Source organism: Pempheris klunzingeri, chromosome 17 (assembly GCF_042242105.1).
Source record: "Pempheris klunzingeri isolate RE-2024b chromosome 17, fPemKlu1.hap1, whole genome shotgun sequence".
Lineage (NCBI taxonomy): Eukaryota > Metazoa > Chordata > Actinopteri > Acropomatiformes > Pempheridae > Pempheris > Pempheris klunzingeri.
Genome location: NC_092028.1, coordinates 5,250,362 through 5,388,280, shown reverse-complemented (window position 1 = coordinate 5,388,280; position 137,919 = coordinate 5,250,362). Strand labels below are relative to the sequence as shown.

Genomic DNA, 137,919 nt, shown 5'->3' with positions numbered 1-137,919 from the left:
TTTTACTACTAATTAAGACAAAACATGTTTAACTAATGTCAGAATTCAGTGCCTTTTGAGACCTTTCTAGTAAGTGAGTGTCCTGGATGGAGGCTCGGGCTAGCATCCCTTCTCGAACCTAATCTAACTAATCTTCTCCGTAACCAAATAATCTTCATAGCCTAACCTGAGCCACACCTTACCTACAGAGCTGGATTTTGTGGATTTTGGTTTGTGGTAGCTTTAAGATCAAGATTTTCTATTGATTTGAAATGCTTGAAGTTGCAATTGAAAAGAAGTGATTTAGTTCAGGTGTAGCACGCAGTTTCTGCTCCTGTATGACCGTATGAATCATTATGCTCATGTTAAACGTTTTCACAAAGGTTAGATGTGTTTTACAAATGAATGTATACCCATCTAACTGTGCTTTTTAAAACATTTAGCGAGCAAATGCTTTCCCCACCAGCAGTACACCACCAGACAAAACGAAGGAGGAACTTCAGCCATTATTCATCATTTCACCTCGCTGGAAGTGAAGCACTTTGGGATCAAGTGAAATATGCATGTCATCCCTGCTTTCTAATTGAAGCAAAGAGAAGAATTACTATCCAACTCAATTTGATTGGTGTAATTAGAAAAATTTAGCCAGGGGCTTAGGCAGAAAGATAAGCAATATAAATGTTTAAAATTGATGAAGGGTTCACATTACAGAAGGTAATTATGTCTCACTAGCATAGAAACAGGTGATCAATAATTAATGTTTAGCAGGTCATGTGTGATGGAGGTATAATTCAAACTGCTTATTCATTCTGCAATTCAGGATAAAAATGTTGAGAGACAAAGAAACTTTTTCTTAAGTTCGTCCTCTCTGATAAGACACACTGCGCTTCTCTGGGAGTCAACTTTATTATAGTTTCTTGTACGTGTACATAATACACACTATTTAACATAACTAGTGTGTGTGTGTGTGTGTGTGTGTGTGTGTGTGAGTGCAAGCAGAGCTTTCCATATAACCATAAACATGATGAGTGTGTTGTTATTCCACTGCAGAGTCTTCCTGTATTCAGGGCTGACTCACAACAAAATGGTTCATAGACATAAACTGTACATTATTGTATAGGAATATTCCAACATGAACACATCTGTGTTATAGTGGTGTGCACATTGAGTGCATCATACTAAAGATTGTTATATTGTGATATATTACGTTGGTAAATACTGATATGAATATCTTTATTAAAACATACAGTAAAGCTTGATTTCATGGGTCCTGTGATGCTTTAACAATCCCAGAGGAGGCGTCCTAGAAAGGACTATTGTGGGGAAATACAGACTGTTGTTGTTCGTGAGGAATAAACACTGATGGACAGCAAGGTGGATTCAGGAGGATTTTTAGTGGCTGGGGACAATCAGTTTGTTAAAGGGCTGGCGATGCTTTTCCAACAGATCCCTTTATGACGTCATAGAGAGAGCAAAATCTAAACGACATGTTTTCACACTCATTTACTGAAATATGGAGCAGGACAACAAGAGAGGGGCTGGTCTTATGGCACAGTTCCATCTCTTGGCACACCGGGGACACATAGTTATGTTGAATGGACACTAAAAAGTGTATTTTGCATAATATGGGACTTTTAAAAGTGGAGGTTTAAATAAAATGGTATATATATAATATATGGTAGAGAGACAGAAGTCAACAAACATCTCCTTCTGATTTGAAGCTACACATCCTGTAGTTTCCCAATAATTTCCTAGGATGTTTCTTAAAAAGAACTGTCATTAGCCATTGAATTGTCATAGTCATTGAACTAAAAACAACACGTATTAAGAGATAGTAGCATAGTAAGAGATTCATTTAAACCAGAATAAAAATGAATTTGTTGTTGGAAACCTTAAACCCAAAATCAGATGTTTTCAAGGAAATTCTTCTTCTTTGGAGTTTTATACCTGGCAGTGTGAGGAGGCTTTCACACAACATTTAGTCTGTCATGGTGATAGATACATTTTATAGAAAATGTGACTGAACCATTCACTGAATAAAAGCTTTATTTTTGGTTATCAACAACTACTAAATTAAACACAACTAACTAAATGCAAATAACTTTGCCTTGATTTTTTTTTTTTCTTTCTAGCAAACTACCAAGGAATTTAGTCAATAATGACATTCCATAAATAAGCACCAGCAAACATATGAACTGCTTTTGCCTTAGAAAATGGCACTGTACATGCTGGTTGTGACAAGGGTGTGTCATCAAGTTTGTTGTGTATTTACTTTGGCTACTTGTCTGTTCGCTTTCTGCACATTCAAACCATTTAAACTGAGTTAACCAAATAATATCTCTATAGTTCAGTCCACACTAAAGTTGTGTGGCCTTTCTGATTTATCCACTAGTTATTAAGGTAAAACAGGTAAGTAGCAGTTCGACTCATTCATGGGAGATTTTTTGGCCTTGTGAAACTGTAACACAGATCTGGAGATGCTATAACCACAGTATTATAACAAAATCAGACAATGTGCACTGAGACCTTAATCAGTCTGCTTTCAATCATATTGTTTTGTATTATTTTACTTTAAACCATCATTTGGCAGAAGCCACACGACTGTTATTACCTTAGGCCCGTCTCCCTGCCCTAATGGTGTAATCTCTACATTGTTCACCCTGTTTACGCCTCCAAGCTTTGGGGGCTGCTCCAGTGTTCAGAGCTCAGACAAAGCCTCGTGGCTGGAACTGTCTATGCAAGCAGGTTGTGATATTTGCAGTGTTGTAGCTCGATCCAGTGGTCAGACATGTTCATTACAAACACTGAACATAGAGCTCCAACATTGCAGTCCGATTCATTATCATGTAACACCTTTCTATGGAAAAATCCTCTGGAGATGGTTCCGTTTTCAGTGAACCCTTCGATGTTTGGATGTTAATGTGCCATCATCTACATACAATATATAATAACAGGGAATTCTTGGCCTGAGATGGATTTTTAAACACATTCTTGTGGTTCTTGTGCACCATCTTGTGGATGTAGATGTACATCACATGAAAAGTGACTCAGCCTTGCACTCTAACCAAACATTAGACACGCTGAGTGTGCCACACTGAAGCATTTTTGAAGTTAACTCTATGAGCTGACTCACGTCAAATACACTCACACTACGCTGAAGCACTTGTAATTCCTGGTAAGGCTAAAACTTAGATATTGTGATTTGCGTGCAAAATTGGCAATAGTCTTGTTGTTGTGGCTGTTATACAGAATAATCATTGGGAATCACCTCCTCTTGATAACAAATATCCAAAGCAAATTTCATGGGAATCCTGCCTAAATGTGGCCATTGGCCAAAGTTTTGTCCTAATTGTGACAATAGAAGATAAGTCAGTTGGAGTCACCACTGATGACCGTGAATACCCACACTGTTGGGCCTCACCACACGGTGAAGACCACATGGTGAAGACCACATGTTTCTTTGTCTGTGGGACTATGGACTCCATTCCCCAGTGTCCCCAAGTTTCACAGATAGGTGTGAAATCATCCCTGGACCCAGCTCCACAGCCACCATTGGCCAGAGTGGGACACATGATTTTATTCTCCCCTGAAGAGGTGAGTCCAGCTCTCTTCTCCTGATCTCCCACCTGAAGAGAGAGATCCTCTCTCTTCCAGCCCTGGATCCCGGAGGGTCAACTGAGCTAAGCTCAGTGTTCTCTGCCTCAGTGTGGCCTGTACAAGAGCAGACCACCTCTTTCATGGTAGCGACACATGGTCCTGCCTGAACTAAGCAGATCAGCGCCAGCAGGTACGACCCAGAGTCTGCCAGCTGATAACCAGAGCAACAGGAGCACACCAGCAAGTTAGCATCAAGCTGCTAACTAACATGAACAAAGGAGCGACCGGATTCCTCCAGCCTGCAACCACACAGCAACGGACAAGAACCACACCTTTCCTCCAGCAACAGGCTGAGAAGGCAGCATCCTCAAGGACACTTCTTCTCCCCTTTAAGGACTGGTAACAAACTCTAACTGGGCACAATTAGCATAGCATTACTGCATACATGGTTTACCCCTGTTAATGTATTGACTTGCTTTAATGTTCATTGAGTTTGATTGTTGTGATGTGTTGTAGTTACTGTGCAGCCATTAAGTTTAGTTGATGTTAGTTTGTTCACACAGACACAGGGTCTACATGTAACTAACCATCCTTTCTTAACCTGGCACCTTTATCTACACACTCACACACACAGTTTACAACAGGCCTAGACCGAGGGACAAAGCTAAGCTAACAGCTACAGCAGTTAGCTTCCTTTGTTTCCTCTGCCCCACACCCCAGGGGGTCTGGCCATCACCATTTGGGCTATCTCACATTCCTCAGCCTAATCACACACACACACACACACACACACACACACACACTCTCCCTATTGTTTGTTAGTTAGTCATAGACACATAGTTAGATTGATTTTTTGTTCTGTTTTAATAAATGTTTTAATAAGTGCTGTCTCCTTTAATGTTGTACAAGGGTGAACACTGCCAACCTCTATACGGTCAAGAACTCCAAAATCCTTCAGCTAGCTATCAATGTGGTAATTTTGGTAGTAATTATTAAATTAATTATAAAACATAATTCCAAATTGATAGTTTAGTATTTTTATGAGACTAAGTTTTCCGAGGTGGTGCCCCAATTGAGGTGGACTTTCCATTAATTTTAATAATTATTAATTATCTTTGATAATTATTCATTATTTCTGATAGCCAAATTGAACATACCACTCGTTAAATCCCAACAACACACACACACACACACGTACTATTTAAGTGATATTATAATTATGGCATTTGTATTATCAGTAGTTTTCATTGCCGTAGAATATCTGTAGTATGTTGGAGTTTTGGACTGACAGATGCACCAACCTTACCTGTCTTGGTGCAAAAGATTTAAAAATCATGTTATCACTTTCCACATCTACTGTCTGCGGTCTGTGTGTAAGTGACCGCCACGCTACATGTGGGTGGGAATTTACTCGAACTGACCAAATACCACCATCCTCTGTTCACAGACCACTATCCCTACAAATATTTTTTTGTGGAATTTTTAGTTGCCTTACATTAACCATGGTTTATTTTACAGAACCATGACCTTCCCTAACCTTAACTACATACATGTATTGAAGAAAAAAGAATCTTAAAGCATTATTATTGAATATCACTAATTTCAGAACCTTCCAATGCCGACTTTCTGTCTGGCGATAAGGTTTTAGATCCCTGCAGCCAAAGCTTTGTCTGCATCCAACTGCCAGGAAACTTTTTCACACCTCAGTGTTTTACACCCACCATCTAATTGGCTTCGTTTTGGTCACTACAACTCGGTTGCATTTGAGCACACCCCACCACCAAGCTGTGAAAATCATTTCCTTATTTGGCCATTACATGTACTGCACCCTCTTATAAAACATTTAATGAGCTGTCCTGAAACCCATCAGTGAAAACATTGTCATTAGTGGTCCATTTGATGTGTTGCTTTAACTCGTTAATGGTATCCAGTTATAACATCTATTATTATTTTGTCTTTATCTATTTGAAATAAAAAGACTCCGAAACAGTCTAATTATCTTGCTTGCTCTGTCATTTAGCAGCTGCTGCATGGGTCACAGCAACCTGTGCACCACATCATTTCACACTGCACTTGAATATTGAAGCATGCACTTACTGATACATATGTGAGTTTAGATTAAACCATTGACAGATGTACAGTAGCTCTTCTTTTAAGCTGGATCTGTGTGGAAATAATGTTAAAGCAGAATAAACAAGGATATTAACTTTATTAAAATTCAAACCTGCAAAACCTGCAACAAGCTCAACTGCTGCTGACTCAAAACCCTGATATATAATGTATAATAATCCTTGATTGATCCCCATGGGGGAAATTCAGGTGTTGCAACAGCCCAATGTATAACATTAAAGTACAAAATTACAAATACAAAATTAAAAGCGCAATAGAAAATGAAAAAAAAAAAAAGTGAAAAGGAAGACAATTTTAAATATACACTTGTTTACTTCAAATGTTATTAAAGATGCATCCTGTTTCAGAAAGCAGGAGCTCAACCTGTCTGTCCTCAGAATGAGCTCCTGCTTTCTCTGTGGTGATCTGCTTGTTTTTATCGCCATACCTTGATGGTGGATGGTGGGTTCTTCTGTGCACAAGAGGACAGACATTCAGTGTCAACAAAGTAAGAGAGCAGTGGATTTACAGACAAGAGCCTGCAGGCAGCATAAAAAACACTATAAATTCTGAATAAATGTGCCTGTGGATGTGCAGATAACATGCAGCCTGACTCTCACTAGTGAACAATTTTCCATCCGTACCGCCTGTTTTTGCTGGTTTTGGACTATTCAAAGTGAAGAAATATTAAAATAGTGCGTGTCATGTTCTGCACCATTAATTTGCTACGGCAAGTTATGTTAAACAGCTCCTTCACTGCCTGAAGACAAGCCGTCATGTCAGGATATTTAAGCAGAAAATCAGATATACAGTATGATTATCCTTCAAATGTACCATATTTTTTTCATACGTGAATAAATCAGAATAATGTAGGCATTACAGGACTAGGACATGCAGTGCACATATGGATGAGAGTGATTCCGTGAAAATGGAAAACAGGACTACTGAGGCAACGTTGGAGTTACACTGTGATGTTTACATGTTGTCTGATTTCCACTGTCACGCTTTCTCTCAATATCATTCTTTATATTTTGTATTTTAATCTGATAAACATCCAAATGTGAACCTTGCCAATTCTATAAAGCTTTGACTCTAAAGCATTGTAAAACTTTACATAGTGTTTACCTTTCCACATTAAACACCTTCATGTGCTCAGTGCTACTTATGCACAGAAAATGGTCAAAATGGGGCTCAAGCACGGATATGTTTAATGCAACATAGGTTATGCTTATGAGCGTTTTGGGTGTCATTCAGGTTGTTGCGAATGTAAGTGAGGTATGCAGGTGAAGACCAGCAACCCAGGATTTTGATGATGTGGTCTGGAACTCCCTGCCTAGAAGCGGTGGAGACGGCTCCGATGCGAAACCTATGTAAGGGGCTGCATCTGTGAACAGCAGGATGTCTTCTGGCTTAGTGATAAAGTCATCGTAAATGAAGGAGAGGAACTGGTGCCACAATTGAAGTTCCATCTTACATGGGTCATCTAGCGAAACGCGGTCATGGAGAGAAGGAACTGAGGCGGCTATGGAGAGGAGGTGTGACTAGAAGGAGCAACCTTGTGGGATGCGGATGGCGTAGTTGAGGTGGCCTAGCAGTGAGAGAAGTTGGGGCTTGGTGCATCTGTGGGCCAGAAAGAATTTGAAATGAGTACAGAAATATGGTTGGTTTTGTCTGTAGGCAGGGATGCTTGGAGTGAGATGAAGTCAAGAATGATGCCAAGGAACTCTGGGGATGTACTGGGACCCTCAATTTTCTCTGAGGAGAGGGGAACTCCCAGTTCATGGAATGCCCCAGTCAAAGTGTTGAGACCAAGTGCTGGGGGAGAAGATGCAAGTGAAATGGTGAGAAAGTCGTCAAGGAGATGGATTACGTATGGGAGCTTGTAGTTGTTTGTCAAAATCCAGCAGAGTGCTTTGGATAAAGAGTCGAATATTTTTGGGATGCTCTTACACCCAAAGGTGAGGCACATAGCAAAATAGTAAGAGCCTTTCCAAAAGATGCTGGTGTAGTCAGGGTGGATGGGAAGGACTTTGAAGGCATTAATGATGTCCGCTTTGGACAACCAGGCTCCTCTGCCTGCAAGATGGATGAGGGAGATGGCGTTATCAATGGTAGTATGCTGCATTGAGAAGTCAAGGCTGGGAATGAGGCTGTTGATGCTTGGGATGGTGGAGCTATGGGGGGAAGAAAGGTCTATAATGAGTATCTTTATCCTGAGTATTATCTTGTAGCTATGCCAATAGGACCAATTGGAACTGGAATAAGGACCGATCATGAAGGCCACTTTAACTTCTTTGGCCAAGAGTTGGTCAATGGTGTCGGGCTCAGAGGTTGCTGATTGCAAATTGTGGCAAATATATGAGGAATCGGGGGTAACCTGCAAACATAAGCAGTGCTTAGTTGGATTATGAGGACAAGTATGTCTGGTGTGGGCTCCGCCGCAGAAGGAACAGGTATGGAGAAACCAACAGCTTGAAGAGATGCATCCTAGGTCGTTGAAGTTATTGCAGGAGAAACAGGAGGGGGAAAAAATAGGGTTTTGGCTGATGGCACTGCTGTAGGCTGTTGTAGTGGGTGCAGTTGGTGCTGCTGAGAAGGCTGGTGTGGTGGTGGCAGCCACAGGTGAAGTGGCGACGGAGGAAGGGATAGGAAGGGCAAAAGAAGCATGTGTTCGGGTTGTGAGTGAAAGTTGGAGGGAAACAGGGGGATGAGGAGGCTCTGGAACAGGGAGAACTTGTGTAAGGTGAGATATGACCTGGAGCTACCCCTGATGTGGAGGGCGTGGCTTCTTCGGCCCGGGTGGGATGCGGCATGACGTCACCGGCGTTGCCGCGGACGCGACACTGGGAACCGGAAGCGCTCGAGATGTTTGTGGAGGGAGAGTTTAGTTTTGATGGTGAAAAGTTTTGCCTTTATTGTAAGAACGGTGGAAAGGGATGCTGCGCTGATTGACAGCTTGCTTCTGGAGAGCGACAGCCTGCTGGGAAATGTTTGTAGGTGAGTGACGGTCGGAATGGCGGCCAGGTGTGCTTCACCTATTGGCGCCCGGATGTTGAGCGGGTCGGAGAGAGGCGTCTGGAGGGAGCGACGTCTGTTGGGCGCTGAAGGATCTTCCTCTGGTGTTGGTGGGTGAAGGTCCGACAACGTTGTAGTCGTCGGAGGATGAAAGCTGCAAGCGGCGGAGTGTGGACAGCTGAGCCCAGTGGGTGGAGGATGGAGGAGGCTGTGAAACTTCAGGAGGTGGCTGATCTTCAGAGGGATCCTGTCTGAAGGCTGAGGAAGAGCTCCTGGTCCATGGTGGGGGTGAGTGATGGCGATGCGAGTTCGTAGCTGGTCATGTGAACCTAGTTATAAAACTTCATTTAAAAATCACAGTGACATTGTCTACCTACCTACTTCTGTACATTATCTGGATGATGATGTAATATTACATTATCATTATATTCAGTGTGTCTCTGTTATTTGTACTATTACAAGTTAGGTAGGCCACTGAGGTGCCCTTGAGCACGGCCCTTAACCCTAATCGCTAAGTGAAGCTGCTCGGTGGGCAGCAGGTAAGACTGTGGTGTGAATGTGTGCAACTCTGGCAAAGGTACTCCAGCAGAAGAGAGCTTAGTGCTCCGTAACACTTCCCTGAATGAATAGTGGTTAAAAAAAAAACCAGACAAACAAACAAACAGACCAACATGGTGTGTCTCAGGAGAAGAGCACAGAACACTCTTGAGTGTAACCCTACATCCTGCAAGCAGACTAGTTCAGTGCACGTACAAACAAAACTGTATCCATGAAATTTGAAAGCGAACCCACCACAGTGAATCACCGTTGGCACTGACTGAACCAGTAGATTTTATTAGTGGAACTCCCCAGTGGTGAGTGATTCACAGGACACCACTGCCCTGTTGAAACCATATTAAAGCAATCATAATCTGATAAGTGAGTCATAAATAATAGTCTACTGAGCTATTAGCTTTTTAACTGTATAATAGTTTAGTGCTGAACTGAACAGCTGTGGGTAGCAGTGGACTGAACGTACTTCTATAGTGAAGAAACATTCAGAATCAGCACTGAATGTTGAGGATATATGAGCAGTGATTTTTTTTCTTCAATTTTCTTTTGAACAATGTGTTCCGACTGTACTGATCGTTTGCATCTGGCTGGCAGGTAATCCACTTGAACAAACCAGAGTTGTCAGGTAGAAACTAGATCTGTGCGTTCAGTACAGAGCAGAGGGCTATATGACGTCACCTTGTATGATGTTTAAAATGCAGCTCATTAATATTAGGTCTGGATATATGATTCATTTAGTCCATCGGCGACTTCAGAGGTGGCTGTGGCTCAGAGGTAGAGTGGGTCGTCATCAAGGTTGGCAGTTTAATCCCCTAAATCAGCATGTTGAAGTGTCCACTGAGCTCCAACTGTGTAAATATGTGTTCCTGTTTAAATGTGTGTGATTCCTCCTGTATGAATGATGTGTGAATGGGTGAATGAGGATGTAGTGTGAAAGCACTTTGAGTGGTCAAAATGACTAGAAAGGTGCTATAAAAGTACAGACCATTTACCATTCATCCTCCACTCAGTTAACACACCAGCAAACTGCTACCAACCATCCCAGGGAGCCCACTGCATCTCACCGACCAGATTGGTGATGAGGTAACTCTGTTTCAGAGAGCTTCACTAGTTTTGTTGTTGTTGGTCAAGTTTTGTATTAAACCTCAAACTATTTTAGAATAGTGGAGGTTTTTTGGGCTACTCTTACTATACTATAATTTTGTTAACACACAGTACTGTACAAAAGTCTTAGGCAGGTATGAAGAAAAGCTGTAAAGTAAGAATGCTTTGGGTTTTTTTTATGGAATGATGGAAGAAAAATCCAAATCAATATTTGGTGTGACCACTCTTTGCCTTCAAAACAGTATCAGTTCTTCTATGTACACTTGCTCAGAGTCAGGGATTTTGTAGGATCATAGTCTGGTGTTTGATTAACCAATTATACCAAAGTGCTGCTAATGATCATCAGTGTCATATGTAGGCTGAAACACAGTCATTAACTGAAGCAGAAACAGCTGTAGGAGGCTTAACACTGGGTGAGGAACAGCCAAACTCTGCTACCAAGGTGAGGCTGTGGAGGACAGTTTGATGTCACAGGCCATCATGTTCAGACTGAGCACAGCAACAAGACACAAGGTGGTTATACTGCATCAGCAAGCTCTCTGCCAGGCAAAGATTTCAAAGCAGACTGAGGTTTCATGTGCTGTTCAAGATCTTTTGAAGAAGCACAAAGAAACGTTGAGGACCGTAGACACAGTAGTCGGCCAAGGACACTTAGTGCTGCAGATGAAAGACACATTATGTTTACTTCCCTTTGAAATCAGAAGATGTCCATTAGTGCCATCAGCTCAGAACTAGCAGAAACCAGTGGGACCCAGGTACACCATCTACTGTCCGGAGAAGTCTGGCTAGAAGTGGTCTTCAGGGAAGAATTGCAGCCTCTGACATGGAAACATGGCCAAGCACCTCAACTATGCACCAAAACACAGGAATTGGAGTGCAGAAAAAGGGCAGCAAGTGCTCTGGACTGATGAATCAAAATCTGAAATATTTGGCTGTAGCAGAAGGCAGTTTGTTTGTGAAGGGTTGCAGAGAGCAGAACAGTAATGAGTGTCTGCAGTGAACAGAGAACAGTGAGAACAGTGAAATATGGTGGAGGTTCCTTACAGGCTTGGGGCTGCATGTCTGCAAATGGAGTTGGGATTAGGTCAGGATTAATGTCCTCAATGCTGAGAAATACAGGCAGATACTTATCCATCATGCAGTACCATCAGGGAGGCGTCTGATTGGCCCCAAATTTACTCTGCAGCAGGACAATGACCCCAAACACACAGCCAATGTCATCAGGAACTATCAGTGTAAAGAAGAACAAGGAGTCCTGGAAGTGATGGTGTGCCCCCCCCCCCCACAGAGCTCTGATCTCAACATCCAGTCTGTCTGGGATCACACAAAGCGACAGAAGGACCTGAGGCAGCCGTCATCCACAGAAGATCTGTGGTTAGTTCTCCAACATGTTTGGAACAACCTACCTGCTGAGTTCCTTCTAAAACTTTGTACAAGTGAACCTGAAGACCTGATGCTGAACTGAGGCAAAGGGTTGACAGATTTTTCTTCTGTTCGCTCACTTTGGATTTTGTGAATTGATAAAAATAAGCGATTAAATTTTATATATTATATTCTTTCTTTACAGTTTTTCTTCACACCTGCCTAAAGCTTTTGCACAGTACTGTACTTATTTTGAATTGCTCTCAGAAAAGAACAAAGCCATGAGATCTGGCTCTCTTCCAAGGAGCTGTAATTCCAATCACTTTCAGTACAGCTCATTGACTCTGTGTCTCCAAGAAGGATCTGTAGTGGACCAGATGGAGAAGGATGGAATTTTCAAATTCTACACACAGGGGCTTAATAGTTGGAATGGAATGGAAGACAGTGAAGACAGTGCTGAAAAGTTATGGTACTAATCCAGTCCAGTCAGTGAATGTCACCCTTGAGTCTGCTAAGAATGCCTACATAATCAGATTAATTAAGATGAATCTCAGAAATCCTCCAGATCAACAGAAGATGCTGGACTGTGCTTCATGTCTTTTTTTTATACTTGCTCGAGCTCTCGTCCGCAGAGCTGGCTGTGAACAATCTTTCCAGTGTGTCTTCAGAACACTCCACTTCCTGCTAATCAAGACAACAAGCAGGCACAACATGATTATCATCAAAAGATAAATCTCCTTGGCATTCATACCTCCCTCTGTTTCCTGTTCATACTGTACATATCTCCCCTTCCACTGTCACATCCTTTTTTTTCTCCTCTACAGGTGAGGAAAGTCAGCATATTGTGGAATATACAGGGTCATATAGGTCACATGCAAAGGTATGATGCCTCTTTAGGTGATTTGATATAAAATTTAATCATCATGTTTTATAGTTTACAGTGCTATATATCATACAGAAGTTTCATTGCCATAGAAAACCAATATTCTTTAATTAGCATGTGGTTATAATATTGAGATATTGTAAAGAATGGTGTGATAATGTTATTTCCAAAAATCCTTATTTTTGCCAGCAGAATAATTAATGAGCAGACCAACAGTGCTACTGATCACATTTCCTCCCCTGCAACTTCTCTTGTCCTTTTTTCAGCTTCACCTTCTCATATCAGTGCATTGAGACGCATAGTCTTACATACTGAGGGGTACAAAAGAACACAGTGTGATGAAGGCACCAGTACAAAATAGGACTGTGCCGATTTGAACTGTCTGACTGCAGGCTAATGAAATGAAATGAAACGAGAAAAACCAGGAATGGAAGTTTTTTCCCCTCAAGTGTCGCCAAACCTCAAGTCTGATGATGTATTTGTGACCACGGTGTACTGACTAACCTTAGGGGTGTTGTCAGAGATGTTTGACTGAGACATTTGACATACATCTTACAAATCTTAACACTGTGTAACTTTTTTCTCTTTCCAAACGCAATGTATAAAGCTGTAAAACTAGGGTGGTTCTACACAGTGATGCAGTGCAATTATATACAATATAGCCACTTCTTCATTCGACTATTAAAGACCCGTACCTCTAAGGTACCAATCATGCATCTCCTCAGTTCTTTGTCACTAAAGTAGAAGTAGTGGGGTACATGTTCATTAGAGCTGTTCATACCAGCATTTCTTGGTGCTAGATTAACCTAAACCCCAGACTGCAGAAGGCCCAGGGCCTAAATTAAATGTCATGTAACATGTACCATTGTCACAGGTTCTGCTTTTGTTTCCACTGTTCTCAGCCTATTTTTGGGGACAACTTCCTGAAATTAAACTTAAATTTTGCTCAGGAGCCAACACTAAATCCAAGCTCAGGTAGTTTCAGGGGTTGGCTGAGGTGCTTGCTCATCCTCATTAATCAAGTAGATGTGAGATCACATTACAAGGATGACAACAACAAATACAACAACTGTAACCAGGACAAGGACGACAGTGGGGAACACTTTTCCAGGCCCAAGTTACTGTTTGTGATAAGAGTCCATTCATTAACTATTAGATAACAAAAAGTGGAACAGAGGACGTCTCAGCATCTGACCAACACAGGGATACAACAAGCAGCCCACAGCAACTGTGCAGGAAAAAGTATGTCAAGATAAACAATCACAATGCATATGCAAATGGTTTGATTTTGATGTAATGGCCATCCACCAAAGTGACCAAGTATTATATGTTTAGTTCCTGCAGTAAAAAGGGCTCTTTAAAGCTCAGGGCTAAGAAGTCTTAGCTTATGGTTACACCACCATCACAGTTCGTTCCTTGCCAACCTGTAATTGCACAATGAATATTCCATTGCTTTGACTCTCAGCCCATCTCAACCTGGTGGTTTTGGAAATAAAGCTGGGTGGGTTTCGTTAGCTCTTGGCTATATTCAGCATTCCCAAGTCCCAGGGTAACTGAGCAGACAGCAGTGTTAATCCAAGGCTGATGGGCCTATACTGTACCCACTTCTACCCAGCACAGGCACTGCACTGTTCATTTATCTTCCAACTTGGGTTTTATTTTAGTATCCCTTGCTTCTAAAGCAGTAGCAGTAGTGGCTGAGATTTCAAAACAAGTCAAATGTCACTAAACAAGCAGGAGCAGACAGTACTAAAGTCTTAAAACAAACCAACAGTTCATCTTACTGCTCTTGTTTTTGTCCAGCTGGGCTCACAGTATCTTACAGTGATCGGTGATCTCAGGAGTTTACTGCAGGAATAGGTGGCATATTATGGAAGATTTAAGATGCTAAAATGAAGACAAATCAAACAGATGATGAAGATGAAGAAAGAAGTAAAAGACAGTTAACATTATTATATGTACTTTTTGTGTATGCATTTATTGTGTCATAATTAAATATGAAAGATTTTTTTAAAAGGACATAACTGAACGAACAGCTTTTTTTAAAAATGTATTGTGCCATGAATTTCCCATGCACGTTCAAGTCAAATCATAACACAGGAAACAAAATGAGGAGATGTTTGCGTCCCAGTGTGGTCCAGCAGAGAGCAGCACAGACCTGCCTATGCTAAATACAGAGCTCTGCCATTAGTTTTCATCAAGAGGTGCGGCACAGCTCTTTGTTTTCTGAAAATAGAGATGCACTGTCAATACCAAAATGAAACACAATCAATTGACTAAATACGGCTTTGGTCATTTGATTGTTTTACCTTACCAGCTTTACCTTTCACAATAAAACACTTTTAGGGGATGCTACCATTGACTGTACATTCGGTTACATTTCTAATTGAAATGTTGTGATTTCCCTTTAATGTAGCATGGAAAATTCATGTCAGAATGGAAAACTATTCATTCAGTTATCAAAAGGGCAAAAAGAAAAACAAGTCATTTGTTTATACTCTGTATTGCACTTCACTTCACTTGTCTGATTGTTCTAAGTTTAGGCATTTTAGGTCTTCCACAGTACTGGATAGGAATCCATGCAAACAGAATAAATGTATACCAAAACAGTTGAAAATAACAAAATTTAATGATTTTCAGATTCAGGAACAGTATAGCTGTGGTAGATTGCCTAAGCAATAAGTCATTGTATTTGTGCTTTCTTAACATCTCAACATTAAGGCTGCTGTTGTACATATACTGTACAAGCACAGTTGCCCCTTTTTCCCCAAACTGTCCACGATGTCCACATTCCAACTGTAAATGCACTTAAATGCAGACCATGTTCTATGTCGTGATGGTTAAGTGGAAAAGGTGTGGCCCACACCGATTAGAGACTGAATCTTTAATACGTGCTGCAAGCAGCAGCAAGTATTCTTATGTTATATTATATTATATTATATTATATTATATTAGAGCTTGCAGGCTCCCATCCCTCTATGGACAGTGACGTAAAGTTAATGACAAATTTCTATGATTGGCACACCCCTAATACAAAAGTCAGCTGACATTATGTCCAAGAACAATGTAAGTGCTGTTGTAAATTGACGCTGTGGTCCATTTCTTCTGGAGATGTGTGGTCTACTAAATGATGAGATTTGTAATCTGATGTCAAAGAGATCTGTAGTCCATTTCCTATGGACATTTGAACAGACTATCCGCTTGGTGAAAGTGAGGCAGGGACATGGTGGGATTTGTAGTCCAGTTCCACACTGAGGCTTTCCAAATGGCCGGCGTAATCAAAAATGGCTTGTAAAACCCGGATATAATTTTTTTTCTTAGTATGTAAAGGTGAAGAATATTTCAATGTGTACACGATATACTACCATGCAACGACCACACATGGACACCCTGGGACGTGTGCACTGTTCAAATACACAGAGGAGACATCTATAAGACAGCAGCTACAGGCTGGGGTACACGGGTAGCATTTGGTAGCAATAGTGAGAAAATCGGGGGGGAAATTCTATTCCTGTTAAATGCTACATGTTTTGCAAGCAAAAAATTCAGAGTCGTTAATAGTTTTTAGTCTTTTTGTATCAGTGATACTTTGGTTGAACTGGGGTTTTAGTTTACTATAATGAAATGGAACTGTTTCCCGTGAGATATCCACATATGGGAAAAACAAATAAATATCACAGCAAATATTACAACAGGCGTTGCATCTTGCATCCCACTTGATGTCACACTTGAACAATGGCGTTGTAACATATCAGCCAATTTAAATTCCGTCTTGCTTGGAACTCCTTGACAGATGAAATGGTGAAATATTTGAGAAGGATTATCAGCTGAGTTTGGTCAAGGCCCTCCTGCTTGTCCTGCAGGTTCAACACTGTCGATGTCAGGCAGTCATGCCTAATTTGATTGCTTCAAAAAGTTACCCGTGTAACAATGCCTCAAAACTTCAGATTCCCTCCCCACTTCCACCCCACAGTAAAACATTATAACAAAGTTACATTTTTTTCATTTACAGCAACAATAAACCTCTTTTTAATAAGCAACCTCTTTTGATTGTTCTTGATTGCCAAATGGGATTTTTTTCCATCTGTTGGAAAGGGCTGGTTTCCTTTCTGATTAAAACCTCCAGCCTCCTTCTTCCTCTATCCATTCCTCCAGTCTTTCTTCTTGAGATTTGGTCATTTGCTCGTTTTCTTTCAGCATTTCTCTTTTTATTATCCTGCAAAAAAAAAAAAAAAACAGCAAATATACTCAAGCATGATCATAACCAAATCAAAAAGATTAGAAGTAATATAGAATCTGAGTTGAGCACTCTGAAAACTGCTGTTTGACCGTGCTTAACTAAAAGATACTGTTAGAGGCCCAAATTCCAGGCATCACGTTTAAAACTGCAAAACCAATCTTGAAGTTCAACATTTTTTGAATGGGGTCTTCACTTCCTCATTAGTGTTCAAACAGAAAGAACATTTGTGTTTGGCAGAAGGAAATGAACTATACTCCTGCCCTTTTCTGGAGGATGGTTCTGTAGTAGACAGCCTGCACATCCACACAGCCAGCAATGTCTCACAGCAGCATGAATGTTTTGGCCGTGACTGTTATTAAGAATCATGTAAACGCTTCTTGAAACACGATGATCACTCTCAGGTTACTCATCTACAGTCCACATACTCTGCTGCTCACTGTAAACATGTGACATCTGAGTGAGCACAGACTACCGTCTCAGCTACTAAGTCTATCATGGCAACAGAAATCAGATACAGTAGCCCTACTCTTTATTTCAGTGTAGTACCAACACAGCACTGAGGTGACGGCTGGCTGGAACCCCACTGGTGGATCAGTAATGGACAGAAGTAACATTTATTCCTTTACATGTGCTTGAGTCATTTTTAAAATAAATTCTACAGTTGTTGTTTTGCAGAATGCTTTGTACTTTTCTTGAGTACATTTGTGATAAAATATAGGTATTTCTACTCAGTGGATACACTGGAACTTTTCAGGTGTGAGGTGTGTGTGGTAAGTGTGGATCAAGTGGCAGACAAAGTGAAGGTCGATGTGAGCAGAGCAGTAGAATGTAAGCTTTGTTAACAATAAAGGCTGTGGCCTTCCAAGAACAACGTACAGCTCCTGTGTGTTTCATTGCTGGCTGTTTGATGCTCTGAAGTCTGAATCAACTTTGGTCCTGGAGGAAAACAAACATCTCCACTGTGCTTCCCATCTTTTGTCACCGACTGCATGCACACACACACACATACGCACCCACATGATGCACAGTGTTAAAGCCTCTGAGGATTCAGTTAGTGATATAAAAATGTTTCTTACTGTTTTTTACTTATTCAAGTAGTCGAGTACTTTTATTTCTACCTGGGTCAATATAATTATAAAATAATACTTTTAATACCATTTTGTTTACTGTGCCCACCACTGAGGATCTGTGATGGTGCTACATTACCTTTTGTGTCTAGGTATTACTTCTTCTTATGTTTCCACATTTCTTATTCAAATTTTCCTATTTGCACATTTAACCAAAGAGACCGCCAACTGTGTGATCACACAAAAAGTTTACAGAAAGTTGCCTTCTTAATTACGGTGCCACACAGTGCCACACTGTGACTGAGCAGCTACACAAATGGCTGGTTACTCCACTGAGTGTCAGCCACCTCCACTCAGGTCTCCTCCTGCTCTCTTTGCTCACCGTCACTGTGTTTTAATACAGCGAGTGGAGCGATGTAGGAAATGGATCACAATGTTGTCTGACAAAACCAACATAAATCCTGCAGGTACAGATGTTTTAATATTGCTGTATTCTGGAAACTTTTTTCACAAAGCTCCGTTTTGAAAGGGAGAAAAAGTCTCTTGTAGATTGAACTGTGGGCTGAATTGGAGAGAAAAATATGCTGAAATAAATTTAACCTGCTGAATGTGGACGTAGTCTAAGGTTATTTCAGAAAATGCTGTTACTGAAAACCTGTTTTCACAAACTCTAATCCATGTGACTTGATAGATGGTTGACTAGGTTGAGAGAGAACAAAATAAAATGTGTAAATAAGAAAGCTTCAGAGTTTTTTTGGTTTTTTTTTCTACTTTGGCCAAGGGATGTAACAGCACGCAACATGTTTGGTACCACAGAAGATATAATCCTTGTTGTCTGTTTAAAACATGTAAACATTAAATGGGCCAATAAGAAGTGTTATTATAGAAGACTATAAAGATTAAAGATCACCTACACTTTACTGTAAGTATGAGCCTTAGAAGGAGTCTCAGAAGTTTGAGAGCACCTGTTGGGGCAGTGGATAATTCCTGGATGACTGCAGACAAATTACGCTCACTGGGAAACCATAACACTAAACCTAAAGCTCTGGAAGTGGCTACAGTGCTGTGTGTGTGTTTACCTGTTAGAGTGGTTCAGGGTAGGCCTGTCTTGGGTCGTAGGTCATGTCGGGGATATAGGGCTCGTGGAGGTCAGGGTCTAGTGGCAGCGTGTCCAGAGGCAGATCAGCGTAGCCGTAAGCAGGATAAGAGCCATCTAACTCTGAGACATAGACACAGACAAACCTCATCCAGCAAATATATTGTACAGATGCACTTATATCACCCACAATATACTGGTGACACACGTATAATATCAATAAATATTATTATTATTATTAATTAGGTACTGGATATATTTTCGAAAAGAATCCTACAGTAGGTGTCAGATTTCATCACAATGAAATGATGTCTGCAACAATATTTAGAGTATAGTCATCTTAGCTAATGAAAAGATGGTGAATTGACCAAAGTGACAAGTTTAGTGTGAAAACTAATGAGCTACATTTTGGCAGTTAGTGTTGACGTCAGCTCTACGTTCTGGTGCACCAGGCAGTGCCGTAACATTGTTCTGCTGCCTGAGCTGGGGAGGAACACAGGAGAACAATCCAATGGGGCCTTTTTCAGACAATTGATTTTTTTTTTTTTTTTTTTTACGTAAATGGTTTATCACGGTTTTTTTCAATTTTTCATTTTCCAGCTGGAAGTAAACTCCTTCTCTAACTCTTAACTGTATCCATAGTGTCACTGGTTACTGACTTTGTGGTGAAACATTCTGTGAGCACAAAAGCTTGTGGAGATTGACTGGAGGGTGCCTGTGTGTATATGGGAGGTGGAACTGAGAGACTAGAATACTGAATAAGGGAGTTCATTCGGCTCTGACATCTGCAGTATGAAATCAGCACCTTCAATTGACCTCCATTACAACTGCTGACAGCTGTGTGTGTGTGTGTGTGTGTGTGTGTGTGTGTGTGTGTGTGTGCGCGTGCGCACTACTGCGGTGGATTAAGCATGTGGGAAAAAAATGACACATGGAGATCATGGCTTTAAATAGTACCAATACCCGCCTCAATCACATGCGCGCGCGCACACACACACACACACACACACACACACACACACACACACACACACACACACACACACACACGCAGATACGCTTGGGATGAAGACTACAACATTAATTAAAGATGGTGAGATGGAGGGATTTTGCATGTATGCAGAGGAAATGAGAGAGGAACAAAGATTCAGTGAAGGAGAGAAATATTGACAGAGAGAAAAGAGGGGGGAAGCCGTCCTCTGTTTTTGTCCCCACGCCTTCTTTTTCTCCTTTGTTTAACTCGTTCTCTTCCCCTTTCTTCATCTCCCCTCCTTCCTCCACGGTCACACTCTTTCTCAGCTCTCTCCTGTCTCCTCTCCTCTCCTCTCGTCTGTGTTATTTTCTTCCTCTCCTTTTTCTTTGCCTCCTTGCCTCCTATTTTCTTCCTGCACTGGCCTCCATTGTGTCTCATTTTTGCTAATAAAGTTAAGTTTGAGTAGCGTTTGGTAGTTTATAGCCTGTTGTAAATAGCTGTAGGTCAGATTTATAAAGCAGTAATATAATGCACTTGAAAGAAATTAAAGATATTTGGTTACAATCCATGTACATGCTTTTCACCAAAGTCCTTTAACATGTAGTGTGATACAGAGCCCTATCTGATGCTGATACATAGCAGATGTTCTTTACATTACAGTATATCTGACACACAGATACTTCATCATCTTATTTTACACAAACTACTTGAATCTAGGCCTAAATGATTGATATATGAAAGCTTGAATGTGGCTCTGATTGTATACGAGCCACCGTATATATGCTCTGATGTTTTAGTGGAGAGTGAAGACTCACCTATAATATCTGTCTGAGCACAGACACTGGCTGCAAACCAGAGAAAAGCCAAGTCTCATTTTGTGTCGTCAAGCGTCTCATGGAATTAACATTAATGAGCATTTTAACCGATGAAAGGTCAGCGCAAGCTAAAAAGTAGGAGCTGCTACTTAAATGTTTTCTGCACTAATCTTTGCTAATGATTCTTAATGATGTAGCTTCACATTTTGATAGAGTCAGGCATCGCTGCTTGGATTTTTTAATTTATTTTTCTTTTAATATTCACAAGCTCTCAGACTTTAACTGTTTCACTGTTTTCACTGATTTGAATGTTAGGCTGTTAAGGAGACGCTAAAATAGACAGAACAGAGCACAGTAAAGAAAAGAACATTTAAAATGTGTCCAAATCAGCCTTTAACCCCCACCCCCCCCCCCCACCCCCCACCCATCGGCCTGGGACATGTCTAGTATTAAAAATGTATGATGATGAAATGTATGATGCAGATGTTAACAGACATTAAGGTTTACTGCAACTTTCACACTTCAGTTTCTCAAATCTGTGACAACAGGATCAAATCTACAGACAGACAGACAGACAGACAGACAGACAGACAGACAGACAGACAGAATAAGACTGTAGGAAGTGGAAACTGGTGACAACAAAGCCTCACTGGGTGAAGTATGACATATAAACAGATTTTTTGTTTTAAAGTCCTAATAAATAAGGCTGAAGCACAGGAAATATTGAAAACGTACCAAGTATTGTGTGATTAACAGGAACTGGGATATGCCATATTTTTTTCTGTACATCATGATTGATTATGACATCATTTAAATTAATTATCAGGATTACCCTCCTGATGTTGCTTTCTCTCTGTCTGTCAGTCCTCCATCTAACATCCAGCCCTCCTGCTTCTATTCCACGACACCTTTCACACATCTGTCTCTGCTCCACATGATCACACACACACACACACACACCCACACACCCACACACACACACACACACACACACACACACACACACACACCTACAGCGCAGCAGCAGCTATTCTATTCTGTCAACAGCGGGGAGCCTACCTGCATGATTGCCTCATGACGTGTATATGTGTGTTTGAGAGAGAGAGAGAGGGAGGGGGGGATAGGGAGAGAGAGGGAGGGAGAAAGAGAGAGAGAGAGATGGAGAGAGAGAGAGAGAGAGATGGAGAGAGAGAGAGAGAGAGAGAGAGAGAGAGAGAGAGGCCTGCTGTTGTGGAGCTATATGATAGGACTACTAATGTGATCTCTCTGGGCTGTATGTGTGCAGAATAGCTGATTGTTGATGTCCAGCTTTGTTTTGACATCATGTGATTTTGTTTGTTGTGCCTCGAGTGTTTCCCGCCGGGACCGGCGTCTAATGAGCCACTGTGATTTGTTTCAGGCTCTCACCACCTATCCTAAAGTTTTGAGAGGTGTGAGCACAGAAGATGCGGGGGTGGCTTGTGTTTGATGGAGAACACCAAGGGGACCAAAAATAGAGAGTTTCGATGGCTGGAGGACAGCTGCTGTGGATACGCCACATTCCAAAGATAACACAGCTTTTATCAAATGTTTTATCTCTCCTCTTTTCTGTCTGGGAGCAACATATACAACAGTTTGGCAAAGTTAGCAGGCTTCTCATTTTTAGCCAACACTGACTGTGTCTGTCAAAGATATGCATGCCTGGGAGGAGGTTATATTAGCTGTAGAATACTGAGGCTAACCCCACAACATTAAACTTTTGCTTGTTTTGAGGTGTTTTGATGTCTAAACAAAATCATTTTTCAGGTAAAAGAAATGTGACTGAAAAATCCCATTCAGACTGTCTGTACTAGGGTTGGAGTGACTTTAACAGGCGGTAAATTATTTTAATACTGTCAAGAGTGCATATGTGGGCATTTTTTCACAAACATGTCAGTAATAATTACTAACATATATCAAATGATGTTATTATATAATGACAGCAATAGTTATCTGCTGTGACATGCTTGTATTTGGAGATCTCTGAGGTGCCGCTCAGTTTGGACTCAAGGGCATAAGTATGCTGTATGTTTTTGTAGTTCAACAGGATCAAGGACCACATTTTACCTCCTTATAAAGTCTTTTGGATTGTCTGGTTATGTTTCTGCACCCACTGGATTTGGACATCAGCTACAGTGACGTCTTGGGGCTCTCAGAACTCAGCGGTTACATTGGTGAGGACAGTGTTTCACTTGATTATAGATGATATTAGGTCAAATATACAGGCCAACAATCACCGTTGTGGTGGCTTTATGGATTATATAACCATCAGTGAGAGATTACCACACCAGTCCTGTGTAAGATGCTTAAACCCCACTTCAGACAAAAACTTTAAATGTTAAGTCTGCGAATCATTTTGGGAGTAAAAGTACAAAGTACTCACCATCAGCTAGATATGTCGGCTCCAAAGGAACTGCGGAATGGGCCTGAATGGGAGCAGGCAGAGGCAGAGATGAACAAAATAATCAATGATTTTGTACGCGGCTATGGCAACATTGTTTCTGTCGAAAGCAGACAGGTCGATAAAGTATTTATCACAGGGGAGACGGAGGAGGTGGACACACACACACACACACACACACACACACACACACACACACTCAGGTAAATCTCCAAAAGGACCTAAAAGTACAATTGTCACACAAAGCAAACATCAGTCCCTGGACAGCTCTAATTGTTCACATAGGAAAACACAAACGGATGACAAAGTGAACTTGGAGAGAGTTTATGACTTTGAAAATGCTGAATCATAGCTTAACAAATACAGCGTTTTTTTATTCAGACCAAACATTAAAAAATAAAGAAGCTACATACTGTATATACTAGTATATACTACTTTACATTACCTAGTAAAGCTTACTTGATTTTGATTTCTTATGAGCATGTGGTAGCTCTTGTTGTTAAACCAGAGTTTGGGCTCTAAGTAGGTCTCGGTGTTCCCAAGCAGACTTATCTGCTGTGGTGTGATAGGTAGAGCTGAAACCAGCTTAGGGCTGGGCCTGGGACTCGTACCCATTTTTACAACTTGCCAATGTGAATGATGTGATCAACATTATCAAAGAACATACTGAGATCCAGACAGAAACAAGAATAGAAAGTTCTTCTGAGTTTTTTTCTGAGTTAATTCTTACATTTCACCAGGGCAATTTCTGAGCATGCCATAAGCCTTCCCCTGAAACCAGAGTGGAGCTGATCAGTTAAAGTGTCTTTGCAGTAGTCTGCACATGGACTTGCTTTACTGGTATTTTCCACGGAAAAGAAGGTTGGAAATTGGTCTCTAGTTGATTAAGGCAGTCAAACCAGATTAAACATTTATAGTGACTGCACTCTTGTATAATTAGGGTGTCTAATATTTAGAAGGGAAGGGTTGGGCTCGTGTTTAAGTTAACTTTCATACTTATACATCCGCAGAGTTTTTACCATTTCCCAGGCGGCAGGGTCGTGTTTAAAGAGCGAGTGTGTGAGCTCCACTGACACCCTCTTCCTGTAGTCTGAACTCTTGTCCTCCGAAATTCGGAACAGCACTGCTGCAGCGTAGGTGGCTGTAGGGAGAACATCACAGTCATTTATAAACGCTCTTCGGGGAAAAAGCCAGACACTCATTTGTATACTTTGAAGCATCAAAGGTGGCAAAAAAGTGGTTGAAGAGGGAGAATGCTTTCTGATTTAAATAATTACTGCAGTTTGTTACATAAAAGTGATCCAATTCAGAAAAGTTTAACTTTATATCCAGGCAGTGATATCACAATCAAACATTTCTAAAGATACCAAAGTAAACTTTCTTTCTTTCAAAACCCGACCACTTTCATTACTGAGTTTGACGGAAAAAAGAACTGAACACAGAACTGAACAAAACAGAACAGAACAAAACTGCACAGGTTTAGAAATACCACCTGTGAGATTTATCCCATCAGATCAATACACTGGAGATGCATGGATACAAAGGATAAGGCTGGTGTTACACTACATTTCTCTTTGTGTTGTGTTGAGAATAGGCATTTCTCAACACATCCCATAGATAGACCAAAAGCAATGACGTGTTACTCTGTCCCTCCATATTTTCTTCATGGCTTCTCTGGCCTGTCTGTGGCATTCAGCCCCAAGTTCATTGCTTCACACTGACGACTTACTCCTTTTAAAAAAGGAGTCAAAAACATATAGTTTCATTTATTATCAGCAATTTACGGGACATTGTAGCTTTTAGAAACCTTTACTCAAACTGGAGAAAGTAGTGCATTTAGCAGATGAATCCACATTTGCTTAGGTATGATCTCCCCATTGTGGGATAAATAAAGGAATATCTATCTATCTATCTCTGGGATGTACCGAGAGAGTGAGCAAATCTGAACAAGACGCTGGGCCATTAACTGCTGCAGGGCAGCACACCGTCCTCCACTGACACCACTCCACTGTGTGTGGAGTCACATCGGCAATAATTGGTGAAAGATGTCTTTACAATGTCGCACAGTAGTCAAGTTTAAATCCAAATGTAATCCAGATGTTAAGATAAGATAAGATATTCCTTTATTAGTCTAACATCTATCAATAGAAGTGCATAAAATCAGATGGATGGAAATGCACTCATTGACAGTGAGTGTGTGAAAAGCTAACCCCCATAAGCTAAAATGACATCATTGCACATATTGCACATATTGGACAATATCTAGCTGTTAGCTGAGATGTGCCTCTGAAGTAGAAAAGGAGGGAGAGACGTACCGATTCCCTCATTGTTGGAGTGCAGCAGCTCCATGAGGGGCGCTGACGCTCCCTCTGCATCAATGAGCTCTGCAGACTGTTTGTCCAGGGCCAGCTCGCACAGGACGCCCGCCGATACTCGCTTCACGTTCTCCACGTATGAGTACAGCAGCTGGACACAAACACACACACATACACCTGTGATCTTAGAGTTTGGGAGGTATTTCTAAGGTTTTTTTCTGTTACAAAACTCTAATACTAACAGAGTTGGTCGTCCAACAATGCAGACTACAACTCATTTTCAGATTTGACATTGAGAAGGTGTCCGACCTTCAGTTTGCTTTAATCAAATTTGCACAATGTGATTTGTTTTTCATGTACTCTGAATGTCCCCTGGGTGTAAAGCCAGCTGTGATAGCCTCCTGCATGCTTCCCACTGCCTCCCTGATCTCTCTTGTACAACTTTGTGTCAATTCTGTGCTAGACTCCAGTTCCCTATGACTCTGCAGAGGATAAGGGGATATAAATAGTTCATGGATCTGAAAAACTAATCTGTTGTAAGCACTTTAAGGAATAGTGCAATCTAACCAACAAAAACCAAACAGCATATAAAATAACTTTAGTGGCAGAAGCAAAAAGTCAAGGCATGGGAACATTACAGTGTAGTAATGCTATGCAAGAACATTGTTATAGTCGTATAGATGTTCTCACATATATAGATGGACTTCAAGCAAGGCTGGATTGGCTCAAATTTTGGTCTCCCAGAGGATTATGGTTCATCCCAGATGATAAACTCTGAAAACTTTGGCTCCACCAGAGGGTTCACATTTTCTGGTTTTGCCTGGAATGTTCTGCCAAGTATCATTATTAACTTAATTGATCTGCCAGGCAACAGTTGATGATAGGAGAGGAACCTATCAGTAACAAGGTGCTGCTGAATTGTCCCAACCAATATTATTACTTCATCTCTTATGATCTTCTCCACATTGTGCTACTAGCACGACTTAGTACGGCTGAGTTGTCATGTTTGTGTGTTTTCTGCAAAAAGAGCGAAAGAGCGAGATCTGGGGGGGATGGCTGACCTAAGGATCTGGCAACCCACCGTACCGCACAATGTCAGCTAGTAATTGAGTTTGAACCGTGAAGAATAACCAGCACTTTGAAGGTTAGTGTTATGGTTTAAGTGTTTCAAACTTTGAAGACTGCTGGAAAAAATCGGTCTACTGATATTGTATTTAATTTTCAGGCATGAGGTGTCAGCTGGATTCAAGGATCTTTATTCTCATACCCACACACTTTCACATGAGATGGCACGAAATTGAGCGCTCAGGTGCCGGTTACAAGCCAAAGAGTATAAATAAACTTTAAACTATAAACACGAGCATTAAAACAGTGTTATAAAGTGAAATGTGCAGTGAGGTAGGTCTGACTTCGTAACGTATAAGATCAATATTGCCAGTTGACCTTGACATGTGCATGAGGCTCAGAAAGTGTCAACCTCTTTATCAACTGCTCCCTGAAACCCACACAGCATCGTTGCGTGCTCCCTGTCCACTGATGGTGAGCGTTCGCTCTCCACATTAATTCTGTTCTTCATCCTCATCACTGCCCTTTTGCCCTGTGCCCTCAGAGCCTCTGAGCTGTTTTCCGCAGAGAGAGCGGCAGCCCGAACATTATAGTGCAGTGTTTGTGGACGCCAAGGGAATGGCTCTCACTGATATGGTCTATTATCCTTGAGCTCTCTTTCCTTGCTTCTACTCTTGTAATGAAATTCTCCCCAACCAAACTGCAAGGCCAACAACCAATCAAAATCAAATTGCAGTGTTGCAAGTTGCTGTTTGGTTTCTCTCAGCCAACACTTGACTTTAAAGCCTGCCTCGCATATCTGTGAGAGAGGAACGTACAGCTGGAAGGCTGCAACATTTCAGAGCACTCCTTGAGTGGCAAAGTGCATGTCTCCCATGCGAGTAATGAAAAGGCTGTGCATGTAAGGGTAGCTTTTGACTGATGACATTCCCTCGTACAGCAGCAGCGCTGTGGGGGTTCAGATGTGGATGTTTGTGGCTTTGACTTGAGCTTAGCAAAGAACAAAGATGTAAAGGTTAGAATCGAGTTTTGTGTTTCTTCAAGGCCTGGTGTTGCCGCAATGCCACACTGGGACGACAGCAGGGGGCAGAGTTACAGGGTGTACATGGGAAATAAAATGGGTATGTGTTGTGCTCCCATGTGCACATATAGAAGAGCAAGTGTACACATGCACAGCTGTGCATATTGGTCATCGGCCATGTCCCTTCCAAAGTTAAAACCAAAGCTTCGCTGTTGGTAAAGAAAACCCACTAGTGACTAGTAAAAGAAGATTCTTATACATCCCAAATATCAGGCTTGTACTGGGCAAATGTCTTAAAGCAAGAAGCAGAAACCACCTCCTCCATGCCTCAAACAACTGACAGTGTCCACTGAAAACTACCTAGCTCCCCATGTTCATGATGATGCTCACATCATGCCAGCTGTTTCTGTACTTTGTGCAGCATGATAATGTCCATGTAATATCCATGTTGTAGAATGAAAGTAAGAGTACCTGTACAAACAGGGGTATGGTTTGCATGCTGGCAATCTCTCCTCTGTTTATAGGGTCTCTGGCCAGAATGTGAAGTGCCCCTGTGCAGCCCTCTACTATTTCCTCCATACGAACACCATCCTAATAACAGAAAGAGAAAGAAAGACAGGCTGAGAGACATCAAAGAAAGACATACACCAGCTAACATAATACCACTACTGACACTGCTTAATGTGTTCTGCTTTTGTTTGCTGATTTCTGACGGCAGGACCTGAAGCTCCACACTCCTCTCCATTTTACTTACTCCTACTCTTCGGTAAAATTCATGTATAGGAAACTAATGATGAGATCTCATATATCTATCCAGCTCAAATGAGCAAGGCTTTAAGGCATTTTTGTTCAGTCAAAAGAGATTACTGAATCTGACATGGAAAACTTGGACTAAAAAGATAGAGTGATAGTGAGATAGTGAGATCGGGAACAGAGCTCTCACACTATGATTTGTTGGGTGGTTTTCTATTACTTCCTGCAGCTAACCCTGTGAACCATATGGTATAACACAGCTGAGCTGACAGTTGAATGTTCGACATCAATAACGGGCTTCCAGTGCAAAGTGATTAAGACAAAGATGGTTCAGTCGAGCTTGAAGATTTGGTGTTGTAAGTGGTGCAATACATGTTCAGGGACACAGAAACTTTGTGTGTGTGTGTGTGTGTGGGCGCGCACGGTTCAGACCTGGTATGTCTGCTGTGCAGAGGAGGCGTGTCTCTGTGTGTCCTGGTGAGCCCTCAGCAGCAGGTTGACCAATCGTGGAATAGCACCTGCTTCCCTCAGCGGCGCCTGATTGGCCGGGCACAGCGCCAGGTTCCGGATCAGACCAACTGTAGCCTGAGGAGAGGACAGAGATCAAAGACCTTTCTCAACAGGATGTTCCAGGCTCTATTTGGGTCAGCTTTAAAGGCAACCTTACATGTGGTGCCTCAGAATGGCAGTGCCAGTTATTGTTTGGAACTTCAGCAAACAGCATGCACCGCCTCATGTTTACCAACCTGTGTGTGATGCTTCATATCAAAGGAACCCACAGGGATGAGAAGAAAAAGATCAACAGCTTTTCATGGATGGGGCGAAAGCTCACTGCTGAGGACACAGCTGAGCCGCCCATCCATGAGAGCTCAGTGCACGCATGGTAGTGAGGGTATCTTTCTGTACACAAAGGAACGTTTGGTACAGACCCTGTAAGGTACGGAACGAGTCCTTCAGTTCAGTTGTATAATTTTAAAGATACCTAATCATTGCTGACAACAAAGGGTACATAACTGTACTGTGAGTTTTGTTGAAAAGCATCGTTTTTTGTCATGTGCTAGAACGTGTTAAGTCAGTTCAAGAAGAACAATAGAATGGTTGAAATGCATTGAAATAGGGTTGGTTTACATGTAAAACACTGATTTTAGATGTAAACTAATTGTTTTTTAACTCTTCTAAGGATATGCAGTAGAGATAATGACTAATGTGTTCAAATGTGTTCTGAATAGTTTTTGCCTCACATAGATACCTCACACTCTCACCTTTCCAACGGGTCTATTTTTGTACCTGGATGTAAAAGTCACTTTTTGTCACTGGAGTTGCAAAAATGTTCTTTCAGAGGAACAATCACAAACGCAGAGAAATTTAGGAATGTCTAAGTAAAGGTTTAGAAAACGCTGATGGTCCACAACCCTGTGTTAAGGTCCAAAGATAGTCATGACCTCAGTTTATTCCCAGCATCAGCGCAGTGGCACTGACAGCAATGTTTGTGTAACTAATCACTAATCATCATATTGGTAAAAACAGACGAGGAAATGAATCACTTAGCCGTTAATACTATTAGTACATTAATACTATGATTAAACAGAAGTATATTTCCAACACTGAAATACTGATCACTCAAGTTATAAGGGACAGCACATGTTTTTCAAGTTGAGAACTAAAGAAAATCTCTCAGGTGTGTCATATCTTTTTGCTGGCTGTTGGGTTAGCTTTAGGATCTGTGTTGATCGTGCTATAATTTAATGGCGGCTGTCAGTGGGTCATGTTTAATACATAGTTATGTGCAGTTATGACTTTGGATGAATAAGTCAGCATTTGATGAAATCCTCTGAACAGCTTCACAGGTCTAATTTGTTGTTTCCCCACGTGTGATAAATAATCAAATTTTACTCTCAGTCTTGCATTGACATACATATATGTATACTGTATGTATCATTAACTGATGCCTGAATTTTAAACACTGAGCGTGCTTACAAGGGCACTGCTATCAGCAATGAATGATCAGAAACCTGGATTAGGGGTTTACATGCCACTGCATCCTGGTCCCAGGTAGGATCAAAACCAGGATAAAGTCTAATCCAGATTTATGAAAACTGGATATGATGCTCACAAACGCAACACATAACCAATAATCCAAAACCCCAGTCATAACTTGGATACTAGTGTGCATGTAAACACACTCAGTGTTATTGAAATATTGCTTATAATGAACACCTTTAAGCTTTTTTAAAAAAAAAAGAAACCAGACGTCAGTTCAATCAGTTTGGTCTGGCAACAGATCTGATCACTGCAGTGGTATCTCACTGCAGTAAAACTGTAATGGCTGGAAATAATGACTTTATACATATATATATATATATATATATATATATATACAGTTGCAAGAAAAAGTATGTGAACCCTTTGGGATTACTTGGATTTCTGCATAAATTGGTCATAAAATATGTTCTGATCTTCATCTAAGTCACATCACTAGACAAACACAGTCTGCTTAAACTAATACCGCACAAAAAATTATAAGTTTTCATGTTTTTATTGAACACAACATGTAAACATTCACAGTGCAGGGTGGAAAAAGTATGTGAACCTTTGGATTTAATAACTGGTTGACCCTCCTTTGGCAGCAATAACCTCAACCAAACGTTTCCTGTAGTTGCAGATCAGACCTGCACAACGGTCAGGAGGAATTTTGGACCATTCCTCTGTACAAAACTGTTTCAGTTCAGCAATATTCTTGGGATGTCTGGTATGAATCGCTCTCTTGAGGTCATGCCACAGCATCTCAATCGGGTTGAGGTCAGGACTCTGACTGGGCCACTCCAGAAGGCGTATTTTCTTCTGTTGAAGCCATTCTGTTGTTGATTTACTTCTATGCTTTGGGTCGTTGTCCTGTTGCATCACCCATCCTCTGTTGAGCTTCAGTTGGCGGACAGATAGTCTTAAGTTTTCCTGCAAAATGTCTTGATAAACTTGGGAATTCATTTTTCCGTCGATGACAGCAATCCGTCCAGAACCTGAGGCAGCAAAGCAGCCCCAAACCATGATGCCCCCTTCACCATATTTCACAGTTGGGATGAGGTTTTGTTGTTGGTGTGCTTTGCATTTTTTTCTCCACACATAGCGTTGTGTGTTCCTTCCAAACAACTCAATTTTGGTTTCATCTGTCCACAGAATATTTTGCCAGTAGTGCTGTGGAACATCCAGGTGCTCTTTTGCAAACTTCAAACTTGCAGCAATGTTTTTTTTGGACAGCAATGGCTTCCTCCGTGGTGTCCTCCCATGAACTCCATTCTTGTTTAATGTTTTACTTATTGTAGATTTGTCAACAATAATGTTAGCATGTGCCAGAGATTTCTGTAAGTCTTTAGTTGACACTCTAGGATTCTTCACCTCATTGAACATTCTGTGCTGTGCTCTCACAGTCATCTTTACAGGACGACCACACCTAGGGAGAGTAGCAACAGTGCTGAACTTTCTCCATTTGTAGACAGCCTGTCTTACTGTGGACACATGGACATCAAGGCTTTTAGAGATACTTTTGTAACTCTTTCCAGCTTCATGCAAGTCAACAATTCTTGATCGTAGATCTTCTGAGAGCTCTTTTGTGCGAGGCACGGTTCACATCAGACAATGCCTCTTGAGAACAGCAAACTCAAAACTGGTGTGTGTTTCTTATAGGGCAGGGCAGCTTTAACCAACACATCCAATCTCATCACATTGATTGGACTCCAGGTTGGCTGACTCCTGGCTCCAATTAGCTCTTGGAGAAGCCATTAGCCTAGGGGTTCATATACTTTTTCCACCCTGCACTGTGAATGTTTACATGTTGTGTTCAATAAAAACATGAAAACGTATAATTTTCTGTGCAGTATTAGTTTAAGCAGACTGTGTTTGTCTAGTGATGTGACTTAGATGAAGATCAGAACATATTTTATGACCAATTTATGCAGAAATCCAAATAATCCCAAAGGGTTCACATACTTTTTCTTGCAACTGTATATATATATATATATATATATATAAGAGCTTTTGTCAAAATGTCTGTTCTGTCCAGGAAATCTTGTAGAACCTGTTTCATGTTGAAAAAACTTGTTGTGAGACAGAATAACATCTACAAAGGATCCCTTCATCCGCCTCTCTCTCTACCTCCCTCTTTCTCCCTCTGCATCTCACCTACTCTGGGTTCCTTATAAAGTCACATTGTCCATTTCTCCATTCCACATCATTAAACTCCAATTCCTCAGTCCATTAATATAATCTGCCTGAGTTGGCAGGCCTGTTTGTGTGTGTGTGTGTGTGTGTGTGTGTGTGTGTGTGCGTGCACAAATGAGAAAGGGACAAAATAGAAAGAACCTGTTTCACTGTACTGGGTAATAGAGAGTGACAACGAGAGAGAGAGCAGATATAAAATTTTGAATCAGTGTTTATGCCGAGATCTTTTTTTTATTCTGCTTTATCCTGCTGTCAACAAACCCTATGAAAAGAACTAACCAACAATGAAAGTATCCTATTAACCAGTAAGCCTCTGTCTGTCCTGTCGAGCTCTACTGTTGTCCAGGAACTATTAAAAACACATCAGTGAGCCACGTTGTTGCACTGGGTGACATGTTCATTACCATGAACACAGACCGCTGAATGCATTGGCTGCACTCAAAAACCAAGCTTTACAAGTTTGAAGCACACAGCACACGTGAGAGTAGGCCGGCTGCTACACACCACATAAACAGAAGTGTCGATAGATTTGTTGGCTTAATCTTTTCAAGGCATTTGTTGAAAAAGCAACCATTTGCTTCAAACAAAGTGCTTGTCATCCCCCGCCACACCACACCTTTCTGACATATGAATTGAGAGGGCAATTTATGTAACCTTCCAAAACTGACATTCACACCCACTTCATCCAGCGAATGGCCGAGTGTGCGGTTGTTTGCCTGAGCAGGGTTTGAACTTCTCTTTCATGCTGTTTTCATTTAACATAGAAATGCAGCCACTTTTCACTTGTGGACGTGTCTAACACCACACCTTATGGCAGGGACTGTCTCTGTGCACTGTGTGCTGTCACACTCATCATGATGGCAGGCTGTTCACCCCGCCTCATGTGTTCCATTCAGAACAGCTTTAAACACTTTTGCCCTCAGACAGAGTCAGACAACATGCCATATGAACAGTTTTAGAAGAACACCGATCAACGCTAACCTCTTCCTTTGCTAAAAACACCACACCGCTCAATGCATCAGTGCCATTTAGATGCAGCGTGAGGCTTTTTCTGCTGGTCTGCCTGTGATTTAGTTGACCTTCCCAGCAGGAGGCAGCAGTGCAACAGAGCAGATGAAGTGTGAAAATTGACATTTTAACTAAAACACTGAGCTCAATTTGCACATCTGAATGGCAAAATCTGAGTCACACTAGGCTGAGAGTGAAGAGGCTTGAAGTGTCTTTTGGGTCAGCAGATGCACTCACTTACGCAGGCACTCCTACACACACACACACACACACACACACATTCTCATGCGACTGTAATGGATTCAGGCAATAAGAGCAAATAAGGTGTGTGGGTCCTGTGCTTATTTATCACTTTATGGGGACAACGCTCTGTTTATACAGTCACATCTTGAGGAGCCCTAACAACATTATTAACTTTTCTCTCCAGTTTGAAATACCACCACGGGTCAGTCCTCTTAAAGATGCCATTCATCATGTTTGTCAAAGACTGAGTGTCACAAACATATTGTTATCTTTAGCTCATAGTAACTGCTTACTAGGTTCAGAGGGTGTGCTTTGTGCTAATGGCCTAGCTCCATGGATGTATGGTTAGCTTACTAAATACACAACCTCGAGAGAAAGAGAGAGACAGAGAGAGAGAGACAGAGAGGAGCTAAAGAATAAATGTGTCCATGTTTCATATGTATTATTCAGTTTTAATGTTTACTTGGTATTGAATTCTAAAGTATGAGTTGAAAGAAGCTCATCTAAGAAAATGACCCAAACCGGCGACTTCCCCATCAAATTCATAGACATTCATGTTCATGTTCTTCCAATATGGCACGTTTTGTGCTTTTCAGATTTCCACCCATCAATTCGGGCTTCCGATGAATTTGGACGACGGAACTCCATAGTCATTATCTTTTCGCTCAAATTTGTATTCAGTTCTGTAACAACTTGTCCACGTCCATGGGTACATGTAGTATGTGCAACATGTAACATAACTAGACTGAATTTGTCTGCCTTCACATGCAGACAGCTGTTATTGCAACCCTGGTGGTTACATGAGTGTTAGTGTCAAGAACTGTCAGATTTTCTCATTTACCTTAGTAGCTAAACATGATCATGACATGTCAATGGGGGCAAAGTTTGTGAGTTCAAGACCCAGGTGATAGAGAATGAACATCTTATACCTACTCAGGCACTGTGCTTTATGAATTAGAGACACTACTTACAATACTGATAATAATTCTGGTACGAACAATTCTGCTGATGGACTCTTTCCCTGCTGGGCCTTGACATCTCCCTCTGTAATTGGACTGAGAACTTCCTGACAGAGAGATAGCAGACAGTATGCATCGCCAGCAGAACATCAGGCATCATCATGCTAAGCACGTACAAACTCTTGAATCAAAGTTTGCTGATGACACTACAGAGGTGGGCCTCATCTGCAACATAAAGAAACCATGTGCAGTGCCATGTCTCTGAATGTAAGCAAAACAAAAGAGATGGTTGTTGACTTCATGAGACACCAGTTGACCACCCTCTACTGTTAATCAGTGGAAATGGTAAGAAACAGCAGATTTCTTGGTGTGAACATCTCCGACGACCTCACCTGGTCTCTCAACACTAACTGTGCAGCCAGGACACAACAGCTCTACCTTCTGGTGAGACTGAACAGTCAGTCAACCACCTCCCATCCTCTTTGTCTTCTACACTGTCACACTGTACCACAGACACTGTGGAAAGCAACCTGACTGGCCGAATCACCTTGTGGTTTGGGAATTGCAAAGCATTGGGAGGCAAGAGACAGCAGAGGCAGAAGAGAAGATCATAGGGATCTCACTGCCCTCTACCCAGGACATCAGAGATGCTGCGCACGCAGAGCTTCTTCCATCATGAACTACATCTTACACAGTCTGTTTACCCCTCTGCCATCAGGCAGAAGGCTTCGCAGCATCGAAACCAGGTCTGCAAGATTCTGCAACAGCTTCTTCCCACAAGCTGTCAGACTTCTAAACACCCTGCTGTCATCCACCACATAAGCACCTCACCCACACACTGTGCCCTCCCCACACCACATGCTGGACCCCCCCCCACCCCACCACCCTTCTCTCTCACACGCACATACACACACATAGGAACATCCCCATATCACATTATACACAAACAATGAACTGCACATCTGTGCTCCTGCAATATACAGTCATGGACATTTCAATTAGTACTGTGCACAAACCCTGGCCTGTACACCAGACACCATGACCGCTCTGTCTCCTGTTTATATAATGTATAATTACCACTTAGGTCACTGGTTAAGCATTATACTATCTATATTATTATAGTTTTTAGAATCACAATCGCATTGTATTTATTATATTTTCATAATATCCATAATATGGCTGCACTCCTCAAACCCCCAACATCATGAGATAATCACAACACTTATCCACTGTTTTCATGCTGCTCCATATCAATTTAACTTTACTTTAACTGTACTGTCTATTTCACTGCTGTGTTTGCTAGTTTATTCTGTCAATTCTACACTGGTTACATACGTCTTTTATTTATTTATTGCTTTTTGTTTTAGTGTTTTGATGTGTATTTGTAGTTTTTCTGTGTGGTATGTTCTTGAGCAAATAGTCCTTAGTATTTTAAACAAAGGAGGGATGTCAGCCAAGAATTAACAGTGTATGAGAGAAGATGCAAGAAATGGGAGGACTGATTCAATGGGAGTTACCACCTTAAAAACAATGCAGGATTTCAAGAATTAGTTGGAGGGGGTCACAGCAAACTTACTTATGGCTGTATTGACACTAATGCATTCTTGAATCCAACTTGTTCCTCCTGGTTAAAGTCAGAAAACTCAGGGTTTGATTTAAAACAACAAAGAGCTTATGAGGAATTCCACAGTGAAAAAGTGGAACAGAATAATATCTGCAACAGTACTGAAGAAAAGTGGAATGTGCCCACTCTAATGCACAGGTTTCTGAGTCGAATGCAAACTAAAAGTCCTTTTACAAAGACAAGGATGGACCTGGCAGAGGTGTATTTAGCGCAGATCATCCTCTTCCACCAATGCAGGGAAGGAGAGGTGACAAGTATGCCCTGTCTTTTTTTTGCAAAGGGACACATCTGATTCCCACCAGGATTTGGACTGGGCCCTCTTCCAAATGCCGTCCAGTTCCAATTCTTTTGATACCAGAAATGCTGTTTGCATTAAAACCCCCTTGGTGGAACACATTTCCATTGTTCAGATTGCATCAGATTGCCAAACGTCACTGATATTCACCAAACTATTTGAGCACGCCTCAACCATTAAAACTGCTCTGAACTTGACAGACACAAAGATGGAGCAGCTGACCAACTTTATTTGACACGGCATTAGACTCCATCGTGAGTTCTATTGACTCTCTAACTGCTTCCCTCACAACACTTTGGGTGACAATAGGTTGTGATGGTATTTTGACTTATTTTTATCTTTATTTTATATTTTTATGTCTCCAATTGAAAAAGTTCTGAGGATTGATGATGATGACAAATACTGAGAGGAAGAAATGTATTCATATACTGTTGACGGTATGCAGAGTAAGTCATTTTATCAAAAAGGGAAAAAAAGAGGTGCTTAAGTTTATTAGGTATATTAACCAAAATCAATTAGTGAAAATGAAAGCACCTCAATGTGAGCACAGCCATGGTTTTGTGTAATGAGCATGTGCTTGAAACAGCGGTGGTCTGCCACTTCGTTGACTTTTAGTTAGCACCGCTAGGTCTAATTTCAAATTTACAGCTTACATTAGCAGTGCTGCACCTCTTCAGATCCTGTGGTTATAAGTCTGCTGGAGACTACACTTTTGAATAATTTGGAGAATTTTCTTCTCTGGTATTTTATGTATCAGTGACAGACTTAATTTCCACCTACTGGCCCGATATGTTTGCTTGAACATTTGGAATAGTTTGTGATCTCGTATAGACGGAGATATCTGATTAAAAAAATATCTGCATGTGTCTGGATGTCGACTCACTGGGCGTCATGCAAGAACATTTTCATATTCTTGTTCTAAATACAGTGAGATTTGTTCTTTCAAGTGTTATAAGTCATTAAAATGAGCAATGCCTGTTGACTGATGAGCTGCAAAATCTTCAAGTTCAAGTGGTATCCCTGAGCTCAGAGGGCTGCTGTATCTATATATGAACAATACGTCCTACCGTCATTGCTGCTGCAGTGCTGCAAGATGAGTCTGCTTAAACACCCAGTTTGCCATGATCCAGCCTCAGTTAACTGAAAGATTAAATCTCCCAAAGGTTTCTGTCATGATCCCACTGCTGCTGATGAAGTGCTTTTACTGCCATGAGCAGGGAAACTTTATTGCTGCTTGTCCTACTCTTTAAAAGAATTAAAAAAATATTTCAGGGTTTTGTTTTTCCTGAGGGTGAGGAAAAGCACACCCCTCTCACTATCCTGCAGGATACATGAGCAAAACAATCTCTTATTAATGTTGGTGTCTTTCCCATTTCAGCTTAGTCCTACTGTGGCTGAGACATTTTAGCATGGGAGTTGAAAATGATTGTAGTGCATGCATCTCAGTATTTCATTCAGTTGTCATTTCATCCAGATTTGTTTCAGGCAAATTCCAAATTGCTGTGTGACTTCAGTTGCTGATTGCCAGTATTGATCTTGAAGAAGATTTGGCTGGCGGAAAACTTTTCCCATCTTCCGTTTGTGGCCTGTCACTATTGAGCTTCAGCATGATGATGAATGCATGACATTGTCAGTTCACAGAGAAAAGTTGTTCAGAGTGCAGAAGATTCGGTCCTACTTTGTCTTCTTGCTTGTCTTTTGTGAAAAACAGGACATGTGAAAAGTTTGTGTCCTTCCCTTCTTGTTGATGTTGTGCTAAAGTGCTGCTGGACTCCTAGCTCTGGTCATATGCATGTGCCAGATTGTAGAACCACAACCATGTCCAGTCACTTAGGAATGAAAAAAACATAACTGTGTCCTCAGTTATTTCCTCTGGTCTGGACTTAAATAAGGCATCATGAGGTTCTATAATTTATGCCATTCCTGTCAATTATTTGGTAAACCAAATGAGGTCATTCATACTGCTCCATTAAAGCCAATTATAGTTGTCAGTGAACTATTTGAACATGTTATTGTTGTTTTGCATTGGTACTTAAAACACACTCCTTACTGTGATGCAACACATCACATTATCTTGTTACTTAGATTGAAAAGCAGTGCCATTATAAAAGCCTTTCTCCAGCATTGGCCTTTCAAAATGCATCCAGACCAGTGATCAAATTTCGTGTCTAAAATCTTAGTCCTGTCATGTTTGAGCAAAGTGTCTTCCAGCATTTATCAACTACAGAGCCAGGGCTCGTTAGAAAGTTTGGACCAAACTCTAAAGAGTGTGAAATCAAGAGTTGCCACTCTTGTTTGCTGCTGAAAGAAACGTTGTAGGAGTCTTTAGAGTTCAGTCCAGCTGATTCACTTTTTAGCCACACCATGCATGGTCTGTCAAGTCTGCTGCGAGAAAAGAGGTCCTTGGATAAATCCAGGTCCAGAGAAAACATTTTGGGCCTAGAGGTAGACTGCATTATTCGTGTGATTTGGCCCGTGACTCACTCTCGACTCACTCTCAACCCCCTAACCCCACCTACATAACAAGGCTGCATGTGAATGTGTGTGTCTGCTTCTCAGACAGTGACTATCACTGCATGTGTTTATGTGCAGCTAATATGCAACAGCCAATAGGTTTTGAAGGAGACGTAATGCAAACTAGATTATGTTTTCTATCTAAAATAGTGAGGAAATGCTGATTAACCCATTTGGCAAGTGTAATGTGGATACATCATTTTTGATTTAACATATCAGCTCATAGGGACCACTGCATAATCAAGGTGCAGTGGTTATTTTTAAGGTTAAGGTTATTTTTTCAAGGTTAGTTTTGGCCCTGGCAGCACATGGTTAAAATCAGGGAATGGTAGGGGTCTTATATAGAAAAGGTCTGCAGGGGCTTGAGACAACATGTTTATTAACACTAGACACAAACCATGATAATGACTGAGACTAATTACAAGCAGAAGTCCAAACCCTGGTCTCTGGTGTTAAAGTCCTGCACTTTGTACACCCACCATCCACCTTGGATATATTGTAATTGGAAATTAGGAAATTTCTACTAATGTAGACCTCTTCTGCAATGATTTTGACTATTCACTATTGAGGGAGTACCTCTGCTTTAAGGAAGTGGACCATTAAATCACTAGTAGATCCATTCATCCACTGTCTATACTGCTTATCCTTAAGGGTCGCGGGGGGCTGAAGCCAATCCCAGCTGACATTGGGCGAGAGGTGGGGTACACCCACATGAGACGGACAAGCATTCACATTCAAATTCACCTCTACGGGCAATTTAGAGTCACCAATTAACCTAATCTGCATGTGGGGCAAAGCTGGCGTACCCAGGGGGAACGTATGCAAGCATGCGGAGAACATCCAAACTCCACAAAGAAAGGCCCCGGGTTCAAATTGCAAACCTGCCAGCCTGCAGATTCAAACCTAGAACCTTCTTGCTCAGAGGCAACAGTACTAACGACCACACCACCGTACCCATTAGTAGATCCCTTTAATGAAAATCATAATCCAAGTTATTAAAACTGTGGTCTTATTTTTGCACTTTTGATGATCATTTCTATTAGTTATTATAAAATCTTCAGTCAACATTAGTTATGAACACAGTTTCAAACCTCTTATTTTGGAGGTAAAAGTGGAAACACCCAAAGTAGTGGCAGTGATCCCTCATTATAAACGCAACATGCATGCAACTACAGTAACTTTCTAATTTAGGATTCTGCCTAAAGGTTTTAATAACAACCATAAATATCCCAATATATGTAAATACAAATTAAACTTATTGACAGTAAACGTTTTGAAGTGACTGTACATTTAACATGAATATCTAACTGTAATGTTGATCAATGAATAGCTAATATCTCCACTTGTAACATGAAGCATCCTGAAAATAGCGATATGGAAATGGGTTTGTTGAATAAATAATGTCTTTAAACAGTGTTTTTCTGCCCACCATGACTTTGTAAGATTGTCCAACATGAGGTTGCTGCTGTTTGTTGTCTGTTGTTGTTGTGAAGCTATTAGTTGGTGCATTAAACGTAGCCATGAGCATTTCTTTGTTTTCCTCTTCCACCAGTGTGAAATATGACCGGCATTAACAGATATCAAAAAGTAATTTGCCGCATTCACACGGTGGCCAGTTTTGATTTACGCTCCGCAGGGGCCTGCACAGCAGAGAGAAACCATGTCAAACACACCAAACAAATAATTTCAAATTCTACTAAATCTGTCTTTGGACACTGTTTACTGACAACACCTTGAAAAACTTGGCTGTGTTTTTGTTCTGTTTTCCCTCCATGAATTAGTTTCACCAGCAGGTCAAAATGTTTACTTGTCCTGTTAAATATCACAACATCTTTTGGACAAAAATTTGTAGACAGACATTTGTGATACCTAGATATTGTATCCTAATAACTAATAACTGAGATGAGAGTGCACGTCACAGTCCCTGACACTCGGCCAGTGAACATGTATCTTTTCCTCTCTGGAGCTCTGCCCTCCTACAGCTGCAGACACACCAGCAGATTGTTGCTGTTGCTGATTTAACATCTTCGTTTTGTCTGATTCTCACATTGTATATCAAGACTTTGTGTAATGCTGTGATAAACATAACAAGTACTCAAGTAAAAGTAAAAAAAAGGACTTTGTTACAGCAACAAAAGTTAATGTAATGTGTTACTTCCACCCCTGGTGAGATGGACGTGAAGAATCCGACAGAAACATTAATTCAATTAGTGTAATGCAAATGCAATTATAATAGTTGTGTTGTCGGTTTAATAACTGATTATAATGAGAAACTGTGAAAGTCTATAAATGATTATGTTGACACACTCCAGGCTCCATAGTAAGGTTCTAGAAATAGCTACACTGTCAGCATGTTGTTTATTTCCCTCAGAACTTTTGTTTTGTACATTAATGAAGCTCGAGGGACTGCTCGCTAGAATTCAGACTTTAAGTGTTTATTCTACTCCAGCTATTGTCAGTTCCCTCTCTCTCTCTCTCCTGCTACCTTTAAGTGTCGCTCAGTCTCAGGCTCTCTTCTTCACTGAGAAACAAAACAACCAGCTTTGTGTCTGGAGTTCTCTGTCTCTGTCTCTCTATATCCATCTGTCTGTCTGTCTGTCTGTCTGTCTCTCTCTCTCTCTCTCTCTGTTTATATATATATATATATATATATACCCATCCATCTGTCTGTCTGTTTCTCTCTCTCTCTGTATCTATCTGTCTGTCTGTGTGTCTGTGCATCTGTCTGTCTGTCTGTCTGTCTCTCCAGGGACACGACATGCCAGCGGGTGTTCTCACAGATGAAGTGTGTTGAAAGAGAAACATGTGGAAGATGTGTGTGTGTGTGTGTGTGTGTTCGTCTGTGGGTGATGTTCTGGCTGTTCTTGCCTGTGTGTCTTTGCTATCATCCCTTACCTTCAGATTTTCTGACATCGTATAAACGCCATCAGTGCTATTAACATTCTTTCCTTTCCTTTCCTGAGGCTGATTACCATTTGACAAAAGTATACCAATTCAAACCCTCTCACCTTTACTACAGGCCAGTAGTGTGGCTGCCCCAGCAGCTTGACGACAGCCGGTATACCGTAGTGCAGTCGTACAGCATTCTGCGCCAGCTCTGCGTCCTGGTGGCGGGAGGTGAGGTGGCGCAGGGCACAGACTGCCGGCTCAGCAACATCCTCCTTCTCCCCAGCACGAAGCACTGCATGGATCAACGCCTCCACACCACCATACTGAGTCACCAGAGTCTGAGGGATAACAGGTTGAAGAGAATGGAATAAAGTTGTTCATCTGAAATACAGATGTGTAGTGATGCTTATTTCACCATGAAAGTGTGACAAAGGTGAATAGTATTAAAATATGGGGTGGATGGAAACAATCATCATGCTTGGCATGGTATGTCATACTAATGACTGTGCTGTAGGTAAACTTAAACTGATTTTAATTCAGAATAGTGCCACAATATTCCGGCCACTCAAAGTGCATTAACAATAAATGTGAAAAGTTCACATACAGCTACATAAATATGCTCCACATACTTTACCACCATGTAATGTACCATCTCATTGTGGTTACCTTGTTGCGTGCATTATTACAAGTTAGGTTGGAGAGGATGCCGGTCGCACAGGTCAACATGTTGACGTCATCTGAGCCCAGCTGGGTCACCAATATCTGCAGCAGACCGTCTAACCCCTCCTACAGACAGAAACCAATGGAGACCAACGGAGACAGACAGACAGACAAAAACAAATTAACAAATCATAGTGATAACTTGACTTAAGCACAACCTCCACATAACAGGGCTGGTAAGAAAGAAATGATTTCCGCACCATATGTAACAAATGTGACTGTGAAGCCTGTAAATGTGAACTCAAGTCAGCTTAAAAACATGACAGTTGTGAAATCTGTGGTGGTATTAGGAGATACCAGCCACAATTTGCTGTTTCTTGGGTTTTTTTAATTGCAGTTGTGTTGACCCCTGCCCTTCGCTGCCACTCTGTGTTTTGTATACCTATTTTTCAAATACCTGGTCAGCAGATCACCTGAGCCCAGTGCTCCCAGTCTATCAAGCCCTGGCTGCTACTAATTTCCCTGCAGGCACCTGCTTGGTTATGCTGCAGTTTTAGTTCCTCTTCATTTCTGCTCTTTATTATGTTCACATGCACCTCAAAACACTCACAGCTCCACTCTCATGTGCACCCTACATTAATAATTCTACTGACCGTGACCTTACAAGCCAGGTTGTGATACAATAAACATAATTTTGCAAATTACAGTTGCGAAGTTGTTTGACTCATCTATGTTGCTTCCTTGATCCAGGGTAATAACACATCAGCGGTTTGTCGAGGTTAAAACATTCAGCAGACACCGGAAGTTACTTTAAATTGTTATCAGTACACTCTGAAGATACTCTTGACACTCTTGAAGATATTTCATATTGGGTACAATTATTATAACATCCATGATCTTAACGCGGTCGTGTGATTTGTCAGCTATTTGTCCCTGAGTTGTAGTTGCCTTAGATGTGACACTGATTACCAGCAGGCACTATTTGAGTAATATTTCAGGGGTAGTATCCTGTGCTACATTAGTAGTGTGATGGATGATTTCTAGTCCTACATTTGAGATTATGGTCCTGGTATCCATTAGATTAGAGAACCATTAGACTTTTATGGTGTTGGTGTGCATTTCATGTGCTGGTTGCAGCTTAGGTCTTTTTGAAAGATTTCAGTTGCAGCTTACTATTTATTTAGATGTGGGAAAGTTATCTAGCATTGCAAATCTTGATGACATAAGTAATGCACTCTCACTAGCTGCTAGGACATTGAGGTTAGCAGTTGTGCGAAAACATTTAAAAGAGATCATTACTTTAACTGAAAAAGCTATCAAGTCAGCGTCCCCATTAGCATCTCAGAAAAGAACACCCACTCAAATGCTGCCACTTAGTTGAGCTATAACGAACTGGCTCTATAAGGACCATAGTTTCAGGACAAGTAAAGGCAGCGCCCAATAGGAGAAGCAAATGCATTTAGAATATGACTATTTCTTATGGCATGTAATGTGGTCACTGTATTGCTCTTGAGAAAGAAACCAAACCAAACCAATCAATCCTTTAGCTTTAATAAAATCTATAAGAAATGCTGCTGTGGCTCTTTATCCTCACATTCCATCTGAAGGTCATCTCAAGACGAAGGCTGGTGGTAAAATACTTGCTGTTCCTGATATAACCCCTTCTCATGTGCTGTCCGAAAGCCCCGCCAGACTTGAAAAAGAAGGGGCATGGCAAAAACTCCTCTTGCACTTCTTGACACCTAGCATAAGATAACCTGATTCCACGTCTACAAAGGAAAAGATACAACTTTGTCTCCTCTCTTTGAAAAAGCTTTTTCAGAGGATGCAATTGCAGATGTTTCCTTTGGGTAATTTTGTAAATTGAAAGTTAAAGAGAAAGCAGACCTCTCTTTAGATGTCTTCAAAGGGAGATTTGTGTAGTTCTAAGTTGTTTTTAGTCCTGATTTCTTGCAGACAAAGTAGTTTTGACACTTCCAAATCTGCCTTGCAGGCTTACTACAGTGAACCATATGTGATTCATCATCAGGTTGATGAGTGTAAATACTTACCCAGACTAGAAACGTTAAAGTGCAGCCAAAACAGCTTGATCTCCCTGGCTTGATGCAATTGACTGTAAAACACGAACCCAAGTTTGGGTACGGAATATGAGCCAAACTAAAGAATCAAGTGTTGATTTTTCTCCAGCCCCGATCACTTCTGCACAGACTCTAGCTCCAAATGACATTGCCACCACAATATGGCATCCAGGATATTTTGGCTTCACTTTTTACAGTGGGAGGATTTGGAAACATGTCGTCCATCTTTATATAAAGTCTACAGTTTATATCAGGAATGTATTGAAAACTCTATTCTGAGAGGAACCAGGGTGTGATCCTGCATGTGAGATCTGCCGCATTGCTGAACAATGTAACTCATGTAGCTGAGACTGACACTGATGTTATTGAACAAAAAATTACTCAAGGTAGTCTTCTAAAAACCTGCCCAAGTTGTTTCTCACTTGGATACCTCAGAGCATTTTGACATTATTGAGGTGATTAAAAACCATCCTGCCCTTTCATCAATGTAAAGCATGATATTGATGTCGATAATGCTGCACTTGTTAAGTTCTGCTGCAAGTTCCTCTCACTCAGAAATATATGCATCTCAGGTCTGTACCATGGCTTTGGGGCTGCAAAATGCAGCCACACTGCAGTGTCTGATAGATCATGAGTTAAAAGGAGTTGCAAATTGAGAGATAGATAACATGATGATTTAGAGCTCAACCTGCTTGAAATGTGTAGCTCAGTTAGAAGAGATGTTCCATAGTTGCCTTCCTTGAGCCAGGACATAGACTGAGTAATTCAGTTCAACCGGTATGTTCAAGTTCATAATTTCTTTTGTCTTTTAGCTTGAATAGGATTTTGAATGTATAGTATCAGCGCTGCTTCAATACACACACCAGATGAAACTAAAAGGCTTTTTCCACTTGTGGGACCTTTAGAAACCATAACCTGAACTTTTAATAAATGAGGCTTTGGTTCTGCCTCACATTTCCACTATTTCAGAAACCAGAATGTTTAGGATATGTGCCATTAAAAAGGTGGCACCAGGCTAAAGATTGTCATTTATGCATTTTTGGTAGTAGTTTGTAGGACATCAGCAATAAGTGCAGCTAATATTGATTTTCCAACATGTTTTCATGTAATACCATGTGTTCATGGAAAGGCCCCATCCACAGTAGAAGGTTGACTGAATGCAAAGAGCAAAGAGTGAATGAGACCCTGACCAGACCATCACCAGTCTTGCTGACCAATTTGCCAGAGCTTTCTGCCAGTCCCACTCTCTCTCTGCTCCTTTTTTGCCAAACTAGCCAGCTGCTTAATACTCTCCTGAACCAGATAAGTGAGAGAAGCAGGCAAACAAACTGAGAGACTACAGCTTTTTCTTTTATCCATCATGAGACAGATATTGCAATATAGTATCATAGATCCAAGAGTGGCATGTGGTCACACTGCTATCACTTAGTGAAATGAATAGCACCACCACTGTGCATACAATTTACAGTTTACACAGGAAAATGCAGAACAGCAAAACATGCGTGTAGAAAATTTGTAATAACAATATTGCTTGTGTATTGAAACACACATCCTTCCAGTGCTTAGCTAAACAGCCCTGCATTATTAATCAAACTATTCCATTCCATCCCACGAAAGTATCTGAAATTTGAATTCAGTACACCTCTAAGCAAATGTTCCCGTTTAAATTGGGAGGGCACGAGTGGGGACAACAGCAACAATGGTTACACCTGAAGTTAAAGGTGGTGTAGTGGAAAAGGCTAAATACAGAGTACTTCAAGGTCCAATGGCTGGGACGTGTTGATTTGGGGATGGAGTGTGATAAAATGTTGCTTTTCAGGTGCAGTGACAGGCGTCATATGCTGCCAGCTACAGTGCCTGGAGAAGTTCATCACTCAGGTCCAATGGAAAATGAGAAGGTGTGAACTTCGCTTTCGAGTTTTGAGTTTCTCCTTAAGTACAGATGTGTCTGTGCCCAGGCAGAGTGGGAAATCACAGGTTGTACCATGCTCCCTTCGCAATGGAATCCATACATGTGGTACTAGTAGTGGGAGTAGTAGCATTGTCAGTGGTAATAGTGGGTGAATCAATACGTACCTGTTTGGTTGCAGCATCTGACAGATTGCGGAGCGTCCACAGACAGTTCTGAATCAGACGCTGACTGGAACCTGTAAGATGCTGGCCCAAAGCCTGCATACCACCTGGACACACATGTTAAAATACAGTTACATACTACACAGACATCAACACTGATTGTTCTACGTCCATGCTCAGTGATGTGGACATACCAGCTTCCACTATCGCAGGCTTGTTGCTGGGACAGACAGATAGCACTTTGAGCACACGGCTGGTGGTCCACAATAGCTTCTCATAGTTGTAGTTCCTCATGATGAAGACAAGGCCCTCTGGGCCCCCATTGGCTAGGATGATCAGCTGACAAAAAACAAGAAGTCACAAGTGTAATTCTGTAACAATTAACTGGACACAACAAAAATGTCAAGGTCCTCTCCTCACCTTGCTCTCCTGGTTGCCATAAGACAGGAGCTGTAGACAGTCAGTGGTGATGGCCAGGAACTTAGGGTTACTCTTCTTCAGTAAGGGAACCATCCTCTGCAGGCCATCAGCAAGACGCACTGCCATCTTGGCCCCCTCTTGGTGCAGCAGCAAGTTGTGGAGGGTGGTGATGGCATAAAATAAGACTGATTCCACTGGTGAACTACATGAGTGAGATAAACAGAGGATAAGAAAGAGAAAATGAAATAGATATTTCATAAAATGAACTCATTTCAAGGGCCATTAAGCAATGGATGACCTTTACTGGCCTCTGTCAGCCACTACTATTTCATTCATGGACACGGGGTGGAGATGCTTTTGTAGTTAGTGCTGCTTGCTCACGGCACCATCCTCTATCATTAAGTATTTGAAAAGGCAACAGTGTTTTGTTTGTGTGACATTGTCACTACAGCATATACCACATGACTGACCAGAAGGGGTGTGATTTCTTTCATATGTTTCAGCCTTACTAGACAGATGGCAATGGCTTTTCTGTCAGTTGATGGTCAGTCCACCACTATGTGGTGTGTTCAGACTGAAATAACTCAGCTACTAGTTGATAGGCTGTCATCAAATATTGCATAGACATTCATGTGTAGGCAGAAAAGTACAGTCAATGGAAAATTAAGTTATTGTTGGTTTGAACAGAAGTGTTCGGAGATATAATGTCATTTTACTACTGTGTCTGATGACATTCAATCCAATTTATTTTGCAGCCTACGGGTGTTTTTTTTTAATTTCATCATATAACAAGTTATTTTGTTATTTACTCATTTTGTCGGAAGTTGTTGTGTAGAAGGCAAGGTTAGATTTGGGCTTTTGTTTTAGTTCTAAACATGAGTAACATACTGTACAAACAAAATTTAAAACACACAGTATGAGACGTAGAAAAAGATTAAAAGAAAGTTAACAGAATGAGGAAGGAAGTGAGAGATTAAACAGCCTTCACGAAGAAAACAGCTGATTATTATTGCATCTATCATTATGAGTTTGAAGCTCGTTTGAAATAATATTTAGCTCACACCCATAGATCATACATCTCTATCAGTAATGGGATGAACAAAAGATTTTATTAAAGAAAGTGAAACAGGACTTTTCTGATATCAATGCCTATTTCTGATTAGACCTCCCCCCCAACCCACGTGACACACACACACACACATACACACACACAAACACACATGAAGACTTATTATGGCATTATGCAAAGACATTATGCAAGAGGTTTCACAGGCCAACAGTGGTATGAACAAAACCAAACCTGAAGAGTGGCACAGAAAGAAAAGCTGCATGTATAAATGGAAGTCACACACACACGAAACAGGCTGATCTCTGTGAAGCTCTTTTAGTTTTTATTTTTTTATTCAATTTTCTTTCATTTTCTGTATGAATTAAGCTCCTGAATCAATTATGAGTGTGAATTATGCTCCTTCCGCTAAGCCTCAGTGTGGGGGGATTAACTCTGTAGCCCTGCCTGAGGGTTGGAAAGGGCCTGAATTTGGTGGCAAAATTGAAAGCTAGTTCATTAGCCTCATCTGCTGCAGTTTTCAGGTGGTCTCTGGTTACCATATTGGAGGTGGAAAGCTTTCAATAGGTCACCACCTGGCAATCAGAGAAACATTCCATTTCCACCCAAACTGAGCTCAGCTAAACTCTGTTCAACTACTGTACACTTGGTTCCACAGTGTATGTCTGCAGATGGTGTCTTTCAATTGTCTTTTTTTCAGCAAAACTATGAATTGTTTTTATTAAGTATTTGCAAAGCATCTCAAGTCAATGGATTTCCTTACTTCTTAATTTTATAAGGACTCATCAAATGAAAATGTGAAAAAAATGTGACTAGAGATATCCAAAACGATAATTGATATGTCTTTAAATGTGATGAATTAAAGATATCTTAAACCAAATTAGAACTGGTCAAAGTATTGAAATTAACTTATAAATTTTAGTTTTAGTTTATCTAGAACTAGTTTGGATTGGCATAATATCTGATATCTAAAATTTGAATGTTGTCTAATCAAAATGTAGAGATATCTTCAATGAAAGATTTGACTAGTTATAACTGCATTGAGGATATAAATTTAATCCTGTCTTAAATATTTCTCCTCATTTCCTGCATTGAAACAAACTGAATACTGGTGGTTACAATTGTTGTAACAATAATTTACTTATATCTATATTTAATATTGATTGGTTTCAGACCTCTTTAGAGACTAAATATGGATACAGTATTTATTGTCTCCCATTTTCTCTGCAGACCATAGCATATGCCCTTAGGTCATGCAGTATAAACTCCATGAAGACAATGTAAAGACAAAGTGTTCTGTTGTATGCTGATGATATTGTCCTGGTCATGGTCAAACATTATCTTCAAGCTATTCTTAATGTTGTGTCATCTGATAAATTCTGTATTGATTTATTATTCCAAAAACTATCCATGTTTAATTCTGTTGCTCAAACATCTGCTCACGTACTAGTGTCTAGTTGTTGTGGACTGTACTATTCTATAATAACCTAAAAGCAGAAAAGGTCCACATACAAAAAACACTGTCACTAATACTGCATGTATTGCTGCTTCCACTATACAATGGTCTTTTCCAACATGGTTCATGGCTCAAGGCTCATTCTGCACATGCCTGCCTATTTTCCTACAGCACCATTTAGTCTGATCGTTTGCACACATGCCCTTTCATTGTGCAACAATCAATTGTTTGTTGTCAGATTTGAAGAGTCAATTTTCAATGTGACCTCGGACCTGCCATCTGTTTTTCTAAATATCATCATTCCAGCTGTTTTTTTAGAGTCACTACTCTAAAAGCAAATGCCCATAAACATGAAGAAAATCTTGGCTTTGATTCCAAGAGCTTATTATAAATTATGTATGTGAGCATATACACATATATCAGTATAAGACAGTGTTCCTCTTTATCTTCTTACATCTAGCAATATATTTGACATTATCCCCCTTGTAGAAAGTTGTAGAGAACAGGAGTAAAAATTAATAAAAAGTACTTTCTTAATAAAGTATTTAATAAACAACATAAGTATTTAACATGTGGGTAATTACCATAGTTCATTCACTCATAAGATTGCATTTCCATTGAATCTATAGGAGATACTTATAAATCAAAGGGAATTAACACTATGTTCCATTTAGTAACACCATGTTTAGCCCCACTGATGGTAAGACACTACATTATTTGTCATCATTATGTAATTATTGTAATCTAATGAGGTATTTCAACCTTAGCATGCGGACCAGTGCTGGTATCCCTCCAGACTTGAATATGGCCAGCAGTCCCTCCCTCTGGTGCGACAGGCTGTGGAGCACGCTGGCTGCACAACGGGCTGTCTCCATGTCAACCGCTGTCGTCATTGCACGCACCACAGCACCCACCATGGCTGGAGACTGCACCAGCACCCGTCGACTGGCCTCCTTACGGGTCAGCTGGTTGACTATCATGGCGGCCTTATTCACCACGACCTAGCAAGAAGAGACAGTGTCTTTGTTAAATAGAACAAGTGTGTCTGAAGACTCAATTAGAACATTTTTAGTGATTCAGTGGAGACGTACTGGATCGTCATCCCCGAGCAACTTGGTGAGCTCTGGCACTGCCCTGGTAGCCAGCTCAGCATCATCCTGGTAGTTTATCAGATGGACGATAGCCGTCTTCAGCAGCTGAGAGGGTTCAGCCAGTCGTTGCACATTGCTCTGCTGTGTGGGATCTGATTGGACGGGCATGGCTGCCTCCCCCTCTACCAGGGTCTCTGGGAACATGGCGGCCCTGACTCGCTGCGCCCGGGTTAGTGAATACTGAGCTTCTAAATCTGACATAGGGAGATGAAGAGAGAGGAAGATAAGTGTGTGTATGTGTGTGTGTGTGTGTGTGTGGGTGACTCAAAAAAAAAAATAAATAAATGATACCATAGCAGCAGCATTTGTATACATGAAAGAAGCAAAGAAGACGACACAGTAAGACTGACTATTAAATAAATTGGTTTAATGATGCTTAAATATGTAATCAAAGTTGGGAGATTACGTTTGATCGTGTGACTTCAGCTAACATGTTAATGAGTGTTATCTGAATGTATTATGTGTCCAGTTTACATGAAGTCTTTACCATTAGTTCCCCAAAGGACAAGTATTTTGGGGATGCGCCTCATTAAATGTGAGTTAATTTGACTTAATGTGGCAAAATCTGGTTAAATCTACACAAAACAAAGCAGACGCACTGTCTGCCTCAGAGCCAGCAGCACAGTCCAAAGCAAAATGTTAAAGTAGATTTGCTTACATTAAATTCTTCTTGAGCTGTCTCTCATCCACATCCCACACAAATGCAGTACATCCAACAGCTGACATTGCCAAAGGCCATCTCTATACCAAGTACAGTTTCCCCCCTTATAAAACCACCTGTCATTACATGTCCAGAGTTCCCCATTAAGGTCATGTGGTCACACCTTAGCTAATTCCATTTATTGCATATGACTGCCACAAGGGGTGACTTGCCAAGACTTGCCAACCATGATTGGGTGATGGACACTACATTCTGATCATGGACTGGACTTTTCACATTTGTCAGAACATTGTCAAAACATTATGAAAAGTCATAAGAAGACACACGTATGGGTAAAATAATGTATTTCTGTCTTTCTATTTTGCTAAAAGATTGTAGTGTTGGTTGATTATAGGGTCTGGTCAGATTTGTCCTTGAATGGTGATAAATTAGCAGTAATTAATTGGGGCAATATAACAGCACTTTAAAGATAATTTGGCCACATTTGGTCCTTACACTAGTGTAAATTACACTTGCATGTATGCACACCATACCTGTATACAAACAAGTGTGATTACATTCACCTATGCAGATACACAGTGTAGTGTAAACTGCACCTCAACCATCCAAGTCCAAATCTGTTGAGTAGTATTTGTGTCCCTTTAATCCATCCTTGGTTAACACTTGGTAACTGATCAGCCAGATGGCTCATTTCAAGCAGACCACACTTTAAGCACACTCAAGCCTAGAGTCGCTGCTTAGTGAACCCAGAGTACAGCTGAGGAATTTGAAAATCAGCCAAAGTTCTTACAATTTGTCCCAAAGGGAACAGGATATTTGTTCTAATTTTTACTCTTAAGTTTTACTGAACTAAAATTATCACCCTCTGGGTAGCTCTAGAGGAGACGACAGAGAACACCCAAAGTTAGGATGCATTATTTGCCAGCCATGAAGATCAATGGCAGTCCATTGTACTTTGTAGAAATATTTCAGCTGACCGACAGCTCAATTGCCGGGCTGCTACTGTAGGTGCACTTTTTGATTTTAGTTTGTGAACATGGCACTTCTCACTCACTTGCTGAGCCTCTGAAATGCTATTTGAACCCAAATAGTATTAGAACCTTTCAAATGCAGAGCTTTACACAGCTAATTAGGATGATAATGTAATGATATATTTAAGATTTACAAAATGAGTCACAAATGAGACACACATCTCATGGAAGCAATTGTGGTATTTTAAACTTTAAATATTAATGCCATTACATTTTGGGTAGCAACCAAACGAAACCTTTTATGCTCTTGCTGATGTCATCAGTGACGACATGCGTCATACCTAGTATGGGGGGGATTGTCTGTAGTTTAATGTGTTATGTTGATTCATATTTTTGTTATTGTAAGTTTTCTTTATTTGTAACTTTAGTTGTTTTTGTCAATTATGGGTGGGAAACTAGCAAAGTAAGAATTTCATTGCTCAGTGTTACCACCGTGTTTACTTTACTGTGCACATGACGAATAAACATCTTGAAAAACAATCTTGAAATCTTGAAAATCTGGTGGTTTGTATAACTTATAGTGGCCCTTCAAGAGCCCCTAGTCTCATATTACGCACGTTACTATTAAACCAAATACTTTTGTTCAGAAGTGCTGCATTAAATATAGATGTGATTGTGCAATACATTACAGTAAAATAATGAATACATGTGTTGTTCAAAAAGCCAAGCTATATATTATTTTTGTTTACACCAAATATGAATGTCTGTACCTTATTGGTTTCGTTTAGGCCCATGTGTACTTTGGTTTCACAATATAAATAAAGCGCTCCAGAAGTGATGTGGGAAAGTTTCAAAGCATTTGATGCAGTTAAAAATCTTACTGCTTTAAATATCATTATTTTGTTCACTAAATCTTGTGCTATAAAAAGTAATCACTTCTAAAAGGGGTATACATGTCTATGTTTAGACTTCGTTTGAGGTGGTCACGGGATCTTTGGCAAGGCATCAAAACATCTTGTCATAATACTTTGAAAGCTCGAAACTGTGTTGAGTGCTATGCTTCAGGCATAACACAAGTCTCTTGAGTCTGTGACCCACCACCTTCTTAGACACTTGTCTACCTTCAGCAGCTTTGGTTGGTTAGGCTAATTAAATTTAAACTGTCTATAAACTGTCTGAGGCTGACACTATCCCCTGCTCTTTATTGAACATTTAGAGGAGTGTTTCACTTTATAGTCTCCAGTGACTATATGCAGTGAATTTTATGCTTGTAACCTGTAGGTGAGTTGGCCCAAACACAGAATGAGACACAAGAGTGCGATGCACTTGAGAACTTACTTGGACAAGTGAAACAAAAGCAAGGTTTATCTAAAGTGTATTCTAATACCATGTTTTAAAACAGAAGGCTTCAAGGATGAGGATGAGAGCACAGCTCTCTTAAGTATCTAAAAAAAACTGGCATCATCACTACACAGATTAATTAAGCAGCACGTCTAGTCAGTGCTTAGTCAGGGGGCCAGAAAAAGTCATGAAACACATCAAAATCCACAGTGCCTGAAGCAAATTGAACAACGCCTCAGTGCTATTAAAACGAAAACAGTACTGAACAAAACTGTCATTACAAACAAAGCTTTAATATTTACATTTATTAGTCAGAGCATTGACATAAATCACTCAAAATCAGCAGAGGGAAGCCGTAGATACAGCTGTTTACAGCTTACATCTCTCTCTCTCTCTCTCTCTCTCTCTCTCTCTCTCATTTCCCTGTTGTTTCCCCTGTGTCAGTGTTGCTTGGAGTAAATTGGGGCTGAAAGTTCTATTTACAACCACGAAAAGCAAGCAGGCTGAGATTCCGAACTAACTGACCAGTTCCGTCTGTACTCACTTCACCAGTTCACACCACAAATGTCCACTTGCTGAGTTGTGGGACTTACAGTGATCATAAGCCACATAGTTACACACCAGAAATGATTCAACCACTTGCCAGCATTCAGTGCATCAACTGATAATAACAAATCCAATCAAATACATGTTGGTTGCAATCTGAGAGATCCCAGGCCTGGCAAAAATCTTAGCAATAACTCCATCTCGACAGTGCTGACCTTCGAGGGGACGAAGAGTCGGACAGTCCAAAACAGAGGAAGCCATCCAAGCTCATTAGCTGTGTTGCACACTTCACTTTTGTCTAAAAACTACCACAAAAAAGGAATCGCTTACAGATGGATAAGAAAGGCATTGATGTATTTTGAATAAACTGTGTGAACTTATTGTTTAATTTTGATTTTTTAAGGTTTTTATTGCCCAGCAAACAATATGTCAAGCTGACATGTTTTAGTAGGTTTCATGTGTTTTCAGCTGCATTTGACATGAAATCCATGGTTTCTTCTAACAGTAATTTACATTAACTCTTCAAATTATAACACTTCTTGTTTCAAGTAATTAACACTACTATTTCATGCTGTCTGAACATAACGTCCCAGGGGATTTGGTTTCACTCTTGCTTAATGTCTTTAAAATGTACAGTTATGATATGTACTCAAACTGACAACATGAAGGTGCTAAACTTATTGGACAGGGTGCTTGAAAAGCTATGGTTATATCTGACAGCATGTTTCGATCCAAGTCTAAAATGACACTGTGGGACCAGAAGCCTGTATCAGTTGCAGACAGCGCTGGAGAAATTGATGTCTTGGAATAAGCCTTTCCTCAGGGGGAAACAATGATTAGAAAGTGTCTTGGAAGCAAAGCAAATAGTCTCCTTGGTCTGGAAAAGGGACACGACAAGCCTAACTGTGTAACTGTGTCCTTATGGTTTAAAAATCGTATGTTGGCTTACCCACACACATTTTGGATTCAACAATGACAGAAAAGAGGCACAGCAAAGCCTGGTTATCATGGATAATCCCAACAGGAGTTGTGACAAATTTCAGAGCAACCAATGTGTTTTATCTCCAAACCTGTGTGAGAGTTTGTACAGTTCCTAGGTGAGGGAAATATTGCTCTTCTTACAGCACCATTTCTAATGGCATTAAGCTAAAATATTGGGTAGCACATCAGGTGGTCAGCCAGATGAAACATTAACATGTTTGTTAGGACAGAATCTACTGCTACACTCCAAGAAAAGCCACACCTGTTCTCCATTACTGTAGTATAGAAAGCCTCTTAACTGGCCTGCAGAGGAGGCTGACCTCAACCACATTTAACACAGATTTCTGCTGCAAGAAGGAGGATAATGAGGAAAAACACACTCAAAAAACTGAAACGCTAAAACAGGGCTGTTCACTTCTAGTCATGGAGGCCTGGGGCCCTGCAACTCCTCGGTCCTTCCTTAATGAATTAATGAGCCATCCTTGTCCAGTATTTACCTGCAGGGCTCCGGCCCTCAAGGACTGGAACTGAACATCCCTGTACTTTAGCATTGTTTGATAAATGGATTAAAATATCCAAAATCAATGGTGCACTTCTTTAAAGCAGCAGTTGGCAGTATTCATAAGAGACCAGACTTCAGAATTTGAACAAGTACAACTTCCACCTTATACAATGGTGTACACATTGGTAACATTGCACATGGCAAGCAGGCCACGGAGCTCTGGGTGGTAGGCAGGAGCCTTGGAGCTGCCCAGAGCTCTGCAGAGATCGAAAGCTATCCTGTTGTGAAAGCTTTAGGCCACAGGCAGGAGCCACAACGCTGTCAGCTACTGGCACATGATCTCAACACTGCTGTCCTAGAGTTTCAATTCCCCTGAATTTTTTTCCTCCACGTGATGAAATTGTGATTGCGATTTGGGGAAACAATGAGGTGTATTATTAAACTGAAGGAGTACATTTTTAAAATGCACCTCTTTACAGTGTCAAACACAGCTTGGAATTAGCGGCCTGGCTGACTAACAAAGACATGTCAAGCACAAAGGGAGAAAGACGATCATTAAATCAAAGACATCATGCCTTGTTATCTTCTGGGCTGACACATCAGTCATTTTCTTTGGGTGTCATCTAACTGACTAGAAGTAGAGTGCAACATAACGCAGCACTGATGTGGAAATGCTCATTTCATTGAAAGGAAAAGAGGATAAAAACAATGTCTCTTCATGGCTACTGTTTATCGACAGTTTGGAGGCACAATCAGGAGTAAAGCTGTTGATACTGTTGTTTTAATGGTCTCACAGGTCTTGCATAGCCATAAGATTGTAGTTATAATCTGTAATGTCCAAAACATGTTTACACCAGTCAGTACTACCTGGCCTGCTGTTTTTATCACCACTAGCTATGGTTACTGACTGGACCCATCAGTTCAGCTGCTTATGTTCAACCTGCAAAGGTTTTGATTTTGGAGAAATGGTGTTCATTAACGGCTGCGACAAAAAACTGTAATAAACTGTTGATTGTGATAGACTATTCATCTCAAGTTTCACTTCTTTGCAACTCAATTTTGATAGCGTACTTCTGCGGCAGCGATATGCATTTCTACTATAAATTATTCATAGCAAATATGTGAAAACATGGGAATTCTGATTAGTCCTTTGATGAAACACTGATACTATCTATATATAGGTTCTAAACTGAATGTGTAATGCAAGTGATTTTTTTGTTGTTGTGTGTGTTTAACATCTGAATTTTCTAAACACCAACTCAACCGTCTCTGAGGGGTGTACTAGGGTACTACAAGATGTGACTAATGGATTCTTGAGGTATGTTGAGCCGAAAATTGTCTATCTGGCTCTAACTTTAACTTAGCTAGATTTCCTTGATAACTTATGCTGCACACCTAACCTTCTGTGGAGGTTATGTTCAGAGTTTCAGATTTAAATTGGCCATAAAAAAGTAACAGCTTTTCACTTCTTTTTTTTCTGACTTGAAAGTGATAAAGTGAGATATGCAGCTTGTTGAGTCGTTAGTTAGTAATGCCGTCGAGCAAAGCTGTGCAGGTACATGAGCATGCGTTGCTTTGCCCCTGGAACCGACATGGATTCAGTTGGTGATGCAGAAAATGTGAAAATCATCTTTTTTCCCATTTGCTTCAAGTAATATTAACACTTTATTTTTTCACACATCCTATCATCCATACACAAAAAAATGATGACAGCTCAACAACTACAGACCACTTTGGACAAGCATATTTTCATGCTTAGTCCTGATTTGCTGCCAAGTAATTTTTACTCTGCTGGTATTGCAGTGAAAAGAGCTCTGTTCAGAAAATTGATTAGGCTATTGGCATTTATCACAATCGGTACAACTGGTTTTACTTCGATTTGCCCAAAAACTCAGTTCATTTCCATGTCTCCTTCATTATGGAACAGTGTTTGTCCCGAATGAACATCTGTAGTATAATGATTTTTTTAAGTTTAAAATGTTAGAACATTAGAAATAAATGGAGGTTGTAGAGTAGAGCATTGACTGATGTATTAAATAAATATACTAACTTGTGAATTTACACGATCAATATTCTGCTTGCTTTCCCTTCTTTGAGACATCAGTATTGCAGCTTACTGTATTTTTTTATATGCTTATTATCTTCTCCAGTATAGACCTGCTCCTCTTGGCTGATGTAGGCAGCATGCCCTTTTTTTTTTTTTTTTTTCTGGCTGCTCCCTTCCGGGGTCGCCACAGCAGATGATCCGCTTGTAGATTTTGGCGTTAGTTTTTTACACCGGATGCCCTTCCTGACGCAACCCTCGCCCATTTTTGGTAGCCGGGAGTGGGAGGGAGTCGAACCTGGGTTCCCCAGGCCGTTGGGGAACCCCACTGCGCTACCGGCCGGGGTTGATGTAGGCGGCATGCGATCGTTCCATTTTATGCAGAAGCAAACTCAAATGTCACATCAAACGCCCAAGGAAGTTGATAACGACCATTGTGACGTCAATTATTTCTCTTTGGGGTTTTAGTGTTTGTCTGGCCACCTAACGCAAAGAAAGCCTGGCTATGACCAGTTTGCTTTGTCGTACACCCCTCTGGTTTCAAACCCTGTGTTTTGAAATTTAGTTCATCTGTGTGAGAGATATTTGGGATTCAGAACGTTTGTGTCAAGGAGGAGAGTTTCTAACATCAACTCGTGGCACCATGGACAAAGACACGGTCAAGTACATTTATATTCTTGATCGCACCCACACTCACTTTGACATTTACTAATGTTGACAGTTTCACTGCTGGTTTGACAGATGGCTCTATTCAGCTCTTGGATGAGACTTCTGGATCCACAGACATGATGATTATGTGATTAGCAGGAAAGTGTGACTCATTGGGCACAATACTTGCCTGCTGAGTTTCCAGCACTTAAAGCAAGAGGAAACTCCCAGAAATCCTTGACAAATTTGCTGAAAGCACCTATCAGTGTGGTGCCAATCCTGAAAGTGAGCACCCATTGTATATAATGACGCAAAAGCACCCTTGCCTTTTAAAGTATCTAGACACTTTATCATAGAGTTAGTCAATTGATTGTTGTATAGAATACAGCGTTCATTGCAATGGTAGTTTTTTTTTTTTTTTCAATCTCCAAAGAAAACCCTATAATTCAGTCCTCTAGGCAGAAAAGAATGGCTGAGAGTTACAATACTAACTGCAATACTATCCTCTCTATGTGGACATGTCCACACATGTACAGACGACATATACAGTTGATATGGTCATAAGTTTTGGGCTGCACTCACATGTCTGTAAAAAATCAGCCTGGACGCTCACAGACATGTGCAGATGATGTATAATATAAGCTTTAAGGTTGTTAATATCTATATGTTTCTGATTGTCAACAAATCCCATGAAAAGACGCATACCAGCAATGATTAGTTAGTCTGTCTACCAATACCCTGTCTATGGCTCTCAGCCCCGAGCCCACTGGTTTCTTCTGAAGGAAAGAACTCACAAGTATATCATTTTCATTTTGAATAATCATATAAACAGGCCACAACAGTGTTTAACAAGCATTGGAAATGGTGCATTTGTTAGGGACTACTTTCAGTGATGGATTAATCCAGATTTTGTTCTCTATTGAGTACTTGGAGCAGCAGGACATGTACGTGTACGTGTACGTGTACGTGTGAGTGTGTAGTTGCGTATGTACAGTGCTGATATTTGGTGTCTAGGCTCAGTCCACACAAAAAAACACCAAATGCAGCACAGCTAGGAGTGGGGAATGACTGGGGTGGAGTGGGCCTTTCCAAATCTGCTCATGAACAGCAGCAGTGGCATCAAGTGCCAGTGTAGTGTGTTATACATGTAATCACATGTGACTTGAGCGTGCTGATATTTTCATATTCTGGAGCTTCTGAAGTTCAGATCAGAGGAAAATCTTTTCAAGGCTTGTGTGGCAGCTTGTAACTCTAGAGTCATGAACAGAGTCACTAAATGGTCCACACACTCCACCAGCGTAGAGATTTAGTGACCATGTCTCCATTACACAGACACACACAGCATTTATGCAAAAGTGGCCCTGTGAGTACATTGTTTGTTACAATTACAGGTGAGTGGTTTAATGCATAGCATAGTTATTTCAATTAATGTTAATATTACATGTATAGCATATATTATTACGTTATGTTAATGTTTTACATCAATTATGTATTGAATGATAAGTAGCTGTGAGGTACAGCAGCGGACATGCAGCAATATAGTGAGCAGAGTGCTGATGAGAAAATGTATCATGACACTTCTGTAATATTGTCGGACTGTTGTTGGACTTTAAAGGATTAGAAGAAAAGTATTAAAGTCTGTGCAGCAGAACCAGAGATATAGTCTTTTTTATTCAAAACATCCTTCTTCCTGTCAAAACCTGTTGGTATTTTACCAGCAACGCAACTCGACTTCTGCCTGTTTGATTTTACATTTGTTATACTAGCAGCAGCTAATGTAGCCTGAAATCTCCAACCTGTGACAGGGATGAGCAGTGGGCTGCAGAGGTCTGCTCAGCTCAATGCTTTCTAACTCCAGGACCACACTTTTTTTTTTCATTTCCAAACTTGTAGTTTTCAGCCCCAACTGACACTAATATTCAAGTGATATCATTGGAGACTATTCACATATTCAGCAATGTAAATGTAAAGACTTGTACGCCATAACGAAATGGGTCCTTTGGATGTATACATTATACAGTATGTTGTAGTGACATGAGTGCATCCATTACTGTAGGTGGTCTTTTGAAGAGCAAAAGACATCTTCCCCTTAAAATGACCTCTTGGATGCAAATGTCTGGTCACTATGACACTGGATTTACTGTCACAGATCTCCATGTTGGGTAAAAACAGCACACTGGGTTGCAGTTAGACATAATGAGTTGGGGTTTGATGCTCTGAGATGCATTATAACCACATGTGTAGTTGCTCTTTAAAGGGTCCCTGCATGCTTTGTATGTCAAATGTATTTAATCACAAAGACACACAAGCGGGCACTAGAAAAAGTGAATGACCCACTACCTAGAAGTGACAATGTACATCCTACATCTTTTATGAATGTTTAAATATTTTGCAAATATTTGGTTCAAAGAATAATTTGATCGTTTCAAGTATGTTCACACATGTTATTTCATTGGTTTGTTTATATACCATGCACATCAATGAGGAATTCAAGGAAATCACAAAAGTCAGTCTTTAGTCCAACCTTCATGGTGAAGCATGACCAATAGACCAAAAGTAATAGAGGAGCGAGCTTCAGGTATGACTGAGTGCATTCATTATATACTTCTTCAGGTATGAAGTCCCCATCATTCCAAAGGAGGCATATTAAGAACATTTCAGCTTAGTACTGACTAAGCTATAACTACCTTCTCCATTTTCTTTCTGCATCTTGTCTCAACTGTGGCATATGCCCAATTCAGATCAGTTTCACTGACATGTTTTGGCTTTACAGGAGTCATGTCATCAGCCCTTCAGAGAGACTTATTGATGCACACAAGCCGATTAAGGAAATCAATGAAAAGCTTTTTTTCTTGATATTCCAAATGGAATGGGTTATGCAAGTTAAAGCATCTATTTATGTAAGCACTGAGGCTACATGTGAGCAATAAGAGACTTACATTGTGGTATAAGCTCTTCTGAGAATGAGGAGGAGCAAAACCTGTACTCAACATATTTTCACATTTAGGCTGCTTATCCACTATTGCGTATTCACCTCTATTGGATATTGCATACATTAACTTTTAAAAGCACAAGTACCGGCAGGAAAAATTCTCTCCAACAGTGCTGGTGGTGGTACCGTAATGCTTGTGGCTTTGATTTCAGAAAACAGTGTTACAACAAGTACGGACTCAGTTACATCTACAACATACTGTATGAGCAACAAGGCCCAGCTGCACTGCATTTCAGACCAATGGCTTTATTTGTTCTCTCCTCTTATCTTGATTCTTGCACAGCTCAGCCAGAACTGCCATGACATAGTGCTTATTCTGATTCTGAGACAGTTCATCAAAACTGTGGGCATGGGCTAGCATGGGAAGATGATGAAATGTTATGTATGTTTACTAGACCTCCAGAGCTACAAGGATGCAAAGAATATCATTTGAGCTTAAAGGATAAGGATAGCTATATTACTCTGTTATTGTCGACAAGCCCAATGAAAAGAAGAAAACCACCAATGTCTTAGTCCATCTCTCAGTACTGTTGGACTTCCTTTCTCTGTCTGTGTGTATATGTGGAGAGCTGTGGGACTTTACCGGGGATGAAAAGCACCACCTAAGATGTGAGATTTATGGTCTGTAGCTAAGTTTTATAGCCCTGTTATTACTCTCTAAATTTAGTTGACATTTTGCTGTGTGCACCGTATGTAATTAGAATTTCTAAGGTGCATTGGTTTTGAAATTGCAATCATCATGTTGTCAAACTGAGCTTGAAATGGTGTGCTGGCTCAACAGACAGCACAGGTTTGACAGTAAAGTTTGTAAGTCAACATGTTTGTGAGGGATTATTTCCTGGACAAAACTATTCCATCCAGGTGTCAGGTGAATAGGAATAGGAAGCAGAGCATAGAAGAGTAAAATGAGGATTAAACACAAAATTTCTTCATATATCTGTGATGGGTTATCTCAGTGTGGAAGTCGATTTCAGAATGAAGACAGATGAATAGCAGAAAACAGTTTCTTCTGAAGGAGAGAGACAAGTCCTCTTACTCTCCTTTACTCAACAAACTTTACTTTTTCACCATTTTAAGCACAACATAAATTAACACCAGATCAAATGACTCTAAGTGTCATCAGAATGCAGTCAGTGGTGTCTGGGGTAATCATGTGTGTCAGACAGATCGCTGGGCACACAAACAAACAAGCAAATGATGAACCAGCAAATTAATGTACCAGCAAATGGACCAAATATACTATACACTATAAATACAGAAGAGCTAAGCAACATGGATGCACAATACATAAGACTACAAATGAGATGATGAACAGAGACGGAAAACAAATGAGATGATGAAAACCAGTTTTAGTAATAGGAACAAAGATAAAGGGAGTGAAGAGAGAGAGATGCAACAATAGAAATAAAACAATAACACAATAATAAGAAAATAAATTATTTCTGAGCTTTTTCAGTTCAAGCGCAGGAGAAAATCTCACCCGTGGGGCTCTCTAGTCCACCAGCTGCTGTATCTCCTCCTCCCCCCGTGGTGGCAGCAGCAGAAGCTGTCGTAGTACTGGTTGTAGTATTACTAGTGTACTTCTTACGGCCGCTGTACTCAGTGCTGCTCTCGTCGTCCCGGACCGTGGTTGCTCCTGATTGGATGCCAGAGTCTGAGGCGTAGTAAGTCTGCTGCCACTCCGCCACCTTCACCACACTGTCCGCCTCACTCACTGCAGGGTGCAACACATGGCTGACATCAGATGCTAATAGTACTCTACTACTACTTCTGCAATTACCACCACTAGTAATACAGCTACTCTCACTACTACTGCTACAGCTATGACAGCTACCACCATACTACCACTACTATTAACACAGTACTACTATCACTACTGAAACTACTACGACTGCTACTGCTCACAGGTGGAAGTAACAAATGACAAGTACTCTTCTTGCTGTAACAAACAGTATTTTTAAAAATCTGTTATTTTACTTGTACTTACGCATTTTTTTATCGAAAGTATTGTACTTCGCTACATTTCAAGTCACATCCATTGCAGAAAAAGAAAAACTGTGTGAGAATGGAACAAAAGAACTGCGGTGAATCAGCAGCTGCAGCAAAGGTGAAGCTGATGGTGTATCTTGGGCTGCAGGAGGGCAGAGCTGCATGTCAGCAAAGCTTCAAAACTTTTTGAATGTGAGGCACGCAGTGGGACAGCGAGGTTCAATGGACTGGATATAGACATTGGACCTAGAGCAAATGTGGAGGATTTTGTGCTTTGTGATGGCATTTTGCAGAAGCATGAACACGGTACACAGTGCGGTACACCTTTTTAATACCTATTGTGTGTGTGTGTGTGTGTGTGTGTGTGTGCTTGTGTAGTGATGACAACACTAAAGTTGAGCATTCTCCATTTTTTCTAAGGTTTGTCTAACTCTAAAGGCATTCAAAATTATATTATGGGGCATTAGAGCAGATAAAACAGAAAATGCTTTTACACTGATACATGGATTTCTGCTCTCAAACTGTATGTTTGTTAAGTCATGCGAGGATCAACCAGGTACTGTCACACTGGTAATAAGAAACCCTCCCAGTCAGTGGGCTGTTGTAACAATTAATGATGATCAGCTCCACTTAACATAAGTAGTTTGGGAGTGAAGGAACCTCAGTTGTTACACATTAGTGACTGCATATGTATAGAGAAGATATCTTTAACGGATAGAAAATCAGAACTGGTAATCAGAGCTGGCTTCTGCGGTGACTGTGTGCTTACTTTGCATGGACATCATCTCCACTGGTACCACTGCCTTCACTGACCTCTGACCTGCAGAAAAAGAGAGAAAACGTTAGGCCTGTAAATAGGATTGCCTGCAAAATTCAAGCTAATCATTTTCCGCAGGATTACGACATTAATCACCATATTCTGCAAAGCATGTTAAGGAATTAAGTTCTTCTCGCATTCCCCCAAGAAATACATCTATTTACTGTATATACTGTATGTGCACAGTTCATCAGATGGCTACATTTACTTTTGCAGCGATCAAACTTGACTAGTGCTGTGCATATACTGTATTTCTCAAGAAAATTCTGCATGCATATTCCTATGCCATGTTTAACAATAGTAGTATAGTGTCACTGATTCACCTTGCTGTGCATATGCTTGTTTTGTTCCGGGATATTGTACTGTTGTTTCTACTCAAAATAAAAACAAGAAAAGCATATGATGCATATTGTATTTCACATACTACCATATACTACTCAAAAATGAGGATAATCCAAAAAAAAAAAAAAAAGCAATCTCAGATGAAATCTTTCATTATTTCTTATTATTTTAATCATTCATATTTCACAGTATACATTTTTGTCACTAAATACCACTTTTGGCACTAATCTTTACACAACAGCGAGCTACAACATCCATAACAAACCTGAATATGTTCTTTACTGCCTGTAAGTTGTAAAGACACCCTCTGTGTTGTGATAAGAAAAATATTTCTTTCCATAAAGCCAAAAACTGCCTGAGGGGCAGCTGCAGGATACATAAATGTCAATGTTGTGAAGCATATGAAACTCCAGAGACCACATTTATCTAACTCCCAGAAGCCACGGCTGGTGAAAGGTCACAGCGTCTCATCTTCCCTGCCAAGAGCCCTTCACAAACACACTGCCTGGTGGGAATTCACACGAACACTCAAAGGTAGATGAAATGTCTGTTGATGGATGGATGGATAGACAAAGGTAAAGTAGTAGGAGCAGTATTTTTAGACTTGAAAAGGCGTTTGACTCTGTGAATCATGAAACTTATAAATAAACTTAAAAAGCTAAACCTCTTCCAACAAGCTCTTAGCTGCTTTAAATCATATGTGGAATCCCAGGAGCAATATGTCAAAATGATGATGTTACTGCTTTGAAGAAAGTAAAATTGCATATCGCAAGGTTCCATCCTGGGACCACCACTCTTTTGGTTGAACATACATGACCTACCAGATAGCTGCAAATAAATTGGGTGGATTTGGAAACATTGGCAGCTGACCTTAACATGTCAAAGTTCAGAGTCAAAGTTGACGGATGCTGTTTTCCAGATGTTGAACTTTTAATGTGAAGATGAAGACCAACAATATAACTATCTCACAACACTATCTTGTTCCTGCTGTTTACATTTCCCCACACATACATTTTAGTATAAGGGCTGTAATTTTTTTTATACTGTATGATGTTCAACTCAATCTTCACTGAGCAGCCCTGTGTTGTACATAAATGTAAATACATGTATATACATGTAAATAAATCATCTTGTTACCTTAATACCTTGACACCAAGTGTTTGTTAACGTTTTCTCTAAATCAGTGTTAAGTCTTTAATGTGATAATATGTCACTGATGTGTTTCAGGTTGTTTCGCTGCCCCTTTGTATCAGTTATTGCAGTCTAAAGTTTTATGTGTTTGCAATGAAGGGACACTGTGAGACACCCAAGACAAGAGGGTGTACATTTGATGGAGGAGGGTCATGTTTCATGACTCGCTAGTATGGCTGTGAAAAGCTCTGTGACATCCAGCCCATGTGATCAGCCTGCCTCATATTCATTCATGCAATGTGTCTGTGACTGTGTCTGTGTGTTAAAGAAGAAAACAGAAGAGTGGCATCTATGATTACTGTAATGTGGTGAGACCGGTGTCCTATTTCCTCCCTTCACTCAACCACAATATCCAATTCATGACAAAGTAGCATTACTCCTGTGGATAGTGTGTGTGTGTGTGTGTTTATGTGTGTTTGCTTGGTAGGCTTAAATATGTCTTCAGATTGTCCCAGTGCAGTGGATGGACCTTATCTAATAACATTATCAGACCACATAAAATCAATTAAATCTCAATTACAGCACATTTTCTGCACATAGGAGACAGCAGTAGCTGCCTTGAATAGCAGAAATATAGAAGCAAATTAAATGTAAGATGTTTCATTGTGTGTCCCCTTGCTGATTAAATTAACATTGACTACCTCTCTTGTCAGGCTGTGTTGGTTAATCAATAGAATCAGGCTGCAGGAAGCGAACTAATTATTAGCAATGATGATGACTGCAGCTCTTTTGATGACTAATGATATAATATCAATGATATAAAGACAAAAACGTTAAGCACAGATAAGCTTGAAACATTTCTACTCTACCTACTTTTTGAAGATGAATGCGTTTAGGAATACCTCATTTCCAGTGGACACCAGGTCTAACTCTACTGTAGGTCTGAGGAAGGGCAGAGACAGATGTGTTACTGCAAGGACACATGAGCCTCATTGAGTGCATGTTGATGTAGGGTAGATGCAGAACACAATCAGAGTCTGAACAGGATCGGATCAGTCAGAACATATCAGGACGTGATCTGGTCTCTCCATAGGGTTCATGCAATCTCTGTACACTAACCATATTTGTGTTTTTCATTTGACACCTTACATTGTAAATATAGACTTGAAATACAAAGGGAGATAGAGAAGCTTTATATGCAACTTCTCATTAATACCAATCACATGATAGAAACAAAGCTATTTCTAACTAATCATGTGGCATTCCCAAAATAGACACAAAATGTTTGCTTGCCTTATCTGAACATTGTACATTATTGTTTTGATGTCAAACTTCAGGTCCCTTAGACCCACACAGGACACATTTTTCTGTCACCAGTCAACAGTTAAATCAGCGTCAAATGTTAGGAGTTGTGTAGATAAATGAGGAGTCAGCGTTGTGGAAATACTTTGGCTTTAAGTTGAGACATGAAAAATACTGATGCACATCATTAGTTCTGCAGTGCTGAGAAAGAAATACCAGCAACTAAAGTATGCAGAATGTCTCAAACACCAATAATTACAAAAGCATCCAGAGAAACTACCTGTGCAACAAAACCTTCAAAACTGCGTTTGGTGTCTCCTATAGACCAAAGACATGCAGGTTAGATTGAGTGTTAGTTGGGATTGTCCTCAGCTCCCCCACGACCCTGACGGATAAGCGGTATAGATAATGTTACAGTAAAAAAAAAAACATCAGTTTGCAGCTCAGACAATTTATTCATATATATATATATCGTTATTGACTAATATGAACAGTTATTGGGATGGCATTATTTGCTATATTTCTCAGCTCTCAGCTGTGAGGGACTGCTGGCTGACAGGGATAGGCAGGCTACCACTGAAGCTAGGACACTTCTCCTCTGGCTCTGATTACACTATAAGCAATGTCAGCTTAATTAGAAGGGCTGCTCAAATCCTGGTTCAAGCCAAAAGAAACTGAAGAAAGTATGCATTTGAACATTATGCAGTTGAACTTAACTGGTCGGTAAATGTCTTTTTAACAGGGTGGATGTGATGGCAGGAGCTGCGCCACTGTCATGTTCTTCTTTTGTTTCAGGAGAGCATGCACCTGGACCACCTGAAGGGATTCACTGTCACAACTGTAATCATGTTTTATCCCACTTGAATTCACAAAACCTTTAATGTGTCTTCCAAGTGTCTCCTCATTTTTAACAGCCAAAACTTTACAGCAGTATAGTGCATGAGCAGTCACGTGTCAGCGTGGTGTAAATTACTCTGTGTCTCCATATGTTCGTCAGAGTCCCTGCCTAATTAAAACTAAGTACACTCTGGAGGTTACATGTGAAGTTAAAATGTCACTGAAAGGTTTGTCACCGGAAGATGGAGCGTTTCTTCATTTAAGCTCTGCAGAGCCAAATGTATGGAGAAAAGAGGACACGAGGGCTGGAGAGAGAGATAACATAGGAAGTAGAAGAAAAGTGAGCAGAAAAGTGAGAGTAAAGATGGAAAAAAGAAGGAACAGACATGACAGATGAGCTGATGATGAAGTGAAAGAAGATGAAGAAAAAGAGGAGGTAGAAGAAGAGCAAGAAATAGGGAGGATATAAAAGCATTCTGTCAGCTGTACCAGGTGTTCTTTCGGTGCATCGCTGTAAAAGCTATCTCATTCCCCTTCAGCGGTAAAACCAATGCCTGACTGGAGACACAGCCTGGTTCACGCATCTATTTGTTTGTTGGTGGAGCCTATTTTAGAATTTAAAAACCATTCAAGTTCAGTCACATTTTTCAGCTGCACATTAGTGTTTTCAACTGTGCATCATCTCAACACTGTTCATCTTGCTGCAATAATATGGGAAGCTCAAGCTTGATGAACATTACAGAACTGTTTGGGAAGGATGAATTTCTTGGACAATCTAAATTTAAATATCAGCATTGATGATCCTTCATTTTGAGATCTGTTTCCTTTATTTACTTTTAATACTTGCTGGTTGGTAACCATGTTGAAAAACTAAGCTAATATTTTGAGCATGAAAGGTCAGTCTTTGTGAGATTTCAAACACCACTCTAGTCTGGCTCAGGTGGTAATGTGACTTAAATATGGTAACCCACTCGGACAGACCAATCTCTCCATTTAAACTCTAACCACCATTTGTACACTCAAAGATCAGCAGTAAAGACCCTGCAACACAAGGTGCAACAACTTATCAGTGAGGGCGAGGACGGGCAGAGGAGGATACGGTAGGTCCTGGGTCCAAATAAACAAGGACTGGACAATGAGAATACCACCGAGAATTAGACCAGAAAGGAAATTGCAAACTCATCAGAGACCGCCACAAGCATCTTAATCGGACTCCCTTACATGGCTGGACTATCAAAATGTCTAATTACAGTCTTCAAGTCACAAGAATACATTATTGAGGATCTAACCTAACCTTAACTGGGTCTACGGTTCCAGTTTTCCATCAGCATCGGATATATTGTGGGTCAAGTCAATTTACAAAATTACAAAAATACAAGACTCAGGTCTGTATAAACATAAGCATCATTTTCAGCCACAGCAGTGCCAGTCTGTCCACCAGTTTTGTCCAAACGGGAAAATCTCAAAAACTAGTGAAATGCAATTCAATTTCTTACAAATTTGGCATTTGGTACATGTTGTGTTAAGTGCTTTGTGCAGGCATGCAAATTTGGTAATTCAGGTAAATTAACATGCTAAATTAAGATTGTGAACATGGTCAACATTATACCTGCTTAACATTAGCATGGTAGCATTGTCAGTGTGAGAATGTTGACATGTACAAGTACAGCCTCACAGAGGAACTGGCTGGTGATTATGTACAAGAGCCTAACTGACCCTACAGGAACTGAGGGCTTCCGTATACTCACTAACAACATTGTTGTCTAGCTTGGTGCACTAACCTTTCACATCTACTATAGAAGCATAAGAACACACTCAAGAACACATCTTTATTTCAGTTTAAATATTAACATTAATGTGTTGTTTCTTCATTGTGCGTGTTCTTTGTCAATGTGTAGCACTAATCCTATCCCTATCCCTAAATTAAGCCTAAAACTAAACTTAAGCCTATACCTATCCTCTAACCCAAATCTCGCGAAAGTTGCGCAAATCTAGGGTTCCCATCTAGACTGACTCTTTTGTCAGGTTCCATCTGTTGAATTGGACCAGTGGAGCTGGTAATGGCTAATATTGTAGGGCTAACGCACTACAGCTAGTTGTAAACCGGAATAAGCTGAATGAAGTTGAAGCTCAAAGTACCGTAGTGTGTCCCCCTCATATTGATAACAGATACATTCGACTTAATACTTTTAGACTAAAAACCTTATGTGAAAGAGTGGAAAAGAGGGGCTCCTGTTCCTCTAATGATCAGCTACAATGATTGATATTGTGAGAAATACAAACAGGGACACCCTCCCTTATGTGGACTCCTGTTTGGCAACTCAAGCAGTCACCCATGAATCCCACCCTTTTCACACCCACTGACTTGTGCTACATGGTGGTGGGATCAGGAGGAAGCTAGTGTTGAATTAGTGTGTATTCCACCTGGGAAATGCAAAACATACTTTAAGAATTCATTTCAGTTGCTGCCATATCTATTCACCTTCAGATGTGTAGCATTACTTTTCCTCTGTCTGTTTCACATTTTAGACCGTTTTGAATGGAGCATTAAGTCTCTAATAATCACCCACCTTTCTTGTTGCCTATTATACCTCCTTGAATTGGACGGATTCATGGCCAAATATTTGATTAATGGATTTTCATGTGAAGCTGGCCTTTGGAGACTTTTAAATCCTAACTGAATGATTATAAAATGAATTGCTTTTCAGTAATATTGAAAATTCACATGTAAGATGTGTGGCATTAGGATGGGAAAGCAGAGACACGAGGCTGTCGGCAGAAATAATGGACTGGCCATTGAGACTGACATCTTGACTGCTTAAATAGCACCTTGTTCTGCTTCAGTAACATCCATGTAGTGTGTGTGTGTGTGTGTGCAAGACAGGATGTGTGTCCTCTCTGCATGTGGCTGAGTTTCCATTGGTGATTTTTTATATGTGTGACGCAGAGTGTGTCTGTATGTGTGTGTCTACTACAAGAAACTTGAGCTCCCTGAGCTTTCAGTGAGAAAACACAGAAGAAAAAAGGCACTTTTTTCCTTCAGAACACACACACACACACACACACCCATGAACAAACATGCACGCACACTCACTCTGCCTTTATCTCTAGAGTCTTTCAGTCATGCTGGGTACCTGTGCCGTGCCATACTGAGCAACAGTGATCAGAAACCTGATGAGAGTATGGCCACCAAGTGTGTGTAGAGTATCATCCATAGCACAGTGAACTATGTTTCTTACCATGATAACGTGAGATTTATGGAGCTTTACTAATGACAAACACATTAATCTGTAAATCAGGATTTGTGAGCATTCACGGACAGAACAAGCTCAGAATAACGTTTAAACACAAAATCCTCATTTAGCGTGCTCATTTTAAATCCCCTCCGTGTCCTCCAGCTGTTTTCACTTCATAGTGTGAAAAAGAGCACTTTCTGGCGACAGCAGGTCACACCCATCCTTTAACAAAAGGGATAAGAAATGTATTTTTTAATTTCACTGCCTCTAAAACTTCCACCCGTCTTTTATATCCCAGTCCTGTTACACGGCGCTCTTTATGTCACCCCACACCCTCTGTCACTATTCTCCCTCTGTGTCCCTCAGGGAAATTGCTTTTATAATTGCAACATTTATGATGCCAAGTAACCAGGCGATGTTCGCATTCCATTTAAGACACACATCAAAATTCGCACAGACATACACGCACATGCAAACACACACACACAGCTAGCTGACAGTGTCCATACTACTGAGTCTGTCACTTCATTACAATATAAACAGCAGGGAGTGACAGAGAGTGAGATATCTCTATCTAATTGTTTCTGCATCCTATTCATTTTTCTGAATCCTCTGTTACAGATTATGATTCATTATTGGAATCACAATTAATTCTGCATTGGAAACCCAATGGCCACTGGTATTAACTTACATACTACTGAATAAATGTATTTATATATTTTCATCAGCCTCATCAGGGTCACCCCCAAAATGTAATCATTGTGCTCAAGGTCGGTCTGCTCACCAAATTTAATGGCAGTTATTCAACAAGTGTTACAGAGATCCTGTCACCTGAGAGAAAGCCTTGAAAGCAGGAAATACAGAAGGAACGGACGAACGTCTGAACAGCCACAGCGAATTAATTAGAGCAGTAGTCCAGAATAAGTACTTCTTCTGTGCCACGACACCCAGCGTCTCTTGGGGTTAGAGTATTCGAGGCCAGATGGGATGTCTGATAACCAATTCTTCTTTAGAACAATCATTTAAGCGGGCTACAAAGGGTTGGTTGTGCTTATTGGAGCATAGATTGACTGAGTCTGCAGCAGCTTCACTGAGAAATTGCAATACTATTAGGACCCTTTTTCTACAGAGACCTGGCTTCACGCATCTTGGATCAAGCTATAGTGGCTGTCAGGCCGACGTGCTCCGAGCCGACAGAACACAAGACTCCGGCAGGACAAGGGGAGGTGTAATAATGTGATTTAGGCGCTTGCAATGCAACGTAGTAATGATGACAACAACAACAAGCAACATAAAGGACGATGGCAGACAGAGACCAGTGCAGCTCTGGCTTAATGTCAATAATGCTTCAATACAAGAGCAATATATTTTTCACATGAGTTCACTGAATGGGTTTGCAGGGTTAAACATCTCTAACCGGCAAGGAGGCTCTTCAGAAGTAATGACTGCACACTGAGCAGTGCATCCGAAAAGATACATACTCCTGGTTATTTGCAGAAAAGTATGTTGTTAACATTAATATAAATTTTGTGTATAGCATGCAAAGGAAAGCACAGCAATGTTGCATCACCGTGTGAAAGCAGAAGCAACATTGCTACTTCTTCCTCAGGAAAACTGTGACTCATGTAGCTCCCTGAGATCCTGAGGTGTGGCTGTAACAGGGAACACCACTGCATGGATTCTATAACAACACCTCTCCGTCTTTCTGTCTGACTACTCGGTGCTTTGTAGATTTGTTTTCAGTCAGACGAGAACAATTTAATTCAGCCAGTGATTGACAAAGCTTATTTCCTCTCTTTGTTTCCTTCAAGGTCAAAATACCTCTGTGTTGTTTTCTGCCTCTCACAAGACCCACAGGAGCACACACAAACATCCACACACTCAGCAGTGTGCAAGTTTGTCAGACAGGAGTCCAACAGAGAGAGGAGGAGGCGAGAAAAGCAGACAGTGAGAGATTTGACTTGTCATTTGTCATTGACCCTGTCAGCCCCATCGTGACGACCCACTACACCTATTGTTTGTTTGTGTCTCTGTTTGTGTGAGTCATCTGCACAGGCTTGACAGTCAAATGACAGTTTGCCTCTGAAATGCACACACACAAAAACACACACACACACACACACAGTCAGCCCCACTGCAGTATTTCAATTGGCTGTGTACATTCCCTCAGTGTGTGTGTGTGTGTGTGTGAATTTTACAGGCATGTTTATGTGTCCACAAAAGGTGTGAATGTGTGTTTTGTTTGGTGACGTGCATGCATGCGTACCCTTGTGATGTATTTTTGTTTACATGTTGTGTGTGTGTGTGTGTGTGTGTGTGAGAGTTATCAACCTACTGCAGTGAATCTGATGACATTGTAACTCCCACTGACGGCTATCCAATTACACACCTGGTAGGGAAAACAACACACACACGCACACTCAGAGATGCTTGCCTGTGTTACGAGCAGTTGCGTGGCAGCCAGTCATGTTTTTTTTAGACTAGTTTTCTTGCATTTTCTGTTTTGCTGAGGAAACCATGCAAGAGAGAGAAATGAGGGAACATGGCAAAGTGTGACTATGTTAGTGAGTATTAGTCGGAAAAAATGTTTTCTGAAAGCTGCACAATTTTGTAGCCTCAAAATTTGTTGATCATTTCTCCAGATTCTGGTCCAACCACAGAATGGAAACTGCTTATTTTAAAGGTTTAAAGCAATATTGACCCAAATACTAAATGTGGAAAAATTCCTGTCCCCATGTTGTGGTGTTACATTCAACAACGCTGACAACAAGACTACACATTACTAGTGCTAGACACACTGGACTTTCTGGAACATTCTAAATTGGTTCAAGTACTCCTTTCAGGGAAAGCTTGCAGTAAATTCTCTAATACTGTCCGGCAGCAAACCTTTTTGAAAACTTCCTCCATGTTTACATGTTCCTTAAAATTCATTGTAGTACATCCTTTCCTGTATTGCTCTAATGATTGCTGTTATGCAAATGAAAATGGTTTCCAACACTTCCCACAGAAATGTTTCACATTAAAAGTGTTCTTGTGACTCAAAGGACATAATCCCTCATGTCTCAGTATGCCTTTTAACATTTGAAATATAAACTTGTATTTTTATTTGAAGCCATTCTTTTCTCCCAGGGAGTTAGCGTCTGGCTCACACACGTCTGATGGAAAAGATGAGCTCCCCTTTTATCCAATCCAACCGTCTATACAGGCCATGTAGCCGCTCGCGTTTTACTCACAGCATATGAGGAAATGTGTGACCAAAAGTGTCTGTTTATGCTGCAGCTCTGAGCGCTGCCAAAATCAGATAACCTACACTCAGTACTGTACCTGAATGCATCCTGTGTAGACACAGATTTGAAGCTGGTGCTGCCTTGCTAACGTGCTGCTGGTATCTCTTTTGTATACACAGTATTAGTTAAATCATCTATTCATTCTCTTTTAAAGCAATACCTGATAAAGCTGCTTGGCGCTACACATATCTTTAAAAATATCTGCTTTGGTTTTAAACCTAGCTGTTATTTCTTTGATCTTATTTTGCTGTTTGTCTGATATAAGTCATACATAAACTACCACTAAATTTGACACATTTCACAAATTATAGCCCATAATGGTTTATCCATTTTATTATACTTTCCCCTCATATCCTATATATATATATATATACACTGTTGCCCATAAAGTTGGAATAATTGTTCAATACCCCCAATTTCGTTAAAGCCTGAATACACAGTTTGCAAAGGTTAATTGTGGTTTAAGTTTCACTGTGATATGTTTGGAAGAGTTTGATCAATAAAGTTGAGAAGATATACACTTTATTTATCAAGAATAAATCACATTGTCACAATCATTTCATGAGAAGAGGTAAAAAAACATTTTATTCCAACTTTATGGGCAACAGTGTATATATATCAACTTTTACAACACATGGTATAATTACTTTGTTCCATGCCATGTATTATCTGTAAATGCACTGGTGTCTGTGTTTTCACACACGTTTCCAAGATTAGGAAAAATTGACATTTTTACTGTCAGGTTTTTGGAGTGTGACAAATCATACAGATTAGCAATTACCTTCCTTTCTCAACCAATATGAATGAAATTGGCCAAATTATCTGTTGGTGTTACTTTGTTCAGTTTTGGGTCAAAAATGCTCCAGTTCCTCATTCATTTTCAGTTTAACTGAAATCGTTTTTCTAATTTTATTTTTGGTTTCTCTATACACATCCGCATCCAATTCTACAGACTGCTTGATGCTCCCAATGGAAATATTGACAAAGGCTCAGCAGGACTAAGTTTAATTTAAATGCACAACAGTTTAAAATAATCATTAAATGTGTTTGGTTTGGTTTACTGCGTCGAGTTCAGATGAAACAACACTTAACTGACACTGACACTATAAAACAACAACTTGCTCAGCACCTCTTATTGAGGTGCTCTGTTTATCTGGTGTACAAATATTTTCCTACATCACAAATCCACTTCAGTAATAGAAAACCTGCATTATTAGGTATTTATTTTTGGCAGCATTATGTGTTTGCATGAAAATGTCTTTGACAATCAAATTTAGGACTAACAGTCTATCTTTATGCCATGGATGGAGTTTAAATGAGCATATCAGAGTGACTTCATTCTTTAAGCAGGTTCTTTTTCTGCAAGGACAATATTTTTTTCATATTTAGCTAATGCTCCTGTCAAGAATGATTTAACATCAGGGAGAAGATACAGCAGTTTTTCAAAGTTGGGGCTGGCACCCAACATAGAGTAACAGACTATGCAGAGATGGTTGCAGGGGATTTCTAAGAGCGATGTTTCATCACATTCCCATGCAAGTTCTGAGGAATCTTTTTTCAGTGATTTCTAAGTGGATTTATTCGTTTAGTTTATTTGACTAGATATCTGCAGGCAATAAAAATCACATAAGGGGTATCAAAATGTGTTTCATATCTGTGCCTTCAGATTTGACGGACTAATGACTATGAGAGGGATTGCTATTTTTGACTCAAATTTATCGTCTGCAGTATCTTTGCCTCCCCTTTAACTCTACAGCACACCCCTGGTGAGGCTTTTGGCTTCCTCTTTGTCTTGCTGATTGTCCATGTCTAATAAAGAACAGATCGTGTCATTTCCCGATGGTTAACATGTCACCCTGAATGATGACTTAAATTACAGAGGAGCAAAGTGAAGATTTCATTCCCATGTATTGTTAATCCTGTTCAAATGGGGCTAAAGACTCATTATCTCCTCTGGTACTATGCATTTTTATTCTGTTCTCTTGTATTCTAATTTTGAACAGAGTGTTAATAAATGGATTGTAGTCCAGACGATCTGCAGGCCTTTTCCAGAAAGTCAGAGGTCAAAGGGTCAGTTTGCTGGGTGGCCTTTCCTGATGAACTAAAGCACCAAGGACAAAGTTTTATGCTGTAGGAAAATAAACACCAGCTAATAAACTTTTCATAACTCGGTAACATGTGTTGCTCTTGTTAATGGCTTGTAACAGATTTATAAAGCATCAGTAGATGATTATTAAACTGTTAGTGTGCTAATATATATATATATACAACTCATGAAAGTTGAAAGGTACTCTTGAAAGGTACTTTTTTCTATCTAATGCAATACCATGCTACCTTCATGAAGCATGCTGCAGTCGAACTGTCATAGCAAATTTGGTAATGAGCCAGAAATGATCTCTGGAGGATGAAGTACTGTATCATACGGGGCTCAAACCTGTGACAGTTTCAGGTCATGAGACGTCTCTCAGCACATGGCCAGTCTCATTCATTCTCCATCAGGACAGAAAGCCTCAAGCTGAGAGACTTTTGCCACTAGACTGACAGATGAAAACAGCCTGTGATCATTTCTTCATCATAACCGTGGCTGAAATATTAAGGCCAGCATAATATCAGTCTGATTCAACGGAAGCAAGACATGAAAGGGTACGAGGCACACTGTGACAGAAATGCTTGAAGACAGGAGAATACCTAAGCAATAAGTAAATAAAAAGGTACATGACAAAGGGACAGACAAATAAAAAAAAAGCATGACAGAGAAGGCACAGAGGAAGAGAGAAAATGAAGGGAAAGGAGAAAACAATGATAAACAATCATGGAAAAGAGTATGGAAGCATATTTAGCATTCACAACTTTCCCCACTCTAGTCCTCTATTCAATACAATGGCTACCTGCTACAGCTCCCATCCAGTACTGGATTCGAGTTCTGGTGTCTCGGGCAGTGAGGGGAAGTGCTTCTTCTTATCTCCAACTGGGTATTGTCAAGGAGTCTCCTTGTTCTGGTCCCACAATCGTAAAATGAAGTCCCCAAGACTCATGACAGCACAGCCACTTCCTATCTCCCAGTGCAGGTTGTAAGTCTCTGTTGTAAACTACACCACATTTTAGCACTTAAAGGTTCAGTATGCTTGAAACTATGTCATACGTTAATCGTAAGTGAACAGGTGCAAGAAAGTTCTCTTCACATAAATATTCATGAAGGGCATAATGTCCTATTTACAGGGAGGCTGGCCTCTGTTCTCAGTACAGGCACCTCAGCTCACCAATATCACTGATGCTCAGTTGAGTTTTAAGTTTTAAGGAATCTAAGTTTCAAACTTAGGTTCTTCCTGTATGAATGAGGTGTGAATGGATGCATGAGGATGTGATGTAAAAGCGCTTTGAGTCGTCAAAATGACTAGAAAGGCGCTTTACAAATACAGACCATTTATCATTTAATCACATGCTGCAGAATCCTCCTGTCTTGGCCTGTGCAGTGTTTCCAGTGAGGATGCTTTCTATTATTCCTCAGTAAAAGTTGACAAGAATGAGGCATGGGAATTTAGCTTTTTTCTTCAGACATACCGTCATGTATCAAAACTAAATAGAGGTAAAAGATTCAAGAAAATCATTTACACTGTAATTTACTCTTTTCTATGTAGAGGTTTTACTTTGACTTGTTGTTCAGTTGGCTTCTTCACTAATTACCGTCTTGCACTACAACCAAAGCTATCAGTGCTGCTGAAAAGTAGCCTACTGAAGCATCGGGCTCTCATTGTGAGATGTCTCTTTTGATGACATCCATCCAGGTTGAACACTGTACACTAACAAATACTAAAAGATGGTAGAAAGGAAGGAAAGTATAACTGAGGAAAGGAAAAGATTGAAGTGATTGAAGGCCAAGCAAACACAAAGACGGATAGACAGTTCATTGCTGAAACTCTCCCACATACGCCTTCTTTCCCTCCATGTTTTCTCTCATCTTTCTCTGCCTGTAGCTCATTCTTTCCTCTCTCTATCCTCAGCCTTCCTTTGTCCTTGTAGCCTTCACTCCTGTTTCCTCTCCTTTCCACTGCCAAAACAGGAAGAAAAAATGTATAAATGCATCACCGTTCTATTATCACACCACCACCTTTAGCACATTTTCACATAATTTACCAGACAAATGACTAGCTACCAGCAACACAACGGTGCTGTCAGAAAAGCAGGCTTAGTTTTGCATGAGCATTTGTTTTATAATACATACAATACATAGTTTAGTACAAGCTTCACTGGGACCCAGGGGTAAAATATCACGCAGGCTTCAATCCATTGAGGAAGAAGTAAAAGAAATTGCAGTTGAAAGGTTTTGCTGCTATAGCAGCAACACTCCCCTGAAACCTCCCAAACCCTGCAGAGGAGATTTGCTGAAAATGCATGTTGAATTTATAAAAGAACGACTTAAACTCTCATCTGACTTGTTGAGGTTTGCTTTCGTGACATATTGTTGCACTGGTAAGTCTGAATGAAATAAATCTTCTGATCAGCCTCCGACACTTATAACACTTTCTACCTAAAAATAGTCACAAGTATGTGGAATATATTACAGCCAATCACGTTCTCTTTAATATAATCTACAGTGTGAACTAAGTGGGACAAAGCATTGTCTTAAAGACGATAAATTCTGAGAGTGTCCTCCCTAGCCGTCCTCCCAAGAGGAGCAACAGCATCGGTTGTTTCAGCATATGCCTCAAAATGACGGCTATTTACATCCAGCTGACAAAACCCTCTAGCTGCTGTAGTAATTATAACAAGAGCAATGAAGGAAGTCAGGTGACATTGTTACAGAAAGAAGCAGAGGGAGGCAGTCGGGGTGGATAGATGTGTCAATTATCCAGTTCCAAACTGACAATCAATGTTATTTTTCTTTTTCTTTATGACCATGATTGTTTCATGACTTTTAAAGAGTGCTCCACTCATTTAGCATAGCAATCCTGGCTCTGTCAGACTCACAATGGGTAGTAAAGTGACGTAAAATTATCTAAATCAATGCAGCAGAACCAGAGCTGTCATGTTTTTTATTCCCCGCATTCTTTTACTTTGTCAATTTTGTGCCTACATTACTCACAATTCAATTCTTACTGTGGCTAACATAGTTCCCTCTGAAGATACAAAATGCTTTAGCTATACACCAGTACTAACTAACCCTTATAAAGTTGATTTTCTGCCTAAACTTTACCAAACCTTAGCAATAGCCTTGTCACATCACAAAACAGAATTATTTTTCAACGGTGATTCGTAACTGTCACAGCACGGTTTGAACTGACTGAATTTACTTAATCCTTTGACACACAAGTTATATAAATGCCTTTGAATGCACAACATGGGTCAAAAATGACTAACATTCATTTCCTATGTAATTTCGTGGATGACTAAGTGTTTCTTTGCTATATGGTTTGAAGTCAACTCATTTCCTCATTTAATATTCCAGGTATTCAACAAATACCTTGTTTTTGATTACCACAAATCACGATTTTCATTTTTCGTTTCTTACTGCATGAACAAAAATTGTTTTTATATTACTACATCGGGTTTACACAGGTGGGTGTGATTTTAAAAAAATATCATACTAGAAAAATTATTTTGTTTAAATAATTATTTTAGTAGTGATTTAGACCAAACAATAATGCATTCAATGGCCTGTTTGAATGTACATCAATCCATCCATTATCTCCCACTGTGGGTTCGCAGGGGGAACAGGTCAAGCAGGGCTTTCCAGACGTCCTTCTCCCAAGCAGCGCTTTCCAGCTCCTCCTGGGGGATCCTGAGGCGTTCCCAGGCCAGATGAGATATGTAATCCCTCCTGCCTGTTCTGGGTCTGCCCCAGGGTCTCCTGCTGGTGGAATGTGTCTGGTAAACCTTTAAAGGGAGGCAACCTGACCAGATATCTGAACCATCTCAACTGACTCCTTTCAACCCTATCTGCTGAGCCCAGACACCCATCCATTATCTATACCACTTATCCATAAGCGTTGCAGGGGTACTGGAGCCAGTTGACTTTGGGCAAGAGACAGGGTACACCCTGGACTGGTCACCAGTCAATCACAGGGCCAACACATAGATACAGACAGCCACTCATACTCACACCTACAGGAAATTTGGAGTCACCAATTGACCTAACCTGCATGTCTTTGGACTATGGGAGGAAGCCGGAGTACCCGGAGAAAACCCACAAATGCACGGGGAAAGCATGCAAACTCCACACAGAAAGACCACGTTCAAACCTGAATTCGACCCTGGAGCCTTTTTGCTGTGAGGCAATACTGCTAACTACCACAGTACCATGCTGCCCACCTTACAGTGGGCTCTAGGGGCCGCTTCTATCCACAATCTTGTTCTTTTGGTCATTACCCAGAGCTCATGACCAAAGGTGAAGGTTGGAACGTAGAACGACTTTCCGGCTCAGCTCCCTCTTCACCACAACAGAGCGTATTACTGCGGCCATCGCACTAATCCAACTGTCCATGTTGCGCTCCATTTTATCCCTCACTTGTGAATAAAACAATACTTAAACTCCCAGCAACTCGCTCCCACCGTTTTCCAGCAGAGAACCATGGCCTCAGACTTAGAGGTGCTGACCTTCATTCCAACTGCTTCACACTCAGCTGCAAACCACCCCAATACATGCTGAAGGTTACAGTCTGAGGAAGCCAACAGAACCACATTGTCTGCAAAAAGCAGAGATGCAATTCTGACGTCTCCTATCCGGATGTTCTCCTCGCCTTGAGATCCTGTCCATGAATATCACAAACAGGATCCCTGACCAGGGACAGCCTTGGAGGAGTCCTACACCCACTGAGAACATTCTTGACTTTGTACCGAGAATGGAGACACAGCTCTCACTTTGGTTATACAGGGACCCGATGGCTCATGGCAACGAGCCCAGTTCTCAATACTCCCACAGATCCCCCCGCAGGATTTGCCAAGGGACACGGTCATAAAAAAGAACTGGTCCACTGTTCCACAACCAGGATAGAATTTGCACTGTTCCTCTTGAATCTAAGGTTCGACAATTGGGCGGAGCCTCATTTCCAGCACCCTGGAGTAGTTTTTTTTTTTTCACGGAATAGATGTCACTCACCACAAATTCAAACTGTTCATCTGCTCCCTAGTTTTGCTAACATTAAGCTTTAGGTTGTTCTCTGTGCACCATCCTGCAAGATTATTGATTTCCTCCCAATATGAATTGTCATCATTGTTTGAAATCCAGCCAGTGACGGTGGCGTCATCCGCAAACATGAGAACATGCCGGGGATTGCAGTATACAGTATGAACAGGAGGGGGTTGGGTGAACAGACCCTGGATGGCTCCAATGGAGTGAATGTCAAAACTCAACGGGTGGCTGTGGCTCAGCGGTAAAGTGGGTCATCCCTCAATCAGAAGGTTGTGGGTTCAATCCCCAGCTCCAATGGGGCAAGACACTGAACCCTAACTTGCTTGTGAATGTGTGTGAAAGAATAGTCTCCTCCAAATTAGATTCCTCCTGTATGAATGATGTGTGAATGGGTGAATAAAAGCGCTTTGAGTCTGGAGTCTGTTTGTTAGGATGACTAATATCCAATTGCAGAATGTAGTATTTAAGCCCAGAATGCTCAGTTTCATGGGACAGATTGTATTGAATTCTGACATAGGTGTTGTTTTGTGTGTGTGTGAAGACTGAATACAAACTGGTGAAGATCCAGGCTGGGATGTTGTTATTGATGTACTAGAGAACCAGTTTCTCTAAGCACTTCATCAGAATACAGATGAGTGCCACAGGGAAGTGTTAGTTTAGAATAGACAGTGCAGAACAGGCACTGATTTCCTGTTGGTGGGACAGCCGGAGTCTTATTTCATCCATTTTATTTTCCTGCAACCAGAAATTAAGCAAGAGTAGGCTGGGTACTTGAGTAGCCTTAGGTCCAAGCTGGGTTAGCTTTTATACTGGCTTTCTTCCCTCTCTTCCTGGGGCGGTTGCACCACTTGTGGTGGGGTTTGGTCTGGCTGGGTGGCCGGAGGCAATTGGAGCACTTTCAAGGTCTGTTACATTAATTCCAATTCGAGCACCGGATGTTGATGAATTTATTTCTCTCATATCTTCATTAATTAAGGCAACAAAAGATACAATAAACAGAAATGCAGTGTGAGGGAGCTACTGGCTGTCACATCTGGATGTGCAGTCATCACCATGGTAACTGAGATAAAAAAAGGGGTAAAGGATGAAGGAACAAATTATTCAATTCAAGAAAAGAAATCCAAAGAGGGAGGGAACACACACACACACACACTTCCACACAAACAGTAGAAGTCCAGTATTCAGCGAGCTAATTATGAGTCTAGTAAAACTCTTCATCAACACTGTCCTGCCTTTACAGAAAGTTCAATTCAGCATACCACACGGTGCATCCTGTTTACTGTGTGTGTGTGTGTGTTAGTGAGAGAGAGAGAGAGAGAGAGAGAGAGAGAGAGAGAGAGAGAGAGAGAGAGAGAGGTCAATTTTATTGCCTGTTTGGATTGGTGTATACAGTGGGGCAAAAAAGTATTTAGTCAGCCATCAATTGTGCAAGTTCTCCCACTTAAAAAGATGAGAGAGGCCTGTAATTTTCATCATAGGTACACTTCAACTATGAGAGACAGAATGGGGGGAAATTCCTCGGTAAAATAAGTATTTGGTCACCTACAAACAAGCAAGATTTCTGGCTCTCACAGACCTGTAACTTCTTCTTTAAGAGGCTCCTCTGTCCTCCACTCGTTACCTGTATTAATGGCACTTGTTTGAACTCGTTTTCAGTATAAAAGACACCTATCCACAACCTCAAACAGTCACACTCCAAACTCCACTATGGCCAAGACCAAAGAGCTGTCAAAGGACACCAGAAACAAAATTGTAGACCTGCACCAGGCTGGGAAGACTGAATCTGCAATAGGTAAGCAGCTTGGTGTGAAGAAATCAACTGTGGGAGCAATTATTAGAAAATGGAAGACATACAAGACCACTGATAATCTCCCTCAATCTGGGGCTCCACGCAAGATCTCACCCCGTGGGGTCAAAATTGTCACAAGAACGCTGAGCAAAAATCCCAGAACCACACGGGGGGATCTAGTAAATGACCTGCAGAGAGCTGGGACCAAAGTAACAAAGGCTACCATCAGTAACACACTACGGCGCCAGGGACTCAAATCCTGCAGTGCCAGACGTGTCCCCCTGCTTAAGCCAGTACATGTCCAGGCCCGTCTGAAGTTTGCTAGAGAGCATTTGGATGATCCAGAAGAAGATTGGGAGAATGTCATATGGTCAGATGAAACCAAAATAGAACTTTTTGGTAAAAACTCAACTTGTCATGTTTGGAGGAGAAAGAATGCTGAGTTGCATCCAAAGAACACCATACCTACTGTGAAGCATGGGGGTGGAAACATCATGCTTTGGGGCTGTTTTTCTGCAAAGGGACCAGGACAACTGATCCGTGTAAAGGAAAGAATGAATGGGGCCATGTATCGTGAGATTTTGAGTGAAAACCTCCTTCCATCAGCAAGGGCATTGAAGATGAAACGTGGTTGGGTCTTTCAGCATGACAATGATCCCAAACACACCGCCCAGGCAACGAAGGAGTGGCTTCGTAAGAAGCATTTCAAGGTCCTGGAGTGGCCTAACCAGTCTCCAGATCTCAACCCCATAGAAAATCTTTGGAGGGAGTTGAAAGTCTGTGTTGCCCAGCGACAGCCCCAAAACATCACTGCTCTGGAGGAGATCTGCATGGAGGAATGGGCCAAAATACCAGCAACAGTGTGTGAAAACCTTGTGAAGACTTACAGAAAACGTTTGACCTCTGTCATTGCCAACAAAGGGTATATAACAAAGTATTGAGATGAACTTTTGTTATTGACCAAATACTTATTTTCCACCATAATTTGCAAATATCATAGTTCATAGTTGAGGTATACCTATGATGAAAATTACAGGCCTCTCTCATCTTTTTAAGTGGGAGAACTTGCACAATTGGTGGCTGACTAAATACTTTTTTGCCCCACTGTAGGTGCTTCGACTTTATTTATGCATTAACAGTATAATCTTTGTGTGTGTGTGAGTGTGTGTGTGTGTGTGTGTGTGTGTATTTGTATGTACAAGTGTGTCTGATCATATGTGCATTTCAGTGCAGGGAAGTGACAACCCGTCTCTCCCATCAGACTTCAGAGCCTCTGCAGTAGGAACTATCATCACCCACATCAATAGGAATGTCAACATCAAAACACTCCTCCTGCAGCTGAAACCTCAGGGCAACTTTTCTCACTAATTAACTCAGCACTTGCCACTTTTTCAGGGAAAAACACTGCACGTCTCAATGCAGCAATGAAGACGGATTATGGATTGACTCATAAGCATGTAGGCACAGAGTCTGACTGTTCTGTGGCTACAGCCTCACAGGTTTGAATTCCCTAAATGGCTATGAATAGTTTGCTGTGAGTATTGTGCCTAAAAGCAGAACGTTTGTCCTGTGGTAATGTTAGAAAAAGAGCGAATAGGATTCATCCTTCTTAGGAGCATGAATTTGGTCATGTATTGGCATGGGATAGCTTCATCTGTACAAAGACTTCAGTGCTAAGATGATATTTTGTTGTTTTACAGGTGGGTATGTGCCAACTACTTCTTGATTGGATGCAGAAACTGCACTGTAGTCACGTCATCGACATGACATCCCCAGGCAAGACCAGTGGAGTAGTACCTGCTGCTAGCTTAGAGAGAGAGAGAGCATAACCCTAGTAAAACAAGTGCTTCTGCACTTCAGTTTCTATGAGGCTTAAACAAACGAGATGCACCATGTTAATTAGTGAGCTTTAAAGGTGCTGTTAGGTGTATTGATTGGTGGTTATGGTGAGAATGAGAAAATCAGGCTTTAATTGTGTTGTCAAAGTGTTGCGTGCTGTTTTCAAAGGTAGAATGTGTGTCCAAGTTCACATACTGTATTTAAGAATAAATACAAGGTACTTGCACTGTACTTTACTATTTCCATTTATGAAACTTCCTGTCCAGTGAAAACCCTGCATTTTCCAGCTTGGTGATTTAAAAATAAAATGTATAAGCTAAAAGAAACAATTTATTATTTACAACACAGAGTAGGCAGGCACCATTTTTGTGAAATACATATTGTAATCTTGCTGTATGACTCCCACAGAAACAACGGTGGTTAAAGTTCACAAACCCTGGGATTTCCAGTCTCCAGTGGAGTGCATTATGTGTGTTAGCACTTTGTTTATATGCTTATCGTCTTGTGTTTTTGTGTCAGAATCTTAGTGCTTGGAGTGAGTGATTTCTCCTTAATGTATGTGGAGTATCTCAGCATTGTTGCACTGGTGTTTAGTGTTTTGATTGTGTTACTTGTTGGTAGTGCGTTATACATTAAGGGCATTTCTGTTTTGTTTTTCACAGCAAAAATTAAGACGACAGTGGTGCCAGCATGGTACATGTATATCATTGTGGGAAATTGTGTGGTAAATGTGCCAGTGTGGCATGGCTGGAGGCTAGACAAGGCAGGAGAAAAGGTACGTTTGCCAAGGAAGTGGCACTAAAAACACCCCAGAACAGCTTCAGCCAGTTTAATCTTTCAACAAACAAAATGGAACATTTGTTTGTGCTGAACACTGATTCACTATCAAGGAATGACGCCAGGTTGTGTAAACATATGCCAAACTGACAACTGTGTATTAGAGCCGACATCTGGTAAGGAGTGCAACAAGCAGCCAGCTGACCAAATCATTATATTACTATAATGACAGTGTCTTACAAAATAAACATAGATACGAATTAATGTCACCAGCTGTACTACATGATCCGCTTTACTGACATTTAAAAATGGTTAATCACAGAAAAAGTTATAGAAAGTTGTTACCACATAGCCGACTGTGACTGAGCCGTTACAGACACAGCTGGTTACTCTGCTGAGTGCCAGCCAGCTCCGTTCAGTCTCCCTCTCAGTGTTCACACTCACTGTTTATTACAGCCAAATGCTCCATATAGTTCTCCCTTACATATTTTTCTGTTTCTGTTGCCAGACAACTGAATGAGTATGAGCTAAATATATCAGTCTGGACAGAGGGCAACACACTTCACAATTATTTATTTCCTCACAACCTTATACACCACATTCCATTCCATTTATTTCGGTCACCAAATGCCAATGGTTAGGATTCATTTAAAACAAAGGTGAGGCTCCCACCTACAGGGAAAAGTAGGAAGCACTGAAGTGTAACAGGCTAAGAACTTTGAGCTGACAAACTTGTCAAGCATCTACAAATCATTACAGTTGTGAATGAACTTCCTCTGACTTTCTCAGGTATGAACATTTGTAAATGTATGAATGTCAGGCTCAGTAGGACTGAAAGACCGTGTCTATTTTCAACGTGGAAAATCTACTTCAGACACTTTGACACACATTTTATGTGTTTAAGTTTATGAGGCATGAAGACTTCTATCCAAGTAAATAAAACGGAATTTCTAAGGTCGGGGTTGTAGATAAGTTGGGCTTTTGTGTTCTTATTCAGTGAATGCAGTGATTCTCTATAGATAATCTGCCCTAAATAAAGTGCCTGTCTGAGCTGTAATATGCTGTAATATTTGCTGCAATATGCACAAAACTGACCAGGTTCTAGACGTTCTGTAAAGCAGACTGTGAATGCTTTGGAAATGAGGCAGGGATAATGGTGGACTCCTCCGCTAAGTAAAAAATAGTTCACTAACACTCCTCAAGGGTTTTATTTTGGGGTGTGGTGTAAGAAGAGCAGAAGAAGGACAAGCTTCGTCAACTGACCCAGTATATCATTGTGAAAGTAATGACTGCTGACATGAGGATATGTTCCCTTGTTCACTGAGAAATCACTGACAGGTGCTCTGATAGCTCTGCTTGTTGATCAATAGAGGCAGCCAGAGAGGGGAAGTTAACTCATCATTAGTAATTATGATGCTCGAAATAGCTCTTATTGTAATAAATGATTTGAATCAATGTCTCCTTTGTATGGAAGTCTGTTGCATTCACCAAAGAAAGAAACAATGGAGAGTTTATTTTAGCCTATATAATCAAGCCATAGGAAGTGATGTTGCAGGTCATTGTGGTAGTCACATATCTCATCTTGTAACTGTAAGATACATGACCACCATAACAACCTCAAACACTCTACAGCAGGGGTGCCCACACTTTTTCGGCTTGCGAGCTACTTTTAAAATGACCAGGTCAGAATGATCTACCTACATTAAAAATGCTAAACATATTTATTTCTATATATACTGAGTATAGTTCATATATACAATATATGTTGGCGTACACTGCATAACTACAACTAATGTAACCCTTGGTGTTGCACATAAAACTTGACAACAGTAATGCACATAGGTGACAAACAGTGATGTAACCATCAACCATGATGTAACCGCCCTGTACGTCAATCAAGTCGCAAACACCATATGGAGGATACACACATTCATTCATTTTCTAAACTGCTTAGTCCCAATTAGGGATGATAGGTGATAGGCTAAAATCTTTGTTGTTGTTGTTGTTTTTTTTATGTCACACGATCTACCTGCACTACCTTCGCGATTGACCGGTAGATCACGATCGACGTATTGGGCACCCCTGCTCTACAGCATCAGTTCCTACCAACAAGTCTGTCAAGTTGAACAACTAAGTACGTTATTTGCACTTTCTGATGCAACACCTCTATGAAAAGAACAATATTGTTTATCTGTGCCTTCCAAAATTGTTACAAATGGCTGTCTTTACAAATTAAATCAGTTTTATGGTACAGCTACACTATGGTTAAGGTTTAGTCACAAAATGACGTGGTTAGGTTTAAGGAAAGACAATGGTTTAGGTTAAAATAAGTAATTTGTTAAGGTAAGTGGGCCTTTGTCATCATAAGTTTTTTAATTGTATATAACTTTAATGGACAGTTTGTCTTATAATATAGTGACACTCAGCCCAACTCTTCATATTGCCTTTGCTAGGTAAATGTGTCGTTACTTTTACGTAAAGACTTGCTGCAAGTCACGTTTGTCAGACACAAAGTAAGTCTGATTTCAGAACAGCACTGTTCACATTCTCTCTAACCACTGGAGCAACTGTAAAAGGTAGATAGCTGTGAGAAATGTACAAAAGTCTCTCGCCATTTTAAAATGCCAATCATTGGAGTTAACTTTCAGTGGAAATATCCCTTGAATTAAAAGCTAATGGTTGTGCACGTTAATCAGTGGAAGCAGCCAGAGGAGAGGAAGTGAGCTAATCGTTAGCCGATGATGAGGGGCTGACTGGAGACTTATGATGACTGATGAAGCTATTAGGGGGATGGATTAACAGCAAAAGGGGAGGGGGGGGGGTGCTATCGGTGTAAATCTGAAGAAGAAACAGTACCTCTGTTGATGGCCAGGAGTGGGATGGCCAGAAGGATAAAGCTGTGTTTAAGAAACATGACAACATGGGATTACAATGAATTATTACATATTATATTATACTATTTATCTTACATTATTGACAACAATCATTGAAAATCCCTTCAACTTTGACAACAGTAAGACCTGTAAAGACACTTTTGCAGTTTTCCAGCTATTGAAACATAAATGCATGAAAGTTAGTCACTTGTATCTTAAACCATTTATGCTGCATATTATGTTATTATACTAATATAGTATGCAATTTTCTGAGACTTTTTGGGAAACACTCTGATTCCCTTTTTTGCAGGAGTAAGATGAGAAGATGGATGCCACTGTCTAACCTTTACACAACTAGCTGTTACACGAAGCTGTTAAGTGTAAAAAAAAAACTAGTAAAACCTGTTGTTTTGACTCTTTGGACTGGAGTGAGCTTTAGAGGTATTGGTGGAAGGATTTTGTAACCATTAGGCAGAACCGGTCTTTATGCTAAGCTAAGCTAATCAACAGCTGATTTTAGCCTCATAGTGAACGTCCAGACATGAGTGTGGTATCAATCCTCTCGTCTAACTCTCAACAAGACAGTGAATGAGGTTCAAAATGCTCTGAATTACACACTGATCAACTGTGCATAAGTTTACTATGATGACATGTCCAGTGTTTGACTTATGTAATATATTTAAGTCTATGTAGGCCCATTAACACCGACTTATTTGTATGTTGCCAACTGTATACATCTTGAAATGAAGTAACAAAATACACAATGATGACATTTACAGTTTATTAGCCATCATAGCTACACTCTGTGCTTGAAAGCTTCAGTAAATAACAGGTATTGACTTTTCATATAATTAAAATGTCAAACATTTTCAAACAATGGCAGCAGAATCATGCCAATCAGCATGAATGGTTACAGCGATCACATGCAGGAAATGTTTCTCTACTCATTTTAATGAATTTAACTGAAAAGGGGGATTTCGGACCATTCATCTTTGATATCAAACATTATTTTAGAGTTTTATTGTAGTTTAAACCGAGGACCCACCTGGTCCCTGACGCCCACATAGCTCTTGCAAGAGATTTGTATTATAATAAACTCACAGCTTCGCATAATAAGGAACAAACAGCATAAACAATCACAAGGCCTCATAACCATCTACAATAAACACCAGTCAGGACTAAATGAAATATGAAGAGGGAGATGAAAATGTAGAGGAGCCTTCAGAGTGCCAGCAAATGTTAGCTAAATAGTTCCCAGTGGTGGGTGCATGTGTGTGTGTGTGTGTGTCAGCATGCAAGCGTGTATGAAAGACGCCTGAGATACCTGTTTATTGCTGTGTAGATTAATATCTGTATGTATGTATATTTAAATTCACCTGAACCACGCACATGCACAAACGCACACAAACACAACACAATAACATATGCTGGATTGTTGGTTTAGCACATAAGATCTGTGTGTTTACCGAAAGATTTAATGGACTTATAATTGGTGGCTACACACCCGCCCTGCGGCTTGTTACAAACAACACACTCACTGACAACTACGACACCACTGTGTGTGTTTTCCTCTGTCACTTCACATCGCTTCCACACAAAGCTGGAAGCTATATTTTAGAGTCAAGTCTAATGCATGTGAGTAACACCATATATTGGCCATGAGGTATGTGTACACATAATTAAGCAAATATGCATAACTTGCATATACATTTGCTTCTGCATGTAGATGCTTTTATGTGCATGCAGATATGCAGAAAATGTGAAAATGTATCTTCAAATAAGCACTTGCTCCTCAAAGGTGAAAGAATGGTGTTTGTTTTTCCAATACGCAAATATGTATTTGTTCTTTTTTAGATGTTGGTAACATTCCCAAAGTGTCTCCTGGGAGCTTTTATCTGCTGGTGAACTTAGACATGAAGCACAGGCTTTTCCTGGGTCTCTAAGTGTTTCCCATTTTCATTTCAATGTTTCACCACTGCAAGTAAATGATATATACCTCTATATTACTAGTAGCCAATTTTAAAAGAACAACTGAAATCATTCATTCATTAAATATTCTGTTGTGCACAAGGTTAAAAGTTTGAATAAACTTTATCAAATGTGTCGGCATGACGCATATACTCTAAAAGCGTGATGACGCCAGAATGTTCAGGTAATCAGTAATCAAACAAAAACCCATTCAAAATGACATTGGTGCATGTGGTAGCACAAATAACTAAAAATCTTAGTCAAAATTATTTTGTATGGATCAATCCACCTATCTTGGTTAAGGTTGGAGCATGAAAGGAGTTATTGGTATGTTTGCATGTGAGAGTATGTTTTTTTCTGTGAGGTTGGCAGGTCACTGAGGAGAGAAATCCTATTTACACCTATCTGCAGAAAAACACATGGCAGGTCAAGCACAGCACACTGTCAGCCTGTCTAAATATAGACAGAAACTCCGATGAGAGACAGAGAGTGAGAGAGTGAAATGAAGGTTGACTGGGAAGTTGGCAGGAGAGAGACAGTGGTGTTAGCTGGGAAAGAAAAAGTGAGAAAATAAGAGAGATAAGAGACGGGCAGAAAAACAAGAGACAAAGTCTTTCTGCACTAAAGGCTCCTACTCTGAAGGTAACTGTGATCATTGCAAAAAAGAACATTGCATAATATGTACATCATACATATTATGTGCATCCCTCAACACCTCAGGGTGCTGCAGATGAGACAGGCAGGTCTCACACACTACGTTTGATGATTGTGTGATGGCAGGTTGCAATACACAACAATACAAACAGGACACAAGGTGAGGAGCCTGATTGTGTTAATCACAAGGATACATTAAGAGAGATGCCTGAATGACAGAAAACCTTCTTTGAGGATATGATAAAACAACCAGAAGCCTCCGTCTGTGCTTTCAAACGGTCCAGTACTCCACAAATAAGACGACCAAATCTCTGCTGTCTGAAATTCAAGAATCCAGTCTTAATCAATCAATCAATAGATGCCATTGAGAATCATTTGGTCAAGTCCTGGGAAGTGACAATTAACCTTCAAAAGCAGGCTAACGGAATTAAATCCAAACTGCCTTTAAATGCCACTCTGAGAGGGTGGATGTTCTGGGTGACCAAAATTGGAGGAGCAACCTGGTCATTGAAGGGCTTAAACCTGATAATGCAGATGAGACCTGGACTGAGAGTGAACCATTCTCCTTACAGTTTCAAATGGATGCACGCAGCATGGAAACTGAATGTGCACACAGGAATAAGAGAGACAGTCGTGATGTTAAATGTTGTAAAGCCAATAAGATCCTGCGCTGTAACGACAAGCCTCTCAATATGACCAGGGCAAAGGCAAACCTCAAAAACACTACAGTCTGTATCAATAAGGACTTGTCAGATCTACTGTGTAAGAAGCAGGCTGCTCTTTTACCAGCAGGAGCAAGAGTGAACTATGCACTTATCAGTTATGATTGTCTTACTGTGAAAGCAGAGCTGATAGGAGACCTGAGGCATGATCATCTGTACAACGGGTTCAGTACTTTTGACTGTTACCTTTTCATACTGATTTTAACTTGCCAAAAGAAAGCTTTCACATCTGAATGTATGTGGCCGTGTAAATGAGCTTCACAAGGTTGCTTGCTTACTTAATAATGAGAATTATACAATCATGCCCTTTCAGAGGCACATTTAGATAAATCAGTAGATGATATAATGAAATTGCAGTGCCAGTTTTCTGTGTTCATAGAAAAGATAGAAATAGTGATGGTGGAGGTGGTGTTGCAATTTATATCTAAAATCATACACCGGTTAGGTTGACAGATGACCTCATGAATTTACTGAGATGCTTTGGATGGAGATAAATTTTCCTCGTACAAGGGGTTTCATCAGAATACAATATTATATCATTCTTTGGTTAACCATACAATATTTGCTGATATCAGAAAGTCTGACACGATACAATTTAGATTACATTCAATTCAAGGGCATGCGGTCAATATGAAGGAACACATGAGGAATTATGTAGTAAATGTGTGTTATGTGTTAAACAAACCAGAATGTGTTTTTAGATTCCTGAAAGTAGTCACCTTTTGCTTCAATGACAGCTTTGCTCCCTCTCGGTATTTTTTAATCAGCTTCATGAGGTAGTCTGGAGAGATGGGAACATGCCATGAGATGGTTCTCACGAGGGCCGCCCCAGGAAAGGAAGACCAAGTGTTTCCTCTGCTGCAGTGGATAAATTCATTAGAGTTTCCAGCCTCAGAAACGGCAAATGAACAGCACCTCAGATTAGAGCCACATAAATGCTTCGCAGAGTTCAAGTAGCAGACACATCTCAATATGGACTAATCAGAGAAGAGAAGGGAGAGAATGCCAAGAGTCTGCAAAGCTGTCATCAGCTGCCATCAAAGCAAAGGTGGCTACTTGAAGAATCTGAAATATGGAACACTTGTTTACCGCATAATTCCATATGTGCTCCTTCATAGTTTTTATGTCTTCATTAATAATCTGCTATGTAGAAAATAATAAAAAGAATGAAAAAGCACAGAATGAAAAGGCGTGTCTACACTTTTACTGGTACTGTACATACCCAGCATTTTGTTTCGTAAATAGAAAGACACTTTCCCAGCAAAAGATACAAACACAACCCAACAAGAGCCACATCTTTGGTTTTGGGGCTAGGAGAGGTGCTCAGTCTCTGCCTCCAAAAGCACTGATTAGAGCTGGTCTGCAGCTTTTCCATTGAAGATGTCCTCAGCTCTCTTGGATCTTCATGATGATAAATGCCTAGTTACGAGATTTGTGAGGTGCAACGTACGAAGGCAGGGATAGAAAAGGGACAAGAAAGGAGAGACGGGAAGAAAAAGACAGAAAAATACAGAAAAACAAGAGAGAGATAGAGACTAGACAGAGAGACAGAGTAAGAAAGACACAGCGGATAATTACTCACTGTCTGGTTGCTATTTTCATCTTTGACAACGTACCACAATAACCCTTCCTAGTGCGCGCGCACACACACACACACACACACACACACACACACACACATAGAGGAAGCTCAGAGGAAAGAGAAACCCTTTTTATCTTCACTATGGATAATCCTGCGCTATTAGCACTGCGGGGAAAGATAGAGTAGAGAGAAGGAAAAGGATGTCTGATCCACTAGAAAAAAAAAACATTTCCTCTCAGCAACTTCTGTCCCAGTTTTCATCAAACCTCTTCCCTCATGATGTTGTCACAGAATTGTCACAAACTGCATTTGTACACCAGCTATCCAATCAAATACGTCAGAATGCAACTGACTTCACGTAGCCTCCGTGACAACACAAGAAATCAAATGAATCCGAGGACTGTTTTTAATCAATATACAGAAAATAGTGGCGTTCCTGGAGATATAAACTGATCAATGACACGGCACAGAACACATATGATTCCACAGACAGAGAACCAAAGTGCAAAAAAGCTGCTCTCCAGCTGAGGATGGATGAAGCACCCAGAGAAACATACAGTGGTGAACCTTGTCATGTTCACTACTGGTCGTAAAGCCTGAAATCAGACGGGATTGTTGACTCATTCCACTCAATTTCCATCTTCACACTAACTGACTTCCATGGGGGAGGGGACTTACATTTTCTCTAACCAGTCACCAACATATCCGACTGAATCTAATATCACTTTTGTAGCCATGCCAACCTATTTGTTTTGCTGGGGTTTCAAGAGAGAAGCAGAGCAAAGTAAAACCAAACCACAATGCCCACCATGTAGTCACATCAGTCAACTTGGTGGAGTGGGTGGATTCAGAAGTCTGGACACGGGGAAACACACAGCTTGACAACAGCTTGACTATGGCATTAGTATCGTCCATGGCACAGAGCGGAGAATCGTTAGTCCCACTGGACTGAAATCGCTGTTTTATGTCTTGATGCCGGACCACAATCAGTCTACTCTGTGGAGTGGGCACATTCAAAGGTCTGGACCCCGGCAATCGGTAGTCTGATAGATGTATTGTACTAAAGCATGTAAATGTGTATGTGTAAATACAGAATTTGAAGGCTTAAGGCTTCCTGCAGTGCAGCCTGAGCTTCTCTTGAATGACAGTGCAGTATGTGAAGGTGAGCCAGGTGCCAGTGTGAACGTCTTGGCCACTTTAAGCGGCAGCAGGTGCAAGAGGCCAGATGCCATTTCATGGTGCATGTCAGCCTCGAGTGCAGGAGACCAATGTTCGTGTCCTGTCACAGACCTGCAATTACTATTCTTGTTTTATCAGTTGTAACCATGACCTTTGTTGTTTATCCATAAGTAGGTGTTTTGGTTTCCTCATTCCTCATAACCAATCATTACTTGATCCAACTGGTTCACAATTTGTCAAGTCTGAAGACACTAAAATGAGTTTCGCCTCCTTATATATGTTTTTAGTGCAAGTGATGGGGAACAAAATACACACATTATAATTTATGTGAAGCTAATATGAAGCAGTCTGTGTTAGACAAAAGTGTATATTTTCCAAAGTTGCAATATTTTTAGCACCAAATTGCCTCTTTTTGTTACAGCCCCTCTGCCATGTCTCAGCAAGTAAACACTGTCTGTGGAAACACAAAGAGGGGATTTTGTACTAAAAAGACTAACAAGTGGAAATTACCCACATGATTCGATTAACTCACACTGTTGAAGACTCATATTGGCTTTAGTTAAACTTCAAAATGCACAAATTCACAGAACAGAGACTGTGGAGTTTGTCACTTATCACTTATATTAGAAGTGCTTTAAGAAGAGATGACTTAATGGATCAATGCACATATGGGCACCTGACTGTTGTTTTAAAATCCACTTCAAAAGTGGAGAACTTGTACTTAAACCATGTCATAATTGTAACCAGCAATTAGAATAAGAGGTGAGAGTTTAAAAACATTAGCAGCCTCTGACTTTGATACGCAGACCTTCTATCAATCCTTCGATCAGTGGTACTGCACATATGATAGAGACAGTAGAGCATACACACCACAGACAGTAATCCAGGAAGGGTAACGTATATAGTAATAGTGATTAGCAGTGGGGGCATGTGGAGGTGTTAGAATCGGTCTTTAAACAGCAGGTTCACTGCAGGGCCAGCACACAATTGCTGCCTGTCCCTCCACCTCTTTGCTGTCTCTTCTCGTCTGTCTGTCTGCCTCTCCCACTGTCATCTCTCATCTCTCCTCATCCCTCCATCTCCCTCTCCTTCCATCTCACCCTCCCTCAGCCTTGTTCTTTCCCATCTGTCTCTGTCTCTGCCCATCATTACCTTGCTCTTTTTGCATCTCTTTGACTTTTTCCTCTTTTCCTCACTCATGGCTCTCACTGGTGTATTGCCATCTTTTTGTCTCTCTTTGACATCCTTGCTCTCTCTAGAAATAATTATACGCCATGTGAAGTCTGTTCTGTCTGCCTACACCCACACAGGGAGGGCAAATGCAATCACACACACGCACAAGCAAATACACATAAACACACACACATACACCGCATGCAGCGAGTTGGACGGCCAATCTGTGGCTGACTTTGAGATCACCTACTGTAGGGAAAACTTGGCATTGGTAACATTCACCAGGAACACCAGCCAACGGTTTGGAATTAGTTATCATACCATCATGAGCGAAAAACAAGAAGAAATGCAATGTGACCCAAACAATCTGGTGCACTGATATTAGCAGTGTAAATGTCAGTGCACAGCTAAATTCCAGGGTTCAGCTCTGCCATAGCAGGAGGCAGAGAGTCCAGAAGAAGGCATTAGGCACTGAGAACAGATCACGAACTTGCAATGTTGTTTTTATTCATTGTTTGTCTTTTGATTAAATGAATAGACGCAATGCTGTTTAGGTGCAGATTTCTTCTGCTGGCAAATAAACTCAGCATTAATCATGATGGCTGCAGAGCAGACATGGTCCACAAGCAGAAATACCAGAATTAGATCAACAACAAAATCTAACCAAATTGAACCTTGAGTCAAGGACTATCTGTCAAGTCTAACTCCCACATCGATTTGTAACCATGTCAGATATCCTGTTAACAATGCAACATAACCTTCATGTTCACCTCAGTTGGCAGTAAACCAGTCCAGCTCACATGGCTTTTACTGGCAGGAGTATTCATGATTCTATGGTCACCACATGAGTTAGCATTTAGCAACTAGCAAATAAATGGCTGAAAGTAGCTGCATAAGTACGAGTTGTACGCATTCCAGCCATAACTAGAAAAGGTGTAAGTACATGTGTCTCTCCAAGACGCCTGTGTTGTCTTCAAATCTAAACTACATGGAGTGGTCTGTATTGGTGAGTGAGCAGCATGGGAGAGCGACCATTTGTCTCTCATAGTCGATAAAAGCGATTTGTCCATGTTTGTGTTAGTTTATGGATATTTGTCAGCAAGCTGGCTTTTATTGTTAAGTGTTAATTAAGTGTTAATTGTTGTACTTAAACTACTAAAGTGCGTGGGTACATTTACAGCCTCAGGTGAATCAACACTTCACGTAATCTGGGAAAAACCCCGGCAGACTGCAATCAACTTTGTGTACAGCAGAGATGCTTATATATGGCTAAGTCTAAATAAACGTCTGTTGAATAATATATGTACTTTATCTGGATGCTAGACACGTAAAATAACAAGTACAACTATGGCTATTGACACTAATTAAAGGCACAGTCTGCAGCATTGGAGAAACTAACAAGAGTAGCTAGTCCATTTTCTTCCCATTCCATATCCTATTATATACGCAGGAAAGCATCATGGTCTGATGTCTTAACATTCTGTATATTCCCCTTGCCCTAAGGGTAAAAAATGACCCCCCTTCACTAAACCCCTAAAATAAAGCAGCTTAATTGAATTTTGAATCCCAAATCTAGTTTGCACGATGAAACAATCTGTTGTTCATCAATTCAAGTCAATTCAATTCAATTGTATTTGAATAGAGCTGCTCACAACACAAGTCACCGCAGAGCGTTTAGGGGGTTTTCTCTGCTGCCACATGGTGCCGGGTCATCTTTGACCCTTAGGACAACAGGAGGGTTAAAAGAAACTAATTTCCTAAAACAGCTGGGCTCTCTAGTTTTCAGCCGATGATAGTTAAAAGCGGAAATAGTGTATTTGATTTGTTTGGGACTGTTTTCAAGAGCGGATGTGTACACACTGATGCTCTAGTGATTATGGTTTTTATGATCTTTTGACAGTAAAAAATACAGAATGTGGCCAACCTTATTGGATCTCAGATGTCTTTAAACACTGCCAAATACACTCTATGTTTGGATAGGTTGGGTGGGTTGTGCTCTCCAGCACTGCTCTTCCCTGGTTCAACTCCTGTTTCCAAGAATAATGTTTTTAATCAATATTGGCCATCTTTATTCCAGAGTAGAGATGGGTATTGTTGTGATTTTATCAATACCAATTTTGATACCGATGCTGCTTCACTGTAGTGAAAGGCTCTCGATCTGTCACTATAAACGTTGTAACAGCTCTGTGACATTCTGCTGTTTATTCCTGTGATTTCCTCTCATCTAGTGATGGAGAATGGGTTAGACTGTTACTCTCGCTATCTACTGACAAAGCTGTGGCTGCTGCTTGACAAATTAGAAAGGCTTAAAACAAATGCTAACTGAGTTGATAACTACCAACATATTCTTTATCTATATTTATGTCACATTTTTAGCTCTGAAGCCGGGAGCCTCAGGTACTCCGACATTAGATGCAGGGCTAAACTAATATCACACGGACCTGCTTCAGATTTATGGAATGTTAAATGTGATTTATGAGATTGTTTGTGTTGCCCACTTTATATGCAACTAGCTTTTTATGAATGTTGCATGTAGGTGCAGTTTCATTAAATTCAGTGAGCCCGCACATTCAAACATTTTGCATCGTGAAGACCGGAGAGCACAAAATGTAAACACACATTACTGTAATGTCCCACATAACCGCCTGACGCCCGTGGCTTCGTCATCTTCACAGGACATTTGGGGATTGGAAAATGCCAGCTATGTTAGAATGAATTAACGTTACATAAATACTGATAGCATCTTGGCATTGTCTTGGACTTGTCTTTTTTTTTATCCTGACTTAGAGTACTTTATAAAGATTCATCCCCTGACCCAATCCAACCCGCCCCCCCTGCCCAACCTCCCCTCAGGTTTAATGCTTGGTTTGCTTTACTGAACACAATGACTCTAATCCTCGCCTCATTCGTCTCAGCTCCTCTTTCTCACTCTCTCACTCTCTCTCGGCTCCTCTCCTCCTTTTGATCTCTTCATCTCTCCTCCTCCCACTTAATCTGTTCTTGTCTTTCTCCACATCTCTCCTCCTCCACTTCCCCATCCATCTCTCTCCATCTCCTTCCTCCACACTGACAAGACGCAATTTGAATTATGCTGGAAGCTTTTTTGAATAACTTTTACTTTGTTAATATTTTCCCTTTTAGTTTGCTTCCCTCTGTATATGGAATTTAACTTGAATACTGCTTTACACAAGTTCACACATTTCACTCATTTTCCTATCTGTTAAAAGAGTTGTTTTCCCTTCCCAAGGTTTTTCCTACTGTCTTCTTCCAGCTCGATCTTCCAGCTCTTTTCAATTAGTCTTTTACCCGAAAGATTAAAAAGTGAATAGAGCAGAAAGATAGGTGTGTGGGGATGAAGGCAGCAGATTAAAGCAAGTGAGAAAGAAAAAATGAAGGAGGTAGAGGACAGAGGAAGGCAAGCAGAGGAGGATGAAAAGGAGAAAAGAGCTGGAGGAGGGTTGGAGACAGCAGAGGTAAAGCGAAACAAGGTCATAAACACAGTTCAGAAACAGTGAGCTATTTTAATGACTATCTGAGTGAATGAGAGCACAGATAGCTGTGGTAATGCTAATGCTAATGCTTGGTAAGCATGAGCACAGTTCAGAGTTTAGAATAATATGTGGATTTGATGAGGGGAGTCCCTCTGTTGTTTACAGCGAGGCAGAGTCACATGGAGAGCCCTTTTCACTAAGCTCACGACACCTCAGCAACACTTGGAACCATAAAAGGTGACTAAAATAAGAATTTCACTGAACAACTAAACTACATACATTTCACAAAAACTAATACAACATCTTCATTAAAAGACTCAAATTCAGGACAGCCTGTAGCCTGACAAACAAAACCAAAGGTGAAAAAATAATAGTAGAAGACTTACTGCTCTGCAAACACTCTGAGTACTGGAGGGGTTTGGATGAGCAGCATCAACACTTAGCTAAGCTCCTCTCTTTTCACACCAGAGTCAGACAACACTGTTTAGAGATGGATATCAGAGTGGAACTGTAAAAGTGGGCGACACTAGGATTCTGAAAAGAAGAGAGTGACATGACCCTTTGGAAATGACACCCTTGTTTAAGGTGCTGGAAGGCTGGTGGAATGTATAGGATACTGAAGTTATGAAGAAAAGAGGTAAACATGGAGGAAATCTTGAGTTTGCATCTTCTTCAACTATAAAAAGTTATGAAATGAACTTTATTCAAAAGGTAGAGTCTCTAATACAAGCCTGTTTCAAATGAATACACCTGAATTCAGAAGTGACAGAATCGGATTACTTGAGGTGGATTTTGATACAAACGAGTAAAAAGGTAAAAGCAAACGACACATCGTGCATTGTTACCTTGGTAACAGGTCAGCCACCCTACACTCACCTGGTTGCTCTGGTCACTGTGACACACAGAGGGCATGAGAGGAGAAGAGAAGAAACCAGGGGGAGAAAATGTCAGGGTGTGAGAGGAGAATGAAAGATGACAGGTGTAATCAAGAAAGAGAGGAGGAGAAATGAAAGGAGAGGAAAAAGAGTAGTTTAGGCAATAAGAGGAGGGAGAGGGGAGGAAGAGCACGGGAAAAGAGAAGAATAAAGTGAGGAGAAGGGAGATAACAAGAGGGAGAAGAGTGTATGATTGTAAAAGGAGGAGACAGGCTTTTCACATAACACACACACACACACACACACACACACACACACACACACCACACACAGCCAAAGAAGCTTAGCATTTTTCTGAGGCCCATTTAGTGTGATCTGCTCTCACGTAACAGCACATCACTCTCTGTCTCTCTCTCTCTCCCTTCCCTCCTCTCTTCGTCTACAAACGTCTAATCATGTGGCTCGCTCTATCATTCCCTTCATCTTTCCCTCTCTCTTCCTCTCTATGAGAAATATCATCATCCCCCGCCTCACTCTCTCCCCTCCTCGGGCTCTCTCTCTCTCTCTCTCTCTCTCTCTCTCTCTCTCTCTCTCTCTCTCCTGTGCTACCTCATACATTCTGTTGTTCATTTCCACTGTGCAGCCTGAAGCCAGTTTGAACCACTTTGAATTTGCTCGCTCCTTCACACATGGGCAGTAGTTTGACAGTCTCAGACTCTGGATCAGGGCTTGAAACGGACCAGTGCTTAGTAATGACTGGTCTGATTTCTCCCCACATGAGTACATGTACTTCTTATTGAGGACTGCTTCCCCAGGGGAGTATGGGATTTGGATTGTCAAACAGCACATGATACCCCCACCCAACACCTTTCAAACGCTGGAATAGATCTTTTTCATGGCAGACATTTTGACATTTATGTCACAGTTGGAACAGTGTAGGTGTATTTAATAGCACTGATGGCTGCTCTCCACTTAGGGGAGGGTCTGGTATTGTGTTTACTGGCTCACTGGAATAGCTCACTGGGACGCTTAATGGAACCAAGACAGCATTCGTGATATTAATTTCGCTTGTGCTTTTCCTGCTTTGACAAGTCAAAGTGTCTGCTGTGAAAACAACAACGTTCTGTCAAGAATCTTTAGAACATTTCAAGGCAGAGAATCTGCAAATCACACCCACGTCACACAGTGACTGGTCATGTGTGTATGAGTAGGGTCTAAAGTCTCTTAGAATCTCTTTTCATTGTCAATGCTTTTGAGGGGAGACTGTCTCTCTATCTCCACGATTAATCCTCCTCTCTCCCCTCTCTATCTCTATGCACAAAGTTGTCTAGTTGTCTTAAATGAGACTATTTTCGACATGTCTGTCCAAGCACTCAGCTCCACCAACTCCAGCAGGAAATGTTTCTGGAGGAGTTCAACAGTTTTACTTGGGCATTTTACTGTAATTAAGCAAAGAGTGTAACAATACCAAAGACTTCAAATCTCGACACAGTGCAGACGTGCAGCAGGGCTGAGCTGCTGGGGCCTTTTGATGTGGCTGACAATCTCCTCACTGCTGTGGACTTTTACACACTGCACTCTCCAAATACTCTTTCCCTTCTCTCTCTGCACAACGCTATTAACACACCACTAATTACAAGCCATGTTTTTCCCTTTTGTGTCATTTGGTGTTACTGATTGCTACCATGGAAACACTGGCCAGCAGGTGTCACTGATACCATTGTCATAACCCACGACTGAAATGAGGAATGGGCATGAGTTATTTATTTAATAATTTATTTATTATTTATTGTAATAAAGAAAATAAACTCAGATGAGACGTGTGCTATTCAGTGACATCAGTTGTGTTCATGTGGATATAGTGCTATATGACACACTGTGGGGTAAAAAATAAGAAAAAAAGGGATTGGCAGTGAAGACAGGGAGTCACGCTGGAAGCCGTCCTGTGGAGCACCGAGCCCAGGTGCTCCAGAGCTAATCTCTATACACAGATATCTGCATATGAATACCGAATCTGTAGGCAAGGGAGAAGATTTTGGTTTCGGAAACATTCTGGTTTTCCTTCGTAGTCTAAGTAATATTGACCAATCACGTTTGAGCAGGCTTTGGTTGCATCCAGGTAAATAGTCTGTATGGAGAGCAAAGGAGGCAGAACGCATTGGCTGAAATGTAATGTCAGAACCCATCAGCTATCTGTGTTCATATGCAGATATCTGTTTATAGAGATTAGCCAAAACGTTTTGGCCCACGTATTTGTTATCTGGATATCCACTAGCTACTCTGGAAGCCCAAAAACACTGGCCATTGCCCCAACAGCTGATGGGTTCCAAGATGGTTCCAGATCTGGCTAGACACTGCAATCGAGCTCCTCTAGCACCTCACGGAGAACATAGACACGGTAACTAAAGTCTCAAAAAACGTTTCTTAGTTAAGCCGGGGGTGGTGTGGCTAACTTGTTAGGCTTAGAATAAGTCTTTATTTTTATCTTCATCTTTGTCCATCTGTCTAACTTGCATTAGAAAAATTAAAGAGAAAAATGGAGACTGGAGACAGACTGATGGCAGTAAACCAACGGATGAACTGAAGGTGAAGTAGTCCGACTTCCTGAAAGTAACAGCATATGGCACATGTAGCTGAGACATGTGGTGACGCTGCTAAAAGCCTGTAAACAAAGGAAGTGAAAGCAGAGCACAGTCCAGGGGCCGACGGTTGCAGGAGCAGTTAACATTCTAACATTCTTCAAGCAAGTTGTTGTGCATCATTGTATCATACAAGCACCAAAGCATCCAGACAACATGATGCAAATTCCTGCTATTACACTGATGAGTAAGGTGTCAGGAAACATACCGCTGCACTAACAAAGGCGGTGAAGAATACTGGCAGTGAAGAAGAATGTGAATATAAATAATGCATCATTTAAAATGCTTTACAATTTTTTTGCTTTGCAAAGTTTTATGAAAGAGGAAATGCTACCAACTAATTTGTTAGACATCCAGGTTCCACACACCGTGTTTTGTTCTGTTCACCTTGGTTACCTGTTTGAAGTCTGTAGCCATTTATCTGGTCCTGGCACAGGGGATGACGTCTCTGTTCTAAGTCCCACCAACACAAACTCTCATAGGCGCGGCTGCTTTTCCAAACTGGAAATAGCTGCCAATTGGGCGCAAGTGATTCGGGAGGTAGAAAGCAGGCTGGTAAATACTAGTAAGTAATCTTTGCATCAGAATTTATTAATGAAGACAACAATGAAATGTCAAAACACAAACAGAAGCAAATAATCCAGCTTTGTTGTCAAATAACAGGACCAGAGCTCTAATTAAGCCACTCTAACATACATTTGTCTGCATTAGAGCTATGCGTTGGCTCTGGCCACTGCTGAGTCGCAGCATTTCCAGGCTTTGTCAAGATCATTTCTTTACACTTGGTTTCACTTCCTAACACCCCCCACTCCACGCACACACGCACACACACACACACACACACAAAGCTTCTTCCTGCCCCGCTGGCTACCTCACTCATCTCCTCCCCATTTTCTTTCTGTCTTTCTCCATCTTTATTCCCCCTTCACTCCTCTTCGATCTCTCTCCCTTTACTCCTCATCTTTTCTCTCCTCTTCCTCCGTCACCGTGATTGCTTTTACAAACCTTGATAAGCTGCAGACACACGCACACACACACACGCCTACACATACAAATACAAGCGAGCATACTTTAAGCAGAGGCAGAGATAACAGCTGAATGAAAGAGAGAAGGAGAGGTGGACTGTGCTTGGCCGGTGGGTTGGCACAGATACAGCAAGTGTAGAGTAGGCCAATCTGACAGGACAGCATGACACACGCACACACACACACACACACATGCAGTGCATCCAAGAGGAATGATGTGTGTATACAAATGTATGAATGTGTGTGTGTGTGTGTGTGCTTGCCTGTCAGCAGTGTAGACAGATGTTTTTGTGTTTGTGTTGCACTGAGTGCACATGTGGTTGTTTTCTGAGTATGACTCTGTGTTTGTGTGTGTGTGTGTGTGTGTGTGTGTGTGTGTGTGTGTGTGTGTGTGTGTGCGCCATGCTTGACTGAAGAGAGGAAAAGGCTAAGCTGCAAGACAGAAATGATAAGAGTAAAGCTGAAAAAAGAAGAGAGAGAAAGAAGACATGAGAGGGAGGAAATGAGGGATGAAGAAGAAATGCATATGAGGGTGGAAAGAAAGGAGGGAAAGGATGATGCAGCTTTGTCACTGTGTGTGTGTGTGTGTGTGTGTGTGTGTGTGTGTGTGTGTGTGTGTAAGGTAAAGCCTGCTACCTAACAGCTCATTATCATGCAGACTGTCGACTGGTGTATAGCTCTGCTGCCCTCAGTGTTTCTCTGTCACACACACACACAAACACACACACAAAGGGATGTGAACACACACATGCACGCAGAGCTTCAGGCACACACACACACACTCACACTCACACACACACACACACACACAAAGGTTGAGGCTAGCAGAGGGTGAGAGAGCATTCTGGCTGAAAATCTGCCTAATTTTAATCACTCTCTCTCCCCACTCACCTGCTCACATACACAGGTGCACACACACACACACACACGCACACACACACCTACGGCTCAGACCTGCTGAGGTTCACCATGGCAACCAGCAGAGGTACCGCTCTCTGCTGTTCAGGCATAATTTTCTGGGTGGAAAGATTACAGGAACATTTTGGGAACCTTTTTGGTCGGTCAGCAGACTCACAGGTTTGATTCCCTGTGTAAGATAACGGAGTACCCACTTCATTTACCGTATGTTTGTCAGCATGGAGTGTTCCTTTAATGCTTCTGCATATCTGTCAAGGTGCAAACTCGACTGTTCGCTGTGTGTATGTGGGTGGATTGATGTTGCCTGCTCTGATGATCCTGGACAATTTTCAAGGTGAGACAACAGAAGCGGGATGTGATGCTGGAGGGGATAAAAGACTGACTGAAGGGTCTCAGTAAGTGACGACAGACTGCATCCACTCCTGAAGCTAACAGATCAGTAGCTGTAGTGTCTGTACTACAGATTCTAATAGTACTGAACACCGTTTTGAGAATCTAAAGGATACACATAAAAACAAATGGCTCCATCCATCACTTGGAGTTATTGTACCCATTTTTATTTCCTCTTTTAATAATTGAGCCCACTCATTTATATATTTTGTTGCTTTATTGATTCACTGATCCAGGCCTTGCTTTCCAAAAGCATCTTGAGGCCAAGGTAATCAAAAGCATTGTAACTACAGACGCTCTTAGAAATGATTGTAAGGTATCGAGTGTCTCCTACCCACAAGCTTACATACGACAGGTCTAACACAGTTTTGTGAGAGTTGACAGAGTTGTGAAAAATAAATTTCACAATTGGCATGTATATTGAAGCATCTGAAGCTTTGCTTTCATACTGAACAATTCCAAGTGTAAAGCATCCCTTTGTATCATTTACAGCTTTTGCACTTTATGATGTATGTTTTTAATATAACACAGCTTATATGCTATCAGTCAGCATACACATATCCTTCAGAATGTGAATACATTTCATTTAATTTCACATTTGTGTTTTGAGACTAAATAATATCCGCATTCACGCAGACCACCTTCATCTGTCAGAGGGGCTGACAGCACACACCGAAGCGTCCACTGTCAGGAAATGTGTTTGGTTTGTCTGTGCCATTGTAGCACTGACCACGCTGCCTGAGAGCATGAACACTGCACCAGTATCCACACACAGCCTAACGTCACGGACGGCGTTTTAGCAGCACGCTTTTTCATATCTCCTGTCATGTCATTTACAGCTTTTTGTATTACATTTAATGCCATTTGCCTCACTTAAGCACCAAAACAACAAATTCTCCTTCCTCTGTCAAATTAGCAAGAACAATTATGCAATTCTCCAGTAACACTTTGAAAATGGAGCTTGCTGAGAAACATTTAATGTGATGGTTGCAATTTCATTAGGTTTAGTCACCAAAACTACCGCTAGGTGGTTAGCTTTAGGCACAAAAGCTGCTTTCTTCGGTTTGGGAAAAGATGGTGGTTGGAGCCATGACATCAAAACCGACTGCTGTGGTTCTATAGATATATTACTGGGCTGGCATGTTCCACACAGGCTCTGTCCAGCTATAGGTGTTCAGGTCTGTGCAGAAGACAGCATGGCTGCAGCTTAAACAGGGACGGTAGGAGTCCAGCAGAGCAGTGGACCCCCCAACCATGAAATAATTATAATGAAAAAGAAGAACTGCACACAACCAGGAAGATGAATCTCACTTACATTTGGAATTAAAATGATTGAGAGAGAGAGAGGGAGAGCGTGTGTGTGTGTGTGTGTGTGTGTGTGTGTGTGTGTGTGTCTTCACGTGTAAATGTGGGATGTGTGTTTCTTGGTATGAGTATGTAATTTGCATACCTCTGATGTCGCCCTGTTTCAACTGGCCTCGATACTCTGCTAGAACCCTAAGGTGCAATCACTCATGCGCATGCACACACACACACACACACACACACACACACACACACACACTCACACTCGTGTGTATATATACCCACATTTAAAGAGGCATAGACGTGCATATATTGGTATAGGACTCCATATGCCTAAACACACACACACACACACACACACACTGAAGACAGTGCAGTGATGTGGCCTGTCAGCTCATTAGAGAACATGTGTGACTCATTCTCTCGCCCAATCACAGTGAGCCGCAGAGCTTCCCTACTTTAACCCCAGATTCACCACCACTGTAAATACTGCAGTATATTTGATATCATGCTGTGTTATTTCCATTCCATTTCAGTCTCCCATCGTGCTGTTCACCACAGTGAGCGTCGAATAGGTTTAAATTCCTGGATTGCCAACATTTACGAAGACATAAGAGGAAGTAGGTAAGGGGTAAGGGTCGCAGGATCTGATATTAATTCTCTAAAATGAGAATGATGATGAAAGTGGAGATGATATGGAGAAAAAAAAACACAGCGGAGCGGTTGGAAGATTTTGCCCTGAAGATTGTCTGAAGATTCTGTACAACCCTGACTGCAGGTACATGTAGTGCATAAATTTAAACTAAAGTAAATCATGGTATTGGGGTTTTCTCAAAAACATTAATGCACTGGAATCTCAGATGAGCACAGTAAATATCCAGCTTTTTTTTTAACTAAAGAGTTAGACTGGAATGCATAAAATCATCAGAGTCTGTTAGCTGGGTGCAATAAGCAGAGTGAACACGTCTCTCCACAGAACAGTTATCAAACACTCTGTATGCACTAAACCTGACAATCATGCAGGCATGTGGAGGAGTGAAAGTACAACTTCTATGAGTTTGTTGTGTGTGTTTTTTTGACCAAATTCAAAATTCAGTGATTGACAGAGTTGCACATCTTGAAACAGAGACCATCTAGAGATTGACAGACTTCTGCAGATGGCTGGTACTGGCAGCATGGTGGGACTCTTCACTGATGTGTCTAAATAATCGTAATGAATTATAAGGTCTTCTAATGGGGCAACACGGTGATGTGGTGGTTGCTTCCCAGCAACAAGGTTCTGGGTTTGAACCTGTCGAGCCTTTCTGTGAGCATGTTCACCCCATGCTTGCGAGGCTTCCTCCCACAGTCTGCAGACATGCCGGTTAGGTAACTGGTGACTCTAAATGGCCCGTGGGTGTGACTGTGAGTGTGAATGGTGGTCTGTCTCTGGTCTGTGACTGACCAGTCCAGGGTGCATCCTGACTGACCTGAATGTCAGCTGGGATTAGAACCAGCCCCCCTGCAACCCTTAAGGAAATGCGGTAATGGATGATGAATGAATGAATAAATGTGTTCTAATGATGGGACAGATTACAGGACAATAGCTTGTTATCCCAACACCTGCCTTTTTCTGAGCAGCATTAAAATACAGTCTTCATGCCATTTAATAAAGCTTTCACTTAGTTCTCTGTAGTGGGTTCACACACACACACACACACACACACACACATTTTATAAGCTGCAGAAAAACAATGCCTCTGTCCCAGTCACTATATCTGTCATTCATCGCCCTCGCATGCACAAACACAGACTGTGGCATTTATAAAGCGCTTTTATCCAAATCAGTTTACAATTTTCCTCCCATTCACTCACACTCACTGCAATACTCTACCAAGCTAGCATACCAAAGCCTGGTGGTCTAGGTGTGTCAAAGGAAACTTCATCATGTGGATAGAAAGGGCTGGAAATAAGTGGACAACGTGCTCTACCTCCTGAACCACAATCACAGACTGTAGTAGTGCTTTTATCTACTCTGTATTATAGAGCACACAAAACATCAGCAAGACAGCCAGTGCCCTTATGTCATTAAAAGTTTTCCAATGAGACACAAACTACCACAGAAACACACACACTCACACACACACACACACACAGTCTCCAACAAACACACATTTAATCCACCTACAAGCAATGCCTATATTTCATTCAAAATAATAGCTTCACTCGAGATGTATAAAACTTTACTCCACACACTCACGCTCGCTCACATACACACACACACACAGAGCTGTCTGTTATCAGGTCTGAGGCAGCCTGTGAATCAGTGTGTGTCCTCGCAGGCTTGGCAGAGCTGCCCACAGTATCTGGCTCTGTGGTATTCTGTTGTCTTGCCAAGCTGGAAATTGGCATAAACCTCTAAAATTCATTCTAATGTTTCACTTTGTGATAACAGTTTCATGTTTCACTCCTTCAGCTGGTACTCTGTGACCTCCTACCGCAAACTGACACACTATCAGCTGCTAATGTACCTCACATAGACCTCTGTCTTGTTAAGCTCACAGAGGTCTAAAGAAGACCTCATCATAAGCCTGATGATGACACCTTGTAAATCGTGAGGCAGCTGTTCCTCGTGTTTGGGTACTAACTGTTTCTCCCCACAGAGCACATTATCTGTTTAAGGTCGAGTGAGGATCTCTGCGTGGTTCTTGTGCTGGTTGTCGCACTCTCGCACGCTCACCCACAAAAATCAAAAGATGTTACATAATTGCAGCTGCCACAAAGACACAGCTCTTGCCTCCACAGCCGCACTGACTGAATGCAGTTCCTTGTTAACGATTGGCTCCTGGGCAGCGTGACGAACAGCTGGTGGTCACTGCAAAGTAACTGTCGTTGTCAGATCAATTTAATGAAATAAAAAGAACAATATTTCTTTCTGTAATGTAGTTAAGTAAAAAAAAAACAATTATTTAATTAGAGGTACTTTAAAACTGTATCTAGTTAAGATACTTCCTGCCATGGCTGGTTATTTCAAGGGCAAGATGAAGTAAAATCCAATTATTTTCATAGACAATGTTAAAACAAAAAAAGATATAATGCAAAACTAGTTGCCAAATGAGACCAATAATGATCAGGCTAATTTGCAAAAATGTTGCTTCATATCTCGTTCACTTCAGCTGACAGCTCTAAGGTCTACTTTCTATGAAACATTTAATAAACTACACTCTTCATAAACTTACTGATGATAATAATGAGAAACATCATTCAGTGAGTGGTGCTGGCCTATAGGTGCCTTACTGTGAACATCCGAGCATGTGATGATGAGATTCTCCTATAGAAGTCATTAAAAGTGAAAACCTAGTAAGGATATGAAATAAATTTGTCTTAAGGCCCTTGCGGTTTTTTCTTCCCCCGTATGTTGGAACTGTTAATCCTAACTGTATACACCTGAAACCACTTCTTGGCAAGGCTGCATTGGAGAGCGCAAATCTCTCTACATAGTTGGCAACAGCTTTTTCACCATGCTGTGTTCACACACAGAGTTAGGTATAATAAATCTGCTCTGTTGCCCACTGGAGGAGCTGCTTTGGGAAAAGCTGACCCTTGAGTGAGAAGCTAATATGTCGTATGTTTATTTTAACAAGCTGCACACACACACACACACACAGTTTCCTCAAGAAGCACCCCAGCAGATCAGAAGATAATGCATCGATGAGCTGTGGTGGTCAGAATGGAACGAGTTTACAGATACACAGAGAGGGGTGGTGTGTGAATGTGTAGTAATGAACTCAAACACACACACACAAACACACACACACACGCACACGCACACTATCAAGTCCACAGGCGGTGGTCTTTAACCATCCATCGTTCTAAAGCAGAAGAGGCTTCTGTATCTATGCTCCAAGTAGATGGAACACCCTGTTTGCAAACCTGAGAGAGGCTTTAAAAATCTTCCTTTACACTGCACTCTGGCGTCCTAGTTAGTGTGTGAATAAGTTCTGGGCGTGTGTTTTGTATATTGAGAGATTTGTGTATTCTGCACTAATTCTTTGCATAATTGCACAAACAGCTGCTAATCTTCATATTCTGCGCTTGCTGCTGTATGATTGTATTGGGATAGTGTTGATACTTTATCAAAAGCACATTGTGTTGCCCTGTGCATGAAACGTGCTGTGTGAATATAGCTTGACTTGTCTTGTTCTGTGGATGCATCAGCACTGACCTCTATGACACAAGCATTGCATTTCCTTTAGCAGTGTCACAATAAAAGTCACCATCACGTTCACCAGTTTTTAATACAAAGCAGCAGCCGCAGTCTGGTTTGCTTTAGCGACACAAAGCTACAGCTAATCCATTTGTTTCAATCATAGTTTTAGCCACAGTTTGTCTCCTACAACAGGGCTAGCGTGTTGATAACTGGCTTGCAGTTGAGCAGAGTGACCAAAGCAGCTGATGAAAAGATTATAAGAGCGCTAGCAGGACTATTAACAAGCCTGCAGCTAAAGCTATCTACCCGTGATATCAAATGTAGTGCTAACAGAGAGACGCATGTGGACACATCTGTCTAGAGGAGATCATTTGTGTGCTAAAGTGAAGCCTTCAGCATAAACCATCATAACACTTCTAAGGGTTAGGTTGCAGTGAAAAGACTACATCGGTAACGTCAGCTTAGCCAGCCTCATGCTAAGGAGGCTCCAGAGCGCCACCAAGTCACCAATTCGGATAAATCTCTGACGTTGCTTTACACAGACATTAAGAGCACAGACGTCACTCATTCTGGATATTATATTGGTAATTTTAGCATGCATGAAAAGCTTGCAGTTTCCTCAAAATACGCCAGACGCTAGCTATGTCAGAACTGTTATACATTAGTGCAAATTCACGTTTGACAAAGCACTGTATTCAAGCAAAACCTCACTCACAACAAACTGTGTCAAACTACTTTTCAGTAGCCACACATGCAAAGACTTCATGAACATAACGTGATGCATTTTCCATCTAAAGCTGTCAGTCTGCATCTCTACCAGCTGTCACCAAGCTGACAAACAGCTATTTCTGCATTCAGACCACTCATTACTTTTATGATTTGTGCACAAAAACAATTACATGCTGATCTACCCATAATCTCTGTCTCTGTTTTTGGTTACTTTTCTACCCATCTCATGCGCATACATCGCACTGAAGCTGTCTGCATAGAATGCTTATGACAAAATGTAAACACACTGAATGGCTACCGCAGATGAAATGCCAACTATAAATGAATATCAAAAATGAGGTTTTTGCTCTTTTAACTAATTGCTCCAAGATTAATACAGATGTTTATGCTCAAGAAATCTTTACAGTTACTACAGTAGCTACAGTATTAGAGATATTCTGCATAAATTATATCTGTCAAATCCATTTCTAATTATGTTATTATAATTATTAATATTGCTTTGTTAGTTTAATATTTGTTTTTGTAACTCCTGTAAGATTTCAGAGACTTGTTCTTCGGAGAGTACAAAATTTAATACAATAAAAACTTGCTGTGTGAGTGTGTGTATGTGTGTGTGAATATGTTTGTTTGTGTGAGTATGTGTGTGGACGCAGAGAGAGACAGAGAGAGAGAGAGAGAGAGAGAGAGCTCTCCCACACACAAATATTCACATGTTGTGATGCATTACAGAAAGAAAATAGTTAAAAGAAAGATAAAAAGACACCCCGATCCAAAGCAAGGTCAATGTGAGGAAGAAAGAAGCACACACACACACACACATATCCCTGGAGAGTGTAGATTTAGGAGTGGCATCTCTACAACCACGGCATTGATTTTCATGTCAGCCAGTAAAATATCCTGCAGCCGTCTACTCATTCTGCCTGTCCTCAGTGAGAAATAAGCTGCTCTGTCACAGCCGCTGGTGTCGTGCCCAGTTTACACATCTGACATCCAACATCTTTCAGAGACAAAATGAAACCGATTAGTTTTGATTTGAAAATATTTGGTCATGATGGTTCAGATAGTGTAACAGAGGTCCCACCTTCTCCCTCTGTGTTTCTTCCCTCCACAGAATTGGTTTCAGCCCACACTCCTCCATTCTTGGAGCCCTGAAGTATAATTTGATGTTCCTAAGCGTCCCCAGTGGAGTGAGTTGTTTACATTCAATATCCCTCACTAAAATGCACACCGTGCTTCCTAAGGGGCCAAAACACACGTCGAAGGCAGCATTACCTTATTAAAGATTTGCAAAAGCTCATTGAATGATCTGAAACCACCTTGATGCATGTTGGCTTCTCTTGTTAAACTTTCTTTCAGTCAAGGCTGTAATCTCCACTGAGGATGAGGGAGCGTGTCCCCCTTACTTTAAGCCTATGAAAACAGATGGCCCACATGTGGGCCCTGGATCTGTCTGAGGGGGGGTGTTTGCATGCTGCTGTTTACATTGATCTAAAAAAATAATAATAGACATGCTATGCCCATGTTGTGCCATGCCATTGTCAGTTTTGAAGTCTGAAAGTCTGAAAATATGGGTATCATGTGAGACTAGATGACAATGAGTATCAAGTGGTAAAACTCCTGTCGCCTTAGCTTAACTCAGGGAAGGACCTAAGTAACATTCCAAAGTTAGGCTACATGTTGACGTGGGAAAAACTAGCACAGCCATTTTCAAAGGGGTCCCTTAACCTGTCACCTCAAGAAACTTAGTGTATAGTGTAAAAAAAAAAGTTAGTTGTGGACCTTTAGTAGATGTGAGGTACTTAGTTAGTGTCGATGTATAGTGCAGGTGGCAATTCTGACAATAAGCGAAAATACCAATGTAGGCACTGTGGACATTTTTGTTCTATTAAAACACCTTTGTACTCTGCTTATAAGAATGCGAATAGCTATAAAATGTACATTGTTCGAATTAATTATGGAGTGGTAAGAAATATTTTGTTCATGTTTCACAAAAAGCAAAAATGTCAATGTAGGCACAGGCAGATCAAAGGGTTAAATAGGTCAGATTGAATTTCTTACTAATGTCTTTTAGAACATTCATCTCCAGGCTACCCTATGATGATGTAAGAATGATAAAAATGTTGATATGCTCATCTGAGTCACTTTTACTTATTAATGTGGGCTCAGAGCAAGTATCACACACAGAATGCAGAAACAACCTTTGTGCTCAGCATTTTGCCTCTACATACAGGCTGCCCTAACTTGTTGGTGGAGGTTGTTGGGGCGGATGATTTTCAGACAGAATACCTGCAGAAACTAAACAAATGAAAAAGAGAGCTAAGGCTCCTTAAGTCTCTCATCTCCACTCACCCGGCCAATCGCAGCGTGAAGTGGGTGTGAATGTTGTGTCTGGGTTGGGTCCAGAAGTTGCTGCAGCCAGGTCTCGTTCTAAAGCAGCAGCTGCAGCTGTCACCGTGAGCAAAAGATTCAATGCCGATTATATATTTAAGACGAAGAGGAGAGAGTGAGAATGTGAAGTAAAGGAGGAATTGTATGAGATAGAGGACAATGTCGAGTGTGATCCAGAGTACAATGAAGAGAGCATTGACAGAGAGGGAGCCAGGAGGCAATTAGCTTAGTGTAGCATTGAGACCAAACAAAGGGGGGGCTATTGGCTTGGCTCTGTCCAAAGTTTTCAGCCAATGCAACCTTACAGTGAAGACAAGAAATCAGAAACTCACTGCACCATGCCACTGTTCACCAAGAAGCAGTTTGAGCAAATACTGAAACTCTCACTAACAGCTGTTTGTGTGACCAAACCAACGACATACAGACATATATCAGTGACCTTAAGAGGGGCTGGTCGGAGGATTTTCACTTGCCAGGCTAGCTGTTTCCCCCCTGCTTTCAGTCCTAATGCTATGCTAGGCTACTTGCACCCTGGACCAAGCTTCACACTTAACCTTCAGACATGAAAGTTGTATCCACCTTTTTCTCTGGCTCTTTCACCTCTAAAACTCATGGATGCACCGCTCAAACTGGTCTTCCTGGACTGGATTTAATATTCCAAACAGCACTATAATGTGTAGTATGTAATATTCAAGTATTAAAGAGTGAAAGGAACTGACTTAACTAGGCCTGCAAACACATTCATCTCAACCGATCAGTCTACTATCAGTTAAATACCTTAGAGTAAATGTGAGTGTAACGCCTGTGGGGATCGGCTCCAATATGTCTAACACTAATATAGCAGAGGTAGCTAATGAGCTAACCCTCCTAATCTTTATTTAAGTGCTCCCTCATTCAGCTGGCAATTCGGGGGTAATGTGTAATGTCGGCCTCGTTTATCAGCTGTGTGAACTGTTAGAGCAGTGGTGGAATAAAGTTTAGAGAAGCAAGTTTAATTAAGGAAGGTTGATGCTTCAATCACTACAACAAAAGTTCAAGATTGTTGACTTTTTCTTGTATATTGGATGGGAATTTATTTGTATAGAACATTTCATTACATGTAAATTATTACTCAAAGTGCTTTACATTAAAAGGCAAACATTAGAACATGGTAGCATAAACATGAGCATAAATATGAGCAACATACATGAGTACAATGGATGCTGCATACATCCAACATTCATTAACATGAACACATTCAAATTCACATTCATATGAGCAGAGAAACAGATACACACACATAAACACACACACACACACACACACACATACAGTAATCATGCGTGAACCTGTAAGAACTGCAAAGTTTTTAGGTAGTTTTTAAAGGTGGATGCGGTTGTGATGGACCTCAGATTATCGGGCAGCTTGTTGGAGAGAACAGGACCACAGTGAGGCACCCTCATCAGCCCCTGATTTAATTCTTGGTACAGCTAGAAGACCACTCCCTGACATCTTGAGGGGCCTGATCGGGTTATAATCTGTGAGCAATGTTTTAATCTATATCACAAATGTACTGAGGAGCCAAACCATTAAGTGCTTTATGGACTACCAGCAGGATTTTGAATGTAATTCTGTACTGTACCGACAACCAATGAAGTGATTTCAGTATTAGAATAATATGTTCAGATTTTCGAGTACGTGTAAGGACTCTGGCTGCTGCATTCTGAATGAGCTGGACTGATTGTTCCTTACTGATTGTTTGGATAATCCTGCACATAGAGTGTTACAGTAGTCTAACCTGCTTGAGATGAATGCATGAATCAGTCAAGTATCACAGTCTTCATTTATACAGTTAATTGAGATCATCAGAGGAAAGTGAAATGTACAACTGTGTGTCATTGGCATGTGAATGGTAGGATATATTGTGTTTCTTTATGATATTACCAAGTGGGAGCATATATTGATTGAAGAGCAGTAGCCCAAGGACCAACCCTTGTGGAACTCCAGAAAAAGGTGTGGAATTCAGAGATTTTGTTTCTCCCACTGTAACTTTGTTATACTACTGGAGACTGGCTGTATAGTGATATGCTATCATTTATAACATGTTTTATACATTTATTACAAGTTTTTTTTGTATTTTATATTCAGGTCAGTTATAGCAGTAGTAGTATTAGCAACTGTGTGTGACTGATATTTAGACCAATAACACTATTGATATTTGAGAGTTGTAAAAATCAGATCAGCTCTTTTTTGTTTTTATTATATACACACATGAAATTGATATTTTCATACAGATCCTTTAATTTTGTTTTTAAGAATTGTTGGAACTGTTTATGTCAATAGTCGAATCAATCTGTCAGCTGACATACATGTGGTAAGTTAAAATCAGCTGATAATATCAGCCTGTCAGATGAGTCAGTCTGGCTTATGCTGATGAAAGTATAACCAATACTAACAGCAGTAACTATTCTAGCAATAATGTTATCTGTAGCAGCACTAGCAATAATAGTAGCTAAGTACTACAGTTCTGACCATCTGGCAAAAAGTAAAAGCACACTCTGTTGGCATATTAAATGCATGCAAGCACATCTTCTTTTGCTTTGCTTTGTTATATGACCTGCGTCACAACAGTCCTTCAGTTGACTTCACAATTGACTTCAAAGCGAATATTGTCCCTGTGATACGTTTCCAGAGTTGGTAAATCCTGTCTTTGACTTATATAAATAGCCGTGCTATTTTGGCATCAATATATGCCTCCAACCTAGTAGATTTATTACTTAAATCTAAAGTAAAAGTTTTTAATGCAGTTATGTTTTCAGCCAAGATACCCACTATAACATTATTCACTGTATCAAACCTGGGAACTGACAAGATTTTATCTATACCAATTTATAATCAATGATTCTGCTTATTAGTCGATTCTCAATCACTTCTCTTATTGATTCCTGATCAATGAGACAAGTGAGGCCTACTCAGGTTTGTAGCATCAAGGCAACTGTTTATTAATCTCTGTGTCTGTACACTGTGGCTGTTGTGATCTAAAATAGATTAAATGAGAGAATATTTGTATAGCATTTGTTTTCATTTAGGTTTTAGCCAAAAAGAAATCTGCTAAGCCTGCCGACGTGGGTCTAATGTTATTATAACATAAAATGTTTACCCTCAGTAACAGACATGCTTCTCCATTGGAAAGCAGTGGCACTGATGTAGCACAATATTGCTGGTGTTTCCACTGTTCCTACATCGACATTGTTCTTGGGAGGCTGCAGCCTTTATTCTTAATAAACTGTACATTTACCACTTAGCTTTTCCACTGCATTGCTTTCTCTGCTGCATGCTCTTCACTTGCTCCACCATTCACTTGCCATGCCACCTTATGCACGCCCCTATTCACTTCCTTACTCGAGATAAACATTTTACAGACAGTGTAACTACCACTGTTACCATTTGTCTTTGTGAAATGAAGCCACGCCTTGGGCTGTTTCTCCCTCTCGCCATGACTCCTCGTTTTCAAATGGCGTACACTAAAGACTGTGATGTCATTGCTTTGCAATGCAATGGCTGGCATTGTTAAAAGAAACAGGTAAGCTTAGGCATACAATTATTATAGATCACACAATTTGGAGCCAGTTCTCAATTCAGTCAGTTATTGATTCCCATCCTTAATCAAACCCAACTTAGCCTTATTAGCATAACCTTGGGGTTTCCATAGCCTGACACCATGTTCCCCCACAATAGAGAAAACTATTGAGACAGTATTTAGCAATGGTATTGGTAGTACAGTGACACGGTAGCAATGGCAGCAATGGTAGTAGTAGCAAGAGTAGCAGAACAGCGGCTGTAGGAGTAGTAGCAGTAGTAGTTCCAATTGTGATAGTGGCAGCCGCAGTAGTTGCACTGCCAGTCACATTGTCACAGTGTAGTGCTAGCTGCAGTACTGCAATATGGCAGCAGCAGACGTGGTGGTGATAGTAGCAGCAGCAGTGGTGGCAGGACATGCTGAAGTGGCAGTAGAGGGGGCATTATTAGTGGTATTAGAGGTGTCAGTACATATTAGTTCAGTGATAGTAGCATTCAGTCTATGCTGTGTTCCAGTTTAACTGTTCAGTATCCAGCAGTAGCAGAATGTGGGTATACCTGGGTTTACAGCTGTGAATATAGTGAATAATGACAATGTGAAGTGAGGATGAAAAATACTGCAGTGGTCACAAAGCCAAGCTTTGATGAATATGTACCCAGAATATTGTTGTTTTCTCTTTACTTTCCCTAAACAAGAGAACAAAATCCATAATTTATGCAACCAAATCCAAACCAGTTTTGTAACCTCTGATGTTTTGGAAAGGTTTGCTGCAAACAGCCCCATTGCTGCAGCATCACCAGTGCGGAAAATGTACTGTTCTTCACCTGTCAAATCATCCAGTGTGTGTGTGTGTCCCTCGACACCCACTCCCCGCGGCAGTTGCTGCAAACAGGAAATAAATAAATAAGAAAGTGTTCTTAGACAGCTTGTCTGGATGAATAATAGTTATGTTAGACAACTTAATGGGAATATGTTCTCGGTCGAGTATTCTGGGTTACGACAAAGAGACCATAGTGTGCCTCCCTCATGAAAAGAGAGCTACAGCTAATGCACAGATTCATCAAGGAGCCCTATGTAAGAACTTAAAAGTCAAATCTATTGCATGCTGTATGTACCAGAATTGCATTGATTCTAAACACAGCTTGGTGCCTGGGGAAGAGCGGGCACAGCTGCTGAACTCTTCATGGTCAACAGATTGTCAAAGGCACTTTTGATTTGTGTGATTTGTGATTTTGTTGCAATGACAACAGCCCTGCCTGCTGCATGCAAATATAGAACAGAGGGAGAATCCAGCAGTCCAGAGCTTACCAGGGCTCTAAAGAAGTGAATGCACCTCTGGGTTAGACAATGTCGTGTGGAGAAAGGTCGCGTCCGCGGGCCTGTATTAATTTGTTTTGTTCTGCTTTTTCTACTCTTCAGACATGTGTTTAGTAGCTCAGCAAAATGAGATGAAATGTCACCAAATGCATCACATAAGATTCATTCTAAAGTGTGACCTGAATCTAAATACTAAATAGACTGTTCTGGCTGAAAATGAACAGTGGAAATGAAATGTGAGGTTCAGCACAGGGAAAATACTGGGCGATTTTTCTTTATAAACTGAAGGTTGTGTGCATGAAAATCAAATTGGCCTGAAGTGTACATAATAAAAAAATGAAAAAGCTATTGACAAATGTTCTTTTGTCTATTTCGCATGCACGTTTAAGATGGCTTCAAGTCAGCCCCTCTGGCTCATATTTTAAAGGATTCAATTAGAGAGAAAGATAACACGTGTACAACATCAGACCAGCTTAATCCTGCACAGAGCATGTGAGCAGACCACGAGTGAGCAGAGAGAGTGAGCAGGAGGACTTCGGATGGAGCGCAGAGCAGGCTTTTTAAAAAGCTGGAGGGTCACCATATCTCCAGCTCCAATAGCTTATTGATTAAATCAAAACACAAGCACCTTGTCTCAATCCTCTCCCCTGACACCTGTGCCATTATCATGCCGTTTGTGGGTCGTGTCGGATTCAGGTGGTTGGTTAATGTTTATTTTGTGCGTTATTGGCTCTCATAATGGGTGGGGTGAGCGCAGGTATTGCAACTCTGACATGTACATCACTATAGGCTCTAGAGTTTAAGCTAAAATTAACAACAACACAACACAGCTTTAGTCTTTTTTTTTTTGGAGAGAGCAATGGGCGATTTGAGTGAAGAGGGTTAATGAACAGCTCCGTAAGCAGGGAGCTCACCACTCCACTCCGCTCACATGCTCTGATCCTGCAACAGTGTTAAAGGAAAGACACAAATGGGGGCAAAAAGTCAAAATGGGATCCAGGATCCAAACAACAGACACAAACATAGTCAAATTCACATCTGCTTAAGCAAGAAATGTGTCTTACATTTACAATTTCACATCATACAATAACAATGATGATGATGATGATGATGATGATGATGATGATGATGATGATGATGATACGCCCAGTGAAGTGTGATTTATTTAGTTCTTGTGCGAAACAATTGAAAGCATGCCTTGACTAAGCCACGTATATCTCTACACCAATATACTGGTAGTTGTCTCCAACAGACAAGGCAGCATATTGCTGCCTCTGTCCCCAGTGTTGACAGAACTGACTGACAATCAGGCGAGTCGTGCTGTTTGTTCGCTTCATGTGAAGAGAGACATTTTGTCCAACCAACATGTTTAAGTTTGAAGTGGGATATGATCATATTTTGCCATTTAGAAAATATGTTTGTCAGTAAAAGTTTGGATTTTCCATGTGGTGTTAGGACGGGATCTGTTCACTGTAAGTGCAAGAAACCAAGGTTACAAGATCGGAAAACTATTTTCGCTAAAACTCCTGGACAATGTGACATTAAACAGAAAGAGTTTTCACACATGTGAACAGATGGAAGCTTTTATAACACACCTACAGTATGAAGGAAACGCTTTCAGCCTGGCTGTAATGAACTGAAAGGCATTTTAGGGGGGTCCTGGTGACCTATTGTTTAAGACCCACAGACCTACCATATAATCCCAAATCCTCCATTCTATTGAGCCATTCTCACTCTCATCAGCTCTGTCTGTATCTAAACTGTCATCATCTAATAAAGGCCACATTCCAATACATAAGTACATCAGCTACAGTAAACACTGACACTTCAGTCCCACCTCAGGACATCAAGCTCAGCCTTTACACATCATAGCATACATGCAGTTGTGTTAAAGCCAAATTAAATACAGCGATATGTAGGGAGGTTCCTTATTTTATGAACTCAGTGTCCTCACATTTACAATAAATTAACATCTTTATCACCTCATAATTTTCAAACCAAGCCTGAAGGCTGGATTATTTCCCTCAGAGGGAAAACAGGTTTCACCTGATGAAATGGTTAGAAAGGTGATAAATCTTCTCACTCACACACACACACACACACACACACAGTGACAGAGCATGGCCTGGAACCAGCAGGAGGGCGACTAGAGCGAGCGCAGGCTGTCGGACCGACAGGTGACTGACTGTTTCTGAATTATTTAACAGCAATAAAAATAGATATGAAAGGTTTTACATATTAATGGGGTCTGTTACAGGTGAGGCGGTCAGGCTCCCTACTGGTCAGTCTTGGTCACACACACACACACACATGCAGCAAGGGAACATACCATACACACACATGTTTAAACTCAAATTAAGACACACACACAGTCAAATATTGAGCAAGAAGAGCAAAGAGTCCACCCACCAAATCACTTGCACCGATGCTCACATTCACGCACACACACACTTGGCTTGTTCTCTGGCTGCTACGCCCGCTTGTCACAGCCAAAGAATGTGGAGTCAACAGCAGAAACAAGGAGACTGTGTGAATGTGCGTGTGTGTGTGTGTGTGTGTGTGTGTGTGTGTGTGTGGAAGAGACAGACATAGTTAAATACCATTGGTGACAATTACATCTGTCCTAAAGGCTCTTTAAATCTCAGTGCAGATGCATTTCACAGCTTCACCCTCAACATCTGTTGGGAATGAGGCACTTCTGCTTCCTGCAGGAACACACACTCACACGCACACACACACACCCAAAAAAAGAGAGAAAGACATAGAGGAGAGAGGGGAGTTAAGCAGAAATGTGGATATTTTACATGGAAGATTTGTTTTTGTTTTATTTAAGTCAGTAAAGCTCAGTGAACTGAACACAGAGGAGGGAAAAGGGAGTGTGTGTGTGTGTGTGTGTGTGAGAGAGTGAGAGAGAGAGAGAGAGAGAGAGGGGGAATGTCATGCAGGGGCAGAATGCACTGAGGCACAAGGCGACATGGAAAGCCGAGGAGAGACTTGAACCCACAAACCACACTGTGTTCCCAAACACTCTCATTCCAACAACACACACATAAACACACACACACACACGCACACACACATATCAAAGCTCCAAGCACTGCAAGATCCCATTATCCATATTTATCTTTTAAAAACAGGCATCATCACTGCTCCTACGGCAGCAGCATCTCCAGCATCCTGAGCACACATCCTCTTTAAAGGTGACAGCCACATTCATTCTGCTCACTCTGTCACACACACACTGAACACACTGTGTTTCTATGGGGTGTCAGATGGCCATGTAAGGCTGGAGGGAGGCATCAGACTGATTGAAGTTTCGGGGAGGGGGGGTGCAGTTCACAAACTGGTTGTGATGCTGCATGATGACCACAGACCGCAGGTCATTCCTCCACCCTCCTTTTTTATCTTTATTTCCCCCCCATGTCTCGTGTGGCTCGTTATCAGGTTACCGTGCGTAAAAAGCCCGGTCAGCTGCTTTTGGTTACCTTGTTCACTGGACAGCAGTCTGGAGCGGCTCCCTGTCGCGGCAGTGACGGCTTCAACTTTTCCTTCTTCCCTCGCCTCTCGCCTTAAATCCACAGTCCGTGCCGGTGCAGGTGCCGGTGCAGGTCCGCTCCTGTGCTCTGTTCGCCTCTGCGCCCTCTCCGTGTCTCCCGTTGAACGCGGTGTGCAGGACGCAGCCAGCCGGGCGGGCGGAGTGAGGGGAGCGGACCGGCGGCTCGGCTGCTTCAGCGTCACAGCAGAGGAGGAGGAAGGAAAGAGGTCTCACTCTGACGTCTGCACAGTCTTATAAGGTGCATGCCAACATGTAGCGCATTGTGGCACAAGGCTCTGGCAAAAATAACAAAAAAACAACAATGTTTAATGGAAAAAGGTTCACTAAGGTTTTGAACTGACCGCTTTGCATCTGAAGTTAAGATCAGACCAATGGGTGTGTGTGTGAGGACACCCTGCACCTCTGGGTTTATCCAGTGTCACTCCAGGAAGGGGAAGCGTGTCCATCATGTAGTGAGGGTGAAAGTAAAGCTGTGGAGGTCAGGGGGGGTGGATGGGCGTAGCGTGTCTGACTTTCATGCAGGAGATTAGAGTTTGCAATAACCGTAATTCTTCCCTAACCTTGAACATAACTGCCATGAGAAGATGCTGTAGAAAGTGATAATTAGAAGGAAAAAAAGTGAATAATGTCATCCGTTCATCCCATCCTGGCGTTCTTGTCTGGCCATATGGTTGTTTTGTCCCTCAAGCAGTGGAGCATGTTGTACAGGCCCGACTGTGCTTTACACAGAGTGCTTGTTGGGACATCTGACAGCATTTGAAAGCATCTTTTCCACAGCACGGTCGGGGCAGCTGGCCTGCTTTCTGCAACATCTGCACATGACAGATACGGTACAGTTAAGGTTAGTTCCTAAAAGGTGGGACAGTCAAACGTACTGTGTGCCCACTTCACTACACAAAGGACACTTTACTAACTGCGCTGGTGCTGAACGTAAAAGTGAGGCTTGGAATCATCATAAACTGTAACTGGCTTCGTGTGAAGAATGTAGTGGTGCAGTGTAGTTAAGTCCTGAGGAAGACGGCTTCATCTGCCTATCGTATTCTATCTGCTGCTCAGACATGTACAGCTTCCACTGAACTGCAAATAGGCTATGTTTTTAAAGCAAAGAGCACCATAGAGCCAACTGTATATTAAAGAAGCAGATTATGAGTATTATGGATGGATGAAATAGGTCAACATGTTAGTAAAAAACCTGCTTACAAAGATTGTTTAAAAAAAGATTTCAATCCCCTTCTAAAGTGGAATTGTTCACCATGTAAAGCCAGAATAAGGAAAACTAACCAGTTAATAACTGGTACATTTAATTCTCTTGTTTAGCTTTGAGATTCTAATGCTTTGATTTCATTGATTGTAACTGAACACAGTGAAGATGTGCTTCTTTTTTAACAGTGTGGCGAGGCACTGTGTCATAGCTGTAAAGTATGTTTAGCTACATAAATGAAGGTGTTTATCCTGATGTACAGTGAATATGGATAAGTATGGATAATCACTTGTAATCTCCCATTAACACCTTTAGAATATCTGTTTTTCTCACCAGGGCTTTAGAAGCGCAGGAAGCGTCGTCTAACTACGACAAGAATGTCTGTCCTTTTTTTTTTCTTTTTTTTTTTATAATCTCAAGTCATCAGTGTTGCTTCAGTGAGCCACTAGAGAATGAGCCCTGCTCCTCTGGTCCTGCTCAGCACACCGTGCAGCCTGGGCAGCCTCACAGAGTGAGCCTTCCTCTCACACGGAGAGCATCTGTGGCGCAGCGGCGCGCAGTCTCCGCCCCGCGCTCACGGAGCGGAGCGGAGCGGAGCGCAGCAGAGACACTGCCGCTATTATTGCCAAGTGATTGAAAAGGATGTGCGAAGTCTCCGTGACTATCTGCTATTAATTTAATGTTCTTGGAGGCGACCGAGGCTGCGCCGTCACACTTCCAGTTGTGCAAGCAGAAAAATGTGGAGCCACGAGCTGTTACACAAGCTACAGTATGCAGGCAGGACTGACTTCACATTTAGCAGGACACAGAGGCGTGAGGCAAACAGTAGTGTGCACAAAGAACAGAATGAAACAAATAGGCAGAATAGGGCTGGTGAGTCAGCCACATTAAGTCCGGCACAGTGGCATGACAGAGCATTAACGCCAGGAAAGCATTTGTAAACCCCCCCCGCCCCCAGACTGAGGACCCTCAGCAGACCCTGTACCTGTCCTCTGGAACAGGTCACTCATTTAATCCTTCATCTGTGCTTTCAGTCAGTTGGCTGTTTTTATGATTCATCAATTACATTTTCAGTAAAAACACCAAAAATGTTCTGTTTAAAATAACAAGAAAAGGATGAAATCAGTGGATTTAATCTGGAGACAGGATGGACACACTCGTGGCAGTTTTTCCTGACAGATGACTTCAGTAAATAAACACATCATATTGCTGGTGAATCAGCTAATTTATTGATTGATTGTTTGAGCAGCAATAGGCAGCTTCGGATGTGATGCTTTAATGAATTCCAAATGAAACCAGAAATCAGTGCACAGAACCTGAGCGCAGGCTTTTGGTTTGATCGATGGCCCGGCTGCAGCAGGCTGCATATTTTGAAGGCGGGTAAACATGACATTATAATACTAAAAGTGTTGACGTATGAAAATGAAAAGGTTTTTTAACATGCAGATACCAAGAGATAGAGCAATTAACACGAGGACACAGAGTTAGAAAACACCTGGTATATAATTGATGCTCTTTTATTGTATTTATACATGCTGCAGTCAGTTACACACCACCTGTGCAATGGACCATATTTCTTTAATGTATAATGATTGGTTGATGCTATTAATTATAAAATAAATTCAGTTCTAGGATTTATACTAAATTGTAAGAGTTTAAATTTGCTCCCCTTTCAGGAGGATCCTGATCAGATGCGCCAACAACCTTAACTGCAGGTCCACCACCCACAGGCATCAGGGTCAGGTTCATTATCAGCGAAAGGCAAGAGGCCCCAGGCTTTTTAGGATCCATGACAACCTGATTCAGTGTTGTTGCCTGTGTGGCTGTTGTGGCCAGTCAGTGATCAGGTCTGCTTGTAGCCGATGTAAACCATTCTGAAATGGAAATGATCACTAATGACTATTTTAACTGATTTGAATTGTTTAAAGACCACGAAAGCAGTTTATAACATTATTATCTACAATTCCATTTAGTATAACATTATGAGTTTCTCCCTGATTGACTCTCAGTGCCCCCGCTAAGCAGCCTCCAACAGCAGCATGCTGTGGCAGCATTTATCTCACACCTGTCTGTGCTGCTGTTTTTCAAGATGACTACATTTCTTAACAACCTTGCTGCCTCCTGTCCCAACTCGGCCCCACAGATAAGAAAGCTCTAAAGCAGACTGTTTTCTGAATTAACAGTGGACTCCTTCTGATTGATATCAGCAGCTTTAATTAATAATTTCATGGTAATCCATTTCTTGTTTTAAACGTGGTTCATTCCAAAGTGATGGACCATTGCTACATATTTCACTCGTGCCATGCGTCCACTACAGGCTGACAGCTCTCTGAGCGACTGGCCTCTTTATTATACAGGAATTATAACAACGGCTCACTGGTGGCTTTCCAAGGGTTAGTGTTTTGGGTGAAGATTTGGTTTTAGCAGCTGGATTAAAGGTTTGATTTCTACAGTGGACACACAGATGTATTTAATGTACTGTACAGGGCTTTACATAAAAGCATCCACGAAGCGAAAGCAGCTATTATGCTAAAAGGTTGATAAGTGACTGCTTTAGAAAGCACCAGCCTGCTCTGCAACAATCCAGCCTACATTTACATTAGCGATGCCGACATTAACAAGCTTTTATCAAGCAGGATTTACAATAAGTGCAACGATTCCTAGAATATGTTTTCAAATCTCAAATATTGCACATCAAACATGTCCCTTCTATTTCATTATCTCTCTACTTATTGCAGACAGTCTGACACAAGGCTGGTTGAGTCACTGGGCTAAGCTGACTATTGTAAAGGACCCTGGACCCCCAGTGGCCCCAAAAAGCCCCAGATTTAATGTGTCACTGTGTGACGATTTAGATAATTTGGTCAACTGTAAATCTATTGAGGAATTTGCACAGGACAATTTAGGATGGTCTTTCAGGATTACTTGTCGTCCTGTCTTGCATCAGTTTCCTGTGTTAAAATCCAATTTTGTGTATATTGTCAGTACATAAGGACATATTCCTTGCACAGTCAAGGTGCTGTTGAGTTGTCTTTACCAATACGGTACAGATCTCCAAAGATCTTGTAATTTAAAACAACACATAGTGCTATCAGTGAGCTCAGTCTGTGTGGGCTATTATGATGAAGAGCAAAAGGGATACACGAAGGGACAGCTCCAGCTCTGCAGAGCAGTACTGACTGGCACAGATGAATTAACAGCAGTTTGAAGAAGCTAATATTATGGTTTATTATCTTTAAATATTGCAGAATTAAAAATGTCTTCACTGGATCACTAACACCACTCAGCTGATGTTTTATTTAAATTTCAGACATCAGCTATCGGCTACTTTGCTCAGACATGTCATCTTATCAAACAACTGTATTAACGAGCTCCCCTCCCCACAACGTCTCCCCGAACAATAAAATTAGGACATCAGGTTTTTTGTCAGCTAATAAGAACGGTCTGTGAAAGTATTTAGTTGGTTCAGTTTATTTTAATGTGAAAATCACTGTATGTACATTTATTCTTAATATCAGTGAACCCCTAACCTGGCCATGTCTTGGCATATAGTATATTTTCAAACGAGAAGAGGTGGGATTCACACACTGCATGTTAGGTGCAAAGGAAAAAGAAAAAGAAAACCCAATTTGAAGGAGTGTTTGGTTATTATTTCAACAGATTGCCTGAAATCATATTGAACAAATTGCCACACATCATGGCCACATGCTTAAACAGCTGTGGCTTTTAAAATGACAGATGTCAGATGATGTCAGAAGTTTGATAGACACAGAGGATTTGTCCTCCTGGAATTCTGCAAGACCTGTGGGACTCATTTCACCCTTTCTTATTGACATGGATGAAGTGATTTGTAAACGGCTGGATTCACAAGGAACATGATGTCCAAGTGCTCAGGTCTGTGTGTGTGAGAGTGTGTGTGTGTGTGTGTGTGTGTGTGTTTCTGTCTCAGTGAAAGTAAAAGAATATGTTTTCTTTGAAAGTACGTGTGAGAAAAAGTTTTGAAGAGGCAGACAATGCACTTCTCCCTCTTGTATTCTAGTAATAGACCATCCAAGGACCAATGTAATCATGAGCAGCTGCTAAGTGTGTATGCGGCTGCTGACAGCCTGATTGCCTGCGATTACTACCAGCTGAGAAAGTACTGTAAGTGTGTGTGTGTGTCTTTTGAACATGGTTTCCATGGCGAGAAAATATACCTCACTACTCACCTAAAATTGCACATTCACAATTCACAATTCACAATATAGATGCAGTGTCTTGTGAAAATGGAAAGATCTTTCGTTCTTTCTTATTGGGTATGTTATTCTCATTGGGAAGTGTGAGCTACTCAACAAACCCATTAAAAAAGACCAAAATTAGATGAGATAACAATTATTTAATCCTCCTAACAAGTATCACCGGTGAAGCCGTGGTGATGTACTGGGCGACTTGTTCCTTAATTGCCATGAACACACACACTGTAGCTCTTTTTGACTCAATCACACATACACCATCCTGCTGCCAGAATTTACTCATAAGAGCACAAAATATGGATTAATCTGCCCCTGAGAGCAGTCAGAATGCAATTTCTCACAGGAGAGAATAGTTTTTTGGTTTGCAGGGGAATCAGAAGTGGGGTCATAATGTTGTAAATGTGCCACATATCAATTTATTTCATGAATCTAGCCACAAGAGCACAGTTCAATGCCAGACAGCAGAGAAAAACAGTGTGCAGAGAAATACACAGCCAAGCTCATATTGCCTTTATTAAAAGTTCAAGAAGGTTTTTACTGTGTTTCACAAAAAGTTCATCTATGTTGTTACTGTATAACCTTATATTCAAGTTTGTTCTGTACTCATTTCTTAGGCTATTCATGTGCAATATGTTTCTGACAAGTGAAGGCAATCCGTCTTTAAAGGCACCTTTGATGATAACAACCACAGTAATGATAATAATATGCATCAATTATAGCAAAACGTCATTAGTCATGCTGGTGTGGACTGAATGAATATATTTGTGCACTGTGAAGGAAAACACTTATTCCCAAAGCTGTTGAGTGGTAAGATGGTGAGTTAACAGTAAAATGTGTAATGTGTGTTAATTGTCTGTCGTTGCAGTCAAAAACCAATAATTAATGTTTTCACCAGAACCTGCCTCTCATTGAATTTAGCTTAAGATGTTCAGAGAAGTGAAAGTAAAATGAAAGCATAGGCTCTTGTGTAAACTCCTCTGGACACCATGATACGCTCAGCAAACACTGGTGATCAGAAACCTGATGTCTCTCTGTTCTTTCATTTCATGACCAGGTGGGATCTCACACACCAACAACATACTGGACTGTAATGACAGCATCCATTTAGAAATTACATAAGAAAGAAGAACTATAATCCCTTTAATGAATGCACAAGACACAATGTACAACTTCAGTTGAAATAATCTGATTCAGATGTTGTCAGTCCATTAAATGGCCTGTTATCAGTTGTTATCATTACCATTAGTATGCTTCAGATGCTGCACCTACCAACAGAAGGTGCATCATCTGTTATTAGCAGCACAACACAACACTGTCCGCAGCAGCAGGCGTAACCTTACTGGACCTTCATCATCATGGTAACAATATTAAACACCTGGTTAAAACATTTGCAGTTTGGGTAGTTGTTAGGTTTAGGAAAATATCGTAGTTTGGGTTAATATCACAACAATACTTAAGAAAGTGATGCTATGTTATGTACGTGACGTAATTACATCAGTTAAAACAAGTTAACTGTGACTTGTGATATCATACGAGGCACAAAACCTGGTCTCCTGCATCATATATACGCTCCCGATCACACCTCATCAGGGCCATTTATTGGGCTGATAACACTCAACACGTCAATTTCATCATTCAAAAAACCAAAGAAATCCGAATAATCATGGTTACAACAACAAAGACAACTCTTAGAGTAGCTTTGGATATTTTAGCCTATTATCTATAAATCATGTGTTTCTGACATCACTGACAGACATTTTTTAAATCAAACCAGCAGTTTTTAGATTGATGTTGAGATTTAGAGTCATCCACCTTTTAATTCAATTCCTAGAAATATTCCATGTTTGTGGAAAAGTTTTATAACCTGTCTTTAAAGCAGTTTTCAGCTGATGGAGTCTTTAGGACTGAAAATAAAATTGCACACACATGCACAGGATTCACAGAAAGAGATGCATGCATGTAGTACAAACCTACTGTTTGAAATGATACCTCATTTACTGTATTACACAGTATATGTTGATAATTACTGTTAACTACTGATCTCACTCTGAAGTCATATCAAAACAGTTTTAATTTACTACCGTTGCTACTGCTGCTACTTCACGGTGAAACCATTCAATGGCTTTTATCGTGAGCCAGCTACAGAATGTGCAATCCATTTGCCAAGGTTAGCACTGCTTTATAAGTAGTGATATTGCGCACTAGAATTCAGTTTACAGCAATCATATTTGGGTGCATATGTTTTGTCAGCAGATCATATTGCAGTTAGAGTGGTAGTTGTAGATTTAGATCAGAGGATCTCTGATCCCAACTGGATCTACTGATGGTTAGGGCTGCAGTAGTTCTTCGACAAAGCAGTTGATCTCTTTTTTTTTTCTTTTTTTTTATTGGTGAAAAAATGTGACTAAAGCAAAACATGACATAGGGAAAGAGTAAGAAACGTGATGGACAGAGATAGAGACAAAAACAGTTTTCATCACGTGAACATAAAGACATCAGAGCTAGTATAACATAAGACCTTTTGGAGTTCTTGGTCAAAAGCGTCTCATCAGAATTTTAGACCACTTTTAAGTGGTGCAGGGACGTCTTGAAAAGCTGATAGAAACAGACGTGAACCAAATAATTTCCATGCTTGTCAAAAAACAAAGCCTGGTCTATAGAAATGTTTAGATTATGGAAAATAGGTCTAGCTAGCTGGGGCCATCCACTGCTTTATAGGGTAAAGGGAATTTTAATGACAGTTTGGCGACATTCCGAGACCTCATTGAAATGTATAATTGAATATGTCTGCATAACAATGGTAGGAGATACCTTTGAATGACTTATTATCTTCCCGTCTTAAAATGTATCTAAGAAGAAGCATGTACAATGCACGTACAATCCAGTTCTCACTTTAACTCATCCACCCATGCAGATACAGAGAGAACACAAGGACATTATCAGGCAACACAGGAAACCACTGGTGTGAACCTCTTCTTGTATTTTATTTACTTGAAAGAAAGAAAAAACAAAATCCTTTCACAAACAATCACACAGGTTGTGTTGAAATATTAAAAAGGCCCAAAATGGTTAAAAGGCTCAGTCCTGTTAAGCTACAGGACCACTTGTAATTCTACATTGCAGTTGTTCACAGTTCTAAAATTAATTGAATGGAGAGTGAACTTGCACCAGCTTTGCTGCACACAGGGGACCTCTCTAGAGTCAGCGCTGCCTTCATTTTCTCATTATTTACAGAGGAAGGGACTGACTGCTGCACTCCTAACGGAGCTTAGAGGTGAGGATGCTGTCAAACGAGTAGGTGATGATGGCTGAAAATATTCAGCTGGAGCACGGGCAGAAAATGGATTTTTTGTTGTTGCATAGAAGCAGGAAGATGGTGTGTAGAAGACGCGGTTAGGGATGTATTGGATATTAAGAGGTGATTACAGCATGGTGAGTCAGCCTGACTGTGTCTGTGATTGACATTGGTACTGCAACAAAAACTCCCATGTGGCTGAAAAAAAAAGTCTGCATGGACGTTAAAAGTAAAACTGTTGACAGGACACCTTTTCAAAACCATCTCAATGGAAAGTCTATGGAACAGAACAAGAGATGCAGGAAAAGACACACTAATGCACATCTGCAGAAGTAGCCAGGAGGCGAGAAATATATTTGGCATTTGTGCTAGGTGTGCAACTTTCTTATAATGAACAAGCATCATGGGGTCTGGTAATTTGGAACCTCTACTGGACATTTTACTGTGATAGTGTTCATGTAATGTATTGTCTCTTTGGTAAAGATCATTTTTCACCTTTTTAATGGATAGATACCCAGTGAAGAGGCCGACAGGAAATTGAGGTGACACTGTATACAATGCAGCAAAGGTCTGTGGCTAAAGACCTGTAACACCTTCCACAGCACCATGACCTGTAACAAATCAAGTGGCTCAAGTTTAACTAGTTAAAATCAGACTATTTTCTGATCTGCCACATCTTCTGCATGGTTGTGCTCTGGTTAAGTTTAGGCACAAAAACTACTGAGCCAGTTCTGGTATCAGACTACACATTATCAGCCCTGTGATGGTAGCAACTGAGAGCAGTAATCCTGTACCCTCCTGCCCTGCCTTCTGACAAAAGAAATCTAGGGTGTCTGGGTTTTTTTGTCTTCTCTCATCTGTTTGACAATTTGTACTAATTGCTCGGTGAAGCTTGACCATATGAAGAGCACTATTCCAACTGTAATAAAGGGAAAGACCAAATAGTAATCGTTTGTCGGTGCAGTGTTGCTCACTGCTTTATTACAATTTTTACATATAGTAACACTTTAACAAGTAAAGAAGACAAAGGTGGATCTGACCCCCGTCGACATTTGGCTAGAATATGACCACATAGCAATCAGAGTCTGTCTCAAATGCTTCCTGGATACATTTACTTTTTTTGCAAAGTCGGTTTAGCTATCTGATCCACCAAAGACACATGACGTGACCAAGTGGTAATGGGGTCTGTAATTCTATGAAAGTTCATGGTGCTGGGTAAAAGAAAAACAACAGTGACTGTTGGTTGAACAAACAGTCAAATAGTCAAATTCGCTTCAATGATGCAAGGTGGAAATGTGCGAGTCCCAGCACCAGGAGCTGGCTGCCTGCCAGTTTATGATTCCTGCTTGCTCCTCATTTTTGCATGAATGCCTGATTGCGCATCCTTCTTTGATTTTGTTTGCATTCACTGGCTGCATGCTTATTAGCAACCACTGTTCCGAACTTAGACTTAGCAAATGTCTTTTTTTACTCCATCTGCTCTGCTTTGGATTTCTCACATCTAAGTTCAGAAATATTATATTTTTGGTGCCATAGGGTCTTTACCACTTCCGTCTTTGCTTCTCAGAGACAGAAATCATATTTCATATGACCACAAAAGGTCAAACAGAAGCACAGGCTATTTAAAGTTTGACCACAGACCACTGTTGCCCTCATTTGGTAAGGACAGTCTAAGGCAGAAAAGGTACCCGTACGGAAATGTGTTCTTAATTTAGGGAAATACTAGCATTAATAACAAAGGTATAAGCTCCATGTTCTTTTTCATTGACAGTGATCAAATCACGGTATTGCAGTGGATTTGACAATTATATTATGATATCTAAAGGTGGAAAATGTAGTCTTTTTAAAGCACCTTCATTTTCTCATTATCTAAAGTGGAGAGATATGTGGTGTTCCAGACAGAGCTGAGAGCTCAGTGATTACAGTTAAAAATAATTCTGCTGGAGCAAAAAGAGTCACACTTCAAAATGGGTTTTGGTTGGATGCACAGCAGCAGCAGAGAGAACATGCTGACCTGAGAGAGACAGAGAGAGTTACACAGCAAGCATCAGCCACAACACACACCTCAGGCAATCAGCTGGCACTCATTCATAGCTATGTGAAATGAGAACGTTAAGGGGAGTAATTACAGAAAAGTTCTATCAATTAAACCAATTAAATGACTACATTTACATAAAACTAATTGGAAAGTTGTTTTCTACAAGCTGCTGCAGGTAGTGTTAGAACAGGACATGATATAATCAAGGAAGTAGGAGTTATAGTCTGTAAACAAATCCTATAGGAACAACTTTTAAGCATCAACCTGTGAATAACATTACACTCACTAAAGAAATTGCTGAGATCTTTGAATGTGTCAACATCCCTCAAAATAGGTCTAAGAGGGCGACAAACATGAGCAGTCAGATGATCTGAAAGGTTGTCAACAAGCCAAAAGTCAGTGATTTATCATACCACACCGATAACGTAGGTGGATGTACATCAAGCCAGACAAGCAGCATTAAAAGGCATGCGGCATTCAACATGAAACTGAAATTTTGTGTTTTGGCCAGACAAGGAGCTATTATCAAGAATATATAGCTTGGATCCGTTACAGTAATGTATGCCAAGATATTTCTCAGTGTATGTTTAAACAGAAGGCCAGCACATTGGGATCATGAGCAAATTCAATGGCAATAAGGCCCTGTTCAGATCTGGCCTGAGCAAGCATCCTCAGTGATCTGATCACAATTGGACAGCTATAAGTACAATTTTAACGTAGTAACTATCAGAACTAAAAGATTTTATGAAAATAATTTCCAGAATCAGGGCGTTCAGTGAGCGTTTAAGAATGTTATGTCCGCATGCTGAGCCCTTGTGTGAATCTTTATATTTGACACCCTGTATCTCTGTTCTCCAGATGCCTGCTCACCAAAGCTTTACCCTGTGATCGTTACAATTTGTTAACGTTATGGATATTATTTGGATCGAAACAGTTATATGAAACAGTGTCTGTAATTATCAAAAAAAAAACTAAATGCATCACAATCTTTCTGCTGCGTTCAGTGAACGTTAGCTCAACACAACTAATATTACAGGTGGTTTCTCCAAATTCATCCCAAAATGCCATTAGAATTAAATTTAGTTAAAGCTTGGGCAGAAAGAAAATATATTCAAATTCATTATGAGACACTTTAAAAGGCAAATATCCAGAGAAGCACATACTGCAGCTCTTTCAAAGTGGTCAGTCTTTTTTTTTTGACTTAAAACACATGAAATTCAACAACAATCTTGTTTAGAGCTGGTACAGAATTGCCCGGATCATCCATACAGAAGAGGACATCGTCTGTGTACAATGAAATTTTATGTGTTCTTTCATTTGTTTGAATTTCCTTTACTCACTTACAAAGTCTCTATAATCAAAGCAAAAAGTAAAGTAGACAGGAGACAGCCCTGTTCTGTGTTTGTCTCTTTTGAAAATGTCTGAAGGGTCAAACCAGTAACAGAGAGACAGGTTGTGGACTTGCATAAAGCAATATGACTCAATCAATAAAAATATCACCAAAAGATCATTAAGTGGTCCAAATAAGAACTTGGTCAAATCCTTTTCATGCATCTACACTAGCCATTTATTTCTGGTGGTTTCAGAGTCCCCTTTGATCAGTGGCAACCATAAGGCAACACTAAGGTAAAGTAAATAAGTTCATATTTGTAAATCTGTAGTTTGGACTGATAAAGGTCTGTATGGTCAGGGGATGTCTGGGTCTATTGTTAGGTATCATCTAGATGGTGGTCAGTGCAATTTTGACTGCAATTTAATGTTTGTTCATTGTCAATGCTGAGGTTCAAAACCCCTGCGGGCTTCACAAGCACACACTGCACGCACAGCACACACTGCACACACAGCACACACTGCACACACTGCACACACTGCACACACTGCACTGTAGAAGACACAGCACACACTGCACACACTGCACACACTGCCCTGTGGACGGTACAGAACAACTTGTTTTTTTTTTACTTAGGTGACGGTATCCACACACATACATACATACATACATACACACACACACACGAACACACATACATTCATATATACATACATACATACATACATACACCTGTGCGGTGTCATAGAGATAGTGAATCATAGAGCTCTGGATGGCTGCAGTCACCGGCTTGGCTACTTCATGGTTTTATTTTACGGTCGAAACAAAACCGGAGCTCTCTGCCGGATGAGTTTTTCACTCAAGTTGAATCTTTTCACACGTATATTCACGTCTTTGCATTGACTCTGTATTTAAGTCACTCGTGGGAAAAATTTGCTTCGCATTTTGTTGAAACACGCTTTTAGAGGGAAGGGGGGGTTATTTAATGAGATAAACATGTTGACATGACATACACATAATATTAATGTTCACACCAGGCCTGTTCTTCTGTATGTAACACATGTAACACAATTTAGTAACTACATAAAGATGTTATCATATCAGTTCATGGATCAGTTCATCTCATCATCAGTGGCCTACAGGAAAGAGCAGTTCGTGTGTTGGCTGTATCCAGTGTTGTGTTGGTCATACTGTAGAATTATTTGTTGCTTGTGTATAATGAATAATAGAGATCAGGAACTTTGGAAAAAAAATTCTGAATCACAATTGCACATGCAGCTGTGCAATTTATTAAACATTGCCTAAATAAAAAAAGTCATTAAAATTGGCAAAATATTTATATAAATCATGATGATCTAGTCAAACACTAAGTAAAGAAGATGATCTGTACAAACATTCCACTTCAGTTTTTGGTGCTCGTACCATCTGGAGCTGGGAAAGATACGTTCAGGAGACATAAGCAGAACCTGCCTGTGTTAACACAGTAAACTAACAAAGGCAGTCATTATCTCTCCTTTTTTTAACCTTCTATCTGAGAATAGAGAAGCATGAGTATGCACCAAGGTGAAACTTTTGAAAGAAAAATAACCCATTCTTATTACAAACATGTAATTTATATCTGCTTTAACACATTATTACTTAATTCGATACTCCATAGCTCCATAGAGCGAAATGCTATTTCATGTACACAAAATACAATTCGTGGTCACATTGTGATTAATCTGAGGCCACATTGTGATTAATCTGTGCACACCGGGTAGGTTCATATACAGAGAGCCAGCACAATAGATCAGTTCTCCTCGAAATACAGGCTGTCCTCACCCACAGCTGTCACACAGACACTTGCACACTGTGTCGCCATACCAGCAGCGTCTAGTGCTTATTGAACCTTCTGGTGGCTCCAATCAGCTGGTCAATACAAGCTTTAACATACGAGCCAACAATTTTTTTCCAGATCACATAAGCTACTTTATTCTGGGGTTAAAACTGGGAGTGAATAGATTCAGATTCTAAATGTAGGGAATAATCTCTCAGTGCACGGTTAACATATTTAGCTCACAACTACAACGTTTAAGTGGGACGTGAGTCTGTAAACTTGGTTGCTTATAGACAGTTTGAGTAATAATGTCCATGTTCATATCCTCTTCGGAACTTTGGCTGCTTTTTTTTTCCACTTGCCTGATTGTCTGACAGTTTGTTGGCACATTCCCAAATCTCAGCAATTAACTTGCCTCAATTAAGCAATTACATCAAGCCAAAACCTCAAAAAAAGACTAATAAACAAGAGCTATCCTTTAACAGCCATGTGTTCATTGCGAGTTCCACTCCCTAAACTAACATAGTTGTTCATCTGGCAACATAATTCCTGACACACATGGACAGCAGAGAGGAAGGAAGCGTTCTGCTCTACATGTATTGTTGTTGGTTTGTCTCCAGCAGCAGCAATATGTCCTGCTGTAATTGGCATTCCTGAAACAAAGTCCCAGCTAATGAGTCAGTGTTATCAATAGAGCTCGTGCTGGTGGGTGGCAAACAGAGAACAAGGCGACAGACTGCTGTCAATCTGCCACACGGGAAGAGATGGAAAGCACAGAGGAGCAGAGGGAGAGGCGACAGCCGAGGAGGTGGTTTGTTTTCTGTCGCATAGCTGCTGTCAGGAAGCAATCGTGCGCGCGCGCACACACACACACACACACACACACACACACACACACACACATTATTTATTTGTAGCATGTGTATGTTGTGTGAAATACTTCTGCTGTGCTGTGGGTGAATCAATTATAAAGAATATGGTATGAAGACTGCATGTTCACTTCATAACACTTGAAACACTAACAAACACCTCTTGATAAATCTTATCATGCAAATGTTTGTAGAAGACATTTATATGTTATATCATAAGCGGAAGAAAACAAAGGTGTAATTCATAACGCTAATGATTAAACTTAAGTCTTCAGCGGTTTCATCTTGTGCATGCTGGCTCACTGGCATCATTAATGTCATTAGTAATGTTATTAATAACACCTGCACTTTTTTTCTGCTATGATAAATGAAGTCAAAATGTCAAATTAAAAAGGTTCATAAAAATCAATCAGTCAATCTCTATTTATT

The 137,919-nt window shown here is 40.8% G+C and overlaps 1 protein-coding gene across 2 annotated transcripts; it reads right to left on the bottom strand.

Annotated features, from left to right (window-relative positions):
• Window positions 1-16,304: 16,304 nt before the first annotated feature.
• Window positions 16,305-122,659, bottom strand: LOC139216402 (junction plakoglobin-like). Of its 2 annotated transcripts, none has more exons than XM_070847498.1 (17): window positions 122,639-122,659; window positions 64,461-64,511; window positions 63,183-63,416; window positions 50,957-51,210; window positions 50,628-50,866; window positions 47,344-47,545; window positions 47,118-47,262; window positions 46,927-47,030; window positions 42,779-42,898; window positions 42,232-42,450; window positions 28,798-28,950; window positions 28,084-28,203; window positions 25,527-25,677; window positions 24,231-24,352; window positions 23,194-23,236; window positions 18,988-19,127; window positions 16,305-16,817 (listed from the first exon to the last, which is right to left on the bottom strand). In XM_070847498.1, exons 2-16 carry the CDS (start codon window positions 64,474-64,476, stop codon window positions 18,991-18,993), a joined length of 2,259 nt encoding a protein of 752 aa, XP_070703599.1. In that variant the 5' UTR covers window positions 64,477-64,511; window positions 122,639-122,659; the 3' UTR covers window positions 16,305-16,817; window positions 18,988-18,990. The 2 variants fall into 2 exon arrangements, with proteins under 2 accessions (XP_070703599.1, XP_070703601.1); XM_070847500.1 differs by lacking the exon at window positions 122,639-122,659 and adding an exon at window positions 65,268-65,348 and having other exon boundaries at window positions 64,461-64,506.
• Between the last annotated feature and the right edge of the window lie 15,260 nt (window positions 122,660-137,919).

Excerpts from the sequence above, each read along its gene's own strand:
- LOC139216402 (XM_070847498.1), bottom strand. Across the intron at positions 51,211-63,182 it reads TGGACTAGAGAGCCCCACGG|ATTTAGAAGCTCAGTATTCA; the intron begins GTGAGATTTTCT and ends TCCCTATGTCAG. Across the intron at positions 24,353-25,526 it reads CTCCAACAATGAGGGAATCG|CCACCTACGCTGCAGCAGTG; the intron begins GTACGTCTCTCC and ends TTCTCCCTACAG.